The sequence below is a fragment of the Dreissena polymorpha genome, chromosome 8 (assembly GCF_020536995.1).
Source record: "Dreissena polymorpha isolate Duluth1 chromosome 8, UMN_Dpol_1.0, whole genome shotgun sequence".
Taxonomy (NCBI): Eukaryota; Metazoa; Mollusca; class Bivalvia; order Myida; family Dreissenidae; genus Dreissena; species Dreissena polymorpha.
In genome coordinates, this window is record NC_068362.1 from 54,715,441 (window position 1) to 54,859,619 (window position 144,179).

Sequence of the window (144,179 nt, forward strand, 5' to 3'; positions counted from 1 at the left end):
TATTTATTTCTATTTTACAGTTTTGCATAGGTGACCGCGGATTTATTTCGCATTAAAGATACTTTTGGTGAAAACACACGGGGGATGAAGATCACAGATCATAGAAATCTTCATAGGCTTTTAAATTTGACGTCAGATCTATTTGTTTTTTTTTTAAATGTACCCAGCCCGTTACCCACATATACCTGAAAAATGAAGTCAACGGACCATTGTTTTAACTTTTGTATAAAACGTTTTGATGAAAGCATCGCAATTTCAGTTTAAAGTGTAATTCTTCGATCTATTTTGCAGGTTGTATTTTCGTTTAAAGTACAAAGAAACATAATTGGTAACTAGAATTCACTATTGATCATGTTCGCACGGCCAAGTAATTTATTCATAGATGTAAATCTTTTTGTGCGCTGCAAACAAATAACAAAACAGCGGAATATTTCACCCGAAGTATATTATACGTCCCAATGATCGTAACCTTCATCTGTTTTATTTTGTTTGTCTAGATATTAGTTTGTACTTCCATAAATGATCTTAAAATAAGAATGACATGGTCGAAAATGTATCATTTTGCGAATGTTTATGCACCCACAGAACAACCAAAATTATTATAATAAGTATAATAACATTTATTATTAAAACCATAATTATCATTAATTGTTACCGCAATACTCAACGTCGTTAACGCAACAATAAACATTCTTTAAAAAAAACATTATCGAATAGAACAAACACATACGTACGTTAATTTACGGTTAATTCCGATCCCGTTAAGATCTGCGCTACACTAAATTCGCTATGTAACGAGATAACGTTCTGTCAGTCAGATAGCGTTGTTACCACACGTGCGCGGTAATTCGGTAATTATTAGATGTGAACCACGTTATTCAGTTCCGCAATGCCACATCAGAAAATTGGTAGCAGCAAAAAACCAGGGACTCCACTAAAAGCAACACCCTGACTACGAATGTTATCCGTTGGTTTGTTCGCACACCGCTGATAAATGTATTTTATGTTCGCACGTATTGTTTCATGTATTTTTAGCTGGTTTCTTGTAATGTTTCTTATTGTTTTGCTTAGCGTTGATAGTTAATTATTATTTGGCTAACGGAAAAACCCCAAGCAATAACGAGTTGTGATCATTTCGGTGTTTAAGTGCGTAAAATATTCATAGTTCGTTATTGGAATTATGCATAATATTGTTGTTTTCCGTGATTATACCCGCTATTTGGCGCGTTTATTATCGGAAATTAGTTACGTCGTGCGAAAGACGAGCGTAAGATATGGTAACGACCCTAAACGACAAGTTGACTATGAAATAAGGATAGAAGCATTGCCATCGTGTATGCATTGTCATTTTGCAGTATTAACCCATTTATGCCTAGTGGACTCTCCCATCCTTCTAAATTGGATCAATTTATTTCCAAAATTAGGAATGTCTAGGATTATTATTTCTATATTTAGAATATTTATTACAGAAATTCCTGTAAGCAAACAGCATCATGCGGCGTCTCATCTGGGTCTACGCTGTTTTCCAAGTTTTTTTTCTAGACGTTAGGCATAAATGGGTTAAATTACTTTTGATTTTACTTCGAGACAGTGGAGATAAATACAAGAAAAATCAAAATTTGTCTTCGTTATTTATTAATTTAGATATTTATGCAAATATACATGCATACAAAGTATGTTTTCAAATCGTATCAAGTATTGTTGGGCTCTTGAGACACGCCTGAGCTTTAACTCAACAGCTCTTATGATCTTCTATTCGAGCCTCGCTCGGAGAAAACTAGACTGAATGTATGTGCTTAATTTAACCCGTTCATGCCTAGCGTCCTGAAAAAAGGACATTGCATGATGCGGCGTCTCATCTGGGTCTACGCTGTTTGCTTAAATGAATTTCTGTAAGAATTGTTCTAAATATAGAAATAAATATACTAGACATCCCTAATTTTGGAAATAAATTGATCCAACTTAGAAGGATGGGAGAGTCCACTAGGCTTAAATGGGTTAAAATGTCGTCCCAGACGCGCATTGCACAGGCTAATAAAGGACGACACTTTCTGCTTATATGAAATTTTTATTTAAAGGAAGTATTTTCTTTGCGAAAAGCCAGTTTCCCGGAAAGTGTCGTTCATAATTAGCCTGTGCGGGTTGCGCATGCTAATGTGGGGCAACACTTTACGCACACGTTTTATACTCATTCTCCACAGCTAGGTTTCACTTCGATATCTTAAGTAGTTACATAAGGTACTGTGTTTTAACTTTACGAGTACATGTCTTCGAATTAGCCTTCCATTTTCTTGCGGAGCATTTTCTAATAGAATCATAGGTCGATTTATCAATGGTATGAGACGGCACATCAAGACGGTGTCTGGCACATAAAGATTAGAAATCCTGATCGATTGGTGAATGATGTCTGCGGACAGAAATGACAGTATATGTACTAATTCTGTGAGGATTGCCAGAATCAATGAGCGAGAGATATGAAATGTTCAACAGATACATGTTGTGGTATACACCGACAAAATATTGAATGTAAGAGACATTTCTGCGATGTTATGAAAGCAAACATCATTCTTAACCTTGTTAAAACAATCACCACTGTAATCAAAATGGTCATCATAATCGTCATCATCACCGCTTCATCATTATCGTCGAGAACGTCATTGTCAAATTTGTCCACATTATATTAATAATAATAATAATAATAATAATAATAATAATAATAATAATAATATTAATAATAATAATAAAAAATGATAATAATAATAATAATAATAATAATAATAATAATAATAATAATAATAATAATAATAATAATCATAATAATAATAATAATAATAACAATACTAATAATACTACTACTACTAATAATAATAATAATAAAAAATAAAAAAATAATAATAAATAAAAATAATTAATAATAATAACAATAATAACCGTCAACTCCGACGTCTTCCTCGTAGTATCTATATTTATTTGCGTCACATCACAAAATGAAATAAGCCATTGCTTCTACATTGACAATTACTATTAATTTTGTTAATTAATTAAATTGAATTTTGTAAACAACTATTGACAGTAAACAGCAATACATGTGCTGCTGCAGTCTATAGTGAGCTGGGCAGATATCCACTTTATATCCACATATACATTAGACTAATTTAACCCATTTATGCCTAGTGGACTCTCCCAATGCTTCTAAATTGGATCAATTTATTTCCAAAATTAGGGAAGTCTACCATATTTATTTATATATTTAGAATATTTCTTACAGAAATTCCTTTAAGCAAACAGCGTAGACCCAGATGAGACGCCGCATCATGCGAAGTTTCAAATGGGTCTACGCTGTTGGCCAATGCCTTTTTTTCTAGACGCTAGGCATAAATGGGTTAATATTGGTTAAAAATCAAAGACAGTGATATTATATAAACTGTTGTTTATAACGAGGCTTTCAAATATTGTATTAACGGGAAGAGAAATTGGGTAACAAATGTAAAAAAATCTCAATGATCATGGGTTCGCGAACGTGTTTGAAAATTGTCAATATGTTAACAAAAACGCATTCTTGGCTGAATTTAAATGCAGAGTCAAAGATTGTTTTAAACAAGATTGGTTACACTCGTTCGAAAGTCCTGTTTTAATGTTGTACACAGAATTCAAAGAAACGTTTGAATATGAAAAATATCTAGATGTCTTACCTTAAAGTCTCAGGTTTTACTTCTGTAGATTAAGAATGTCTTGTCATCCATTAAGAATCCACACGAGTAGGTCCAGTACTAATCGCACCGCTAGGGAAGCAAAATATTGTATTAGTTGTAGCTCACTTGATAATTATAGAGGACGGATATCATTTTATGTACAAATACGCTTGTTATAACCATATCAGGAAAAAATACACAGAAGCTTATTATTTCAAGCGACCATCAGTGTATAAATTCGTATGCCTAATGAGACGACGTGTATGTAAACAAGAAGAAGCTATTAAGTTATCTGTGTATGTTAAAGAAGCCCTGTTGGTCCGAAAGTTCACATTTAATGTTGTTCAAAACACAAATACGACCAACTAATTGCATTGTTCTGCGGGTTCTTTTGCATGTTTGTTTGTGCAAATGTTTATTAAATGGTACGTATACAATCTAACATATCATATGTGTGTAGTTAGTTTTATATATTTTCAAATATAATATGCATAACGATCCATATGTATGTACATCTTTATGTTCTTTGTTAAACACTTTATTGTTAACATTTATTTAACGGATCTTTATATCTGTTTAACAGACATGTTTGATTATGCAAATTGCTGCCTTATATAACCAACGCAATATATGTTGGCTATTTCCTTCTATTTAATAGCATAATAACCCAAATTATTTACTTAAAATGACCAATTTGTATTTAGCATATTTTCATTAATGTTAACAACATAAAAGCTGATTGCCACCCCGTCGCATAAATACTTTGTACAAATGCGATTATTTGTGTTTTCCCATTACGGTCATTTATTATTTATAATATGCACAACTGCTAAATTCAGTATAATCAGTTGTTTTTCACATGACCCTTTGATATGTCTATTATAGTATGGTTAAGACTGACGATGTTCTATGTACAAGTCGTAATAAATATCTGTTCTGTTCTTCTGTTCTGTTAATTATTTATTATTAAAACACAAACAAAGATGTGTTGAAGAAATATGGACAATCACCGCATCTTTTTCTATTTATTCAATTACATCATTAAACATTGAGTACCCTCATTAACAACTCTGACATAAGCGTTTAACCCCGAAGACTTGCGCTAAACATCCTTGCATATGAAGCGTAACGCCGTTACCACAAATACATAGTCATTAGAAATTCATTAACACTGAATAGCGGTGCTTTCTTTTGATTTGATGATCGGACGAAAAGATAAATAAAAGCTTCTCAGGCAAATCTTTGTAATTTTTCATTCTCTCCATAATTACTTCTCGGAATAAATGGAAACTGGATATTTTGAGAAAAATACCGAACAATATATCAGAAAAATTATCAAGTGGGGCTTTGGTTCTAAGAAGTCATTTGTTTCACATAAATAACAATTGCTCAATGAACGATAGATCTTAATGCTGGATATTCGTCTGGATTGACATCACAGCTTGTCTGCCAAATTACTTTTCCAGGCGCTTTAACCTTTGAAAACTTATTTACGCTGTAGCAGTGAAACAGAAACATTACACATACTATATCATTGTTATATATATATATATATATATATATATATATATATATATATATATATATATATATATAAGACTTTAAAGGGGCCTTTTCACATATTTTGGCATGTTTTGAAGTTTGTCATTGAAAAATTAAACAGTTCGTGGAAGCATTGCCACGAACCCGTTATGGGTTTAAACATAATAGTTGCAGCCTATTGATTTTAGCTCGATTGCATAGAAAGCCTTATGATTATTTGAAACGCTATTGAGTCCGTTTTCTGGGATTAGAACCAGTGCTTTTTGTCTATCGGGGGAGAGCGCTCCCACAGTGGGAATCGAACCCGTGACCTCCCGATCGATAGGCGGACATCATGTCCACTACGCGATGGCGACTTAATATAAGCTTCGCAAAGTATCTTTCTAAATAACCATGTGCAGTCTGTAAAACCTTATCAGGGACGATACGTTCAGCTTTTATAGAATGTTCGTTTAATTGATGCATCTTCTAAACAAACATTTAACACTATGCGTTTTCCAAATTAGACTTTGCGGACTGAATAGATTAAACTGAGACAATACTTTACACACGTGCCTTAGGCCTGATTGCGCACAATACCGGCGCAATTTTAACCCGTTTATGCCTAGTGGACTCTCCCATCCTTCAAAATCGGATCTATTTATTTCCAAAATTAGGGATGTCTAGAAATTCCTTTAAGCAAACAGCGCAGACCCTGATGAATGCGGCGTCTCATCTGAGTCTTTGCTGTTTGCCAAGTCCTTTTTTTCTAGACGCTAAGCATAAAAGGGTTAAAACAAGTAATTTGCTAGGACCTTTTTAAATTTATGTTTTCGTGATGTTCACAATTTGAATGTAAGCTATTTCTGTACAGCAATTTTTAATAACAGACGGGTTAACTTTCGGAATTATTATTGCCCCCCCCCCCCCCCAAAAAAAAAAAACAACAACACTTATTATTATTTTTGTGGTTTGTACCAACCCAGTTCGTCTGTGTCTTTAATGACATTGAATACATAATAATATATTGACATAAATGTTCTCGTTGTGCATACGATTTTGATACCGGCGATATAAGATTTTGCTTTTCACCTAAACAAAACTACGTTCATTTATTGCTCCGTATTCATAATGTTTAAAGTTTGCGATGACGGTAAACCTTACATATCGTCAAATTGTTTGAATAAAACCCTTTTTATGTAAAATTAGTTTAAGTTTCATTATAAGCATGAAAACGTACCTTTTGGGTACGAAAAAATACACATAAGTAAGATACGTCAATTAAAATGTGTTCTTGGTTATGTCAAAATGAAGTCGCAAAATCTATTCTACATAGTATATAACCCAGCATGTTTATGCATGCTTTGAGCTTACGATTGTATGACCATTAGCAATGTTTTTTCTCAATGATTTGATTGACAATATAACTTCAGACAGACCCGGAATTATAACCTTAGAAAATATTAGGCTATTTCTAATATTATACGCTGATGACATGATATTGTTTGCCAAATCACCAGAATGTCTACAACGTATGTTAAAAGAAGTCGAGAATTATTGTAACTTATGGGGCTTAAAAATAAATGTCTCCAAGACAAAAGCAATGGTATTCGAAAACGGAAGGTCACGTAGTATTGATCTATCTATTTACAACACAAAGATAGATTTCGTTGATTCCTTTAAACATCTCGGTGCAGTTCTATTTAAGAATGGGAATTTCTCCAGGACACAAAAAATAATTGCACAACACGCCTCGTTCTCGTTACATAAACTGTTCCAAATATTTGAACAATTTGAATTTTCAGTATCCCAAAAAGATAAACTTTTCGACATATTAGTTGGACCTATACTACATTACTGCGCTGAAATATGGGGCTCAAACCCGGGCACTGACGTTGAATTTATAAATACCAAATTTCTAAGATATATTTTAGGAGTAAAAAAATCGACTACTACAGCAGCGCTCTACGGAGAGTTGGGAAGAGTGCCATTATCAGTCCACCGTAAATATATTATGATAAAATATTGGAAAAAAATATAACTTTGCCAGAAAGCAGTCCTGTAAAAAGATATATTATCTACTTAAAACAGATGATTTGAATAACAAAACATACAAAATAAAAATTAGGCTACACAAATAAAATCAATATTAAATGAACATGGTTTGAGTTCAATATGGATTTCTGAGGAAATCGTTGACAATTTTTTATCTCTTGTAAGACAAAGGATATATGACCAATACTTTCAAAATTGGTACTTTGACATAAATAAGTCACCGAAACTAACGACTTATTCAAAATTTAAACATACATTTACCCGTGAAAAATACCTAGACGAAGACGTAGTCAAGGAAAATTACCTTAAACGAACACTTTCTCAATTGCGAACGTCATCACACCAGCTTGCTATAGAAACTGGGCGATATTCAAATACTCCGCAAAATGAACGGCTTTGCAATTATTGCAATATGAACGCGGTAGAATCGGAATATCACTTTTTGTTAGTTTGCCCAAAATACAAGAATCTCAGAACAAAATTCTTCAAACCTTATTTTGCCGATGACCTACTGTAAATAAATTTATCGCACTTATAAACTCAGAATCAAAAATTGTACTGAATAATTAAGCAAAATTCGTTTTCTTTGCAAATAAGACCAGAACACTGCAGAGTGATTAAAAAAATATTTATTACAATTGTTAGTATCATTCTAAACATCATTGTGTGTACATGTACTAATAGCTCGTGTTAACCATTGTTGTTAATTTTATGTCTTACCCTCTGAATATTTGTTCTATATATTGTTTGCTATACACATTGTGTATGTTTTATGCAATGAAGAATATGGTATGGTGTGGTATTATTCATCGATAACATAACGGTTGTAACAGTTTACAATTGTGCAACAAAACATAACTTCACAGCTACCCACACGGCATTTGACCATTGGCTCATTTACATAATTGTGGCCATTAACCCATTTATGCCCAGTGGACTCTCCCATCCTTCTAAGTTGGATCAATTTATTTCCACTATTAGGGGTGTCAAGTATATTTATTTCTATATTTAGAATATTTCATAAAGAAATTCATATAAGCAAACAGCGCAGACCCAGATGAGACGCCGCATTATGCGGCGTCTCATCTGGGTCTACGCTGTTTGCAATGTCCTTTTTTCAGGACGCTAAGCATGAATGGGTTAATGTTGTTGACCTTCAATTATCAACTTACATAGTCTCAGACAAGTAATGCGATTAAAACAAGTGTGCCACGTGCATTAATATTGCATAAACACACGGCGAGAACAATACAATCGAAGATGTTTAAAAAACAACACGTAATGCTATTAACAGTTTGTTTGCATTTTGCATAAAGTGTAAAATGTTGCATATTCCTGCTCTTTTCTTCAGATAATGAGTAAACTATGATAACGAAATTACCTTCCATAATAGATCCACACCAAAACAATGAAATAACATATTTATATTTTAAAAATGCATGTATGTAACATACTCATACAATTATCGTTTACATATGTACTATATATAAAAAGTAAGATATTACTGTTTGATAAAAAGTTAAAAACGTATTATCAGTGATACTTTGTGTATGGTTGAAACATTCATGATATGTAAATGCTGTTATTATACTTAAAAATAATAATTCAATAACGTCTTTTGATTAATCTCTTTATGTATACACCGACCTCATAACGCCAAATGCCATAACCATGTGGCATCATTCCGACATGAATTTAAATGGGTGTCTTTACAAAGCACAATATACAAAATATATATTTCCTTCGTGGTCTTACTTACCAATGCTTCAACATGTTGTATACACACCAGATTACTAAATGAAGACAGAACATCAACATCAAAGTAAGTCTGAGCATTTAATATTTTCCCTGTGAAACTGGTACACCGATTGATTTGCATTAACCCATTTATGCCTAGTGGACTCTCCCATCCTTCTAAATTGGATCAATTTATTTCCAAAATTAGGGATATCTAGTATATTTATTTTTATATTTAGAATATTTCTTACAGAAATTCCTTTAAGCAAACAACGCAGATCCTGATGAGACGCCGCATGATGCGGCGTCTCATCTGGGTCTACGCTGTTTGCCAAGGCCTTTTTTTCTAGACGCTAGGCATAAATGGGTTAATAATGATAATTGCATGATTTAAGTGCTGTTCTCTGGTACACTTCGGCTTTATAACGTCATACTATGCATGCTGCTATCATTTTGAAGATCACAGACACAATTTAAGCATACCTTTGCTAAAGCATATTGCCATTCAATGTTTAGACGAAGAGGGGATTCTTTCACATACACAATAGTTAAGCCGATTAAAGCTAATAATTTGGACTAAAAGCGTTTTTTATTCAACACGTGTATCTAACTGTTGCAATACTATTGAAATGCAATTACAATGAACAATGTTACTTTATTGATATCGTATTTTCAAAAAGATATATGTTCTATTAACTTCTTTATATTAAATATCGTATTCGTTAATTTTGATCTGACTGTTTCGTATTATTCCGGTCTTGAAATGTTTGAAATGTTGTTCTATTGACTCATTCAGAACATTTAAATGAAAACTAGTGTTCTTATATAAAACTGAATAATTGACCTTCGTTTCGGTCGAGAACCTTCCAATACCTCGATGCTATAATTAGCACCGAGTGTCTATTTTGATCAAGTGCACTCGGGATGAAAGGATTAAGGTATTTAATCAGTTGAGCGTTAAGTCTTTAAGTATTTGAAATCAAGCGATTGCGTCCAATTTCAATTTTCATATTATTAGACTTGAGATAAATTTTATTTAATCCAAATCCTGGCAAATATATACTATGGTAAGAAGTTCAACAAGAAAAAGCGACATGAAGTGTTAATTGCCCCCTGCACAAGATCGTGACATTCCTATTAAAATGATTAAACTTTATTCGTAAAGAAGAAGTAAGTTTGATATACTTTTTATGTATAGTAGACATATAAATACTAATTTAGAATGCGTTTTCATCAAAATATTTAATCTCTAATATGAATAAAGGGGAGTTGCGGCAGTTTTGATAAAAAAAAATCCGCACATAATATATATTTGGATACGTTAAAGTTGTCTATAGACAAATCCTACAAATACTACATGTATATGAAGAACAATATAAGAAAACATTGTCACAGGCCTTGTTTTTTATTTAAAATTATGAAACATGGAATTTTGCATTTAAATTGCTAAACTTAGGTCAAAACTAACTTTATTCACAGATACATGTTTTTAATAAATGGTAAAATTAAGTTGTTTAAGCTTCAGTTGTGCAATTAGCAATGAATGAAAACAAACGTCCCGCACAGCATTACTGCTCAGAAATCGATGTTATCTTGTTAATTTTATGAACCAATAAAACCGATAAAACGATACAATTTTAGCCGTATTTAACCTATTTATGTCTAGCGTCTAGAAGGCCTCGGCAAACAGCGTAGACCCACGATGCGGCGTCTCATCAGAGTCTGCGCTGTTTGCTTAAAGGAATTTCAGCAAGAAATATTCTAAATATAGAAAAATATATACTAGACATCCCTTATTTTGGAAAAACATTGATCCGATTTCGAAGGATGGTAGAGTCCACTATGCATAAATGGGTTCAAACGTCATGCGGGTCTCGGATGAACATTAGACGAATACTTAATAGCCCCGTCACACCGGACTGGCGTCCTTACGGCGACCTAAGACTGTGTTTCTGGAAATTTCTTATTGTCGTAGTAAGGACGCCAATGACTTTTTCGGTAAAAAATGCTGTTTTTCGCCTTCCCGTCACACCAGCGTCCTGGATTATGGCGTTCTGCGTGTACTCACGGCGTCTTTACCGCGTTCGCACTGCGTCCTTACGGCGACAAAAGCCGAACATACGGCGTCTGAGCGGCGTCCTTGGCGTTCTGGGGACGCAATAGACGTACAAAGGACGTACTAATGTTGCAATAAGGTCGCCGTACGGTCGCCTTGCAGTCAACGATCATTTTCTGTGGGTTTGAGCGGCGACCACACGACGTCCATGGCGACCTTACAGCGACCATACCACGTCCCTTCTACGACTACTGCGTCTCTACGGCGTCCCTACGAAGTCCTTAACAGAACGCCGTAAAACGTATACGTTGACGATATTAAAGGGCCTTTTCACAGATTTTGGCATTTAATGAAGTTTGTCATTAAATACTTTGTATTGATAAATGTAAACATTGGATCTAAAAAGTTCAAGAAAAAGTCATGATTAAAATTAAACAAGAGGGCCATGGTGGCTCTGGTCGCTCCCCTGAGAAGTATTAATGATAAGTAAGAGTTGTTAAACATCTTTTTGTCAAATTATTTTTTTTTATTACCATTTTTTATTGATTTGTAAACGGTGAATTTTGTTTTTTAACGGATTCAACCATTTTCGAACTCAGCCCAGATATCATTAGTACAAATATTCTGACCAAGTTTCATGAGCATTGGACCAAAAACGTGACTTCTAGAGTGTTAACAAGGTTTTACTATACTCATATAAGGAAAACTGCCCCGCCCCTGGCAGCCATGTTTTTCAACAGACCAGAACCATTTTCAAACTCATCCAAGATATCGTTAGAAAAAATGTTCTGACTAAGTTTCATGAAGATTGGACAATAAATGTGACTTCTAGAGTGTTAACAAGGTTTTACTATACACTACAGCCATATAAGGTAAACTGCCGCGCCCCCTGGCGGCAATGTTTTTCATTCAACTGGAACCATTTTCCAACGCTTCCAAGATATTATTGGGACACATGTTCTGACTAAGTTTCATGAAGATTAGACTAAACATGTGACTTCTAGAGTATTAACAAGGTTTTACTATAGCCATATTAGAAAACTGCCACGCCCCCTGGCAGCCATGTTTTTCAACCAACCAGAACCATTTTTTGAACTCGTTCAAGATATCATTATAACAAATGTTCTGACTAAGTTTCATAAAGATTGGAGAATAAATGTGACTTCTAGAGTGTTAACAAGGTTTTACTATAGTCATATTAAAAAACTGCCCCGCCCCCTTGTGGCCATGTTTTTCATCCAACCGGAACAATTTTTAAACTTGTCCAAGATTTTATTGGGGCACATGTTCCCACCAAGTTTCATGCAGATTGGACTAAAAATGTGACTTCTAGAGTGTTAACAAGGTTTTACTAAAGCCATATAAGAAAAACTGACACGCCCCCTGGCAGCCATTTTTTCAACCAACCGGAACCATTTTCGAACTCGTCAAAGATACTATTGAGATACATGTTCTAACCAAGTTTCATGAAGATTGGACAATAAATGTGACCTTTAGAGTGTTAACAAGGTAAATGTTGACGACGCACGACGCACAACGCACAACGCACGACGGACAAAAGGCGATCACAATAGCTCACTATGAGCACGTTGTGCTCAGGTGAGCTAAAAAAAGTAACCCTCTACAGGGCTCGAACCACTGACCTCTGGAGTCCTAGATTAAAAGTCAACCATTTAGACCACTCGGCAATCCGTGCTCATTCAACGAAAGATGTATTGTTTACTTTATGTAAGCAATCCTTCTAGTTTCCCAAAATATGACGACAACAACAGAACTCTCCAAATTATTCAATCGTTTCGCGTTGCAACGCTTGATCATTTTCAGGTTTTTAATTTGTCAAAAGATGCATATAATGGCTATTTGAGAGCATGGCAAATGTTCAGTATTACTGTTTTCTCACAAATATAATAATTTAAAAGAAAAGTTGTGAACATGAAACAACTTTTTTTTAATTTTGTAAATTAACTGAAACGTGAAAAGGCCCCTTTACATTACATAAGTTATTGCATACAGACAATAGACGACAGAATTATCAAACCCTTTCTTGTTCTCAATTATTTTTTGATCGATACAAGCATTCGTTTACAGTGATATGAAGACAGTGATGGCTAGTGCCATAATTAATGCAATAATAATAACCTTACTTGTACCAATTGCCAATACACTTTTCTCCATCTTAGTTCGTTTTGCGATGTGCCAAATAATGTAAGAACGTGCGAAAGCAAAACCAAAATCTTTTTTAAAATAATGGCATGCGAATGGCATCCTGTGTTGCATAGTATAAATAGACAAAATCGTTTACTGCAACAACACAACTATAACCACCCGATGCGACTCGGAGTTTACTGTTCAAGAGGCATTAGATTATCGGTAACGGAGTAACGCTCTATGGGCAGACAATGGTTTCACACTCATACATTTTAGTACTAGGTTAGCCTCTAGATAACCCGGCTCAAAGATCTATAACATAAAAACCTTTACAAATATAAGTGTATTTATATAAACTTGTTTACAACATTTGGTCCATGATACTAATTATTATATTGATTGTCTTCCAACATGACCTTTATTGAAGCAACAACAGATATAAACTGTTTCCAAAAAGATACTTTCGTTAGCAGGACTTCGATGTCCCACAATTTACATGTGCTGTCCGCACCGGCTAATCAGGGACGACACTTTCCTCTTTTATGGTATTTTTAGTTTCAAGGAAGTCCCTTCTTACCGAAAATCAAATTAACACGGAAAGTGTCGTTCCTGATTAGCTAATCAGGGACGACACTTTACGCACATGCATTAAACCCAGTTTTCTCAGGACAAGGCTCATATTATAAGACAAGTGCAATTCGTTCACAATCGTCGCTATCAAAGTAAAGAACAGATAAGAATATTTAAGGGTGATTGTATTTGTTTCTTACAACCCTCGACTTAATATAAGACGTAAATAAATTATACAACCAGATTATTACATGTTGTGAACTAATTTTTGCAAGACTACAAACAGTTGCAGTATTGCAATACACGAGGACTAAAACATGGTTTGAGTATTGGCAAGATGTCGAATTCAAATGATAAGATATATTAAAGGGGATTTTTCACGTTTTGGTAAATTGACAAAATTAAAAAAAGTTGTTTCAGATTCCCAAATTTTCGTTTTAGTTATGATATTTGTGAGAAAACTGTAATACTGATCATTTACCAAGCTCTAAAAAATCCATAATATGCATCTTTTGACGATTTAAAAACCTGAAAATTATAAAACGTTGCAACGCGAAACGATTGAATAATTTTGAGAGTTTTGGTGTTGTCATTATATTCTGCGAAACTACGAGGATTGCTTATATAAAGTATAAAATACATCGTTCATTGTATAAGCACGGATGGCCGAGTGGTCTAAATGGTAGACTTTTTCTTCAGGACTCCAGGGGTCAGTGGTTCGAGCGCTGCTAAGGGCTACTTTTTTTCTTTTTTTAATTTTATTTATTTTGTACCGGAGCTTTTTAGATCAAATGTTTACATTTATCAATATAACGCATTTAATGACAAACTTCAACACATGGCAAAATCTGTGAAAAGGCCCCTTTAATTATCTGAAATCAATCAAAATACAACGTACAAATAGGACATAAATCTGCATTAAATAGTTATTTGCTTACAAAAAATACAATATGTATCTACGTCAAGAGTAAATAAAGTATCATATACAAACATGATGGGGATATTGCGTTCCTAATACTGGCGACCCATGAATTCATCTAGTAAGAATCTTGAATATAAATTAAAGGAAATGTAGCAATCATATTGACGAGCGAAAGCCAAGTTGCCATACACATGCATATAAATCACATTCGTTTGGGCAACATGACTTATCGAGATAGATGTATGCATTGGCCCATTTGCATTCTATGATTGATGTAAAGTCTGGAATCAGACGTTCGTTTTATTTGTTTTAATTTGCATTTCATATTTCATGCTCACGAAAGAGACATGTCATCGTTTCACTAAAAAGAAATATTGATTTCTGTTTTCCGGAACGACGTTGAATAACCTCACGTGATCCATTCTGTGACGCGTATAGAAGTCATGTGTTTCATAAAATTGATCCATTTAAAATAAAGGTTAGATATACAAAATTCAAATTGATGAATTAAAAAAAACTAATCAAATTAAAACAAGTAAATAACATGGTAAATGTGAACTATAATTTGTTTGAACTTGAGCTTATATTTTGCATGTATTTCAACCCAATAACATTACCACATGACTGATTTATTTCATTAAAATATAAACGAATAAAGAAATTAAAGATTTAAGTTGTTTTTTAATAAACCATTTGTTTTAATCAGGGCCCGAGGTTGTTGTTGTGCACGCTTGCTTTGTTGGAAAGACTGAGGCTAAAGGGAAGTTATTCCAGTATAACTCGGGTAGATGGAACTTCATGCGACGTATTTGAGCCAGACGTTGTAAGGATTTAGTGATACATCATATATTAAATGTCAGACATCTTACTATGTATCAGGTGAAAAAAATAAATACGAGAAAAGAGTTAAATTACGAATAGGTTTTTTACGGAGCACTATTTAAAACTTTTTATACTTTAAATCATATTTTTATTTAGGAAAATATATATGTATCCTTCCTTTGGTCATACACGACGTTTTTATTGGATATTTTTTTAACATTTCTGCATTTTGTTAATTGTATTTGACATTTCTTTAACCCATTTATGCCTAGCGTCCTGAAAAAATGGCATTGCAAACAGCGTAGACCCAGATGAGACGCCGCATAATGCGGCGTCTCATCAGGATCTGCGCTGTTTGCTTAAAGAAATTTCTGTAAGAAATATTCTAAATATAGAAATAAATATACTAGACATCCTAATTTTGGAAATAAATTGATCCAATTTAGAAGGATGGGAGAGTCCACTTGGCATAAATGGGTTAAAGGTTTGAAAAATCGAGCTGAATGCATGTGCGGAAAGTATCGCCACAGATTAGCCCTTGTAGGGCACACGTAAAGTTTCGCCCCAGCTTAGCCCTTGTAGGGCACACGTAAAGTATCGCCCCAGCTTAGCCCTTGTAGGGCACACGTAAAGTATCGCCCCAGCTTAGCCCTTGTAGGGCACACGTAAAGTATCGCCCCAGCTTAGCCCTTGTAGGGCACACGTAAAGTATCGCCCCAGCTTAGCCCTTGTAGGGCACACGTAAAGTATCGCCCCAGCTTAGCCCTTGTAGGGCACACGTAAAGTATCGCCCCAGCTTAGCCCTTGTAGGGCACACGTAAAGTATCGCCCCAGCTTAGCCCTTGTAGGGCATACGTAAAGTATCGCCCCAGCTAAGCCCTTGTAGGGCACACTTCTTAATAAAAGTTGTACGCATTATTGACGACAGTCATATGTTTTTATGTTGTCATAAAGCAATATACGTAATAACCGGACGTTTTTATACGACGCATATCTAAATAATGCATGGGAAAAGTGCTCGCTATTATATCGAGTCTTTTTACGTTTTAAATTAATAGTCTTTTATGCGAAAAAAAAACAGCATTCTAGGCCGTCCGTTTCTTAAATGATAAACAATTGATAAAAAAGCCCATTGTGCTTAAGATGTATTTTCAAACTTTTATTTTACTCTTAAATTAAATCTCATTTTCGTTGATGATATCTTGTTCTGACTGCTTCATTTTAGGCTGGTCTTGAAAATGTTTGAAATTTTGTTTGATTGACTCATTCAGAACATTGCAATGTAAACCAGTGTCCCTTTATGAGACTGAAATAAATGATCTTAGTTTCGGTCCAAAATCTTCGAATAGCTTGATGCTTTAAGTTGCTCCGAGTATCTATTTTTGATCATTTAGTGCAATTGAGATGAAAGGATTATGGTCTTCAATAATCAGCCGAGCGTTATTTCTTTGAGTATTTCAAATCAAGCAATTGCGTCCAATTCCAAACTCCCAAGTAGAAAACGTAAGATCTTTTACTTTTCATACCGTGTGAATGCGAATTTCAGCAAATATAAATAGTAAAAAAATTCAACAAGAACTTAGAATGAGTTTAAATCCTCTCAGTAGAAGATCGTAACAGTCTAATTAAAATGTAAAAATTGTATTAGTAAAACAACAATGATATCGACAAAATGATCAGGTAAAAACCGACAGATTCACAAAAACTTTAGAATCAGAATGTTAAAGTTCAAAATAAAGTAAGGGATGGTGCATCAAGTTTGATTAATACACCCCCTCCACACACAATAACATACATGTTTGATAACAAACATGTGAGTTTGGTTAGTGCCCACCCCCCTCGCTCTTATAACTCAAAACCAAGGCCAACACCAAGTTTTAACACCTGTCAGTAACAACTAAATTGCTGGAATATGCAGATATATTCGAAATTCATCCAAACGTTCATTAGTCTAGTAAGTCAATAAGGTAGAAGTGCTAGAGCACGCCCACACACATAATGCATCTTTAGGCTCGGAAGGATCTCGTAAACGTATACAAAACACACTCATAGAATTGTTTTTCTGTCCCGATTAAATAGCTCGCTATTTTTCGCTCTAACATCCATTACAGTTCCCGTTCATAGTCACGAACATTTTGCGTCGAGGTTAGGATATACACAGCGTTGGTCCATTGATTCAACGACAGGTTGACGGGGACATGATCCTTCGCGTTTGACTGTACTAGATCTGTGGGACATAATTATTTCTAATTCGTTTAAGATAAAAAACGCATTTTCTTTCACGCATCCTCCCGTCGGTCACGGTGGACAGACACAAATATTTCATTTTAAAACTTTCCGCCGGTTTCGGAGGAATATGTGTCGAAAATTATGCACGTAATCATTAGTATAATTGCAGCCTTGACCATTATATAGAAAAATCGCCGTTTTAAAGGTTTTTGGTTGAATTATTAGTACATAAAATCATTAATTGACGGTAAATAAACACAGGCTGTAGTAAATGTTGATTGTAGAAAAATAAAAAAATACGCCGAAAACTTTACTATAAATAATTAAATAATATTTATATATTTGTAACATTAATATTTGTAGTTAGAATATTTGTAAACGTGTGCGATGTGTTTTTGCATAAACTGTTGTTTTGCTGGAGAAAAATCCAATTAAAATCACATCACTAATCAATCTTCAAACATAGATACACAATGGTTAGATATTTTTTAAAGGGTACGTACAAAGGTTTCATCGCATGAGTTGTTAGTGTAAAGACGATTCGCATGTTGATACTCTATTATAGACCTGATTTTAGTATCGGATAGAGAAAATTTTTCTGAAAGTGGAGTCATCCATTTTGGTCTCTGTGACCATTCTATTATATACTGTACAAGGAAAGTTTCTAAGGAGTGTATAAATAAACACAATTTTGTTAAAGTTTGATCCCTAAAAAACTATAACAAGGAAGATTTTCAGATGAATCTAATAAATACTGATTGGTCTCCTGTGCTTTTATCTGATAATGTGTCTGACGCATGGTGCAGTTTTAAATCCATATTTTTGTCAGTTATTGATAACCTTGCTCCTGTGAAAGTTGTTGGAATTAAGCAAAGAACTGAACCCTGGGTTACAAATGAAATTTTACAATGTATTAAGGATAGAGATAAATCTTTTTATACTTATAAAAAAGTAAAATCATCTGAAAATTATGATCATTTTAAATCTCTTAGAAATAAGGCTCAGCATCTTATTTATTGTGCAAAAAGGGGCTTTAAAAAAAATTCTATCATGGATAATAAAAATGATTCGAAATCCTTGTGGAATTCACTTAAAGAACAAGGTATGCCATCCAAAAAAGTTAAATGTACCTCTGGAACTATTGGTTTGAACATTAATGGTGACATTATTTTTGACAAGATAGAAGTGGCCAACCATTTTAATAGTTTTTTTACAACAGTAGCATCCAATCTTGTTAGTAAATTACTGACATCTTTAGGAACATTTGGCAAAGATTTCGTGTCTGCTTTTTATTTTGAAAAGGGTTTTTGTTCGAAACAGTTGCCCTTTATCTATTGTTACAGAAAACAATGCTCTTAAAGGGATCTTTTCACGCTTTGGTAAATTGACAAAATTGAAAAAAGTTGTTTCAGATTCGCAAATTTTCGTTTTAGTTATGATATTTGTGAGGAAACAGTAATACTGAACATTAACCATGTTCTAATATAGCCATTATATGCATCTTTTGACGATTATAAAACCTAAAAATTATAAAGTGTTGCAACGCGAAACGATTGAATAATTTGGAGAGTTCTGTTTTTGTCGTTAAATTGTGTGAAACTACGAAGATTGCTTATATAGGGTATAAAATACGTCAAGTATGTGTACTCGGCGGAATGGCTCAGTAGGCTAAAGCGTTTTTACTTCAGGACTCTGGCAGGCCTCCAGGGGTCACTGGTTCGAACCCTGCTCCGGGCAACGTTCTTTTCCTTTTTTAAATTTTATTCTTGATTTTTTACTGGAGCTTTTACGATCCAATGTTTACATTTATCAATATAATGCATTTAATGAATAAGTTAAAAAATGCCAAAATCTGTGAAAAGGCCCCTTTAAGTACCTGAATAAACTTAGTGCCAGTAAAGCAACAGGACTAGATGGTATTTCTTCACGTTTTGTAAGTGATGAAGCTTCTATTGTTTGTTGTCCACTTACACATGTCAGTAATTTATCTATAATACAAGATGTTGTACCTGATGATTTTAAAGCTGCACGAGTTGTTCCATTGTATAAAAAGGGTAATACAAATGAAGTCGGCAACTACAGACCTGTATCAATTTTGTGTATAGTGTCAAAAATACTTGAACGAATTGTATATGACCAAGTAGAAAACTCTCTGAATAAGCAGAAGTTATTGTATGAGTTTCAGTCAGGATTTAGGAAATCTTTCTCAACCGACACATGTCTGATACATCTATCTGACTATATTAGGTTTAACTTAGATAAAGGTAATTATGTTGGCATGGTTCTACTCGATTTGCAAAAAGCCTTCGATACTGTTGACCATTTTATACTTTTTGATAAACTGAATATGATAGGGTTTTCCCCTGATGTTATTAGATGGTTCGAATGTTACTTATCTAGTCGTAAACAATGTACTGATGTTTCTGGTATACAATCATCTTTGGAAAATGTCACATGTTGTGTGCCCCAAGGCTCAATACTGGGACCTCTGCTTTTTTTAACATATGTGAATGACATGGCATGCGTTGTAAACAATAAGCTTTTATTATATGCCGATGATTCTGCTATTCTGGTGTCTGGCAAGTCTAAACATGATATTGAGTGTTTATTAGCACAAGATTTGGAAAGAGTTGGTCACTGGTTAGTTGACAATAAATTGTCATTACACCTGGGTAAAACAGAATCAATTTTATTTGGCTCGAAACATAAGTTAAAGAAGGAGTCTTACCTTAATATTTCGTGCAATGGTACAGTTATACAGCACACTGACTCAGTCAAATATTTGGGTGCTACTTTAGATCAATGTTTAAGTTTTTAAAGTATGGTTACATCAGTCATTAAACATGCAAATGCAAGACTTAAGTTTCTATACAGAAAGCAAAGGTTTTTATCATTTGATACCAAAACAATTTTAATTATGTCCTTGATTCAATGTCACTTTGATTATACCTGTTCTATATGGTATTTTGGCATTTCTCAGAATCTGAAGAACAGACTCCAGGTTACACAGAACAAGATCATTAGGTTTATTTTTAGATTAGATCCAAGAAGTCACATCAATAAAGAATACTTTCTTCAGTTGGGTTGGTTACCTGTTGAAAAAAGAGTAGAACAAATAATTCTTAACCATATTTTTAAAATACACTCAGGTTCTGCCCCTTTTTACCTGAATGAGAATTTTATGCTAGCCAGTACTGTTCATAACCATAATACCAGATTTAGCAAAGGGTCATGTTTCAGTATCCCTAAAGTAAAAGGGTTTGGCCAAAAGACCTTCTCATATATGGGATGTTCATTATGGAACAGCTTACCAATTGTCATTAAAGATTCCCCCAGCTTACAGACATTTAAGGCTGCAGTATAAAAGCATATTTTAAATAGATTATAGTTTCTTGATAAAGCCTGTAATCTCTCTCTCTGTGATGACTATTATTATTCAAATGATGTGTATTGTTATTCAAATGACATGTTTTGTTATTCATATGTTAATTTGCTAATTTTACCACCCATAAGAACATAGTAAGTGTGCCTTGCTAGGACATGTCATCATTCTTCCAGGACCACAATGGAAATAAGGAAATTCACATTTCCTTTTTGTGCTATCCTGGGTATATAAGTACTTACCCTGGTACACTATGATAGTATTTAATATGTGTTGCAACAATTATTTTTTTCTAAATGATATAACAAGAAGCAATATTTATGTATTTTTTTACCAAATGATAGCTTTTTAATTGCTTTTAAGCTCCTGTCTTTTAGCTAATCTGTGATATTTGTATTTCATGTTATGCAGTAATTTTTAATTATGTTGCGTACCATGCCATATGTATTTTATATACTGAAATAAACCTATCTATACATTTAATGACAGCTTTACAAACCGACGAAAAATAAACAATACAAACACGGAGCCGTGCAATGTTCCAGAATTTTCGACATATAAAATCTAGGCTTTGCTCATATTCTATGATGAATGGATGCATACGATGTCAAAAGATCTTATGTGTGTGTTAGGGGATGCACATGTCGGTAAGCGGTAATAACTATCATATGAGAATTCAGCGACAACAAACGTGTTACTCGACTTTACCGGAAAGTATTAACCGGTTGTTGATTTATAGGTGTTAGTATATACATGTACAGAAAATATACTGCAAAATTACCGCTTCCTTTCTATTGCGTCTTTATTTCTCATCGGTAGATTCCATATTGCGAGTGTTATATTTATGACGACAGTGATGGCTGGTTTCATATGTTTAGTCTGACAACTAGGCAAGTTTAACTTACTAGTATGTCATATATAAAGAGAATGTTTTTTGTTTATGTATTATATAGTATTTTTGCAATATTATTGGAATATTTTCATATATTCTTAGATTTAGATGATTGTCATTCCAAGTATTGACAAACAGATCGAAGCAAAGGAAATAAATCGTTTAAATATAAACACCAGTAAAAATATATTAGTAAAAATATATTAGAAAACGCACAACACGGTAGTCACACTAGTGTCCTCTAAACATAAAGTTATCACCGTAACCATCGACAATTAATAAATGCAACAATAAAAGTGAAATGTTGAGGTGATGGAAGCAATTCACTTTACGGTTGTCAGCAATTACACACGCTATATATTGTTTCTCAATGTATATAATAATATTGCATTAACAAAACGGTTACCTATTTTGAATCGGCAAACCTTTGACACTAATTTGGAAAACTAGTGAGCCTCGATATGGGAAAATCGATCTAAATGCATGTGCGCACTGTGGCTTCCCAGATCGCCCTGAGTAGTTTATACATGCTAATCAGGGACGACACGAAAATCCAGTTTAGGTGGAAAGCTTTGTCGAAGATTCGCCTGTGCGGACTGCACTATGCGCATGCATTAAAATGCATGTTTCCACAGAGCGACACTAAACTTCGTTTATCAGTGAAAAAATATTCTTAAATCATGTACGCTTCCATCACTGTGCTATATTGCAATTGTTATGCCATTAATATTACAAATAATTATCAATTCACCTTTGTACATCGTTTTCGTTTCTTGCCTAATAATTAACGAACGTTCGAAAACATACCCGAATTCTTCTGAGAATAATGCCATGCGAATAGCATCAGATGTTGTTGAGTATACGCAAACAAAACCGTTAACCATAACAATATAAAACCCTAACAAATATTAATGTATTTATATGAACTTGTTTACAACAATTTCTCCAGCACAATAAACGTTTTTTCTAGATTGTCTGACAACACAAGTTGTAATAAAACACAAGGCCAAGTGCTTAAAGTATTGTCCCAGATTAGCATATGCCGTAATGTTTTGTAATCATAACGGTAAAAAACTACAAACAGTAGCAGCAATTTAATATTTTTTACATGGTTTCTTCATTGGCGAGATGTCCAATACAAATTGATATTAATTATATGCAATTAAACAATATACGACCTATATTTATCTGCATTTAAAAGCTTTTTGTTTATAAAACTACAACAAACATCAAAGTGGTATTTCATCGTGTGGAAATAGTCATAAACGGAAATAAACAATTCATTTTGACGAGCAAAAGGCCTAGTTGCCACACACATGCTAATAAATTAAATATGAATAAATAGCTCGCTATTTTTCGCTTTAAAATCCATTAAAGTTCTCGTTCATAGTCACGAAAATTTTGCGTCGAGGTTAGGATATACACAGGTCCATTGATTCAACATGACAGGTTGACGGGGACATGGTCCTGCGCGTTTGACTGTACTAGATCTGTGGGACATAATTATGTTTAATTCGTTCAAAATAAAAGACGCATTTTCCTTCACGCATCCCCCCGTCAGTCACGGGGGACAGACACAAATATTTCATTTTAAAACTTTCCGCCGGTTTCGGAGGAATATGCGTCGAAAAATTATGCACGTTATCATTACTATAATTGCAGCCTTGACAATAATATAGAAAAATCGCCGTTTTTAAGGTTTTTGGTTGAATTATTTGTACATTAAATCATTAATTGACGGTAAATAAACACAGGCTGTAGTAAATGTTGATTGTAGAAAAATAAAAAAACGCCGAAAACTATATTATAAATAATTAAATAATATTTATATATTTTTAACATTTATATTTGTAGTTAGAATATTTGTAAACGTGTGCGATGTGTTTTGCATAAACTGTTGTTTTGCAGGAGAAAAATCCAATTAAAATCACATCATTAATCAATCTGCAAACATAGATACACAATGGTTAGATATTTTTTAAAGGGTACGTACAAAGGTTTCATCGCACGAGTTGTTCGTGTAAAGACGATTCGCATATTGATACATTTAATGACAGCTATACAAACCGACGAAAATAAACAATAAAAACACGAAGCCGTGCAATGTTCCCGAATGTTCGACATATAAAATCTAGGCTGTGCTCATATTCTATGATGAATGGATGCATACGATGTCAAAAGATCTTATGTGTGTGTTAGGGGATGCACATGTCGGTAAGCGGTAATAACTATTATATGAGAATTCAGCGACTTCAAACGTGTTACTCGACTTTACCGGAAAGTATTAATCCGTTGTTGACTTATAGTTGTTAGTATATACATGTACAGAAAATATACTGCAAAATTACCGCTTCCTTTCTATTGCGTCTTTATTTCTCATCGGTAGATTCCATATTGCGAGTGTTATATTTATGACGACAGTGATGGCTGGTATCTTTGAAAGGACATATGTTTAGACTGACAACTAGGCAAGTTTAACTTACTAGTATGTCATATATAAAGAGAATGATTTTTGTTAATGTATTATATAGTATTTTTGCAATATTATTGGAATATTTTCATATATTCTTAGATTTAGATGATTGTCATTCCAATTATTGACAAACAGATCGAAGCAAAGGAAATAAATCGTTTAAATATAAACACCAGTAAAAATATATTAGAAAACGCACAACACGGTAGTCACACTAGTGTCCTCAAAACATAAAGTTATCACCGTAACCATCGACAATTAATAAATGCAACAATAAAAGTGAAATGTTGAGGCGATGGAAGCAATTCACTTTACGGTTGTCAGCAATTACACACGCTATATATTGTTTCTCAATGTATATAATAATTTTGCATTAACAAAACGGTTACCTATTTTGAATCGGCAAACCTTTGACACTAATTTGGAAAACTAGTGAGCCTCGATATGGGAAAATCGATCTAAATGCATGTGCGCACTGTGGCTTCCCAGATCGCCCTGAGTAGTTTATACATGCTAATCAGGGACGACACGAAAATCCAGTTTAGGTGGAAAGCTTTGTCGAAGATTCGCCTGTGCGGACTGCACTATGCGCATGCATTAAAATGCATGTTTCCACAGAGCGACACTAAACTTCGTTTACCAGTGAACAAATATTCTTAAATCATGTACGCTTCCATCACTGTGCTATATTGCAATTGTAATACCATTAATATTACACATAATTATCAATTCACTTTTGTACATCGTTTTCGTTTCTTGCCAAATAATGAACGAACGTTCGAAAACATACCCGAATTCTTCTGAGAATAATGTCATGCGAATAGCATCAGATGTTGTTGAGTATACGCAAACAAAACCGTTAACCATAACAATATAAAACCCTAACAAATATTAATGTATTTATATGAACTTGTTTACAACACTTTTTCCAGCAGAATAAACATTTTTCTAGATTGTCTGACAACACAAGTTGTAATAAAACACAAGGCCAAGTGCTTAAAGTATTGTCCCAGATTAGCATATGCAGTAATGTTTTTTAATCATAACGGTAAAAAACTACAAACAGTAGCAGCAATTTAATATTTTTACATGGTTTCTTTATTGGCGAGATGTCCAATACAAATTGATATTAATTATATGCAATTAAACAATATACGACCTATATTTATCTGCATTTAAAAGCTTTTTGTTTATAAAAACTACAACAAACATCCAAGTGGTATTTCATCGTGTGGAAATAGTCATAAACGGAAATATACAATTCATTTTGACGAGCAAAAGGCCTAGTTGCCACACACATGCATATAAATCACATTTGTATTTGCAATATGACTTATCGTTATTGATGTATGCATTGGTTGATTTGCATTTTATGATTGGTGCACGCTCTGGGATCAGACGGGCTTTTTATTTGTATTTATTTCCATTTCATATTATATGTTTATGCAAGAGACATGCTATTGTTTCACTAAGAAAAGACATATGAGCAGCGCTCTGTGTAAAGAGGGTTTAATGCATGTGCGTAAAGTGGCGTCCAAGATTAGCCTGTGCAGTCCGCATAGGCTAATCAGGGACAACAATTACCGCCTTAACTGAAGATACTTTCTGTAAACGAAAAATGCAATAAAAGCGGTACGTGTCGTAACTAATTAGCCTGTGCGGACTGCACAGGCTAATCATGGAAGACACTTTAAGCACATGCATTTAACCTCCTTTTCACAGAGAACGTATACTGTTGTTTGTTTTGAAGTGCACTTATAATTTTCACGTATGTTAATCCAATGAAATCGCTATATACTAAATTTATTACATGAAAATTTATTTTTAAATTGATAGTAGCTATACTATACATAGTTTTCTGTCGACCTATACGCCTGATAAAATTCGAAAGAATTGATGTGCTACGCATCTATGTGTTCCGGGGACCCATCGCCTGGATTTTTTTGGAAAACAAGGCTGAACGCATGTGCGTAAAATGTCTTCCCAGATGAGCTGTGCAGTCCGCACTGGCTAATGCGGGACGACATTTACCGTAAAAACTGGATTTTTAAAAACATAATTCCAAAATTATTCATAGCTTCACTCGAGGATCTGAATGATGACTTTATCTTGTTTCACATATTTAATTATTAACGTGCACACCGACATTTTCAAGAAAAAAATACTGAAGATACTCACGTCATTGCTAAGAACGCGCTATGGGCGTGAATTCGTATTCCCGAGAGGTCTTTATTCCGTGAGATAACATCTGAAACATAGATTATAACAGGATAAAACACTTCGTGGTTGACAGATCATGTCTGGTTACGAAACTGGATCCACGTGGGAGTCCAGAGCGAGATTTATCATCGCCTCCTTAAATAATGTACCGTATTGTTTATAAGAGGAACATAACCGCCTTTCATTTAACTTTTAGTAATATATATATATATATACATTCGGGGAATGTTGTAACACATATCATAGTATACTGTCCATCATTTAGCAAAGATGACGTTTGTCAGACATTGGAATTTTGATTAAACCATTTTCAATATGCATGCTGAACATGTTCACGTGCTCTACGAACGTGAGAGCGACGTATACGATGTACCTCATGAGTCTCGCCATGGGAAAACAGGGCTTAATGCATGTGCGTAACGTGTCCTCTGAGATTAGCATGAGCAGTCCGCACAGGCTTATCAGGGGCTACACTTTTCTTTAGACGGATATTTCATTTTCACAGAAGAGAATTCCTTTAAAAGAAAAATACCATAAAAGCGAAATGTCGACATAGATTTGCGGACTGTACTTGATAATCTGGGACGATACTTAAGGCATAATTATACATTAAGCCTTTTTGCACAGATCATGAATCAGTTTGTTCCTAGTTTTCAGTGACGGACTTTGTTACAATATTATTGGATGAAATGAATGGTGCCTTCCTTAAATTTATTAGTTTTAGTTGTTTACATAACATTGTCGGTGATGAAGTTAAATGGACGTCTTAATATAGGCACGGTAAATAAATACAAAGCTAAGAAATTATATATACTTAACGATATTGTTGTTATATAAAATGTGTTTTTTATATGACGACATATTTATACATGGACTACAAAACGTTTATAAATATGCTTACAATATAATGCCATCGCCAGGTTTACTTGCATAAACAATTACACACTTTTATATAACACACTAGTATATGTTGTTTGCTCTATTGCAAGAATTCCGTTACTTTCAATGTTATGATGTCATGAAATATGTATACGTCATTCAAACACGCTATACATTCTATGTTTTTACATTTGACATAGTTAAAAGACCTAGTTACATTACGGATTATAAGCCTATGGCGCTTGACTGTATCATTATGAAACGTACGTTTGCATGGATAGCATAATAACTATTTAACTTAAAATTGACTAATGCTTTTCGCAGATAAACACATACAACAACAGCGGCATAATATAGTACAAACAAACAGGACTTGTTTGCATTATGAAGAAATGGGCCGTGATCTTTGAAAAGGGGGTTTAATGCATGTGCGTAAACTGTCGTCCCAGATTAGCATGTGCAATTTGCACAGGCTAATCAGGAACGACACTTTCCGATTCAATGCTTTTTTTTCTTACAGAGAGTATCTTCTTAACAAAAATCCAATTTAGGCTGAAAGTGTCTTCCCTGATAAGCCTGTGCGGACTGCACAGGCTTATATTGGACGACACTCTTCGCACATGCATTAAACCCCCTTTTCACAGAGCACGTATTATATGTGAAGAACTTGACTATGGGCCATCCATTTTGTTAAAAAAACCCATTTCCCCCGAGAGGACTCTAATTTGATGGCCAAGAAAATGTCAGTATTTGGCAAGGAAGCCTCTTGGAGGCCTTCATTTCCGTCTGGACAGGGACATGAGCTGACTATAGCAAGTAACTGCCACAAACACGTGCTTCCGCCCAAAGATTTGATGGCAATTGCATGCTAATAAAAGACAATAGCGGATCACGCACACGACAATTTTTTGCATTCCACTTGCATGCATGAAGCCCAAATGTTTTGTTGATTGATCTTAAATGCCTCTGAGTTCAAGAACATGCGTTTTGATTTTATTATTATTTGCAGATGCTATGGATATTGTAGGTAAAACTCCGGAAGAAATACAAGCCCATCTAGATTGTGTGTACACATACTGTGATACATGGGGTCTACAAGTTAATACTTTTAAAACTAAGATTATTGTGTTTCGGAAACGTGGAGGACTGCTTACTTCGGAAACATAGACATGACTAATACCCAATAATAGACTAATAGACAATAGCCAACCCATCGAGGTGGTCAATGATGTTTACTATTTAGGATGTGTTTTTTACTATACTGGAAATTTTGGTATAAACATTGAACATCTCATTTGTAAATTCTTAAAAGCTTTAAACCTGTTATTGTTTAAATGTCAACAGTTTGATTTTAAGCCTAAAACTCAATTATTTGACGCATTTGTCTCCCCTATCATCAATTATTCTTGTGAAATATGGGGCTATACGAAGTCAAGAGAAATTGAGCGCATTCATCTTAAGTTTTGTAAACGGATATTGTAGGTTAGGAAAAATACTTGTACAGCAGGTGTTTAATGTGAACTTGGTAGATTTCCGCTGTATGTTCAAAGATATGTACGATTGTTGAAATATTGGTTAAAAGTGGTCAATAGTGACAACATTATTTTACGCACAGTGTATTATGATGCACTTAAATATTGTCAGAAAGGTTAAAAATTTGGGTAACAAATTTAAAGAAACTTTTGAATGACTATGGTTTTACTTTTGTTTTCGAAAACTGCGCTTGTATCAATGAAAAAAAAAGTTTTTATGTGAATTCAAAAATAGAGTTATTGATTGTTTTAAACAAGAGTGGTATAGGTCGCTACAAAGTCCAGTTTTGATGCTATATAAGGCATATAGACTAAATTTTGAATACGAAACATATTTAGATATTATACCTAGAAGCTTATGATTTTATTTTAGTCGACTCAGACTCTTAGTACATCCTTTAAGGTGTCAAAGCGGGAGGTTCTGTAGAAATCGAATCCCGCGAGAAGAAAGGTATTGCCTTTGCTGTAACGCAAGGGACATCGAAGACGAATACCATTTTGTACTTGTTTGTTCAAGTTTCACAACAGTTAGAAAAAAGTACATCAAAGCGAAATATCATAGAAATCCATCTGTATTTAACTTTTTAGAACTTATGAAATCGTGTAAAAGAGAAGATCTTATCTAACTTTCCTTATACATCAAAGAAGCTATGTTTCTCCGAAAAAACTATTTTTAATATTGTCGAAGGATAACAATAGTCTTTTTGTTCATCCTCATTGCTTATTTCTGCATAAATGTATACTGTTATAGAATTATATTTGTTCATCCTCTTTGCTTATTTCTTTATAAATGTATACTGTTATAGACAATTAAGTTATTGTAATATATTAGATTACATCCCCTTTGCTTACTACTTAATAAATGTATATTGTTACTGAGATTTATTTATTTGAATATATAAGATTAACCATGTATTGCTAACATTGTCATTACCATGTTGACATAAGACCTTTTGTATATTATGTACACATATTATGAAGACAATGCACTATGTGCAAGTCTTAATAAATTGTCTGTTCTGTTCATTAGGATTTTGCGAAATGAAAACATGTATAGGACATTTTCAAATGTTAAACCATATAGAGTGGCACGACATTGCTTTTTTTTCAAAATGTTAGCCTGCTTATTAAGATTTTCGTTGTGAGTTCATTGTTATGGGCCTTTGAAAAAATGGTTTTTATTTTGTGTGAATTTTAGCAATTTTTTACACCATGAAAAACTGCTTTATTAGCAGGAATAATTCACATATCTGAAGTTTCTTTACATATGACATTTATTTGTAATAACACGGAATGAAAGCCAATGAAACAAATATTCATTCAATCATAATCGTAATATAACTATACGCAGTTAAAAAAATATTTTAAATGCCGCAATTGAATTCAACTATAAAACATAAATGTTAGGTAATAATGCGGGTACACCATTTATGTTACGAAACGAGTTAAACTGGCGTCCCATATTGCCTAAGATGATATTTGTAACTGATTCGCTGTCACCTTACATAAGCAACACATTCATACGAATAAACCTTGCTCTGGGATTATTTTTTTGTAACCGTTTGCATGCTTGGAAATTTGTCGTCTGCTAAAATGTCGTCTGCTGAATTTCTAAAATTAGCATTTTCTTCAATTTTTTTCAAAGAATACTACCAGAATAGCAAACAGTTTGGATCCTGATGAGACGCCACGTTCTGTGGCGTCTCGTCTGGATCCAAACTGTTTGCAAAGGCCTTTAAAATTCGGTTCCAGCGCTGAAAGGGGTAATACGCATTTGGAATGACTGTAACAACCAGTTGCGTGGACTGTTCAAATGCCATTTCAGTAAAGCAATCGGGAACGTGCACACTGCGGCAATGATCAGTAATAGCATGCGGAATGAATGATTTAGCTTGAATTGAAGTCAATTATCCGGAAAAAATAATTCCACGGGCTTGAAGGGCCCTTATAACCAAGGAATACAAGTGTAGTTCAGGCCAGTAGAGGGAGGTTAACATGCTTGTTTTTACATTCCAGTATTACTGAAAGCGGATCGGCCTTTTGCTGTAACGAGTGTCATTAAGTGTTAAAACGCCGTTACAGGTGAAAAGGTCCGTGAGAAACACTGCTTTTGTACTTATGAAAGTTAATTCCGAACATGAGGTCAAATGCTGAATGGTATTTATTAGCGAAATCACAAGCGTAAATTCGATTAATGAACATTTGGCCAGTATCAAAACAACGATAACGTAATTATCGGTCTAGAAGCAAGTACATTAGTTACATTGGTACACCAATTACTGATCCACAAGCAGACTGAGTCCGGTACAGGGTGTAGTGTTCAGGACTACATTAAAGTATTTAAGTATTTGTTTTTAGGTTTTTTTGCACACTTTTTGTGGTTAAATAAGGCAATAGTTCCATTTGAGATATTTATTAGATATTTACGCAAACACAAAGTGATACAAACGCGCATTTCAATGGATATATTAAGTTATTGAAATGGTTAAAGTTAGCATAATATATATAGTGTGATTGTTCTTGAACGTGTTCTATTTCCAATCTATTTAAGGTATGTAAAACGTATAATAATAGTGTAAACAATTAATACAGCACACTATTACAAGATTCATCGGCCAGGGCCAGCAGTGTGCCGTCGTTGTTTATGTTATTTGGGTCAAGATTCATAAACCGACATCAAAATATTAACCCATTTATGCCTAGTGGGCTCTCCCATCCTTCCTAATTGGTTCAATTTATTTCCAAACTTAGGGATGTCTAGTATATTTATTTCTATATTTAGAATATTTCTTACACAAATTCCTTAAAGCAAACAGCGCAGACCCTGATGAGATGCCGCATCATGCGGCGTCTCATCTGGGTCTACGCTGTTTGCCAATCCTTTTTTTTCTTGACGCTCGGCATAAATTGGTTTAGTCTAGTGAGCTGGTTGAACTTAATAAATTAATAAACGCTTGTTACTTTGATGTTCGGTCCTGTTATCGTACACACAAGTATTGTAAGGTCAATGCAACGGAGGTAAATACAGGTTTAAGACTGGCAATGGCTAGCTTAGCAATTGACGTACTAATTATGTTCTTTAAGCATTACGTGGGTTCGACTTAGGTTCAAGAACATATCTGGACTGACATAAACAAAAGTGAGAAGATATAACTGAATGTCGTATTCTGCACTAAAATTGTCATATAAACCATGTGTCCTTGAACATTAATACCGATAAAACAGATTCGCCCATCACAAGTTAATTAATTTATTAATGTGTTTCCCAGTGCAAGACGAATAGTATCTTACATGTAAATATAATAAACCTCAGTTTGCCCGTTCTTGTTTTAATGATTATGTCTAATTTTGTTTTAATCAGTTTCTGAAAATTAATTTGTTAACAAATTAAAAAACTCATTTTTATACTTTCTGAATTACATATATTTGTACATAATTCGTATGCTTGTTTGCAAAATGTTATAAGCAAACGCAATATATGCACAACTGTAATGTTGCTTACATTGTTCAGCAAATGAAGCGTTCACATTTCCGTGATATTGTTTCGTAGCCTGTAAAGTAGTTTACCCGTTTACATTTTCAAAAGAACACTTCTAAAAACAGTTTGTTCCTAACGAAAGAATAGCTATAACAAACGCATAAGTGTTGAAATAAATGAGCTGCGCTCTGTGAAAACGGGGCTTAATGCGTGTGCGTAAAGTGTCGTCCCAGATTAAAATGTGCAATCCTCACTGGCTAATCAGGGACGCCACTTTCCGCTTTGGTTATATTTTTCGCTTCAAGAAAGTCTAGCAAAAGTGTAGACGGAAAGTGTCGTCCCTGGTTAGCCTGTGCGGACTGCATGGGCTAATCTAGGACGACACTTTACGCACATGCATTAAATCCCCTTTTCACAGAGCACGGCTGTGCGTAAAGTGTCGTCCCAGTCTTCACAGGCTAATATGGAACGACTTTTTCCGACTCAACGAGATTTCTGCTATGACGAGACTTTATTTAACTAAAAAACATCATACAACCGGAAGTTGTTGTCCATGATTAGACTTTGCGGATTTCAAAACTTAATCTTAGACAACAGTTAACGCACTTGCAGTGAGCCCCATTATCTAAGAGCATGGCTCACATGTAAATGTAATACCCATATTAATCCATTTATGCCTAGCATCTAGAAAAAAGGCATTAGCAAACAGCGTAGACCCAGATTAGATGCCGCATAATCCATAATTTTGAAAATAATTTGATCCAATTTAGAAGGATGGGAAAGTCCACTAGGCATAAATGGGTTAAATCATAATGTATTTCTTACAATACAACCTACTTCACGTCTTCATCGAGGCTAGTCCGACAGCTGGCCTGTGTCAGGAAAACGTTTTACAATTACTGACGATCAGATTTATTTTCCACACTTCGTGTAGACACAGAAAAACAACATAATTTATTATTGCACTTCAAATGGGTAAACGACATCAACAGTGTAATAATTCTTTAAAACTCAAATAAAGGGAGCGACCTTGGTAAAACATCATCACCTGTGAACATGTTATTTAGTATCTTTTGGATTGTATTCAACATAAAACTATCAGGGTAGTTTCTGCTCAGCCTGCGCATCCGCACAGTCTGATGACTAGCTACCTAATCAAATAATACGACCATGAAACCTTGCCCGGCTTGATAGCGGACAGAGTAGCTCCCGACTAGACCGCACAGAAGCGCAGACTATGCGTTTGTTACGCAAAACGCGTATGGCAACGGACCCATGTATGAATGACTCGGCTCAAATCATGTATCATAAATCCATTTATGCCTAGTGGACTCTCCCATCCTTATAAAATGGATCAATTTATTTCCAAAATTTAGGATTTCTAGTATATTTATTTCTATATTAAGAATATTTCTTTCGTTTAAGCAAACAGCGCAGACCCAGATGGGTCTACGCTGTTTGCCAATGCCTTTTTTTCAAGACACTAGGCGTAAATGGGTTAAAATCAAGACCGACATGCGTTGTCGGGATTTTGTTTTAACCACTGATTGCTTCTGCTTGTCCATTAATTCCTCACAGCCAATGACTTTCATTCTTAATTAGGAACTAATTTCTAGAATACGTTACGACTTAAAAACATCAAGAAAGCGATAATATAGTTGTCCTTAATGCTGGTTTCCGCTGAGTTTTCCGTATTAAAATGCGAAACCATCTACGTTAATCTCCCTAAATTTGGACGAAAAGAAGCCATGTCGAACACACGGAAATACATGGCAATGATATATACGAAGTACTTAATTCGGAACATTGTTTGAATGATCTTTAAGCCGCAACTGAAAGGTAATTTCCCTTTGTAATTGGAACGGTTATAAACTGCAAAGTGGATTTTTTACAGACGGACCTAAATGTCATGTCGTACAGTAAGAACAGCTTAAATGTAATCAAGAATGAGAACGTCATCCATTTCCAATGAAGTCACATCGCATTCAATCAATTCGAATAAGTGTCTTGTATCCCATTTAAATACCAGTATTTAGTTCACTGTTAACTCCAATACTCCTGATTTTTTGACAACAACAACGAAAATTACAAGACCTGTACAAGCAACAACAACAACAAGAAGACCTTAAAAATGAATAAGGCGACCTTAACCAAATGAGTTTCGTTATGCCATGTTTGAAGAAAAAGGAACTATTCGAAATAATTAATATAGTTACACAGTTCAAAGATATGTTATCGGTAATATTAGTATCTATTATTGTTTTCTTATGATTGTTATCTAGAATGTTCGATTCTAATATCGTCAAGGTTCAGTGACATATCACTTTAATCAGCAAAGGTAATAGCCTTTATTGTATATTGCGTCAATTATTTTTTTTTCCAAAAGCGAAAAACATGTATAATTATGTTAGCAGACGTTGACTACACATTATTGTAAGATTAAAAGGGTGAATTTGTCATCTCAAGATTAAATTTGCCAATGTAAAACAAGGCAGCGCAAGAGACAGTTATATCCCGCGTCCAAGATTCTTATATGTTTAACCCTTTCAGTGCGGGAACCGAATTTTAAAGGCCTTTGCAAACAGTTTGGATCCAGATGAGACGCCACAAAACGTGGCGTCTCATCTGGATCCAAACCGTTTGCTATTCTGATAGTATTCTTTGAAAAAAATCGAAGAAAATGCTTATTTTACAAATTCAGCAGACGACATTTTAGCAGACGACAAATTTCCCAGCATGCAAAGGGTAAAGTCACCTTATCATTGAGTCTGCGTGGTTGACTCATGGACAACTTTTAAAGTACATGAACGTTTCGTATTGTAGATAGGAAGCATAATGAATGCTAAACGTTTGAACTGCGTGTTGACCTTGACCTTAAGACGGCGTGACATTCTCATGCCTCTTGTTCATCGTCGTAATGACCGTTACATTGTAGCCGGCTTTTCGAAAACCATTTAAAAAGTCTAGGCGAGATTGAGCGAACAACACAAAATAGGTTTTAACTTTTGACCATGAACTTTTACCTTAACCCCGAGTTGCCGTAACTGACTCCTGTCGTTTGCACTTCGTCTAAAGACCTTAATATTTTGGACAAGTTTAATATAATTCTTCAAATGGCTGTACGAGATATGGTGGGGACTAAAACGCCTCAGTCTTTGACGTTTAAGTGTTACGTGTGGCCGCATGGCTGTCCCCCCTGCCTTCGGCACATCGGCTCAATGAACTTAACAGGCTGACAAGTTTCACGAAAATCTTTCAAAGATAATAGACCATATGTGACATACACGCTAATTGAGGCTTCAAACCTTTGACCTTGATATACGACATTTTAATTTGCGCTGCATAATTGACTCGTGCCTTCTTCACGCCGTCTTAATGCCCTTAACATAATAGGCAAGTTTCATTAAAATCCCCCAAAAGTATTACTGATATAGAGAACACACGACAATGTAACGGACAGATAATGAATGTGGGGGTATGAGGGGATACAGGAAAAACACATCAAATCTGTGTGAATAGGCATGTCAATAGTTCATGAGCACATTGAATTAATGAACAATATGAAGCGTACGATTATCTGCTAATGTGTTTTTAATTGATTTAAGCTAATCGACCTGTTTACATGTTATGGTGTAGATAAAACAAACATTGAACGTCCGCAAAAACATACGTGTCATAATTAATTCACACCTAGCGAAGTTGTATCGAGGTTTATCGCGAACATGTGGCTTAACGTTGTTTCAGAAAACACTTTAGCACAAACAAAATATAATAAGACATTATCTAATGTATTGAAACTTTGCGATAGCTAGTCACATATAGGATGAAATTATAAATGAATGAATTTAATTATATAATTATATATATTTATTTATTCATATATATACATATATACATGTATCATTGTGCTACACTATGCGATGAAATGCATTTTGAAGTGCAATAACTACGACGGAATTTCAAGGGCTAGGTGAAAAGTAATTCGGTCTTTTGAGTCAATAAATTCCATAACTCAGAGCATTATTTGGGACGAGGGACTGGGACTTCCGTCGGTGAACAATTCTCTCCTCCTGTCACGTAACCATCCTACGTCACGTGTCTCGCTCAACTGACCAGCACATCGCTGATGAAGACTATGTGATATAGTCGAAATATTCGAGTAAGCAAATATTGTTATGGAATTTATGACTCAGATGCTGAGTCCAGAGCAAGAGAACAACCTTCATAGTTTTTAGTTCGGTTTTCTTTCACAACGAAACAATGTCATCAAATCTGTCGTTTGTTACGAACAAAAGTCGCACAAAGTCCGTCCAGTAACATTGATTCTTGTAGTCCCTTTATTGGCACCAGGAACAACCACAGGCGACCCAAGGTTCGATCCCAAACCCCGGAGGCGTGTGAGTTTGGCTGATGGTCACAAAAGCGGATAGGCTAGGCTTCCACCGGTTACTTAGAGACCGCTAAATTTTTTTTTTCATTTGCTTCCTTTATACCACTGTATAAAGTCACATCAATGTTTTAATGAGTTAGTTGTTAGCCACTTTCTTCAAATAAAAACACAAAAAGCACTTAAAGAAAACGATAAGTATAAACAAACAAGACGAATGTGGAGGACTAATAAAAAAATCGGAAAGACATTGTATTAGATAAAGGTGTCGATTTCTTTTCTAAATCAATCATTTGGGTTGACTATTCTTAGAAAATTACAAGTTTGAAATAAAGCTACAGTAACCAATTAAATAATATAAATACAAACTCTGTTCTCGTGTGTTTAAACGAATAGACATAATATTTACCTACATAAAACAAATATGTACATATGTTCATATGCATATGCACACGTATTGAATTACAAGTGTTCCAAATTATAACTCTCAGGCATAACTTTATTGACGTTTTGGTTTGAACAATTGTAAAGTGTAATAAATGTTAACAATTAGACCTGCGCGTTCAGTATTTGAGTCGCGTTTTAAGAAGACTGGACATAATGCATGTGCGTAAAGTGTCGTCCCAGATTAGCCTGTGAAGTCCGCTTTCATGACATTTTTCGTTTAAATGAAGTCTCTTCTTAGCAAAAATCCAATTTAGGCGAAATGTTTCGTCCCTGACTAGCATGTGCGGACTGCACAGGCTAATCCGGGACGACACTTTACGCACATGCATTAAGCCCAGTTTTCTCAGAACGCGACTCATTTTATTGTCTAGTTCGAGCACAGAACAGCCTTGTGAGGTGACATTACACTGATAACTGTAATGTTACAATATAAATGTAAAGTATAATTAGTTGCGAACAGTACATAACAAGCAGGTTGTATAACGACATGTTGTGCCAAACGTCTGACATGTTTTATGGCAGCGTGAACCGAACTACTGGTTTATACATGGGTAATCATTTCTCAAATTAGGATGAGAAGCTATAAATAAACCGTTGATATTTTAAGTGCCAATGTACTTGTCTAAGACGTGATATACACGCTTAGGTAAATTACTGATTTGGCTCAGTTCTAAAATATGTAAGTGTTTCGTTATGCAACTATGTGGCATGTTTCTCTTCTACCATAACTCACAGATAATTAACACGAAGAACTCCAGCTTACAAGGATCGACAGGTCGTTGTGTAAGATGTTAGGATTTGATTTTAACCACTGATTGCTACTGTAGCTTCTCAACTATATACTATATCCATCTTTCGATATCAGCTCATTATCTTTAATTAAGAACTAATCTCCCAACTGCCTTTCAGCTACAGATACATCAAGCGAGCGATACAATATCTGATACAACTGCCTGCTGTTTCCTGATAGGTTTCTGTAGTGAATCGTGCGCAGCCAATGATTTTAACCCATCTATGCCTAGTGGACACTCCCATCTTTCTAAAGTGGATCAATTTGTTTCCACAATTAGGGATGTCTAGTATATTTATTTCTATATTTAGAATATTTCTTACACAAATTCCTTAAAGCTAGCAGCGCAGACCCTGATGAGATGCCGCATCATGCGGCGTCTCATCTGGGTCTACGCTGTTTGCCAATCCTTTTTTTTTCTTGACGCTCGGCATAAATGGGTTTAGTCTAGTGAGCTGGTTGAACTTAATAAATTAATAAACGCTTGTTACTTTGATGTACGGTCCTGTTATCGTACACACAAGTATTGTAAGGCCAATGCAACGGAGGTAAATACAGGTTTAAGACTGGCAATGGCTAGCTTAGCAATTGACGTACTAATTATGTGCTTTAAGCATTACGTGGGTTCGACTTAGGTTCAAGAACATATCTGGACTGACATAAACAAAAGTGAGAAGATATAACTGAATGTCGTATTCTGCACTAAAATTGTCATATAAACCATGTGTCCTTGAACATTAATACCGATAAAACAGATTCGCCCATAACAAGTCAATTAATTTATTAATGTGTTTCCCAGTGCAAGACGAATAGTATCTTACATGTAAATATAATAAACCTCTGTTTGCCCGTTCTTGTTTTAATGATTATGTCTAATTTTGTTTTAATCAGTTTCTGAAAATTAATTTGTTAACAAATTAAAAAACTCATTTTTATACTTTCTGAATTACATATATTTGTACATAATTCGTATGCTTGTTTGCAAAATGTTATAAGCAAACGCAATATATGCACAACTGTAATGTTGCTTACATTGTTCAGCAAATGAAGCGTTCACATTTCCGTGATATTGTTTCGTAGCCTGTAAAGTAGTTTACCCGCTTACATTTTCAAAAGAACACTTCTAAAAACAGTTTGTTCCTAACGAAAGAATAGCTATTACAAACGCATAAGTGTTGAAATAAATGAGCTGCGCTCTGTGAAAACGGGGCTAAATGCGTGTGCGTAAAGTGTCGTCCCAGATTAAAATGTGCAATCCTCACTGGCTAATCAGGGACGCCACTTTCCGCTTTGGTTATATTTTTCGCTTCAAGAAAGTCTAGCAAAAGTGTAGACGGAAAGTGTCGTCCCTGGTTAGCCTGTGCGGACTGCATGGGCTAATCTAGGACGACACTTTACGCACATGCATTAAATCCCCTTTTCACAGAGCACGGCTGTGCGTAAAGTGTCGTCCCAGTCTTCACAGGCTAATATGGAACGACTTTTTCCGACTCAACGAGATTTCTGCTATGACGAGACTTTATTTAACTAAAAAACATCATACAACCGGAAGTTGTTGTCCATGATTAGACTTTGCGGATTTCAAAACTTAATCTTAGACAACAGTTTACGCACTTGCAGTGAGCCCCATTATCTAAGAGCATGGCTCACATGTAAATGTAATACCCATATTAATCCATTTATGCCTAGCATCTAGAAAAAAGGCATTAGCAAACAGCGTAGACCCAGATTAGATGCCGCATAATCCATAATTTTGAAAATAATTTGATCCAATTTAGAAGGATGGGAGAGTCCACTAGGCATAAATAGGTTAAATCATAATGTATTTCTTACAACAACCTACTTCACGTCTTCATCGAGGCTAGTCCGACAGCTGGCCTGTGTCAGGAAAACGTTTTACAATTACTGACGATCAGATTTATTTTCCACACTTCGTGTAGACATAGAAAAACAACATAATTTATTATTGCACTTCAAAAGGGGTAAACGACATCAACAGTGTAATAATTCTTTAAAACTCAAATAAAGGGAGCGACCTTGGTAAAACATCATCACCTGTAAACATGTTATTTAGAATCTGTTGTATTGTATTCAACATAAAACTATCAGGGTAGTTCCTGCTCAGCCTGCGCATCCGCACAGTCTGATGACTAGCTACCTAATCAAATAATACGACCATGAAACCTTGCCCGGCTTGATAGCGGACAGAGTAGCTCCCGACTAGACCGCACAGAAGCGCAGACTATGCGTTTGTTACGCAAAACGCGTATGGCAACGGACCCATGTATGAATGACTCGGCTCAAATCATGTATCATAAATCCATTTATGCCTAGTGGACTCTCCCATCCTTATAAAATGGATCAATTTATTTCCAAAATTTAGGATTTCTAGTATATTTATTTCTATATTTATAATATTTTTTTTCCTTTAAGCAAACAGCGCAGACCCAGATTAGACGCCGCATGATGCGGCGTCTCATCTGGGTCTACGCTGTTTGCCAATGCATTTTTTCAAGACACTAGGCGTAAATGGGTTAAAATCAAGACCGACATGCGTTGTCGGGATTTTGTGTTAACCACTGATTGCTTCTGCTTGTCCATTAATTCCTCACAGCCAATGACTTTCATTCTTAAGTAGGAACTAATTTCTAGAATACGTTACGACTTAAAAACATCAAGAAAGCGATAATATAGTTGTCCTTAATGCTGGTTTCCGCTGAGTTTTCCGTATTTAAAATGCGACACCATCTACGTTAATCTCCCTAAATTAGGACGAAAAGAAGCCATGTCGAACACACGGAAATACACGGCAATGATATATACGAAGTACTTAATTCGGAACATTGTTTGAATGATCTTTAAGCCGCAACTGAACGGTAATTTCCCTTTGTAATTGGAACGGTTATAAACTGCAAAGTGGAATTTTTTACCGACGGACCTAAATGTCGTGTCGAACAGTAAGAACAGCTTGAATGTAATCAAGTATGAGAACGTCATCCATTTCCAATGAAGTCACATCGCATTCAATCAATTCGAATAAGTGTATTGTATCCCATTTAAATACCAATATTTAGTTCACTGTTAACTCCAATACTCCTGATTTTTTGACAACAACAACGAAAATAACAAGACCTTTACAAGCAACAATAACAACAAGAAGACCGTAAAAATGAATAAGGCGACCTTAACCAAATGAGTTTCGTTATGCCATGTTTGAAGAAAAAGGAACTATTCGAAATCATTAATATAGTTACACAGTTCAAAGATATGTTATCGGTAATATTAGTATCTATTATTGTTTTCTTATGATTGTTATCTAGAATGTTCGATTCATATATCGTCAAGATCCAGTGACATATCACTTTAATCAGCAAAGGTAATAGCCTTTAATGTATATTGCGTCAATTAATTTTTTTCCAAATGCGAAAAACATGTATAATTATGTTAGCAGACGTTAACTACACATTATTGTAAGATTAAAAGGGTGAATTTGTCATCTCAAGACTAAATTTGCCAATGTAAAACAAGGCAGCGCAAGAGACAGTTATATCCCCCGTCCAAGATTCTTATATGTTTAAGCCTTTCAGTGCGGGAACCGAATTTTAAAGGCCTTTGCAAACAGTTTGGATCCAGATGTGACGCCACAGAACGTGGCGTCTCATCTGGATCCAAACCGTTTGCTATTCTGATAGTATTCTTTGAAAAAAATCGAAGAAAATGCTTATTTTACAAATTCAGCAGACGACATTTTAGCAGACGACAAATTTCCCAGCATGCAAAGGGTTAAGTCACCTTATCATTGAGTCTGCGTGGTTGACTCATGGACAACTTTTAAAGTACATGAACGTTTCGTATTGTAGATAGGAAGCATAATGAATGCTTAACATTTGAACTGCGAGTTGACCTTGACCTTAAGACGGCGTGACATTCTCATGCCCCTTGTTCATCGTCTTAATGACCGTTACATTGTAACCGGCTTTTCGAAAACCATTTAAATAGTCTAGGCGAGATTGAGCGAACAACACAAAATAGGTTTTAACTTTTGACCATGAACTTTTACCTTGACCCTGAGTTGCCGTAACTGACTCCTGTCGTTTGCACTTCGTCTAAAGACCTTAACATTTTGGACAAGTTTAATACAATTCTTCAAATGGCTGTACGAGATATGGTGAGGACTAAAACGCTTCAGTCTTTGACGTTTAAGTGTTACGTGTGGCCGCATGGCTGTCCCACCTGCCTTCGGCACATCGGCTCAATGAACTTAACAGGCTGACAAGTTTCACGAAAATCGTTTAAAGAGAATAGATCATATGTGACATACACGATAATTCAGGCTTCAAACCTTTGACCTTGAAATACGACATTTTAATTTGCGCTGCATAATTGACTCGTGCCTTCTTCACGCCGTCTTAATGCCCTTAACATAATAGGCAAGTTTCATTAAAATCCCCCAAAAGTATTACTGATATAGAGAACACACGACAATGTAACGGACAGATAATGAATGTGGGGGTATGAGGGGATACAGGAAAAGCACATCAAATCTATGTGAATAGGCATGTCAATAGTTCATGAGCACATTGAATTAATGAACAATATGAAGCGTACGATTATCTGCAAATGTGTTTTTAATTGATTTAAGCTAATCGACCTGTTTACATGTTATGGTGTAGATAAAACAAACATTGAACGTCCGCAAAAGCATACGTGTCATAATTAATTCGCACCTAGCGAAGTTGTATCGAGGTTTATCGCGAACATGTGGCCTAACGTTGTTTCAAAAAACACTTTAGCACAAACAAAATATAATTTGACATTATCTAATGTATTGAAACTTTGCGATAGCTAGGCACATATAGGATGAAATTATAAATGAATAAATTTAATTATATATATTTATTTATTTATATATACATATATACATGTACATTGCGCTACACTATGCGATGAAATGCATTTTGAAGTGCAATAACTATGACGGAATTTCAAGGGCTAGGTAAAAAGTAATTCGGTCTTTTGAGTCAATAAATTCCATAACTCAGAGCATTATTTGGGACGAGGGACTGGGACTTCCGTCGGTGAACAATTCTCTCCTCCTGTCACGTAACCATCCTACGTCACGTGACTCGCTCAACTGACCAGCACATCGCTGATGAAGACTATGTGATATAGTCGAAATATTCGAGTGAGCAAATATTGTTCTGAGTTATGGAATTTATGACTCAGATGATGAGTCCAGAGCAAGAGAACAACCTTCATAGTTTTTAGTTCGGTTTTCTTTCACAACGAAACAATGTCATCAAATCTGTCGTTTGTTACGAACAAAAGTCGCACAAAGTCCTTCCAGTAACATTGATTCCTGTAGTCTCTTTATTGGCACCAGGAACAACCACAGGCGACCCAAGGTTCGATCCCAAACCCCGGAGGCGTGTAAGTTTGGCTGATGGTCACAAAAGCGGATAGGCTAGGTTTCCACCGGGTAGATAGAGACCGCTAAATAGTTTTTTTCATTTGCTTCCTTTATACCACGGTATAAAGTCACATCAACGTTTTAATGAGTTAGTTGTTAGCCACTTTCTTCAAATAAAAACACAAATAGCACTTAAAGAAAACGATAAGTATAAACAAACAAGACGAATGTGGCGGACTAATAAGAAAATCGGAAAGACATTGTATTAGATAAAGGTGTCGATTTCTTTTCTAAGTCAATCATTTGGGTTGACTATTCTTGGAAAATTACAAGTTTGAAATAAAGCTACAGTAACCAATTAAATAATATAAATACACACTCTGTTCTCGTGTGTTTAAACGAAAAGACATAATATTTACCTACATAAAACAAATATGTACATATGTTCATATGCATATGCACACGTATTGAATTACAAGTGTTCCAAATTATAACTCTCAGGCATAACTTTATTGAGGTTTTTGTTTGAACAATTGTAAAGTGTAATAAATGTTAATAATTAGAACTGCGCGTTCAGTATTTGAGTCGCGTTTTGAGAAGACTGGACATAATGCATGTGCGTAAAGTGTCGTCCCAGATTAGCCTGTGAAGTCCGCTTTTATGACATTTTTCGTTTAAATGAAGTCTCTTCTTAGCAAAAATCCAATTTAGGCGAAATGTTTCGTCCCTGATTAGCATGTGCGGACTGCACAGGCTAATCCGGGACGACACTTTACGCACATGCATTAAGCCCAGTTTTCTCAGAACGCGACTCATTTTATTGTCTAGTTCGAGCACAGAACAGCCTTGTGAGGTGACATTACACTGTAATGTTACAATATAAATGTAAAGTATAATTAGTTGCGAACAGTACATAACAAGCAGGTCGTATAACGACATGTTGTGCCAAACGTCTGACATTTTTAATGGCAGCGTGAACCGAACTACTGGTTATACATGGGTAATCATTTCTCAAATTAGGATGAGAAGCTATAAATAAACCGTTGATATTTTAAGTGCCAATGTACTTTTCTAAGACGTGATATACACGCTTAGGTAAATTACTGATTTGGCTCAGTTCTAAAATATGTAAGTGTTTCGTTATGCAACTATGTGGCATGTTTCTCTTCTACCATAAATCACAGATAATTAACACGAAGAACTCCAGCTTACAAGGATCGACAGGTCGTTGTGTAAGATGTTAGGATTTGATTTTAACCACCGATTGCTACTTTAGCTTCTCAACTATATGCTATATCCATCTTTCGATATCAGCTCATTATCTTTAATTAAGAACTCATCTCCCAACTGCCTTTCAGCTACAGATACATCAAGCGAGCGATACAATATCTGATACAACTGCCTGCTGTTTCCTGATAGGTTTATGTAGTGAAACGTGCGCAGCCAATTATTTTAACCCATCTATGCATAGTGGACACTCCCATCTTTCTTAAGAGGATCAATTTGTTTCCACAGTTAAGGATGTCTAGTATATTTATTTCTATATTTAGAATATTTCTTACAGAAATTCCTTTAAGCAAACAGCGCAGACCCTGACAATATTTTATTAATCTTCATACAACTACACAGAGGTAATTTATCCTTACAGGTAAAATTGCTATAAATTTGCTGCACGAAAATGGTTTATTTGGAAAAACTAAATGTCTGGATGGTTTGCGTAACAAATAAAAATATAAGGGAAAAATAGATAATTCCATGATAAAAATTCAATATTAACATGCACGGCATTAAACAATTCACTAATGACATTTTATGAGATTTGCAAATCAAGTAATGACATATTAAGTGTCTTTTTTAGTGTCAAATGCAACTGATACTATGAAAGAGACATGTATAAAAACAACCACGATTAGTTTCGTTTTGTATTTAATGAAAATCACAGCGATTCTTGCACGCGGTGCTAATAAAACATTCGATTAAAATATTGATATTTGCCCGCAACGTTCATGAATGAAATCCCTGAACATTTTCGAATCAAGAAATGAGTCTGGCACGATGCTTAGATCTCGTGCAATCATTTATTTTTTACAGCGCAACGATTATATTAATCAGACATTGATTGAAGATTAATGAGAGATGAAAAGGGCTATATTTAATCTCGAGATGGAAATGGCCTGAATAAAATGAATGTGTGAGGTATATGTTGAAAAAGGAAGGTATCATCACAGCCGCGTGAATTGGCATATTCTGGTGGAGACATTAGCATTTCTTTTCGTCAAATCTACATTTAATTTGCGAATCATTTTTTTGTTATGTAAGGTATCAGGAATATTTGGTTGGTGTTATACCATATTTAGTGAGTTTTTGTATTCGCACTATTTGACAGATTTGCGTTGCATACTATAAGAGAGCAATTATTCACCTATATCAGTACGGGTGAACACTATTCAAATCATGTTTTAGTATACCAATCAGGATGGAATATACATCAAACTAATTTGTGTAAGATAAAAGATCAAACTTTTTTGGCGGTATTGATGTTTGAAGTCAATTCAATTTTATCAAACCTTTTGCTTTTAAATCCTTTTTCCTACAAGAATCTAAGCTAAAGAAAGTCTCAATTTGAAGGAAGTTTATACCAAATATGTGACAACTTTAGCGATGCAGGTTGACAATCGGTTTATGTTAAAAACAACTGTATAGAATTCCATATAATCACATAGCACTTAGTGGTTTCAACTAAAAAAGATCTTTAAAGATATTTCGATATATACATGTAAGTCTATATAAGTCATGTGATCCACGAGGTCAGGGGTATTGGAATTATTTTAAACAAACTTAAAAGGACTGTGTTGCAATCCAAATATTAAACGTATGGAACTTGAAGTTTTCAGAAAAAGATTTTTAACCCTTTGCATGCTGGGTAATTTGTCTTCTGCTAAAATGTCGTCTGCTGAATTTCTAAAATAAGCATTTTCTTCATTTTTTTTCAAAGAATACTATCAGAATAGCAAACAGTTTGGATCCAGATGAGACGCCACGTTCTGTGGCGTCTCATCTGGATCCAAACTGTTTGCAAAGGCCTTTAAAATTCAGCTCCAGCGCTTTAAGGGTTAAATAGCAGTTACGCCTTCGAATTATTCATTGCCAATGCCACCACCAGATTGTTTGTACCCCCAGAAATATCATGTATACAAACTTTGTTTAGAATTCGTTTAAAATACATGTTTTGTATACTAAAATATACGTACCGATAACATATTTGGACCATTCGGTGTCAACAATAATCTGTGAAGTACATAATACATACTCATTACGATAGAAAGTCTTAGATGTTACTTTACATTTTACTTTCATAAGGATATGCTAAACGATAACAAAGCGCTCGCGTTTACTTAACGAGAAAAATAAAGTAAATTATTAAATTACAATGTAATAATGTTTCTAGGCTGATATAAAAACATCAATACACATTATTATCCGCCTAAAAGCTTATACATTAGTTGCAAGATAAACCAAATATTGATTCAGCAAATGACTATATGTGTCTTGTTCTGAGAAAACTGGGCATAATGCATGTGCGTAAAGTGTCGTCCCAGATTAGCCTGTGCAGTCCGCACAGGCTAATCGGGGACGACACTTTCAACTTAAACTAGATTTTCGGTAAAATGGGCTTTCTTTAAACGAAAAATACCATTAAAGCGGAAAGTTACGCATATGCATTTTGCCCAATTTTCACAGAACAAGACACATATAGTCTTGTAAAAAAGGGCCCCATACTCAGAAGTATTTTTAGCGTAATAACGCAATACATGCCATTCTGTATCTTTATTCCCGCCAGTTGTTGTCAGCGAATCTTTCTGTAACGGTGCAGATATACACAAGTGTGCGTAATGTTTAACGTTCAAAACTTCTAACAAGACATAACCAACGAAATATTGACATATTATAATACGTATGCACAATTCAATTCACAAATAAATATGGCGATATTTTATTTAAACATATTAAACATGTCAACAATACAATACAAAGTTTTTAAATGAAAACCGGCTTTATTGAGGATGATAACTTTGACATCCGCATCATTAAAGTTTATTAAGGTAAGTGCAATATATGTTACAACATGAAAATATACTTCACATTTAATGGTGGCTTAGCGTCCTTGTAGAGACGGGGATTTCGTTCCATGGTGAATGGTAAATTCATGTGTTTATAGACTGATTATGATACTAGAATCAATCTTCAATCCCCCACCCCCGATCACTGGGATATAAATCGTCCGTTTACATTCGCCACAGTTTGCTGCCACGGCACATTGGCTTTTTTTTCTCTCACAGGTAACCATTTATACTCCTGTGTGAAGAAGAGCAAGCGTGGGATTAATTTTTGCTCGTGAAAAATCCCGGTCTGAGCGGGATTTGAACCAGGACCTTCCGCTTCCTAGACCAGCATCCTACATGTACCACTAGACAAGGGCGCGAAGGTGTGTTTATATGTAACGCCAAAACCGCATCTTGGCATTATACTAGTATGTATGTTGGGTCAAGTTTGATTAAAACGTTGGGGCAAGTTTGATGAACACATTGGGTTAAGTTGACATTATGATATTGATAGTTTATTTCACATGTTCCAAAAGGTCAAAAGACCCATGAGGACAACATATTTACAAGCAATAAATGGCAAGACAGCGCTTACAAAGTGAGAGCAGGATGACAGAGGGTAGTTATAAACTTATAAGTAAAAGCTGGAGATCTTTTACAAAAAACCCATGAGGACAATATATGTTTCTTGTACAAGCAAAAAACAACAAAACTGCGCATACAAAGTATATGATAATACACATATACATGTAGTTGGAAATAGTGCAAAAACAAAAACAAAAACGTTTTAATACATTAGAGCAGGATTACAGAGGGTAGTTATAAACTTATAAGTAAAAGGTGGAGATCTTTTACAACAAAACCCACGAGGACAATATATGTTACTTGTACAATGAAAAAACAACAAAACAGCGCATACAAAGTATATGATGATAAACTTATAGGTTAAGATAGTGCAATAGACGTTTCATTATATGAAACAGGGTTACAAAAGTTAAAATAAAATTATAACAAGGTTAAGATATTCTTGGAATTTAAAAGATTTAATGTTATTATAAAATAGGGCCCTACTGAAGTCACTTAATCGACTTGACCATTTTTGCACAAACGTGTTTTTAAGACGCTGATTGACTGTCGACAAGAAAAGTTTCACATTTCCGACGCCCTGCATTATCCAGATATCCTGAAATCCCAGGGAACACAATAGAGCTTAAACTTGTGGTCTTGTTTGGGTTATTTTCAAAGTCGTTTTTCAGCAAATTGTAAACTTTTTTGGAAAATTTGTTTTCATTGCATTGCAATAGTTTTATCCAGTATTTGATCATGTTAAATTGCCTAATATTCTGCATGGACACCCTCCCCAGCTCACCATATACAAAATCATTCTGCGTACTTCTCTTAAAGCATAGAGTATTTTTGCAAAATTGTAAATGTAAACGTTCAATGGCTTGGCCTTTGTTAAATCCCCAGACTTCGCTACCATAATAAATAGGAACAATAAGTTTTTCAAATAAGTCTTACCTGTGTTTGACAGTCACATCTGTAAATTTGTGTAAGTATTTATTCATTTTAAATATAGCTTTAAGTGCTTGCCCTGATAGGGTGTTCTGTGCTTCATTAAATGTAAAAACTATGCCTAAATATGTAAATTTGTGAACAATTTCTATAGCGTTATGTTTATATGTAAATGCTAGGTTTTGATAGTTTCTTCCACCTTTACGGAAAATCATTACTTTCGTTTTTGACGTGTTAACAGTGAGTTTCCATTGGTTACAATATTGTTCAAGTAAATTAAGACTAGTTTGCAGTTCTTGACTGCTGTTTGCAAAAATTACAATATGATTAGCATACAAAATTAGAAACATTTTGAACGTGTTTACAGCAATACCCGGTAAGCCGCTGTGAAGGTAGATGTCTTCTATATCATTTAAAAACATGGCAAACAAAAACGGGCTTAAACATTCACCCTGACGTACCCCGAGCATGCATGGAAAACGTTCACTTAACATATTACAATATTTAACACGTGATGTAGTTGAGTCATACATGGCGCGTATAATATTTAAAACCCTACCTCTAATTCCTAATTGTATAAGTTTCAACCACAGGTTATCTCTTGTAACATAGTCAAATGCCTTCGAAACATCTATAAAGGCACAATATAATTGTTTTCCTGAATTTAATATATGAGATATGAGACCATGTAACACAAAAATATTGTCTACTGTGCTCATTGTCGGCCTAAATCCTGACTGTGCCTCAATGTAAACATGATATTTTTCGGCCCAATTTGACAAGCGTAAATTCAAAATTCGTGTAAATAATTTACCTAAAGTGCTCAGTAATGTTATGCCCCTATAATTGTTAACATCATTCACATTTCCCTTTTTATGTTGAGGCACTACAAATCCTTCTGACCATTCAGTTGGAAAATATTCAATTTCAAATTTTTTATTTAACAATGACTTTTACAAAGGAAGTAACACAGCTTTACCATAAATGAAACACTCATTAAGGTAATCATCTGGCCCGCCACATCTATTTGTTTTTAAATTATGAATGCCTTTTAAAATTTCATCGGTTGTAATACAAACATTTAAGTCATCAAACATACATGTCAGCTCATCGCGCTCGTATCTTTCAATAAAAAACAAAACATCATCAGGTGTGAAGAAATGTGTTTCTGGGTTATTAACCGCTTTAAAGTACATCTCAAAATCAGACAAAGGTATTGTCGATGGTTTAACATTGGCACAGCCCTTCAACATATTCCAATACACTTTCGCGTTTTTATAGCGAGCATTTGTTAATTCGGTTGTTTTATTTTTATCCTATTCATACGTACATTTATGTAAACATGTTTTATTTTGACTTCTTGCTGTAACCATATTTACTCTATTTGTATCCGATTTATTTGTACGGTAAATATTTAGCATAAGATAAAACATATCTCTTTTTATAAAACATTCTTCGTTAAACCATTTATTATTAAATGTATGATTTTTATCAGATGTTTTACTTGGTTCGGCAATTATGTCAAGTCCAGTATTCAGTCTGTTTATTCAAGTTTATTTTGGGTTTCGTCAAATTAACACAACACTATGTCAACTTAAGCCAACATAATGGTAACATAAATGAAAATAATGTTAACTTGACTGAACATTATGTCCACTTAACCAAATATAATGCCGATATTATGTTAACTTAACCTAACATACTAACCCCATCACAGTTTTAACTTAACTCAACACAATATTACGTTGACCTAATATAATGTCAACTGACAAAACAGATCAGTGTGTCTCAACAAAAAGTATATTTGGCGTTCCATATCTGTAAGTTGCCAGCTATAAGGTGTTCAATTATCGTCATTAATAATGTTTATTCGCTCACGAATAAACTGTCTTATTCAACGAAAACGCAATTTTCCTAAGGGATCGCCGAAACCCGAACCCCAATTTTACAACCGATCCTACCCAGTCTACTCGAACACATAGACTCGTCCACTAAGTATAAAACCACTGCCCGTGCAGATTGTCGTTCTTTTACTAGCTCCTCGCATCACAGGGTAGGTCGCGCTATGGTTTACAAGTTAACATTTACCACCCACCCTCCCACTTAATTTTTTATTGTAACACGATGCTTGCCAGATTTTTGTTACATTCCAGTGTTGTCGAGAATTACGAGCTCCATTAGAAAGCCACATCGTCATGGCTGGGACTTATAACAGCGTACAGCACACCGTCAGTCTGTCCAATGGTCTACTTAGTTTGGCCCCCGACGACAGGTTCCTGTGTAATTGACTGTACCAGTGTTAGCGAATTTGCTAGACTTTGATCAGTAAACTTTTGTTAATATTGGTTGTTTTCGGGTACAGTTTTCCAGAGTTATTTTACATTCAGTGAAGTTTTATCTCTGGTTTTTACTCTGGCCTTGAAAACACCATTTTAGGATAACGAATAGAGGTGATATATAGGCATAGTTTCCACGTTTCCCGCTTGTCACGGGGGATAGACATTATGTACTTAAATTTCCCGCCGTTCTCGGGGGAACCTGTATAATACAATTGATCCCAGCCTTGACATTATTATGCCAAACCTTTAAGATGATAAATTGCGTAGTTAAACTGTTTGGCGTTTGTCGTTGAATAAATGTAACTTGCGTTTAAAACATGTTTACTCGACACCCGATTAAACCAGAACCTGCTATATGATTGTTTCAATTTTTACTTCCTAGAAAACACGTTTACATTTTCTTAACCAAAGCGATGGTCGTGTAATTGAAAAACACTATTTTACCACTGAAGTATTCGGACATGATTAAAATGGGTAGATGTTGTGATATGTATTTTAATGAAATTACCTAGTTATTTTGTACCTCACTATTGGGAGATAAAACGAAAGTAAAATAGAAGAAAACATAAAAATGCTTCTTCCGCTCTCAAAACACCGCATTTATGCGGAATGTTTCTGTAATAAATCATGTTTAATCGTTTTGAAGAACACACTGGTGTTAATTGTGAATATGTCGTTGCAATAGGATACTTAAATGTAACAGCAGATTGGTGTGTTTGATGTAAGAGTCTCATCAATATGGTATCATTAATCTTAATCAAGAACTCATTTCCAGAATACATAACTCACCTTGATACACCCAGCCTGTGACAGTTTACAAGACCTTGATATTGCATTTAGATATATTTCTTAATTACCAATGACCAGCCAGTTCTTTCAAGCAAAGTTATTTTGTTATACAAACGGAAATATAATAAAAGTCAGACGATGATACCTTTCCGGTACAGAGTTAGCCTTATCTTCAAAAACAACCAATAAGCAATGATAATAGTCATAGCTACGGCTGTACAGTAGGACTTAAATTTCCACTCAGATAATTAACCCAATTAGTGTAGCCTCGTTCTGTGAAAACTGGGTTTAATGCGTATGCGTAAAGGGTCGTCCCATATTAGCCTGAGCAGCCCGCACAGGCTAAAAAGGGACGACGCTTTCCGTGTTTAAGGAAATGAATATTTTTAGGAAGTGTCTTGGAAATGAAAATCAAATTAATGTGAAAAGTGTCGTCCCTGATTAGCCTGACTGCACAGGCTAATCTGGGACGACACTTTACGCACATTCGTACAGTCCAGTTAAATTCGAGGCTTAGTGAATGGAAAGCGGTGATCAGTAGGATCCTCATTTTGAACTGACGACCAGGGATTTACAAACGAGACAGGGATACCATACAATCTGGTCACAGTCGTAGCTTTTGAAGATTTTAATGCATAGGAACAAATAAACTAACACAGAAACACCATACCATTATTAATCTATGCGTAATCTATATTTAAAAGTATAATTCTATATAATAAATACAGATTGAATATATAAAATGCAAGTACAATTTATGAAACTTTCCACACTTATATGTCCTCATATTAACGAGTATTGCTATTTTTATGAAAAATACACCTACATGGCGATGAATAAAGCCGATATAGAGGATTAAAGTCATTCATAGCTACATCCTGATGTTAAGATAACGTCAATCTTTAATTTTCTAAAGTACACCGGTTATATTGAATAGCTGATTAATGGGAATGTAAAAATGAAACAGATTCTACTTAATCGCCACTTAAACTTGAAAGGGGCAAAGAACCATGTAACGAGGCTTTTTCAATGACATAATGTGGACACTCTTTGGAAAAATAGGATGTACATATATAGGAAATTTTCGCCCCATTGGTGAAAAAGGTACCATGTGACATTGAAATTAGAAGGCAGATGGTACCTTTTTGCACCAAAAGGGCGATTTATTATGTTTTACATATATATAAGCACTCTGTGATAATCGGGCTTAATGAACGTGCGTAAAGAATTGTCCAACGCAAAACAATAACTTCAATATCAACAAAGAAGAACATAAACTATATAGAGAATACTAGGTTAGAAGGCGAGCGCTTTCGGTGTTCGAGCCGAGCAACATAAACTTCTCTGTATTCAACGCTTATCCTAGTATTCTATTTATCCCATTTGATTTTTTTTAACGTGACATTTAACTAACCTTAGCCTAACAATTAGTTTAATTTATTCTTAAAAATCGCTTAAAATCTAACGAATGTAACCATGCGTAGTGATATAAATGTATTTATTCTGGTACGCAAAATAGTCTTAAAAAAATCACACACAAACTGTAAAACTAGTAAAAATATCACCATATGCCTCGATTCAATTTTACGCAGCATGCAAATTGTAACACATTACGACCGCGGAAAGAAGATTTTACTTTACTATAATTAATTTTATTTTCGAAAGAAAATGATCAAAATCCAATAAAGCGGCGATTGCTCCTGACAAAATGATGTCGATGTCAACATAGATTCTACATGTACATTATCGACGAGTAAACAGACAATTGCAGCGACTGACACTTAATTTGACTTAATATGCAGGGCAATACGTTTTTCGACTTCGGGCGACAAAACGTGTTTTTTTTTATATAAAGTTATGGGTATGCCGTGTGTGATCCAATGCATCAATGGCCCCCATGTTTAAATCATTTCCCCGAGAACAGGGAACGATAAAATTACAAACAAAAACCAAAACACGTTCGAACTAGTATCTTACCTTTAATTATCCTTTAAAACCCATCTTATAATCCATTTAACTCAATAATTGGCGATTTTGCATCTAGAGTCTTTAATAATTATTTTAGCATAGTTAAATAAAGACCCCTTATGCCATCCTTTCACATCATTGATTATAAAAAACAATACTGAAATTAATACTGATATAATATTACAAAGAAACTGATTCTAAACAATATCTTAATTTTACCTCGTGTCATAATAAACACACAAAGATAAATATTCCTTTCACTTTAGCGAAACGGATCTGCACCATAGTTTCGAATGATAAACTTAAACTAAAACGTTTAAATGAACTTAAGCATTCCCTTATTCAAAGAAAATATCCACAATCTATTATAAATACAGGTATTAAAAAAGCACTTTCCATCCCTAAACATGAATTACTTTCAAAATCAACACAAAAAGACAAGAGTAATATAATTCCATTTATTTCAACACAAAATCCAAAAAATAAAGAACTGTTTGGCGTATTAAAAAACAACATTGACATTTTACAAACAGACCCGGTTATGAATAAAATAACTTCAAATCAGAAGATAATAAAATGTAAGCGACAGCCACCTAATTTAAAACGTCTGTTAACCAAATCTTACTTTTCATCTCAAGAACCAAGAGTATCCAAATGTAATGACCCTAGATGCGCCCTGTGTGGTTATATTATTGAAGGGAATTCTTTTGATTTTAATGGCAAAATGTTCAAAATAAAAACTAATATGTCATGTGATATACAAAATGTGATTTATGTATTAGTATGCAATGGATGCAAACAATATTATATAGGCCAAACTGGCGATAAACTTAGAAATAGGCGATCTGTCCATGAACAACAAATGCGAGACCCCTCAACAAGACAGATGCCTTTAAGTAAACATTTAGATGAATGTTCACATAATGAACCGAAATTTAAAATATTTCCATTTTATAAGCTATTTTCGAACAATATTTCAGCTAGGTTAGCAAAAGAACAACATTTTATACATGTATTTAAACCCAAATTAAATTTCATTTAATATTTATTGACGTTATGACGTCATAATTGATATGACGTTACATTTATATATATATATATATATATATATATATATATATCTACAATAGATAGATATAATATCTAATATAATTATGCTTAGATCTTAATGTTCAAAGTTTCGTATTCCTTTTGTTGGTACCAAAGCATTATATAAATCAAACACTGTTGATATTTAAACATTTAATGCTGTTGTTGTTTTGTAACAGCTCACAAAAATGGTATTTTTATTGATTTACATATACAATTATCTGTGTTTCGATGTGAAATATTTACTGCTAGTTTATGTATGGGACGGAACTCGTATAGTGAACATAAAGAGAGTACAGCTAATCGACGGAACAGATGATGATTATGGTTGGTGTTTCGGAAAAAAAATATATGAAATGTAAAATGCATATAATGACAATAAGTAAGTTTGAATTAGTAAGTTAGTATGTTAGAATCGTGGTATCGAATAATGCCTGCTTCGCACTTTCATTTTAGTCATATAAGGAAATCTGCCCCTCCAACTTGATGCCATGTTTTCAACAGACCGAAAACATTCCTCGAACTTGCCCGAGATATTATTAAGAAATTGTCCTTTACCAGTTCAGTCTTATGAAGATTGGAAAAAAAACGTGACGTCAAGAGAGTTCAGAAGTGTTCACGTTACCCATATCAGGAGGACTCTGGCGGCCTTGTTTTTTAAAAGACCAAAACCATTTTTTAACGCGACCGATACATCTTTAGAGGACATATTTTTTTTTATAAAGATTCATGAAGACTATACGAAAATGTGTGCTCTAGCGTTGCAATAAGCTCGTACTAAAGTACTACAAGACTAATTATCCAACTCCAAGCGGTGAGGAATATTAATGGATCAGAACCATTTCCGAACTCGACCGAGGAATCGTTAGAGCAAATGTTATTAGCAATTTTCATGATTATGAATTCTAAAGTTTTCACAAGCTTTTTCTTTAATTTGGGCTTCTGCTCTAGTTTGTCATCCTTCGTCATCTTGTTCTGAACTTTCCAACGTATCATTAAGACAAACGTACTGACCTAGTTTAATTAAATTTGGGCAAACAATATTACCTATGTTGTGTTCACAAGATAAATGTTAAAACGATACATTACGCACGAGGGACAATAAGTGATCAATAAAGCTCACCATGAGCATGATGTGCGAAGGTTAGCTTAACATATGATTGTTTTGCGTGTCCGATCTGTTACTTAATCATTAAACATGATTTGAATTCTTACTCACCAAGAGTTGTTGAAATAAAAAAATGTAGACACATCCAGGCTCAGAACACACATTAGTTAGCATACATGTATGTAGAGTCGCCTTAACACCTTACATACATGTGTAAACTCAGACAACTTGCTATACAGTAAACATAAATGTTCCCCCTGTAATACAATAGTCGCGCTGCACCCACTGGTATGACAGGTGTGCACCGCAGTTAAACAGTAACATCCGCAATGCGATCTTTCACCGATATGACATTATAACTCACTTGCAAGTGTTTTGCTAAATATAAACTGAATTCAATAGTTATTTGGCAACGGGTTGATTAAAGATAAATTGATACGCCTCTCCACTTTCGCGCAAAAATAACCATAAAAGTGCAACGGCTAGGCAATCCTTATGCAATATACCTTTCCTTATGTTCGGCATCATTAAATTGCCATAAAAATCATTCATATAATTTAGGTATCTACCGCAAAACTACATTAAAATATAATAAACGTGTTGTGTATGTTTATATTAAGCTGTTTATATTAAGTAAAGTCATCGACGAGACGTCGGTTGTGGTAAATGGGTTAAGGTTCTTACAACGGTTTGAAAAGGCCAATTTTCAACGTTTGTCTTAAGTATCGTCCTTCCACAGTTTTTTTCCAATACATTTTATTACAAAACTGTAAACAAATACATATAGGAATACATATGTACCACAGCTAAAGTCATACGCTATCTAAATAATTAAAGACAGTGGCATACAAAGAAATTAGCATATTAAAGTGGGAACAAATTAGACCTTTACCATACAAGAAAGAAAGAATGACTTTATAATATAATAATAGTTTAAACCTAACGCTTAATGTATTAGTAAATGTTTATAATATTATAAAAAACACATGCATTCCCTCTCTATATAATACTAATATGGGTGTAAATATTTCTTGTGTTGATAAACAAGATCACGGGAAGTATTATGTCTTTGTTGGAGATAACATTACAAAACATAACAACGAAAGAACAAAGCTTCCCGTCAATAGTTAAACGATCTTAAAAAGGTAGGAGCGAGTTCTTCGTTTTAAAGAGCTTGAACGTTTTATCTAATACGTATATTTTAGCATTTCAATTCGAGAATTACAATGAAATCAACAAAGAGCATTACAAAGACACAGAACACCGAAACATATTCCATGCATTGGTAAAGGTCAATCGTTCTTAAAGGGGCCTTTTCACAGATTTTGGCATTTTTTTAACTTATTCATTAAATGCTTTATATTGATAAATGTAAACATTGGATCGTAAAAGCTCCAGTAAAAAATCAAGAAAAAATTTAAAAAAAGGAAAAGAACATTGCCCGGAGCAGGTTTCGAACCAGTGACCCCTGGAGTCCTGCCAGAGTCCTGAAGTAAAAACGCTCTAGCCTACTGAGCTATTCCGCCGAGTATACTTTATTGACGTATTTTATACGTTATATAAGCAATCTTCGTAGTTTCACAAAATTTAACGACAAAAACAGAACTCTCCAAATTATTCAATCGTTTCGCGTTGCAACGCTTTATAATTTTTAGGTTTTAAAATCGTAAAAAGATGCATATAATGGCTATATTAGAGCATGGTTAATGCTCAGTATTACTGTTTCCTCACAAATATCAAAACTAAAACGAAAACTTACGAATCTGAAACAACTTTTTTCAATTTTGTCAATTTACCAAAGCGTGAAAAGATCCCTTTAAGAGACAGCGAAAAGTACACACCCATTTCACCAAAATCTTCCTCGTTTGTAAGTAATTCCGTTTATACGTTTCTATAATTTGAAATTAAATCGCTTGTCTCATCGAATTTAATACATGTACAAACTATCTGTACTTTGTACGATCTTTGTTTACTAATTAATAGGCCCCTAGAATCTGACAAGAGTTTACCGCATCGTTACGATAAGTAATACTAAACTGACATTTTTAACAATTTCAATTTAGTTTCATGTATGTTGTAATCAGTGTTTTGGTCGATATAGACACTGGATTGAAGTATTGAAAAATATTTCGAAACTGGATGTTTTAAGTTACATACGCAAATATTACACAGTGAAACATAATATGCGTAACAAGGTGATGTTTTACAAATATTTTCGTATGTACGGTTTGTAACGCATACAACATATTACAACGTAAAGCATATTTAAATAAACTGTAAGTTTGTATTCATTCAAATGATGTCCTGATCAGAAAACATGGGGTCTATATATGAATAAACTTTTAACATACTTATCAAAAGTACATGTACAAATCCATCTCAGAATGTTTTTGAACTATTTTTGGATTCGTGCGCTACCCTAATGTTTTTGTATCATTAACCTTAATACGTCTAAGAAGTTACACATTGCTTTTCACTGTGGTGTTTATATTGCTAATGCAGTTTCCACAAATATGATTAACCACGTGATGTAAAAGCAAGAGTTTAAAAGAACTTTCACTTGGCTCAGTTATGCAATATGTAATTCTTCCTCTGGCAAACCATCGCAATTATGTGCCATAATAAATAACAAGAGATACTTTTCTGTAATAAATCATGTGTCATTATTTGCAGAACACGCGTACCAAAAGTCTTTGCATCAGAATAAATAAATAATTTTAACCAATATTTGTTGTTGCTTGCTGTGAAATTTTGATGTATAAAAACTAAAAACGTCATAATAAAGAACTCATTTCCATAACACTTAACTTCTGGGTGGATGGAAACCAAACGGGGGATCATTATGATGTTTATCTATTGCTTTGCGATATGTTCCGGAAAACAGTTCGGAACTACTTGCGCATTATTTATTGTAAATTTACACAAAAGTAGCGATGTCTTGTACACAGAGATAAATGTAAGCACGAAAGTAGTAAATGGGGACATTGATTTTTTTAAAATACCGAAAAGTAATTTCAGATATTAACCGGAATCAGAAATTGCAACGTGAGACATTATGCAATGACTTTTGTGTCACAAATCTTCAGTGATGAACACGTTTGGAAGGCGTGCATTTACAGCCACGTGGAAATGTATACTTACAAAAAGTAAACGAAACGTGATGATAACTGCTGTGGGTCACGGTCCGCACATTTAAGATAAAAATAACATTTTTATAGCGTAACAAATAAATTATAGATATCATATGCATGGTTACATTGCATTCAAAAAGCAACTTTACTGGGTGGAGGTGGTGATTTTGCTGTTTTTTATCTGTTGCTAATTTGACTTTTTTTCAATAATTGTGAAAATAGTTTTTATAAAAGAGTCAAATAACAACATTTATAACACAGACAAGTTTTCAACCCACTTTCCAATTTAAAGTGTTTTTTTTTAATAACCGAATTACAGTAAAATGACAAATTAGCATTTTTAATAAAATCTTTTAATGTACTGTGTCTACTTAAATGTTCTTCAAATATGTCGATAGATGGCGCACGCCAACATTCATGTTCTAGGCATACAGATAACAAATTTTAATATGATTATAGGTTACAGTACACTAAATAATTGAGGTTTGCAATACTCAATAATTTAAAACGGCAATTTCATACTCTATAAAATCAAAGTACTGACAGTACTGGTGTAATGATGCTTTTGAAGAGGATGTATATAAAAGCATCAATTTAAGTTTATCTGCATCACCACAATTGTGTATGTGGGTACACAAATTTGGGTATGAAACAATTTGGGTACGAAAACAAATTTGGGTACGAAAAAAATTGGGCACGAACAAAAAAATGGGTACGAAAAGTGTGGGTACGACATTTTTTTCTGGTCACGGGGAAGCAGTTCCCCTGGGCAACTTGACCCATTAAGCGAAAATGGAAGACGGTTTTATACATTCTCGATCAAATTTAAAAATAAATACATTTGGGGTTTTCCCAGCGTCACAGCGTTTGAAGTGCCACCTGGCAGTTTCGTGGCTGGCTCCTGTGCCGAACCTCTCGATAAATTTAAAAGAGGACGGGTACCAAGCTGCCTTTACCTTTATCGATGATAACCAGCGAGGTATGCCGATTGAGAACATTTAGCTAACTCAATCGGACTGGCTCGGTCTTTTACATAGGTTGCCATTGTGTTTTTTTTTTCATGGTATGATAACTTAGACGAGCTGCTTCGCTGAAGCAGCATCGTCAAAAATCATATTGATTTACAAGAAGACATGCTTTGAATAAACAACAATCGTTATGTTGTTCTTTTTTCGACCTGTACGCAGGTCATGACGTTTATGAAAAAAACACCTTGCGCGAAGTAGGGTTAATATCGGTTAACTATCGATTGAAAAGTAGCCGGAAAAATGAAAAAGGATCTTTAATACGTTCATTTTTTTTCGTAATTCCACATGACTTACTAGATTTTTGTCTGTAATGCATTCATATTAAAACAAGTATGCATGATGTAATTCCATGTAAAAAATATATTGTACAACAAAATATTATTTTTCCGAATTCATGTTCTCTGTCTTTGTTTACGAGGATATTGTACTACGTCATCAATATATGCGTACTTTACGAAAGAAGCCGAGGAACATCGGATATAGCAAATATGTACGAAAATATATATAATAAAAAATAAATAAATAAATAAATATATATATATATATATATATATAATAAAAAATAAATAAATAAATATATATATATATATATATATATATATATATATATATATATATATATATATATATATATATATATATATATATATATATACGCGGTTGGTTTACATTCAGAAATCGATCGCGATTCTTTTTAATAACTATATAGATTTTCCGTAAGCAAAATGGATGAAAAAGATCCTTGTCTGAACATACAACGTCCATTAAAGCCGCGTAAAAGGTTTGTTAATCGTGCACATGCAATATACACAGCATAATACGAGCATGGTTTAGTCATTAAATGTTTATTGGTATTCAACTGCGTTAATTGTATAACATTTTAAGAGTGGAAGATACCCGCTTAATTTAACCGACGTTAAAACCACACTGAGAATGTGAAAAAGAGATCTATATCAAAGAATTTCTCTCAAGCATTTTGTGAGCTTGTATCAGGTCGATTGACAATCAAATACCCTTTTTAAGAACCACGGATCTGAGGTTATGTGGCGGGAAAAGATATAGATAAATCCATGTGCTCAACACTTCAACATGTCAACTTCTAGATAAAGCAAACAACCAGTTAACTTTTGAGATACATGCAATAAAAGCACCTCGATATTCAAATATATGACACGTCTTTCTGCAATGACTTACACATGGTTAAAATTAAAACAACACTTTATTTTACTTTTTTTGAAACATCTGTAATGATAAACTCACAATAAAACATTATGTCTTCGCTTTGTCAGGTTTCAAATGAATTGGAAAGTCGCAATAGTGAAGCAGCGAATTAATAATTCCATGTTTAAACTATTTTTCAAATTGAAATATGAATACGAATTACTTCCCCCAGAAACATCAGTTATGCGTAAGAATTCATAAAGATATTATAACTATATTTCATATTTAATATATAGGTTTGAAACCTTTTTCAACATGTTCGCTTATATCTATTTTATTTTTCAAACTTGAATCTAAGATTTCATTACGATGTGAGTGTTTCATTCTGTTAATCATTTTCAACAGCTGACTGCAATCTGTATTTTCCATTAGAAAATTTAAATTTAAACCCTTACCACGGTATATATCTGGACTAATCGTTTCAGTAAAATGTACCCGATAATCTATTTCTGAGAAAGACAAAACGATCAGTACAGAGAACAAGGATCGAGTAGGTATATCGTTTACGATAGGTGAGGCAATGAAATACGTCACCAAAATTATCACGCAAGTATTTAGGCTTTAAAAATACAATGGGTGGCCTCGTTTTTTGTATGCAGAAACCTATTGAACTATAGACGTAATATGTATTCTCTTACTAAAAATACAATACAATCAAAACTCATAATGGTATACGTGTATTCGTGATACAAATAAAGAAAGTAAAAGGCATTACGCCATTCAAATCGACTTTATTTATATATTGGACAGAACATAAATATTAAACAGACCAATACTTTGCAAAGCATTACGCTATTGCATTTGTTTTAATATACAGAGGGGGTAATCACGTGACAAACAAGATGGCGACGTCCTTGTCGAGGCAGGTATTTTCGTCGTTTTATACCCTGTATTACTTGTATTTTTTTTATTCCGCTCACTTTCCATCCATATAAAGAAGAAAGTTACAAGCTTTTATTTCATAGTAAAATTCGTTCTATATCGCAAAATTTCTTAGCGGAATAACTTAATAAGGGCTCCACTAAGAAAATTTGCGCGGAGTAGATATGTACAGCGAATTTAAATACGAAATAAACGCTAATCACCTTGTTACTGATTTGGCTGGAAAGTGAGCGTCATTTAAAAAATAAACAGAAGTAATAAATGGGTATAAAACGGCCAAAAATAACCGTCTCGGTATGGCCGTCGCCATCTTGACTATCACGTGATTACCCCCTCTGATATTGTATGTGATTTATTTATTGTCAGCTATATTATTTAAATTGTATTACGTAACTGTAATGGGTTTAACCGGTTTTACACTTTAAATTCTCAAGTATGTGATAATATTTTTATTTAAAATTAAATTACAATTATTGTGTTGCCTATATCCGATTGCACAAACATCGTTAAAGAATTCCGTAGTCACAGGTTTGACCCCAAGCTACTTCGTCTTTCGCGACTGACTTTATGGATGCATTGTACGATGTGCTTCACAATAACTTTCAAATACTCGTGTGCATTTTGCTATTTCTCACCTCCTACAAAATGACCTAATCCGATTGGCTTATAGCGGTCGAGTGCCCAAGGTGTATTTTCCATACACCCCGAGTAATTTCCATACACCCCGAGTAATTTCCATACTCCCCGAGTAATTTCCATACACCAGGAGTAATTTCCATACTCCCCGAGTAATTTCCATACGCCCCGAGTAATCGAGTCGTCGTTGAGATATACTCGTTGCACAGTAAGTATCTGATGGTGTATGCGATATACACCCAGTGTAACTAAATATATTGTCCGTACTCCAACTAACGTGTTTTCTGTGCTCGGTGGCGAAATGGGATTTATAGAATCCAAGAGTAATCGATGAAAATGTTGAATACAAGCACCAAATGGTGATCGAAATATATCCGGCTTTCAAGAACTCGAGAAATAACATCAAACGTACATTAGCTTACATACTGTTTGGCACTCGTGGTAATAAACGCCTATCGATATGCCATAGTGATTTGATTTCAAATGTAGCACATGTTACGTATCACTTTGTTAAATGGGATAGTTCAATTGATTCGAATAAATCGGAGAAATCGTCCTAAAAGACATATACAAGAATGATATTAGAAGATTTGCGTTTTATGAAGCAACGTACTACACAGCGTTTCAGCAATTTACATAGTATAAAACAATACCCCTGTTAATATTTAAGTAAACATCACGGCGTAATTACAACTGTATATGAAAAAAGTCACTGTCGGCTCTGAAATAACCCCGCATGTCACTTTCTGATAAGGCACTGTCAGTTCGGCATCTAGAACTGGTTTCCTATTAATTAAACAGTAAACGATGTAACCTTGATACCACGTGGTCCTTATGTGCTCTGGACCACATTTTAGAATTAATATCCAGTTGGGCAATAACTTAATAACAATGAAAGCACGAATTAAGGTTCGTATGCAATGGTCTATCACTCATTGACACATACCATCAAATACATTTTGAACTGTTTACATCTTATGCTCCGAACAAACGTTACCTTAAAAAATTAACGAAGAGCAATAATTTTTATAAATGAAATCAAGTGTTATTGCTTTTGTGAACTTCACATCACCTCAATAAGATATACATACTTTTAGTGTTCGAGATATATTCCGGGCATACTTTAATTAACAACAAGAAATAAAGAACATTAACTCTAAAATATTGGAGAAGCGGTGGTTCTTTTGCACTGCACGGCGGGTTTTGTGCACTGCATCCCATCTCAAAATTAAATCTACATTAGGTTTCATATTGATTCTTGTTTTAGTTGTAGAGTTGTTTGAATGCTGTTTACTGAAAATTAAAAGATAACGCCTCTGGAAAGTATTGGTGAGATGACAAAAGTACAGATATACGGGAAGAAACATGGAGAAACGTCCATGGAATTCAAGTATAAACCCCTTTACTGTATGTCTGTGGGGTGTTAAACAGTTAACGACATAAAAGGCATAATACATCGTAGTGTATAGTAGTCCTTATTTCGCACGCATATCCCGTGCATTTAATATATTGATGTTAAAAGCAGAACTTTAGGTTGAGATATTACAACACTGTGTAATTAAGTTTTTCTTTATTTACATTCCGTTGAAGCATTAAATCCTAGTGTAGCAACAACAACTTATATACGTCATAATATTCAAATAAAACGTACGTGTGCGACAAATAAAGTTACCTGTTTGTTATAAACTTCGAAGTCAATTATAATTCATGGTGATAAAACATTATTAACAATCCATTATAAAGGGCACGAATTACAACAAACCACTTACATCCATGGTGTGTAAATAATATATCGGATTAGTTCAGTGATATGTATAATGTGTATGCTGAAATAAATCAGCCTGAGAAAATTTACCCCTCCTTTGTGAGTATTTCGACGCGTGACTTTAATATATATATATATATATATATATATATATATATATATATATATATATATATATATATATATATATATATATATATATATATCTACAATAGATAGATATAATATCTAATATAATTATACTAAGATCTTAATGTTCAAAGTTTCGTATTCCTTTTGTTGGTACCAAAGCATTATATAAATCAAACACTGTTGATATTTAAACATTTAATGCTGTTGTTGTTTTGTAACAGCTCACAAAAATAGTATTTTCATTGATTTACATATACATTTATCTGTGTTTCGATGTGAAATATTTACTGCTAGTTTATGTATGGGACGGAACTCGTATAGTGAACATAAAGTGAGAACAGCTTATCGACGGAACAGATGATGATTATGGTTGGTGTTTCGGAAAAAAAATATATGAAATGTAAAATGCATATAATGACAATAAGTAAGTTTGAATTAGTAAGTTAGTATGTTAGAATCGTGGTATCGAATAATGCCTGCTTCGCACTTTCATTTTAGTCATATAAGGAAATCTGCCCCTCCAACTTGATGCCATGTTTTCAACAGACCGAAAACATTCCTCGAATTTGCCCGAGATATTATTGAGAAATTGTCCTTTACCAGTTCAGTCTCATGAAGATTGGAAAAAAACGTGACGTCAAGAGAGTTCAGAAGTGTTCACGTTACCCATATCAGGAGGACTCTGGCGGCCTTGTTTTTTAAAAGACCAAAACCATTTTTTAACGCGACCGATACATCTTTAGAGGACATATTTTTTTATAAAGATTCATGAAGACTATACGAAAATGTGTGCTCTAGCGTTGCAATAAGCTCGTACTAAAGTACTACAAGACTAATTATCCAACTCCAAGCGGTGAGGAATATTAATGGATCAGAACCATTTCCGAACTCGACCGAGGAATCGTTAGAGCAAATGTTATTAGCAATTTTCATGATTATGAATTCTAAAGTTTTCACAAGCTTTTTCTTTAATTTGGGCTTCTAGTCTAGTTTGTCATCCTTCGTCATCTTGTTCTGAACTTTCCAACGTATCATTAAGACAAACGTACTGACCTAGTTTAATTAAATTTGGGCAAAAAATATTACCTATGTTGTGTTCACAAGATAAATGTTAAAACGATACATTACGCACGAGGGACAATAAGTGATCAATAAAGCTCACCATGAGCATGATGTGCGAAGGTTAGCTTAACATATGATTGTTTTGCGTGTCCGATCTGTTACTTAATCATTAAAAATGATTTGAATTCTTACTCACCAAGAGTTGTTGAAATAAAAAAATGTAGACACATCCAGGCTCAGAACACACATTAGTTAGCATACATGTATGTAGAGTCGCCTTAACACCTTACATACATGTGTAAACTCAGACAACTTGCTATACAGTAAACATAAATGTTCCCCCTGTAATACAATAGTCGCGCTGCACCCACTGGTATGACAGGTGTGCACCGCAGTTAAACAGTAACATCCGCAATGCGATCTTTCACCGATATGACATTATAACTCACTTGCAAGTGTTTTGCTAAATATAAACTGAATTCAATAGTTATTTGGCAACGGGTTGATTAAAGATAAATTGATACGCCTCTCCACTTTCGCGCAAAAATAACCATAAAAGTGCAACGGCTAGGCAATCCTTATGCAATATACCTTTCCTTATGTTCGGCATCATTAAATTGCCATAAAAATCATTCATATACTTTAGGTATCTACCGCAAAACTACATTAAAATATAATAAACGTGTTGTGTATGTTTATATTAAGCTGTTTATATTAAGTAAAGTCATCGACGAGACGTCGGTTGTGGTAAATGGGGTAAGGTTCTTGCAACGGTTTGAAAAGGCCAATTTTCAACGTTTGTCTTAAGTATCGTCCTTCCACAGTTTTTTTCCAATACATTTTATTACAAAACTGGAAACAAATACATATAGGAATACATATGTACCACAGCTAAAGTCATACGCTATCTAAATAATTAAAGACAGTGGCATACAAAGAAATTAGCATATTAAAGTGGGAACAAATTAGACCTTTACCATACAAGAAAGAAAGAATGACTTAATAATATAATAATAGTTTAAACCTAACGCTTAATGTATTAGTAAATGTTTATAATATTATAAAAAACACATGCATTCCCTCTCTATATAATACTAATATGGGTGTAAATATTTCTTGTGTTGATAAACAAGATCACGGTAAGTATTATGTCTTTGTTGGAGATAACATTACAAAACATAACAACGAAAGAACAAAGCTTCCCGTCAATAGTTAAACGATCTTAAAAAGGTAGGAGCGAGTTCTTCGTTTTAAAGAGCTTGAACGTTTTATCTAATACGTATATTTTAGCATTTCAATTCGAGAATTACAATGAAATCAACAAAGAGCATTACAAAGACACAGAACACCGAAACATATTCCATGCATTGGTAAAGGTCAATCGTTCTTAAGAGACAGCGAAAAGTACACACCCATTTCACCAAAATCTTCCTCGTTTGTAAGTAATTCCGTTTATACGTTTCTATAATTTGAAATTAAATCGCTTGTCTCATCGAATTTAATACATGTACAAACTATCTGTACTTTGTACGATCTTTGTTTACTAATTAATAGGCCCCTAGAATCTGACAAGAGTTTACCGCATCGTTACGATAAGTAATACTAAACTGACATTTTTAACAATTTCAATTTAGTTTCATGTATGTTGTAATCAGTGTTTTGGTCGATATAGACACTGGATTGAAGTATTGAAAAATATTTCGAAACTGGATGTTTTAAGTTACATACGCAAATATTACACAGTGAAACATAATATGCGTAACAAGGTGATGTTTTACAAATATTTTCGTATGTACGGTTTGTAACGCATACAACATATTACAACGTAAAACATATTTAAATAAACTGTAAGTTTGTATTCATTCAAATGATGTCCTGATCAGAAAACATGGGGTCTATATATGAATAAACTTTTAACATACTTATCAAAAGTACATGTACAAATCCATCTCAGAATGTTTTTAAACTATTTTTGGATTCGTGCGCTACCCTAATGTTTTTGTATCATTAACCTTAATACGTCTAAGAAGTTACACATTGCTTTTCACTGTGGTGTTTATATTGCTAATGCAGTTTCCACAAATATGATTAACCACGTGATGTAAAAGCAAGAGTTTAAAAGAACTTTTACTTGGCTCAGTTATGCAATATGTAATTCTTCCTCTGGCAAACCATCGCAATTATGTGCCATAATAAATAACAAGAGATACTTTTCTGTAATAAATCATGTGTCATTATTTGCAGAACACGCGTACCAAAAGTCTTTGCATCAGAATAAATAAATAATTTTAACCAATATTTGTTGTTGCTTGCTGTGAAATTGTGATGTATAAAAACTAAAAACGTCATAATAAAGAACTCATTTCCATAACACTTAACTTCTGGGTGGATGGAAACCAAACGGGGGATCATTATGATGTTTATCTATTGCTTTGCGATATGTTCCGGAAAACAGTTCGGAACTACTTGCGCATTATTTATTGTAAATTTACACAAAAGTAGCGATGTCTTGTACACAGAGATTAATGTAAGCACGAAAGTAGTAAATGGGGACATTGATTTTTTTTAAATATCGAAAAGTAATTTCAGATATTAACCGGAATCAGAAATTGCAACGTGAGACATTATGCAATGACTTTTGTGTCACAAATCTTCAGTGATGAACAGATAACAAATTTTAATATGATTATAGGTTACAGTACACTAAATAATTGAGGTTTGCAATACTCAATAATTTAAAACGGCAATTTCATTCTCTATAAAATCAAAGTACTGACAGTACTGGTGTAATGATGCTTTTGAAGAGGATGTATATAAAAGCATCAATTTAAGTTTATCTGCATCACCACAATTGTGTATGTGGGTACACAAATTTGGGTATGAAACAATTTGGGTACGAAAACAAATTTGGGTACGAAAAAAATTGGGCACGAACAAAAAAATGGGTACGAAAAGTGTGGGTACGACATTTTTTTCTGGTCACGGGGAAGCAGTTCCCCTGGGCAACTTGACCCATTAAGCGAAAATGGAAGACGGTTTTATACATTCTCGATCAAATTTAAAAATAAATACATTTGGGGTTTTCCCAGCGTCACAGCGTTTAAAGTGCCACCTGGCAGTTTCGTGGCTGGCTCCTGTGCCGAACCTCTCGATAAATTTAAAAGAGGACGGGTACCAAGCTGCCTTTACCTTTATCGATGATAACCAGCGAGGTATGCCGATTGAGAACATTTAGCTAACTCAATCGGACTGGCTCGGTCTTTTACATAGGTTGCCATTGTGTTTTTTTTTTTCATAGTATGATAACTTAGACGAGCTGCTTCGCTGAAGCAGCATCGTCAAAAATCATATTGATTTACAAGAAGACATGCTTTGAATAAACAACAATCGTTATGTTGTTCTTTTTTCGACCTGTACGCAGGTCATGACGTTTATGAAAAAAACACCTTGCGCGAAGTAGGGTTAATATCGGTTAACTATCGATTGAAAAGTAGCCGGAAAAATGAAAAAGGATCTTTAATACGTTCATTTTTTTTCGTAATTCCACATGACTTACTAGATTTTTGTCTGTAATGCATTCATATTAAAACAAGTATGCATGATGTAATTCCATGTAAAAAATATATTGTACAACACAATATTATTTTTCCGAATTCATGTTCTCTGTCTTTGTTTACGAGGATATTGTACTACGTCATCAATATATGCGTACTTTACGAAAGAAGCCGAGGAACATCGGATATGGCAAAAATGTACGAAAATTGCAAAGTTGTAAACCTTTCTGCAAATTATGAAATAACATATATATATATATATATATATATATATATATATATATATATATACGCGGTTGGTTTACATTCAGAAATCGATCGCGATTCTTTTTAATAACTATATAGATTTTCCGTAAGCAAAATGGATGAAAAAGATCCTTGTCTGAACATACAACGTCCATTAAAGCCGCGTAAAAGCTTTGTTAATCGTGCACATGCAATATACACAGCATAATACGAGCATGGTTTAGTCATTAAATGTTTATTGGTATTCAACTGCGTTAATTGTATAACATTTTAAGAGTGGAAGATACCCGCTTAATTTAACCGACGTTAAAACCACACTGAGAATGTGAAAAAGAGATCTATATCAAAGAAGTTCTCTCAAGCATTTTGTGAGCTTGTATCAGGTCGATTGACAATCAAATACCCTTTTTAAGAACCACGGATCTGAGGTTATGTGGCGGGAAAAGATATAGATAAATCCATGTGCTCAACACTTCAACATGTCAACTTCTAGATAAAGCAAACAACCAGTTAACTTTTGAGATACATGCAATAAAAGCACCTCGATATTCAAATATATGACACGTCTTTCTGCAATGACTTACACATGGTTAAAATTTAAACAACACTTTATTTTACTTTTTTTGAAACATCTGTAATGATAAACTCACAATAAAACATTATGTCTTCGCTTTGTCAGGTTTCAAATGAATTGGAAAGTCGCAATAGTGAAGCAGCGAATTAATGATTCCATGTTTAAACTATTTTTCAAATTGAAATATGAATACGAATTACTTCCCCCAGAAACATCAGTTATGCGTAAGAATTCATAAAGATATTATAACTATATGTTCATATTTAATATATAGGTTTGAAACCTTTTTCAACATTTTCGCTTATATCTATTTTATTTTTCAAACTTGAATCTAAGATTTCATTACGATGTGAGTGTTTCATTCTGTTAATCATTTTCAACAGCTGACTGCAATCTGTATTTTCCATTAGAAAATTTAAATTTAAACCCTTACCACGGTATATATCTGGACTAATCGTTTCAGTAAAATGTACCCGATAATCTATTTCTGAGAAAGACAAAACGATCAGTACAGAGAACAAGGATCGAGTAGGTATATCGTTTACGATAGGTGAGGCAATGAAATACGTCACCAAAATTATCACGCAAGTATTTAGGCTTTAAAAATACAATTGGTGGCCTCGTTTTTTGTATGCAGAAACCTATTGAACTATAGACGTAATATGTATTCTCTTACTAAAAATACAATACAATCAAAACTCATAATGGTATACGTGTATTCGTGATACAAATAAAGAAAGTAAAAGGCATTACGCCATTCAAATCGACTTAGTTTATATATTGGACAGAACATAAATATTAAACAGACCAATACTTTGCAAAGCATTACGCTATTGCATTTGTTTTAATATACAGAGGGGGTAATCACGTGACAAACAAGATGGCGACGTCCTTGTCGAGGCAGGTATTTTCGTCGTTTTATACCCTGTATTACTTGTATTTTTTTTATTCCGCTCACTTTCCATCCATATAAAGAAGAAAGTTACAAGCTTTTATTTCATAGTAAAATTCGTTCTATATCGCGACTTTACTCGGTGCGAAATTTCTTAGCGGAATAACTTAATAAGGGCTCCACTAAGAAAATTTGCGCGGAGTAGATATGTACAGCGAATTTAAATACGAAATAAACGCTAATCACCTTGTTACTGATTTGGCTGGAAAGTGAGCGTCATTTAAAAAATAAACAGAAGTAATAAATGGGTATAAAACGGCCAAAAATAACCGTCTCGGTATGGCCGTCGCCATCTTGACTATCACGTGATTACCCCCTCTGATATTGTATGTGATTTATTTATTGTCAGCTATATTATTTAAATTGTATTACGTAACTGTAATGGGTTTAACCGGTTTTACACTTTAAATTCTCAAGTATGTGATAATATTTTTATTTAAAATTAAATTACAATTATTGTGTTGCCTATATCCGATTGCACAAACATCGTTAAAGAATTCCGTAGTCACAGGTTTGACCACAAGCTACTTCGTCTTTCGCGACTGACTTTATGGATGCATTGTACGATGTGCTTCACAATAACTTTCAAATACTCGTGTGCATTTTGCTATTTCTCACCTCCTACAAAATGACCTAATCCGATTGGCTTATAGCGGTCGAGTGCCCAAGGTGTATTTTCCATACACCCCGAGTAATTTCCATACACCCCGAGTAATTTCCATACTCCCCGAGTAATTTCCATACACCCCGAGTAATTTCCATACTCCCCGAGTAATTTCCATACGCCCCGAGTAATCGAGTCGTCGTTGAGATATACTCGTTGCACAGAAAGTACCTGATGGTGTATGCGATATACACCCAGTGTAACTAAATATATTGTCCGTACTCCAACTAACGTGTTTTCTGTGATCGGTGGCGAAATGGGATTTATAGAATCCAAGAGTAATCAATGAAAATGTTGAATACAAGCACCAAATGGTGATCGAAATATATCCGGCTTTCAAGAACTCGAGAAATAACATCAAACGTACATTAGCTTACATACTGTTTGGCTCTCGTGGTAATAAACGCCTATCGATATGCCATAGTGATTTGATTTCAAATGTAGCACATGTTACGTATCACTTTGTTAAATGGGATAGTTCAATTGATTCGAATAAATCGGAGAAATCGTCCTAAAAGACATATACAAGAATGATATTAGAAGATTTGCGTTTTATGAAGCAACGTACTACACAGCGTTTCAGCAATTTACATAGTATAAAACAATACCCCTGTTAATATTTAAGTAAACATCACGGCGTAATTACAACTGTATATGAAAAAAGTCACTGTCGGCTCTGAAATAACCCCGCATGTCACTTTCTAATAAGGCACTGTCAGTTCGGCATCTAGAACTGGTTTCCTATTAATTAAACAGTCCAACGATGTAACCTTGATACCACGTGGTCCTAATGTGCTCTGGACCACATTTTAGCATTAATATCCAGTTGGGCAATAACTTAATAACAATGAAAGCACGAATTAAGGTTCGTATGCAATGGTCTATCACTCATTGACACATACCATCAAATACATTTTGAACTGTTTACATCTTATGCTCCGAACAAACGTTACCTTAAAAAATTAACGAAGAGCAATAATTTTTATAAATGAAATCAAGTGTTATTGCTTTTGTGAACTTCACATCACCTCAATAAGATATACATACTTTTAGTGTTCGAGATATATTCCGGGCATACTTTAATTAACAACAAGAAATAAAGAACATTAACTCTAAAATATTGGAGAAGCGGTGGTTCTTTTGCACTGCACGGCGGGTTTTGTGCACTGCATCCCATCTCAAAATTAAATCTACATTAGGTTTCATATTGATTCTTGTTTTAGTTGTCGAGTTGTTTGAATGCTGTTTACTGAAAATTAAAAGATAACGCCTCTGGAAAGTATTGGTGAGATGACAAAAGTACAGATATACGGGAAGAAACATGGAGAAACGTCCATGGAATTTAAGTATAAACCCCTTTACTGTATGTCTGTGGGGTGTTAAACAGTTAACGACATAAAAGACATAATACATCGTAGTGTATAGTAGTCCTTATTTCGCACGCATATCCCGTGCATTTAATATATTGATGTTAAAAGCAGAACTTTAGGTTGAGATATTACAACACTGTGTAATTAAGTTTTTCTTTATTTACATTCCGTTGAAGCATTAAATCCTAGTGTAGCAACAACAACTTATATACGTCATAATATTCAAATAAAACGTACGTGTGCGACAAATAAAGTTACCTGTTTGTTATAAACTTCGAAGTCAATTATAATTCATGGTGATAAAACATTATTAACAATCCATTATAAACACGGTATACCTGAACATTTCAAAAGATGCATAAATTCAGTGATAAATGACCCATCCTTTAATTATACCTAGTTTATAAGGCTAAAAAACAAATTATTGGCTATTGATATAACATCTTCTTATGACATTTATTTACAACATTATTAACAACATGCCGTTTTAGAAAGACTGTTCACAGCCCGCATACGTTTAGAATGTAACATGTTAGGAGTTAAACAGTATCAAATTACAAATTACTCTTTGCACGCATTATTTGTATGAAAAATTAAACTTTAATCGTTTTAAGTTTTTTTTTGTTTGGCGATCGAATAAGCGAGACCCGTTTAACGTTAACTTATTGACCTTCAATCAAAGCTTTTGCCATACGAATCTACGTTTAATGTTATAGTTTATTAAAGTTTAAACTTTTTGACTTTCAATAAATGATTTTTGCAGTAAGTATCAGCGTGCTCTTTATTGTTCATACACGTGTTTACTGTTTGACCTTCAAGGAATGATTTTTTTGCAGTAAAATTCCCCGTTAAATTTTATTGTTCATACACGTGTATACTAAACTGTTTTCACCAGCAAAATTTCAGCTATGCGTTTTTTAGCATAATAAAATTATAATTAAAGGGGCCTTTTCACAGATTTTGGCATTTTTTTAACTTATTCATTAAATGCTTTATATTGATAAATGTAAACATTGGATCATAAAAGCTCTAGTAAGAATTCAAGAACAAAAATAAAAAAAGGAAAAGAACATTGCCCGGAGCAGGTATCGAACCAGTGACCCCTAGAGTCCTGCCAGAGTCCTGAAGTAAAAACGCTTTAGCCTACTGAGCTATTCCGCCGAGTACACGTTCTAGATGTATTTTATACCTTATATAAGCAATCTTCGTAGTTTCACAAAATTTAACGACAAAAACAGAACTCTCAAAATTATTCAATCGTTTCGCGTTGCAACGCTTTATAATTTTTAGGTTTTAAAATCGTCAAAAGATGCATATAATGGCTATATTAGAGCATGGTTAATGTTCAGTATTACTGTTTCCTCACAAATATCATAACTAAAACGAAAACTTACGAATCTGAAACAACTTTTTTCAATTTTGTCAATTTACCAAAGCGTGAAAAGATCCCTTTAAGTGAACAGATTTCTAATGAAAATCGACTGGCGGTTCATATCAATTCAATATTAGTAAATAGAGAGAAGTTATAGGAAGAGAAACATAACACAACTAAACAAGAGCTGAATATTATAACATGACATAACAAATCACGATTTTGTATAACATGGAAATACTTCAAAGACGATGGTAATTTAGATTTCAATGGATGTAATATTCCGCTACTACTACGTCTACTTCTGCAATTACTACTACTACTACTTCTACTACTACCACAACTACAACAACTACAACTACTCCTACTACTACTACCACTACCTCTACTACTACTACTTCTACTTCTACTACTACAACTTCTACTACTACTACTACTACTACTACTATTACTACTACTACTACTACTACTACTACTACTACTACTACTACTACTACTACTACTACTACTACTACTACAACTACTACTACTACTACTACTACTACTACTACTACTCCTACTTCTACTACTACTACTACTACTACTACTACTACTACTACTACTACTACTACTACTTCTACTACTACTACTACTACTACTACTACTACTACTACTACTACTACTACCACTACTTCTACTTCTACTACTACTACTATTATTACTACTACTACTACTACTACTACTACTACTACTACTACTACTACTATTACTACTACTACTACTACTACTACTACTACTACTACTACTACTACTACTACTACTACTACATCTACTACTACTACTACTACTACTACTACTACTACTACTACTACGACTACGTTAACGACGACGACGACGACGAATAATAATAATCTTACTACTTTTACTCTATATGTGCAACTATAATTTGATATCACCGATATAAATGAAAGCTATATATCTCAACTGTGCTGTTAAGGTTAAACCTAAATCAAAGTTTAGGCGGCTCCGGAGAACAACCCCAGATGCTGAACGATATTATGGCGCCTGCTCCTAGAAATCAACAATCGGATACATGCAATAAATCTTTGCAACGTTTCATCTCTTTCTTCGCAGATATGAAATAAAACTTATACACATGATGCGAATTAACTCCCACTAGCACTTTTAGTCGGTGATAAATTATCAAAGAGCTGATAAGATCAACGCAACATACTTCTTTACTTATCATCCTTAGGTTTCGTTAGGACTGGAATACTAATCTTTTTCATACAAGAGTGATTCATGACATTTTAGGAAATGTCTCAACATATTTCATATGGCATTAATCTAAACGCGCTGTTGATTCAAAGAACATAAATATAAAGAATATATATATTTATACAGTTTAGCAAGTATAAAGGTCAAATAAAGGTCTCTTTATTAAAAAATAAAGCTTTCCTTTTTAACAGTCAATCATTTCCTCCCCTAGAAGTTAATAAAAGTGAATATCGCATTTCATCTCAAAATTACAAATGACGAGGAAAAATCGTGACAAAAGAAGTTCAATAAGGCATTTGTATCCGAAGGCCATCTTTTATGAACAGTCGACAAAACAACAGCGACGCCATATGTTAACAAAGAAGAGAAAACGAACAAAATGTAACTTAATGTTATATAAGTATATTGATAACATACACTGAGGCTAAGCATTGTGTTACATAGGATGGGAACAATTTGTACATGTTTGGAAGTCAGCATATTCATTAAGATCTGATCTGTGACTGTGTGTTAACCTTGGAATTTGGTCAAAAATGTGTGTTTTGTTTATGTTTTCATATTTATCTGCAGTACATTCACCGAGATTGATTAATTTATAATTTGAATTTAACTAAAGTGATGTAGAGATTTAAAACTTGTGGACTGTCAGGTCTGTTTAAAGTCGTATACTTTATCGAAGTGTGCTTAATAAATTACCGGCGTATATAGTTTTTGTTAAGGTTAGATATGACTATAATACCCACTACTGCAACATATGAACGTTGATGAAGTCGTTGTTTAAAGTCGTATACTTTATCGAAGTATGCTTAATAATTTAACGGTTTATATAGTTTTTGTTAAGGTTAGATATGACTGTAATTCATATGACTGCAACACATGAACATTGATGACAATTTGTATTTTATGTGTGGATGTGTTGTTCCTTGTTTGTTTAGCACATGTATGTTGTAATGAGCTTGATTGTAGGTTTTAGCTTTTAGAAAAAAAAATATTTTGATAAATTTGACAATTTGTATTTAATATATAGATATGTTGTTCCTTGTTAGATATGACTATAATGCATACTACTGCAACACATGAACGTTGATGAAGTCGTTGTTTAAGGTCGTATACCTTATCGAAATATATGCTTAATAATTTACCGGTTTATATAGTTTTTGTAAAAGTTAGATATAACGGTAATTCGCATGACTGAAACACATGAACATTGATGACAATTTGTTTTTTATATGTGGAGGTGTTGATCCTTGTTTTTTTAGCGCATGTGTGTTGTAATAAGCATGAGTGTGGGTTTTAGTTTTTTAGAAGAAAAACATGTTTTGATAAATCAAAACTCTCCTATTGCTTATAAGCAATTTATATGTAAAAATTAAATGACTCTTCAATTTTATGAACACTTTCGGATTTCAATAATTGATACATTCCAAATATTATCAAATGTAAAATATATGTTGTTAAATCATGTATTTAGATGTAAATTAGCCTATATGTTTTGATTTACAATCAATTCTCATATGTTGAAACTCCTTTTGTACATTTTGTTTCTGTTTCGTTGTATTTCGCTTGTTTTTTATTGTTGTTTTTTTCAAATGTGGTATTTTATATTTCCTCTGATTTTATGTTTTTCTGTTGGTTTGTAAGAAGATAGAATGAATTTTGTACATCTTTTGTGTAAATGTATATATATTAACAGAAGAGAAACCAACTGGACATGTTTTCAAATAGAAACTAACTGGACAAGCACACACAAATTAGCATTTACATCACCCTTCACCTCTTTAAATGATTAAATTATGCACTTTGAATGTCAAAGGGCTAAGCAATAAAGACAAACGCATAAAAATCTTCAAATGGTTAGACGAAAAAAAAAATAGTATATGCCTATTACAAGAAAGTCACTTGACACCTACTTTAGCACAAACCATAAAAGATGAATGGGACGGAGACATCTATCTCAGTGGACAACATACTAATAAACAAGGCATTGCCTTTTTGATAAAAAATAATATAGGGATCACAGTCGAAAACTTTAACGAAATAATAATTGGCAGACAAGCAAGTATAGATATCAAAATACACGAAACACAATTAACATTAATCAACGTTTACGGCCCTAACATAGATGACTCCACATTTTACGAAACATTACAATCCTTTATAATTAACAACCAAGATAAAAACATTATAGTCGGTGGTGATTTTAATACTGTCCTTAACCCATTACTAGATAAAAAGAAGGGAAACCTTTATACGCATCCTAAAAATAGAAACATTTTAAATAACATAATTGAAAACTACAATATGATAGACATCTGGCGAACTGTAAATCCAAACGAAAGCAAATTCACCTGGCACTCAAACACAAAACCAACAATATTCTGCAGATTAGACTTTTTTTAATATCTGAATCTCTTTGCAATATTATTGACACATGTAGCATAAAACCAGGATTCATGACTGACCACTCTCTAGTTGAACTTATAATACACAAAATACAACCTGAAAGAGGCCCAGGATACTTTAAAATCAATAACAGCATATTATTAGATACACAATACCAAACGCAAATAAAACAAGAAATACTCAATACAGTTCAAAATAATAAAGATGCAAACCCAAACACCTTATGGGAAGTAATTAAAGGAAATATACGTAACACAACGATTAGATACACATCATTTAAACAAAAAGAAACACGCAAACTTGAAACTGAAACCATCAAAATCATTGAAACACTTGAAAAACAATTACATGAAACAAACACAAACGATACAAAAGACATTGAGAATGAAATAACATTAAACAAACAAGTATTAGAAGGAATTTATCATACTAAACTCAATGGAATAATATTACGAGCACGTGCACAACATGTTGAACACAATGAAAAAAATACTAAATACTTCGCAAACATCGAAAAACGTAGAAGTGAACAAAAAACTGTACACAAATTAGTAGTTAATGGCGAAGATATAACACACAGAACTCAAATACTAGAAGAACAACGTTTGTTTTTCGAAACCCTCTATAAACGAAAACATGTTGAAAATAACGCCCTCTTTAAAAATACACACCATGCTTTAAATCAAGAAGAAAAACAACTGTGCGACGGATTACTTAATGAATATGAATGTGGAATAGCACTGAAAGAAATGCAAAATAACAAAAGTCCAGGATCTGATGGCATCACAGTCGAATTTTATAAAATATTCTGGAACGATATTAAAACACATTTAATTAATTCACTCAACTATTCATTTAACAACAAAAACCTAACTACGCTACAAAAGCAAGGTATAATATCACTCATTCCAAAACCTGGAAAAACCCTAGAATCCTTATCAAACTGGCGTCCGATTAGTCTACTTAACAATGATTATAAAATTGCAACTAAAAGTATTTCAAACAGAATCAAAAAAATATTACCATCTGTCATTTCAAGATCACAATCTGGTTTTATTAAAGGACGATACATTGATGAAAATGTACGTCTGATACAAGAATGCATAAACAATTTCAACCAACCAAACAATTCTGGCCTCATCTTCTTTGCAGACTTTGAAAAGGCTTTCGATTCACTAGACCATTCGTTTATGTTCTCTTGCTTAGAAAATATGAATTTCGGTGAAAGTCTAATTAAATGGGTAAAACTATTTTATACCGATATTAACAGTATAATAATTAACACTGGCTTCTTCTCAAACAGTTTTAACATCGAACGAGGGGTACGACAAGGATGTCCACTCTCATCCTCACTATTTATTATATGCATCGAGTATCTATCACACTATATTCAATCAAATAAACATATAAATGGAATATCGCTAGAACCTGACGAAGAAATTAAACAGTCGCTATTTGCTGACGACGCAACTTATTTTTTAAATGACAGTATTGACTCATTCAATAATCTTATAGAATCGCTTACCCTTTTTGGAATGGCATCGGGTCTTAAACTTAACAAAAGTAAATGCACTGTGCTACGAGTAGGTAAATTTAAACAAAGTAATATTCAACTTAAAAAAGAAATGAAATTCCACTGGACATCAGATGAAGCAACAACGTTAGGAATAACATTCACAAACAATGAAAATGAAACAGTTCTAAAAAACATACTGCCTAAACTACAAAAATTTAAAAACTGTCTAAAATCATGGCAGCATCGTAAACTAACACTAATCGGAAAAAACACGGTGTTGAAAACGTTTGCACTACCTAAATTAATTTATACACTAACAGTTCTCCCAAACCCACCAAAAGATATTATTAAAGATATACAATCAGAAATATTTAATTTCATATGGGACGGTAAACCTGATAAAATTAAGCGAACTCAGTTAATTCAATCTGTAGAAAATGGAGGTATCCAATTAACGGACATCTACTCATTCTTGAATGCAATCAAATGCAGCTGGGTTAAAAGATATCTAGATAATACCAATACAAGTAAATGGAAATTATTCTACCAGAAAATCCTAAAAAAATATGGTGACTCCTTACTTTTTGAATGTAACATCAGCAATACCATATTGCATGAAATTGCAAACGAAAACATATTTCTATCAAATGTTTTATCAGCATGGACTAATGTTACTCATAATCTAGAAACCCAAATCACCAGTAAAACTATTCTATGGAACAATAAAGACATAACTTCAAACAATAAGACTTTTTTCTATAAACATTGGTTTGAAAAAAACATTAAATATGTCGACCAATTGTACGATTACAGAATAAAAGACTTCTATTCTTTTGAGAATATATGTTATATATACGGAATACCTTCAGGCAATTTCCTAATGTATTACACATTAATTAAAAGCATACCCTTACATATTAAATCTACAATTAATACAAATAACACACCATGTACTCGAACATCATTCACGGAAAACATACTTGCAAAACAAAACAAAACAAACAAAATATTCTACAAACTACAAATTAAACACCCTGCAGAAAACTCCAAGATTCAAAATAAATGGCAAAGCATTCTTCGAGAACAAGAATTAAATTGGAAAAAAATATTTATCATGCCATATAAAACAACTATAGATAGCACAATGAGAAACTTTCAATATAAATATGTCCACAGAATCATAGCTACAAATAAATACCTTTTTAAGTGCAACCTATCCAACACAAATTTATGTGATATATGCAGCGAACACATTGAAACAATAGAACACCTTTTCTGGGAGTGCAAACATATTCAAACTCTATGGAACCAGTTAACAACTTTTCTAGAGAAACAACAATTAAAATTAAAACTGTCTCTCTTAAATATCAGTTTCGGTGTGAATACTTTTAAAATACCAGAAATTAATAACACTGTGAATCACATTATCATATTAATGAAATTTTTTATAATTAGCTTCAAATACAAAAAACAAATACCTACTTTCAACTGTTTTATAAACTATTTAAAACTAAAGATCCAAATTGAAAAAGAAATAGCCATCAACAACGATAAACTTCATATTTTTGAACAAAAATGGAAACGCATAAACTTTCATAACCCAGTCCAGTTGTCATCCACCTAACTCTACGCAACTCATCTATAGGATTGATTATTACATTTAAAAATAACAGCATACACCACATGCAACCAAAGCAAAAAAAACAACATTATATCCTAGCATATCATGTATAATATGTGTTTGATATTATTACTGTTGTATTATACCACCTTTGTTTTTGCTTATGCACATATTTACATTGTATGTTTTATATTGAATAAAAAAAAAAATATTTATTAAGATTATTTAATTAAACGTAAATGTCAAGTTAGATATTTGAATAGGAAATAGTTATTTAGACATTTTCAAGTATGTTCATGTAAAAACATCCAAAGAAGTAAACACATACTCGTGCGTTTGTCAATATTGTCTTATTTTTTATTCTTTAAGACAATCACAGCCAACAAAAATATGTTAGTCTAAGATTTGTTTAAATAGTTATCTTTATATTAAACTAAGAATATTTAATTATACAAGGAACGATTCCTAAATCGAAAGTCGCCGGATCAATGTATCAGCCGCGTTTAGAAAAATCGTGTGCAAGTGTTGTTCAAAATTAGCCTGTGCAATACGCTTGCATTGTGTGTTAGCGAATATCTTGTTAATGCGGAACGTGTCGTCCCGACAGAGCCTGTGAAGACTGCACAGGCTAATCTGGCACGACATTATACTCTAATGCATTAAGTACCTTTTTGTCAGTCTGATCTGATTCTGAAGGTATTTAGATTCACTCCGCTTTTATAGAAATAGAGTGCAAACGGCTTATTTTCTCTTAATTGCGATTTAAAAAGCTCCTTAATCTGCAATTGATCATTTAACGTGTTTGATGTGAAATTTTGAAGAAGAAGTGATGTTGTAATGTTACAATACGGAGAATGAGCACGATGAAGAGAACGGAAGACGAAAAAGAAGAAGATTATTATGGTGTTCGTAATGATGTGATGATGAAGATGATGAAGATGAAGATGATGATGATGATGATGATGATGATGATGATGATGATGATGATGATGATGATGATGATGATGGTGATGATGATGATGATGAAGATGATGATGTTGTTGATGATGATGATGATGATGATGATGATGATGATGATGATGATGATGATGATGATGATGATGATGATGATGGAGATGATGCTGATGAAGATGATGATGATGATGATGATGATGATGATGAAGATGATGATGATGATGATGATGATGATGATGATGATGATGATGATGATGATGATGATGATGATGATGATGATGATGATGATGATGATGATGATGATGATGATGATGGTATGGTAGATCAAGATGGAACTGCGAGTGATACCGCGAAAAATCACAAGCAATATTACTGATATAATCCGTGTCTAGCTGCAATGAGAATAATAATAAGAAAACAATAATGGTTATAATGATGGTGGTGATGATGGTGGCGGTGGGTGTGATGATGACGATGGTGATGCTCATGCTGCTGCTGATGATAATGATTTGAAGATACCCTGTAAAAAGACATACCACTTAAAGTATTTCACATTATTTCCGGCCATTTAACATTCAGCCAGCAAAAAAACATCTTTCCGGACATTAAACCCGGGCAGCATAAGCGGATTTACAACAGATTTATGTCTTTCATTTGAAATTAAATCGAACACGTTCCCCACCGAGGCTTTGTCTGAAGGGCAATTCAAAACGTAAAGAAACGGTCTTCATAGATGTGCAAACGTGAGCCTATATGCATCAATACGTCGTTAATATTGCTGAACGCATGCAGGTATTGAATCTGGACGAAAGCAGAATTTGGTAATCGTAATGAACACATTCACATGCACGTGTGTCGCAGTGATTGCCTTTTCCTGACGAAGGTGTCTGTAGCAAATGCAAATATTAAAACATCTAACATTGTGATCTCTATAAAGTTAATTTGCATGAAAATTATGTCGACATTTTTAGAACGCATCAAGTTTCCACTTGTTCGCTTAACGCATTGTAGAATCAAACATCTGAGATTGTGTTGTATAAACACCTTATTCGTTCTCAAAATAAGAAATTGATTCATACATCAAAACGGTTTGTCCCTAAATTGCAAGGAGCAATTCTATTGGAAGAAACCATTTAAATTTAAAGTAGTGTTAAGTTCACGGGATGCCCGAGTAAATTAACTCTTTGAAAAATTAGAACTCTTAAATGCATACTAGGCTTTTAATTACAGACTGTACTGTAAATCCTAAAATGAAAACTAGCAGCAAAGACGACTGTTCAATTCTTCTACGCAGCGACTGACGATAGACGGAATCTTCATTTGAACCCGTCTTAAGGTGGATGATCTGGCTTGAATTCTACAGTCGGTTCCAAACTAGCAATTACCAAAGCATACTGAAATTGGGCAGGAGGCCGATGGCTTTCTGCCCGACTTTTTCTACGTTGAATGGTTCCCTTAGCTTAGACATGCGGAAAATGTTGTGCTGAATGCAAACGTATTCCCCGTCTTGTCGACGTTAAGATTTGTCCTTGATGAGTTAAAATACTGTGAAAGTTTGATAACTGTCGACATTAAAAACACTTCATGCCCTTGACCGAATGCGGAGGCAGAAATCATATGAAAGGTTCCGTGAAATTAAATCCCTTCCCTAACCATCTATTGAGTTGAAAGTTAGCAGAATTAATGTAACTTGTGCGCATAATTAGCTCATATAAGGACCGGGTTGATGGTTCTCGAGGCATTGTTTCATTAATCTGTAATTTGTCCTTGCTGAGTGTTGCTATCAATTATTAATATAAAATTTTTCCAAACGCTGTCATGTTTTTTTAAAGGGATCTTTACACGTTTTGTTTAATTGACAAAATAAAAAAAAAGTGTTTCAGATTCGCAAATGTTCGTTGTAGTTATGATATTTGGGAAGAAACAGTAATACTGAACATTAACCATGCTCTAAAATATCTGTTAAATGCATCTGTTGACGATTTAAAAGCATGAAAATTATAAAGCGTTGCAACGCAATACGATTGAATAATTTGGAGAGTTCCGTTGTAGTCGTTATACATATCCATTTGTCTGTGTGTGACGTGAAATATGTACTGCTAGTTTATGTATGGGACGGAACTCGTATAATGAAAATAAACGGAGTGCAGCTCATCGACGGAACAGGTGATGATTATGGTTGGTGTTTCGGAAAAAAATTTCATGAAATGTAACATGCATATTATGACAAATAGTAAGTTGAAACCATGTTAGAATCTTGGTATCGAATAATGCCTGCTTCGCACTTTCATTTTAGATGCCATGTTTTCAACAGATCGAAAACATTCCTCAAACTTGCCCGAGATATTATATAAAAAAAATGTCCTTTACCAGTTCAGTTTCATGAACATTTGGCAAATGTGACGTCAGGGAGAGAGAGAAAGAGTACAGAAGTGAGGACTATACTCATATAAGGAAGACAGCCCCATCCTCTGGCGGCCTTGTTTTTTAAAAGACCAAAACCTATTTTTAACGCGACCGATACTTCCCTCGTTATAAGCACATATTATTATAAAGATTCATGAAGAGTATACGAAAATGTGTGTTCTAGCGTTTCAATAAGTTTGTACTTAAGTAATGTAAGAATAATTATCCACTTTCAAGCGGCGATCTATACATGGGAACCATTTTCGAACTCGACCGAGGAATCACTAGAGCAAATGCTATAAGAAATTGTCATGATTAGGCAAAATATCTTCTCAAGTTTAGTTTTCACAAGCTTTTTTAAATTTGGCCTTCTGTTCTACATTGTCATCCCTCGTCATCCTGTTTGAACTTTCCATCATATCATTCAGATAAACGTACTGACCAAGTTTCATAAAATTAGGGCAATAAATATGAAATCTAGTGTGTTCACAAGATAAATGTTTAAACGATACATGACTCACGAGGGACAATAAGTGATCAATAAAGCTCACCATGAGCATGATGTGCGAAGGTTAGCTTAACATGTGATTGTTTTGCGTGTCCGATCTGTTACTTAATCATTAAAAATAATTTAAATTCTTACTCACCAAGAGTTGTTGAAATAAAAAAATGTAGACACATCCAGGTGAAGAACACACATCAGTTAGCATACATGTATGTAGAGTCGACACCTTACATACATGTGTGTACTCAGACAACTTGCTATACAGTAAACATGAATGTTTCCACTGTAATACCATAGTCGCGCTGCACCCAATGGTATGACAAAGTGTACAACGCAGTTTAACAGTAACATCCGCAATGTGATCTTCCAACCATATGACATTATAACTACATTGCAAGTGTTTTTCTAAATATAAACTAGATTCAATACTTACGTGTCGACGGGTTTTTAATAAAGATGACTTGATACGCCTATCCACTTTCGCGCAACAATAACAATAAAAATGCAACGGCCACACAATCCTTATGCAATATACCTTCCATAATGTTCTGCATTATTAAATTGCCAAAAAAAGCATTGATATAATTTAGGTAGCTACCGCAAAACTACATTAAATTTTAATATACGTGTTGTTTATTCATATATTAAGCTGTTTATTGTAAGAAAAGTCATCGACGAGACGTCGATTGTGGTAAATGGGGTAAGGTTATTATTTGACTTTTAACGTATATACGCAAATATTATACATTGAAACACAATATGCGTTAACAGGAGAAAAAACATGTTTGTATGCAATGTTTGCAACGCATACACCATATTACAAAGTAAAACATATCTAAATAAACTGTAAAGTTTGTATTCATTAAAATGATGTCCTTATCAGAAAACCTGGGTTTATATGAATAAACTTGTAGCATACTAATCAAGAGAACATGTCAGAATGTTAACTATTTTTGCCTAACGTCTTGAAAAAAGGCATTGGCAAACAGCGTAGACCCAGATGAGACGCCGCATGATGCGGCCTCTCATCAGGGTCTGCGCTGTTTGCTTAAAGGAATTTCTGTAAGAAATATTCTAAATATACCAGACATCCCTAATTTTGGAAATAAACTAATCAAATTAAGAAGGATGGGAGAGTCCACTAAGCATAAATAGGTTAACTATTTTTGGATGCATGCGCTACCCTTATGTTTTTGTATCGTTAACCTTAATACGTCTAAGAAGTTACACATTGCTATTCACCGTGGCGTTTATATTGCTTATGCAGTTTCCCAAAATATGATTAACAACATGATGTAATAGCAAGAGTTTAAAAGAGTTTACACTTGGCTCAGTTATACAATATGTAATTTTTACTCTGGTAAACCATCGCAATTATGTACCATAATAAATAAAAAGAGATAATTTTCTGTAATATATTATGTTTCATTATTCGCAGAACACACGTTCCAAAGGTCGTTGCGTAAGAATAAATAAATAATTTTGACCATTTCTTGTTGTTGTTTGCTGTGAAATTTTGATGCATAAAAACTAAAAACCTCTTATTTAAGAACTCATTTCCATAAAACTTTACTTCTGGGTGGATGGAAACCAAATTATAATGTTTATCTATTGCTTTGCGATATGTTCCGGAAAACAGTTCGGAACTACTTGCGCATTATTCCTTGTAAATTTACGCAAAGGTGGTACTGCCTTGTACACAGAAATAAATGTAAGCACGAAAGTGGTAAATGGGGACATTAATTTCTTTAAAATAAGGAAAAGTAATTTCCCATTTTTATCGGAATCAGAAATTGCAACGTGAGACATTATGCATAAACTTTTTGTGTCACAAATCTTCAGTGATGAACGCGTTTGGAAGTCGTGTATTTATAGCCACTTGGAAACCTATTATTACAAAAAGTAAATTAAACGTGATGATGACTGCTGTGGGTCACGGTCCGCACATTTAAGATAAAAATAACATTTTTATATCTTAACAAATGAATGCATGGTTACATAACATTCAAAATGCCACTTTACTGGGTGGAGGTGGTGATTTTGCTGTTTTTTATCTGCTACTATTTTTACTTTTTTAAAAATAATTTTGAAAAACTTATTTATAAAAGAGTCAAATAACAACATTTTGAACACAGAAAAGTTTTCACCACATCTTCCAATGTAAGTTTTTTTTTAATAACCAAATACATGTAACAGTAAAATAACAAATAGGACGAAATAGCATTTTTAATAAAATCTGTTAATGAACTCTGTCTACTTAAACGTTCTACAAATATGTCGATAGATGGCACACGCCAACATCCATTTTATAGGCATACTGATAATAAAGTTTTAATATAATTATAGGCTACAGTACAATAAATAATTGACGTGTGCAATACTCCATAATTTAAAAGTGCAATTCCATACTCTCTTAAAAATCATCTTTTTTTACCAAAAGATATGCTTTGAGTAAATAAAACTCGTTAAGTCATACCCGAAGCCAGGGGGGGGGGGGGCAAGTTTTATATTTATATTTATATTTATATTTTTTGACAAGTAAAAAAATGTGTACTTTAAGTTGCACCCAACTTCATGAACTTTATTCGACGCAAAAACGGTTATTTATCTTTTCCCTGAATCCAGTGAGTCTTCGTATTTAAGCGATACAATAATGTTGAATTCAATAGGCTACCGACAGGTCACTATATAATAAGATAGACCGTGTTTTTTATTTACAACTTTTAACCGCAGAATTGCTAAAATCAATAGAATTTTTAACAGCAACATGTGGGAAGATCAATGCTGTTATAATGACTTTAAACCGTTATAACATTTTATCAGGTGGATGTAAATGTTTAATGATCATTAATTGTGACGGATCTTGAGCATTATGGGCAAATACGTCCTTTTTTCAATGTCCTGGTATACACTGTTAAGGACTTTGAGACCAAAGGGCCAGTAGTTTGTGGTTATAGGGTCTTTATGAAGCCTTAAGTTTCATATGTTTCTGAAATTCGTTTAAAAAACAGATAACTTATTTGTTTAAAATAATTGACGAAAGTAAAAGTAACCAGTTTTGTTTCTGTTTAGTATTCAGGGTGCAGAATAAGCCTGGTTTTCAGGTATATACACACGGGCTGGACAGAATGTAAACACACCGTTCAGAACTTAATTTTTACAAATATGTCGAGTTATTTAAATACATTTGCAAACATCTTTAGAGCATAAAAGACAGTTTTTTTTTGCAGTGTGTGCCGATCCTTGAGAAAACGTCTGAAATCGGTGACAAAAATACAATTTGCGTAAAGGATATTTGTGCGGTATAAATGAATTTTTTGAAAAAAGAACACATGCTTATTATATAAAGTAATTCTGATGTATTTCACATTGACATACGCAGCTTAAAAATCTATCTTTTATGCACTAGTTGAAATTCATAAGAAAAATTGTTTTACAAAGTTATTTGGAAAAAGCAGCACTTACCGGTGTGTTGACTTCCATTAACAAAGTCACGTGATCCTGCACCCTGGTATTGATGCAAATTAGGGATGAACCAGTTTTGTTAAACGTTGTGTGTTGAACAATACACTTTTAGCACGTTTAGAGCAATGCTAGGCCTCTGGTACTATCCATAGTAGCAGACAAACAATTGTTTTGAAAAAAGTCAAATATTTCCTTTTAAATGCTTGACTTATGAATGGTAAAATTTTGGAATTGTAAAATACACTAATTTTATCAAGATTCCAATAAATAATGATATTTTATATCGTTCTTATTGTTGATTTTACTTTCTATAAATGTGTTGCTGCATATGTAAACAAAGTATGTGCGCGCATAATAGTGTCAGGTTAAACGCCGTATAATATAATGTATTTCCGTGACTGGTCGATAAAGGTGTTAAATGAAAAACGGTTATGGGAAAAACATGTATGTTATATCATATACATGTCGATCAGTCACTGAGTATGGTCAATGAAAGGGAAATTTCATATAAAAATGCGCTTTAACTTCAGTCTCTATATACAGATGAAAAGTCACCAGAATGCAGTGTTTGACGTTTCATTTTCAAAATGTTTCTAGGGGGAGGACCTTCAAACCCCCGATTGCAGGAGGGGAACACCCCCTCCCGCACCTACCCCTTTCGCACCCCCCTTTTCAAAACCCTGGCTACGGGCCTGTAAGTTGTTCTTTTCTCGACCTGTACTCAGGGCCAGCAATGTCGTTTATGAAAAAAACACACATTGTTAAGTGTTTATAATAACGATAGCGTGACACTTGCGCTAAGACGGTTGAAATAGGGTTACTATGAATTGAAAAGTAGCCGGGGAAAAGGAAAACATGTTTATTTGATACGTGCCACTTTGTTATTTCATTCAACATGACATAGATTTTTTTCTGTAATGCATTCGTCCTAGAATGCTCTTAAATAAAATGTACGGACATTTATGTCTCAAATATATTATTTATATATATATATATATATATACAATTGTATATGACTAAACCATGTTTAAAGTTCGACTCTTTGATGAGGTACGTATATATTCAGAAATCGACCGTGATTCTTTTTATTAAATTATAAAGAATGTACGTAAGCAAAATGGATGAAGAAGATCCTTGTCTGAACATAAAACGTCCATTAAAACCGCGTGAATAGGTTTGTTAATCGTGCACATGCAAAATACACAGCATAATACGAGCAGGATTTAGTCATTAAATATTTATTGGTTTTCAACCGCGTTAATTTTATAACATTTTAAGAGTGGAAGATACCCGCTTAATAAAACCTACGTTAAAACCACACTAAGAATGTGAAAAAGAGATCCATATCAAAGAATTTTTCTCAAGCATTTTGTGAGCTTGTATCAGGTTGATTGACAATCAAATACCTATTTTAAGAACACGGATCTGAGATAATGTGGCGGGAAAATATATAGGATAATCCACGTGCTCAACACTTCAACACGTCAACTTCTAGATAAAGCAAACAACCAGTTAACTTTTGAGATACATGCAATAAAAGCACCTCGATATTCAAATATATGAAACGTCTTTCTGCAATGACTAACACATAGTTAAAGTTAAAACAATACTATATTTTACTTTTATTTGAAACATCTGTAATGATAAACTAACAATAAAACATTATTTCTTCGCTTTATCAGGTTTTACATGAACTGGAAAGTCGCAGTAGTGAAGCAGCGAATGAATGATTCCATGTTTAAACTGTGTTTTTAATTGAAATATGAACACGACTTACTTCCCTAAAATGTCAGTTATGCGTAAGCATTCTTAAAGGGATCTTTTCACGCTTTGGTAAATTGACAAAATTGAAAAAAGTTGTTTCAGATTCGCAAATTTTCGTTTTAGTTATGATATTTGTGAGGAAACAGTAATACTGAACATTTACCATGGTCTAATATAGCCATTATATGCATCTTTTGACGATTTTAAAACCTAAAAATTATAAAGCGTTGCAACGCGAAACGATTGAATAATTTGGAGAGTTCTGTTTTTGTCGTTAAATTTTGTGAAACTACGAAGATTGCTTATATAAGGTATAAAATACGTCACGTATGTGTACTCGGCGGAATAGCTCAGTAGGCTAAAGCGTTTTTACTTCAGGACGCTGGCAGGACTCCAGGGGTCACTGGTTCGAAACCTGCTCCGGGCAATGTTCTTTTCCTTTTTTAAATTTTATTCTTGATTTTTTACTGGAGCTTTTACGATCCAATGTTTACATTTATCAATATAAAGCATTTAATGAATAAGTTAAAAAATGCCAAAATCTGTGAAAAGGCCCCTTTAAATATCTTATACATGTAACTACTTAATATATAGGTTTGAAACCTTTTTGAACAGTTTCGCTTATATCTATGTAATTTTTTAAACTTAAATCTTAGATTTCACTACGATTTGCGTGTTTCATTCTGTTAATCATTTTCAACAGCTGACTGCAATCTGTATTTACCATTAGAAAATTTAAATTTAAACCCTTACCACGGTATATATCTGGATTAATCGTTTCAGTAAAATGTACCCGATAATCTATTTCTGAGAAAGACAAAACGATCAGTACAGAGAACAAGGATCGAGTATGTACATCATATGCAATAGGTGAGGCAATGACATACATAACTTAAATTATTACGCAAATATTTAGACTTTTGAACTGCTAGAGGTGGCCTCGTTTTTAGCTGCTCAAGTAGTAACCCATCGAACTTTAGAAGTCATTTTTATTATCTTACTAAAATACAATACACTCAAAACTCATAACGGTATACGTGTAATCGTTATAAAAATAATTAATGTAAAAGAGGATGACGTCATTCAATCGACATAATTTATATATAAGACAGAACAAACATGTTAAAACAGAACAGTAATTTGCAAAGAATCACACTATTGCTTTTGTTTTAATATAGTATGTGGCGTATTATTTTTTATCAGCTATAGTATTTAAATTGGATTACTGTAGCTAAAACGGTTTTACACTTGAAATTTTCAAGCATGTGATAATATTTTTAATTTAAATCAAATGACAATTATTGTGTTGCATATATACGATTGCACTAACATCGTTTCAGAATTCTGTAGTCACAGGTTTTATCCCTCGCTACTTTGCTTCTGAACCGTCTTCTGCAACTGACTGTATCGATGCACTGTACGATTTGCTTTAAATTTACTTTCAATTACTGGGGTGCATTTTGTTATATCTCACCTCCTACAAAAATGACCTAATCCGATTGGCTTAGAGCGGTCACTTAATCGAGTAGTCGGTTGAGATATAATCGTTACACAGTTAGTAACTGATGGTGTATGCAGAGCTCCAGATAAGGTTTTGTGAAATTCTTAAATTACTACCAGATTTTCAAAAAGAATTCTTAACTCCGAAATTTTATTCTTAACGTTACTACTAAGTTTTGGAAAATAATTCTTATTTTTTCTAAAAGACCTAAAAATAAATAATAATGGTTATTTTCTTGGAAAAAAAATCAAAATAAACATACTAGCAACTTTATTTATGCGAGTTCAACAGTGTCTTTTCAGTATTATACAATGTTATTTTTCAAATACCTTCATATGCCCAAACTGTGCTTAGATTGTATGCCTTAGATGAATTTTTACATATTTCACAATTAAAAAGGATCTCCCCTTCAATCTTTTCAAGGATTAGCCACGGGACTTGTCCCTTCCACTCGTTCAATGTTTTTTTTGTGTTTAAGTTTGGACCCGGCGTGTCGCGTTTTTGCTTAGCTTTTCCGACTGTGTCGGCAACTGAACAAACAACATCGTATAAGATCTTTTCTTTAATGTCTTTCTTAACATTTAACTTCGGCTTACTTTGCGTACAATATGTTAAAAGCGTGTTTTTGGACGCTTTGCAGTTTTTTAGGACGTTCTCTGGGCGCCGCCATTTATTTTGCCAGATAGACTGTATACGCCGCTTTTATTGGAAAAAATGCGCTTTGTTATACAAACCCGATAACCATTCTATATAAGCACCGCAAAGATTTTTAATACGCAAAAAGAACTCAATAAAAATCGATACGATCCGATGTAAAAATAATATTCGTAACTTGATTTTGAAATTCTTAATGGTACGACAAGATTTTAAAATAAATACGTAACGGACTTGAAAATATTTCGTAATTACGAAAATACGACCCTTATCTGGAGCTCTGGTGTATGTGATATTAGTTACTAGCAGTGTAACTAATAAGATTGCCCGTACCTCAACTTACGTGTTTTCTGTTATCGGTGGCGAAATGGGATTGATAGAATTCAAGAGTAATCGATAAAAATGTTGAACACACGCACCATTCAGTCAAAATGGTGACCGAAACTTATCGGGTTTTCAAGAAATGGAGAAATAACATTAAACGTGCATTAGCTTACTGTTTTGCACTCGTGGTAACTAAAGCTTATCGATCTACCATACTGATTTGATCTTAAATGTAACACAGTAGACGTGTCATTTTGCTTAGTTGGATCGTTAAGTTGATTCAGTTTAATCCGAGCTATTGGCCTTACGTTCTAAACATACATAAACAATACTAATATTTGAAGATATGCGTTTTATAAATCGTAATACCAAGCGTTTTAGCTATGAACATGCTTGTATACAACAATACCCCTGTTAATATTTATTTTAATTTCATGGCGTGATAACAATTGTTTACGAAAAATAAAATAGTTGTCACTGTCGGCTCTGAAATAATCTCGCATGCCACTTTCTGATAGGGCAATGGCATTTCAGCATCTAGAACTGATTGTCTATCTATTTTACCAACTATGTAACCTTCAATCCTATGACGGTTCTCCTTGATGCCACGTGGTCACTATGTGCTACGAATCAAATTTCAGCTTTAACATTCAGTTGGGCAATAACTGTACAACAATGAAAACATGAGTTAAGGTTCCTAAGCAATGGTCTATCTCTCATTGACACAGACCTTCAAATTAATGTTGAACGTGTTACATCGTATGCTCCGAAAAAAAGTTAACTAAAAGAAATAATGAAGAGCGATTACTCTTTCTTTATGAAATCAAGTGTTATTGCTCGTGTGAACTTCAAATCGCCTCAATAAGATATACATACGTTTAGCGTTCGAGATATGTTGCGGACATACTTTAAATACAACAATTAATAAAGAACAATAACTCATAAGTGTGAGAAAGTGGTTTAGGTTTCTTGCACTGCACAGCAGTTTTTGTGCACTGCATCCAACCTTCTAATTAGATCTTCATACATGTATTAGTTTTCATTTTGATTCTTTTTTCAGTTGTCCAGTTGTTTTAATATTGTATATTTAAAATTAAAGAAGAACGCCCCATAAATGTTTGGTCAACAGACAAAAGAACAGATATACGGGAAGAAACACGGAGAAATGGAATTCGAGTATAAACCACTTGTATGTCTGTGCTGTGTTAAATAGTAAACGACATAAAAGGCATAATAAATCGTATTGTATAGTAATCGTAATTTCTCACGCATACCGTGCATTTAATATATTGATGTTGAAAGTAGAGCTTTTGATTGAGAGATAGCAACACTGTATAATTACGTTTTTTTCTTTATTTACATTCCGTTGATGCATTATATCCTATTGTAGCAACACAAACTTGTATCATCATAATATTCAATTAAACGTACGTGTGCGACAAATAAAGTTACCTGTTTGTAATAAACTTCGAAATACATTATAATTCATGGTGATAAAACATTATTAAAAATCCATTATAAACACGGTATACTTGAACATTTCAAAAGATGCATTAATTCATTGATAAATGACTTTTCCTTTTATTATAGTTTAATAATAAGACTTAAACAAATTATTGGCTATTGATATAACATCTTTGTATGATATTTATTTATTACATTATTTACAACATGCCGTTTTAGAAAGACTATTTACAGCCCGTATACGTTTAGAATGTACCATGTTATGAAATAAACAGCATCAACTTACAGAAATGAACACTTTGCACGCATCATTCGTATAAAAAAATAAACTTAAATCGTTTAAAGTTTTTTTTGTTTGGAGATCGAAGAAGCGAGACCCGTATAACGTTAACTAATTGACCTACAATCAAAACTTTTACAGTACGAATCTACATTTAATGTAATTGTTAATACAAGTGTTAACTTTCTGACCTTCAATAAATGATTTTTGCAGTAAGAATCAACGTGCTATTAATTGTTCATACACGTGTTAACTGTTTAACCTTCAAGCAATGATTTATGCAGTAAAAATCCCCGTTAAATTTTATTGTTCATACACGTGTTTACGAAACTGTTTTCACCAGCTAAATTTCCGCTATGCGGTTATTTATAACATAATACAATTATGATAAAGTAAAAAGATTTCAAATGAGAAATTGACTGGCAGTTTATTTCTATTCAATATCAGTTAAATAGAGAGAATTCATAGGAAGAGAAACATAACACAAATAAACAAGAGCTGAATATAGTTCCATAAAATAACAAATCACGATTTTGTATTTAATGGAAATACTTCAAAGTCGATGGTAATTTAGATTTCAATGGATGTAATTTTCCGCTACTACTACTACTACTACTACTACTACTACTACTACTACTACTACTACTACTACTACTACGACTACTACTACGACTACTACTACTACGACGACGACTACGACTACTACTACTACTACGACTACGACGACGACGACTACTACTACTACTACTACTACTACTACTACTACTACTACGACTACTACTACTACTACTACTACGACTACTACTACTACTACGACTACGACTACTACTACTACTACTACTACTACTACTACTACGACTACGACTACGACTACTACGACTACGACTACTACTACTACGACTACGACTACGACTACTACTACTACTACTACTACTACTACTACTACTACTACTACTACTACTACTACTACGACTACTACTACTACTACTACTACTACTACGACTACTACTACTACTACTACTACTACTACTACTACTACTACTACTACTACTACTACTACTACTACTACTACTACTACTACTACTACTACTACTTCTACTACTTCTACTACTACTTCTACTACTACTATTACTACTACTACTACTACTGCTACTACTACTACTACTACTACTATTATTATTATTACTACTACTACTACTACTACTACTACTACTACTACTACTACTACTACTACTACTACTACTACTACTACTACTACTACTACTACTACTACTACTACTACTACTTCTACTACTACTACTTCTTCTTTTAATCGTATCACATCACAGCATATTACAGTATTGCATCATAGAAAAGTATTGTATACATAGTTTAAGTGCGGTTATTTGCAATAATTTGTTTCTGTCATAACCGATTCTATAGCAATAGTAAACGACCATCGCTCACGTTATGTCGCACACAAATATACGTGTGTGATTTAATAAAAACGAAACAACGTGCATCACTCGCGTTAATGTCGCACACAAATATACGTGTGTGATTTAATAAAAACGTACCAACGTGCGAATATTGATGGCTGCGTAAAGCATCAGCAAATTGACGAGAAAGAATAAATCTGTCGGAACTGATCGGCTTGATTGCAGATTTACAACTTCATAAGATTGAGTAAAGTGCGGAATGTGGTAATGAAATTAAAATTAAGTTGCTTGAAAACAATTCGCCTTCAATTCTTGAGAGGCCCTTCAAATTACTCGAGCGTCTAGATCGTTTTGCGCAAAATTATCGAATTATTTAGCAGAGCGGTAACGCAACCAAGACGAGAATGGCGGCAAAATTACTCTACAAACATTTCTACTACTTCTACTAACTACTTTTTCTTCTACTACTGATACTACTACTTCTACTTCTATTACTACTACAACTACTACGATGACGACGACGATGACTACGGCGACGACGAAAAATATTACTATTACTACTTTTACTCTATATGTGCAACTATAATTTGATATCACCGATATAAATGAAAACTATATATCTCAACTGTGCTGTTAAGGTTAAACCTAAATCAAAGTTTAGACGGCTCCGGAGAACAACCCAGATGCGGAATGATATTATGGCGCCTGTTCCTTAAGAACAACAGTCGGATACATGTAATAAATCTTTACCACGTTTCATCTCATTCTTCGCATATATGAAATACAACTTAAGCAGCACATGATGCGAATTAACTCCCACTAGCACTTTATGTCGGTGATAAATTATTAAAGAGATGATTAGATCAACGCAGCATACTTCTTTACTTATCATCTTTAGGTTTGGTTAGATCTTCAATACGCATCTTCTTCATATAATAGTGATCTATGCAATTTTAGGAAATGTCTCAACATATTTCATATGGCATTAATCGAAACACGCAGCTGATTTATAGCCCATATATTGAAAGAATATATATTTATATATACTGTTGAGCAAGTATAAAGGTCAAATAAAGGTCTCTTTATAAAAAATATAGCTATCATTTCAACAGTCAATCAGTTCCTCCCCTAGAAGTTAATTAAGATTAATATCGCACTTCATCTCAAAATTACAAATGGCGAGGAAAAATCGTGACAAACGTAGTTTAAAAAGTCAATAATATAAATAGGCAAACTTTGATGATCAGTCAACATAACGAGCTTATCTGGTACGACTATGTACTCTTATGAATTAAGTCCCTTTTTATCAGAGCGAGGCTCATTTGATTCGTGTTCTGAGAAAACTGGGTGTTATGCATGTGCGTAAAGCGTCGTCCCGGATTAGCCTGTGCAATCCGCACAGGCTAATCAGGGACGACACTTTTCGCTTTGATGACATTTTTCGTTTAAATGAAGTCTCTTCTTAGCAAAATCCAATTTAGACGGAGAGTGTTGTCCCTGATTAGCCTGTGTGGACTGCACAGGCTAATCTGGGACGACACTTTACGCACATGCATTATGCCCAGTTTTCTCAGAACGCAGAGCTCATATGATTCTGAAGGTATTAAGATTCACTGCGCCTTTATTAAAGGAGAATGCAAACGAATTATATTCTCTTAATTTTGTTCCATATCTGTCATTCGCAACGGCAATTCAGCTATTTTTGTTCAAGATAGCGAAATGAACGGATTGAGCTTAAGTGCGATTTTAACAGCTCATGAAACTGCAATTGATTATTAAACGTGATTGATCATTAAACATGATTGATGTGAAATTTTGTAGAAATGAAATTGTCAAGACCAATAAAATTGATGCTTATGGTAGTGTTGTAATGTAACAATACGGAAAATGAGCACGATGAAGAGAACGGAAGACGAAAAAGAAGATTATTATGGTGTTCGTGATGATGATGATGATGATGATGATGATGATGATGATGATGATGATGATGATGGAATTGATGATGATGATGATGATGATGATGATGATGATGATGATGATGATGATGATGATGATGATGATGATGATGATGATGATGATGATGATGATGATGATAATGGTGATGTTGACGGTGGTGGTGATGATGGCGGTGTTGGTTATGATGGCGGTGGTTGTGATGATGTTGGTGGTGGTGATGATGACGATGGTCGGGATGATGACGGTGGCGATGCTGTTGCTGATAAGGATGATGTTTTTAATAGTCTCTGTAAAAAGACATACCACTTAGAGTATTTCTCATTATTTCAGGCCATTTCACATTGAGCTAGAAAAACATACATTTTTACGGACATTAAAACTGAGCACCTTAAGCGGATTTACAACAGATTTATGTCTTTCATTTGAAATTAAATCATGTTTTCCAACGAGGCTATGTCTGAAGAGCAATTCAACTCGTAAAGAATCGGTCTTCATACATGTGCAGACGTGAGCCCATATTCATCAAAACATCGTTAAAATTGCTGAACGCATGACCGTATTGAATCTGGAGGTAAGCAGAATTTGGTAATCGTAATGAACACATTCACACGCACGTGTGTCGCAGTTAATGCCTTTCTTCCTGACGAAGGTGTCTGTAGCAAATGCAAATATTAAAACATCTAACATTATGGTCTCTATAAAGTTAATTTGCATGAAGATTATGACGACATTTTAAGAACGAAGCAAGTTACAACTTGTTCGCTTAACGCAATGTAGAATCAAACAACTGAGATTGCGTTGTATAAACACCATATTCGTTCTCGAAATAAGAAATTGATTCACACATCAAAACGGTTTGCCCCTTAATTGCAAGGAGTAATTACATTGGAAGCAACCATTTAAATTTATAGTAGTGTTAAGTTCACGAGATGTTCGAGTAAATTAAATCTTTAACAAATAAGAACTCTTAAATGCATATCATGTTTTTAATTATTGTAAATCCTTAAATGCAAACTAGCAGAAACAAGATTGTTCAATTCTTCTACGCATCGACTGAGGTTAACCGGAATTTCCATTTGAACATTCGTAAGGTGGGTAATATGGCTTGAATTCTACAGTCGGTTCCAAACAAACAATTATCAAATCATACTGAAGTTGGGCATGAGGCAGATGTCTTCCTGCCCGACTTTTTCGACGTTGAATGGCTCTCTTAGCTTAGACATGTAGCAGATGTTGTGTTGTATGCAAACGAATTCCCAGTCTTTTCGACCGTAAGATTTGTCCTTGATGAGTTAAAATAATTTGACATTTTGATAACAATCGACACCAAAAACACACTAAATGTCTTTGATGGAATGCGGAGGCAGAAATCATATGAAAGGTTCCGTGAAATTAATTCACTCCTCTAACCATCTATTGAGTTGAAAGTTAACACAAGTAATGCAAATTGTGCGCATGCTTAGCTCAAATAAGGACCGGTTTGATGTTTCTCGAGGCATTGTTTCATTAATCCTTTATTTGTCCTTGCTGAGTGTTGCTATCAATTATTGACATAAGTATTTGCCATATGCTGTCATGTTTTTAAAGGGACCTTTTCACGTTTTGATAAATTGATAAAATTATAAAAAAGATTCGCAAATTACCGTTGTGGTTATAATATTTGTGAAGAAACAGTAATACTGAACATTGAACATGCTCTAAAATATCCATTATATGCAACTTTTCACGATGTAAAAAACCTGAAAATTATAAAGAGTTGCAACGCGAAACGATTGAATAATTTGCAGAGTTCCGTTGTTGTCGATATATTTTTGACACTACGAGGATTAATTAAATAAAGTAAATAAAGTATAAATTACATCACTCATTGTATGAGCACAGATGGACGAGTGGTCTCCATGGGTCAGTGGTTCGAGCACAGTTACTTTTTGTCTTTCTTCAATTTTATTCTTGTTTTTTTTTACTGCAGCTTTTTAGATCCAATGTATACACAAATCAATATAAGGCATTTAGTGGTAAACTTCAATACATGCCCAAATCTGTGAAAATATCCCTTTAACTAATCATGGTAAGTGTTATTTTTTGTTTCTTTTCATGCGATATTTGTAGCCGATGACCATTTATTTAATAGTACTGCTCACACACCAATACGTGTCCCATGTTCCAGGAGCTTGGGAAGTAGCAATGCGCTTTCTTTGCTTTATTCAACTGTCGTATTACTACCAACATCGTCAGAACACCGTGCAATCGACTTACGCATCGTCTGTGGTTCATCCATCAGCTGCGGAAGTGTATAAATGTCGGGTAAAAGCGGTGTGTAAGTATTTCCATATTCTTTATATTTTACGTATTAAATTGAGCAGATGTGCGTGTGTTCTTTCAGAGCCTAAGTAAGAATGACTTTTTGAACGTAATCCTTACCTTCCTAGCTGCTTTCTTTTAAAGAAATCCGTTAGAATGTGGTCAAACATCAAATAAAATTCACCACTCTTTCTGTCAAACTCTAATTACACAGGATTTAGACCAAAGATAAATATGAACAACATTTTTGTTGAAATATTTAATCATTTCTCTTCGGTTATTCCTTTTTTATACAGCATTCAACATGAACACACAACATTTTTATCAACGTTTAAATTCGAGTGGGGTTTGAAAAACGGCCCAAGACAACAGCCGTGGTTACTTATTAGATGGTCATGACATCGGCTGCGAAAATAAAATTATGCTCAAGCCATCGGCTGCGGCAATGAAAATTGGCATGATGAGATGTGGACGTTACTCATTGACCATATTCTATAGAACTATCAGATATTTTGATCACAAAAACAGTTTTAAGATTTTCATTCGTATTTTGAAATAAAATGGGATGGGTGAGTGGATTTCGTTTTAAATAATTCATACTTTGACATTTTTGAAACAAGTCATTTACACGCAATATGTATCCACATCATGTAGAATACACTTAACTCTCGCTATGCCGAAGACGGATATATCGAAGTAATGGAAACTTCGAACATAAATGTTCATTCCCTTCTCAAATTTGAGATACAAGGTTTTCCTTAATTGAAACGCATGAATGAATTTACAAACTAAAAGACAGCTACATGAAGGTTGACAGTAATGTTGGAATTTCCTACTGGAGAGCTTTCAGAATCGTTTGTCACCTGTATCTAGTTATAACAAGTCAGAAGTGTACGTGTTATAAATCGGGTTACTCGAATATCTTTTATCTCGAAATAATTTGTATGGTTGTATAAACGAAATCCATTCACACATCCTATTTTATTTCAAAATACGAATGAAAATCTTAAAACTGTTTTTGTGATCAAAATATCTGATAGTTCTATCGAATATGGTCAATGAGTAACGTCCACATCTCATCATGCCATTTTTAATTGCCATAGCCGATGGCTTGAGCATAATTTTATTTTCGCAGCCGATGTCATGACCATCTAATAAGTAGCCGCGGCCGTTGTCTTGAGCCGTTTCTCCAACCCCACTCGAATTTAAACGTTGATAAAAATGTTGTGTATTCATGTTGGATGCTGTTATTTGGAATAACCGAAGAGAAATGATTAAATATTTCAATAAAATGTTGTTCATATTAATCTTTGGTCTAAATCCTGTGTAATTAGAGTTTGACAGAAAGAGTGGTGAATTTTGTTTGATTTTTTTACCACATTCTAACGGATTTCTTTAAAAGAAAGCAGCTAGGTAGGAAGGTAAGGATTACGTTCACAAAGTCATTCCTATTTAGGCTCTGAAAAAACACACGCACATCTGCTCAATTCAATACGTAAAATATAAAGAATAGGGAAATACTTACACTTTACCGCTTTAACCCGACATGTATACACTTCCGCAGCCGATGGATGAATTGTAGTCGATTGCACGGTGTGGTCAGTACAACAGTAGAAACCCTCTTGCAAGACTCGAGCGTTGGGATTTCTGATCAGAAAGCGAACGCCCTCAATGCAAAGCAAGTGCGATTAGCGTGCAGATCTGATCAACTTGTTTCCCAAATATACTTAACTAATAAGTGTTCAGTCACTAAAACGCTATGTCGTAAGAAATTCACATCGGAATAGTGTTATTATTATTATTTATTTCGGATGCTAAATCTATTTATAACGCAATATTTGTGAATTTACAACTGGGCCGAAAACACAAACATCACTCACTATTTCCAATAAATGTTAACTCGCGAAATGTCGGTATCAATATTGCAATAGAAATAAGCCAAGTAATGAATGGAAACTGTCTTTGTGACGTATTCGATACGATCATTAGAACAAGCAATATGGGAAGGGCGCCTTGTATCTCTGAAAACAAGAAATACATTTACATAGTTTACTGTATTTACGGGCCATAGTTCACCAAGCATTTCTGACGTCATTGATGTTGACAAATTACAAGTCAACGCCGTCGCATACATGAAGCTTTGACGCTCTCTTCCATGCGAGAATGAATAATACTATTTTCCGCTGAGAGAATATCTTACCGCTGCCTTTCAGGCTAATCTGGGACAACACTTAAAGTGATATGATGGACAACACTTAAAGTGATATGATGGACAACACTTAAAGTGATATGATGGACAACACTTAAAGTGAAATGATCGGCATGTAACAGTATATAGGTGTCTATCGCAACCGTTGTTTATTTTTGGTGTTTTTACATAATATACACTAATACTTGTTAATGCAGCATTAATATACTAAAACAATATCCCGGAAAGAGAAAAATAATGCATTTGAATATCAACCGTACTTTCGTTTGACAATTGACGACAGACATGATTTGTTTTGCTGCAACGATATCTATTCATACGACACACAGTACTAACTCCGATTCTAATAAGAAGATAGTTCCGCTCGGCTGGAACCACTAAGAGGACTGGGACAGTCATGTAAAATATCGAATATAATATATAATTTTATATTCAACTGGTAGCAAGATGAGTTGCAGATAATTGGTCAGTTACCACATTTTAACTTACTCTTTTGACCTGTGAATTCTTTTCAGCTCAATTCAATAGTGAAAAATGCCCATAATTTCACTTTAAAGCACAAGCATTTAGCCGTGTTGTCAAAGCGGGCGACGAATATAAATAACATAACAAACCAGAATCACCAAGGTCAGTCGAAGGGTAGCATTAATTTCGTGAGTCGAGACTTAAAGGGATAAACTTTTAGACTACACAAATTACAATGAGAACAACATACGCATTTATCGCAAACATAACGGTCAACACAAATTAAAACAAAACATTGTACCGACGATCTATCACTTATAGTACTTTGACAATATAAGATAATATATCAGTTTACCTCTAACCATTTATAATTTTTCAAGTCTGTAGAGAGCACAATACTGGGCATTTTCTTGTGGTCTTTAAATATTCTTTGGGATAGTTTTGACGGTTGTTGTTGTAGAATGTTCATCAGCATATCAAATACGTTTTCGTTCCTTTCAAGTCAAATAATGTGTAAAACAAGTTAACGATTATCTGAAATGATCGTGTGAACGTAAATACAAGTCACCAAAAAACAACATTTTTGTTTTATATTGCAAGGAGAAACACTTGTTAAAATTCACGTACCGCATTACAACAGTGGATAGTTCGTTATTAAATTTTTCTCAAGATTTTGAAGAGGCCTTTTTACGTTTTGGTAAATTGAAAAAATGAAAAAAACAAAATGTTTCAGATTAGATAATTTTCGTTGTAGTTATGGTATTTGTGAGGAAAACAGTTATACTGAACATGGGCCATGCTCTAAAATATCCATTATGTGCATCTTTTGACGAATTAAAAACCTGAAAATTATAAAGCGTTGCAACGCGAAACGATTGAATAATTTGGAGAGTTCAGTTTGTCGTTATATTTTGTGATACAATAAGAATTTCTAATATAAATTATGAAATTCTTCACTTATTGTATGAGCAGGGATGACCGAGTGGTCTAAGTGATAGACTTTTACTCCAGGGGTCAGTGGTTCGAGCCCAGTTGAGGGTTTCTTTCTTTAATTTTAGTCTTGTTTTTTACTAGAGCATTTAAGAATCAATGTTTACCTTTATCAATATAAAGCATTTAACGTCAAACATCCAATACATGCCAAAATCTATGAAAAGGCCCCTTTTAAAGAAAAACCTTGTTTACCAAAAACTGCTGTGAAATCATGGGTAGATATATACTTTTAAGAAATAGAAGTTTTTGATCGGTAGTGTTAAAATGATTACGAAGTTAATTTACTTCGATCTGGCACTGTTATATAACTTTTCAACGCAATACAACGAACATATTATACATATCTGATATAAATAACATACATTATACAAAAGTAAATGACAGTGAATCTTGTGTATTCATACTATTTTGTACAAACTGGCGATAACTATTACTACAGAATATTGTGCTTTAATTGAAATGTTAATTCAAACACTTAATTAGTGACACAACTATAATTATTCACGCCAATAAGGAGAAGAGAATTGTATAACATTTTTTCATTACAACATTACCAGAAAACGTCTAAGATTGTGAATTATTGTGTATCTATATCACCGGAGCATCTGTTTCGATCAATGATCATTATTGTTAAACACAATAATCAACTCGAGTTAACAAAAGGGTAAATCAAGAGAACAAATAAAAGATTTTTTAACAAATTTTTGCAACGGATATGTCGAGCAATACATATAGAAGATAAGGATCCATACTTAGAGTTTCACTTTTAAGACTTCCATTTGCAATATATTAAAGCCTACTATCGCATGCATTTATTTTTCTAATTACAACAACCCCCCTTAGTTGTGCCATGCTTGTCAAGACAATACGTGGATATTACGTATGGGTCGTGCTCTGTGAAAAGGGTGTTCCAGATACGCCTGTGCGGACTAATCAGGGTCCACACTTTCCGCCTACACTGGAGTTTTGCTAAGAATAGATTTTCTTTCAACGAAAAATACCATAAAAGTGGACTGCACAGGCTCGTCTGTGACGTCACTTTACGCACATGCATTAAACCACCTTTTCACAGAGCACGGTCCCTATATTTTACACAGTCTTTCACGGTGTGTCACTTGCTAATGTGTGCATGCGTGTTGTAGGTCAGTTATAAACTCAATCCAACCTAATCAAGAACGATGAACACATCCATCTGTCGCATTCCCATCGCCTAAAGGATCTAGTTTGTTTGAATGGGAATTAAGATTAAGACTTCACGCGTTATTACCCCACCTTTGAATGGCGCTGCACAAGGGGCTTTATTTCAAGGTCGGACGACAAGTAAATGAAAAGCTTCATTAGTTGTTATTATTTATCCCAGATTTATATTAATTATCATTTTATTGCAGATGATATTCACGTTTCTGTGAAAGAATATGCTTACGTTTGATTGAACTGTTGTAAAGAATTATATATGATTACATGTTTCTCATATAGACGATGTGAACTCTTTGATGTCTAAAACATAGACAGTAAAGGCGTCCATGTTAATTTTATTGCGACAAATATATTTGTTTTATTAATTATAGGAATTCAAATACACAATTGACTACAGTTAAGTGTAGCCATATTTGACAATCTTAGTGTTCAAATCGATTTTACCGCTAATTAAGTACTGCGTAACTGCATGAGTTCATGACTTGTACTTTGTCGTAAACAAGTGTGCAATAAAACTTATAGAATCTTAATTACTATATGCTAAATGTAGACAAAAATCACAGAAATAATTACTTGTTTACTTGATAACTTGTTTGATATCAAAATAGGCCATGCGTCGATGTGATAATCCCATGGTGGCACAATGTCAAAAAGGCGATATAAAACGGTAGTAAAAATGATGCGATTGCATCAACGAGCCTTTGTGCTAGGTACATTTCATACGTCATAAATGTATGGAAAAAACAGAGTATTCTGAAACCTCCCATTTGTGAGCGTAGACGTTTAACGTATTTTCAGTATACTTCAGTGTTACTGAATGTTAGCAATATTGGACAAATACTATTAAAAACAACAACAAAACGACATAAATAACATATAACACTTGAAATGCGAGCCGCTATTCGTGAACATGGCTCGTATGCTATATGCTATATGTTGCCATCATTGCTCAAGGCCAACCCGCGCATGCGCACTGATTTGTCAGGAGCTACGCTGTCCGCTAATGAGACATTGAAAGCTTGCGTGACTTTAAAGCGGACAGGTCAGCTCTTGGCCAGACTGCGTGACTCATTTTAGCTTGTCACGGTCAGAGCTCCTTTAAAAGGCCATACGTCTAGTTCTACAAATAAAAACATTAATTAAACAAAGCAAGATTTTTTTTTGCAGCGGACTGCCCTCTTAGAAATTTTTTTAACTTTTGTAATTTGCAAAAACAAGTCCCCGCAAATGTTATTCAATCAACTTTCTGATTCCCCATTAAAATCTTGGGATATATTGAGTGACCTTGTGACTGGCCGGATACCTTTTTATATCGATATTGAGAAAGTTAACACACACACAATGGCAATTTAAATAAAAAATATGTTTATTTTTTATCAGAGTACAATGGATACCAAATTTTTAACGACATGCAGTCTCACACTGTCAGAGAACATTCATCTACGACACTAATGTTACCACTCACTATTACTGAAAAACAACAACATGTGAACGGTTCAGCCCTGTGTTTCATATGTACTAGTTAGACACAATGTCCTTGTCTCTTCGATGAGCAAACATTTGATGAATGCTAACACATAGGTGTGATTGAGCGTAGCTTACTTCGTTATATATATGAGCCGTGCTCTGTGAAAAAGGGGTTTAGCGCTTTAGCGTAATGTGTCGTCTCAGATTAGCCTGTGCAGTCCAAACAGTCTAATTAGGGACGACACTTTCGCCTTAACTGGATTTTTGTAAGAAGAGCCTTTCTTGAAACGAAAAATATCATTAAAGCGGAAAGGTTCGTCCCTGATTAGCCTGTGCGGACTGCACAGGCTAATCTGGGACGACTCTTTACGCACATGCATTAAAACCCCCTATGCACATAGCACTGTGCATATAAACTTTTGTATTGAGGCTTAAGCAATTATTTTTATGTTTTATGTCTGATTGTGTTAAAATGCGTTTATAACGCAGTGAACAAGTTTGCTGAATGTCTTAAAATATAAGTCGCTATCTATGCAAATCGGGCTTAATGCATTTTCGTAAAGTTTCGTCCCTGATTAGCATGTTCAGTCCGCAACTACACAAATCTGGGCTGACAAATTCAGCTTTTATGGAATTTTTTGCTTTATGAAAGACTGTTATAAATGAAAATCAAGTCTAATAATGGCATTACAATCGAGTTTTATAAAATATTCTGGAATGATATCAAAATATATTTAATTAATTCACTTAACTATTCATTTAACAACGAAAACTTAACAATTCTTCAAAAACAAGGTATAATATCACTCATTCCAAAACCTGGAAAAAACCTAGAATCCTTATCAAACTGGCGCCCGATTAGTTTACTAAACAATGATTATAAAATTGCAACTAAAAGTATATCAAACAGAATTAAAAAAGTATTACCATCAGTCATTTCAAGATCTCAATCTGGTTTTATTAAAGGACGATACATTGGTGAAAATGTACGTCTGATACAAGAATGCATAAATTACTTCAACCAACCAAACAATGCTGGCCTCATCTTCTTTGCAGACTTTGAAAAGGCTTTCGATTCACTAGACCATTCGTTCATGTTCTCTTGCTTAGAAAATATGAATTTCGGTGAAAGTCTAATTAAATGGGTAAAACTATTTTATACCGATATTAACAGTATAATAATTAACAATGGCTTCTTCTCAAACAGTTTTAACATCGAACGAGGGGTACGACAAGGATGTCCCCTCTCATCCTCACTATTTATTATATGCATCGAGTATCTATCACACTATATCCAATCAAATGAACATATAAATGGAATATCGCTAGAACCTGACGAAGAAATTAAACAATCCCTATTTGCTGACGACGCAACTTATTTTTTAAATGACAGTATTGACTCATTCAATAATCTTATAGAATCACTTACCCTTTTTGGAATGGCATCGGGTCTTAAACTTAACAAAAGTAAATGCACTGTGCTACGAGTAGGTAAATTTAAACAAAGTAATATTCAACTCAAAAAAGAAATGAAATTCCACTGGACATCAGATGAAGCAACAACGTTAGGAATAACCTTTACAAACAATGAAAATGAAACCATTCTAAAAAACATACTGCCTAAATTACAAAAATTTAAAAATTGTTTAAAATCATGGCAGCATCGTAAACTTACGCTAATCGGAAAAAACACAGTGTTGAAAACGTTTGCACTCCCTAAATTAATTTATACACTAACAGTTCTCCCAAACCCACCAAATGATATTATTAAAGATATACAATCAGAAATATTTAATTTCATATGGGACGGTAAACCTGATAAAATTAAGCGAACTCAGTTAATTCAATCAGTAGAAAATGGAGGTATCCAATTAACGGACATCGACTCATTCTTGAATGCAATCAAATGCAGCTGGGTTAAAAGATATCTAGATAATACCAATACAAGTAAATGGAAATTATTCTACCAGGAAATTCTAAAAAAATATGGTGACTCCTTACTTTTTGAATGTAACATCAGCAATACCATTTTGCATGAAATTGCAAACGAAAACATATTTCTGTCTCATGTTTTATCGGCATGGACTAATGTTACTCATAATCTAGAAACCCAAATCACCAGTAAAACTATTTTATGGAACAATAAGGACATAACTTCAAACAATAAGACCTTTTTCTATAAACATTGGTTTGAAAAAAACATTAAATATGTCGACCAATTGTACGATTACAGAATAAAAGACTTCTACTCTTTTGAGAATATATGTTATATATACGGAATACCTTCGGGCAATTTCCTTATGTATTACACATTAATTAAAAGCATACCCATACATATTAAATCTACAATTAATACAAAAAACACACCATGTACTCAAACATCATTCACGGAAAACATACTTGCAAAACAAAACAAAACAAACAAAATATTTTACAAACTACAAATTAAACACCCTGCAGAAAACTCCAAGATTCAAAATAAATGGCAAAGACTTCTTCGAGAACAAGAATTTAATTGGAAACAAATATTTATCATGCCATATAAAACAACTATTGATAGCACACTGAGAAATTTTCAATATAAATATGTCCATAGAATCATAGCTACAAATAAATACCTTTTTAAATGCAACCTATCCAACACAAATTTATGTGATATATGCAGCGAACACATTGAAACAATAGAACACCTTTTCTGGGAGTGCAAACATATTCAAATTCTATGGAACCAGTTAACAACATTTCTAGAGAACCAACAATTAAAATTAAAACTGTCTCTCTTAAATATCAGTTTCGGTGTGAATAATTTTAAAATACCAGAAATTAATAACACTGTGAACCACATTATCATATTAATGAAATATTTTATATTTAGCTTCAAATACAAAAAACAAATACCTACTTTCAACTGTTTTATAAACTATTTAAAACTAAAGGTCCAAATTGAAAAAGAAATAGCCCTCAACAACGATAAACTTCATATTTTTGAACAAAAATGGAAACGCATAAACTTTCATAACCCAGTCCAGTTGTCTTCTACCTAACTATAGTAATAACAGCATACACCACATGCAACCAAAGCAAAACAAAACAGTATATCCTAGCATATCATGTATAATATGTGTTTGACATTATTACTGTTGTATTATACCACTTTTGTTCTTGCTTATGCACATATTTACATTGTATGTTTTATATTGAATAAAAAAAAAAAAAAAGTCTAATAGAGTGTCGTCCCTGATAAGCCTTTGTGGACTAAACAGGCTAATATGGTACTGTGCTTTTCTCACATGCATTAAGTCCGGTTTTCCCAGAGGGCGGAACTATAGCAATTCATTTATTAGTTGTTTTAATGTACGATGATACAGAAGCGTCGGTCAGCTAAGGTCAGCACTGCTGTCTGATTTGAAGTTTGTTAACTATTGTTCGAAATCACATACCGCAAAAGTTATTTGTGATGATTGACAAACCTGATATCTTTGCATGAAACATTTGGACTGAATTGACTACGCATTTTTCAATTAGCGTGTCGATTGCTAATGACAGAAAATTCCAACGTGCTAAAATGCTATGAACATTATTTTTTAACCCACGATCGTGCATTTTCTGTCTTTTTCGCCTAAAAAAAATATCAAGTACACAACTTTGCTTGTTATGATATGAGCCTTGTTCTGAGAAAACTGGGCTCAATGCATGTGCGTTAAGTGTCGTCCCAGATTAGCCTGTGCAGTCCGCACAGACTAATCAGGGACGACACTTGCCACTTTTATGGTATTTTTAGTTTCAAGGAAGTCGCTCCTTACCGAAAATCAAGTTTAGGCGGAAAATGTCGTCCCTGATTAGCCTGTGCGGACTGCACAGGCTCATCTGGGTTGACACTTTCCGCACATGCATTAAGCCCAGTTTCCACAGAACAAGGCTCATATAAAACTAAGCAACAAAGCGTTTACCGTATATAGTAATTAGATAAACGACTTAGCACTAATAATGGAAAGGTGCAAACGTATGTTTGTGTCCGATTATTCAAATTCAAACTTAAAAACTATTGAATAAACTTACCATTTCAAAAGCCGTAATCCACTTTTAAGCACATACATGTAATCCCTAAAGAAAACAATTTCCAACGCACTAGTTCGCCTCGGCAAGATTTAGAATTAAACTTGGTAGGTCCCTAAAAGCTCAGAAATAAGCGTTTCTGTCTTCGGTAAGTTTAAATCTTTAACAACCCTCCGACAGGGCTTTTAGCCAGTAATTAACTTCCGGATATATCAGACGACGATTTTATTCACGTAATAAATTACACTGAGTACGCGGAAAGTGATTCACCAATACAGCGAACTTCTGTAATCCAAAAAATTTCGTATAAAAATCCAGTAACAATTTTGTACGTCTCGTGTATCACCCACAATTCAACATCTTCAATTTCACTCGTGAAATAACCTTTTTCTTGATGTATCATCGGTTTCGAATGCACAGCGTTTAACATTTAATCCTTCGATATCACTGAGCATAACGTCAGGGTGCGCTTTAGCTGTACGCGAACCATATTATATCGGAAATACAGACACTGTTTAACCGCACTCAAAGCTGCTATTTTTGTTTATATACCTTACAGCTTAATGACTCTGACCATTTATTTAAGTCAGCGACGGTCATCCAGTTTCAATCGGCCACTGTATGGAAAATATAACACAAGCTTTCATTCAATCGTCGCTGGCTACTGTTGATACCAATTCACACATCAATGTTGATTAATCACAATTCTACTTCGTTCTGAGGTATTATAAAATAAATATGTTAACTTCTATTTTTTTAGTTATTCGTTTGTGAGTGATTATGAACTATTGCAGTCATCCGTAAAGGATAAAGGTGAAATTCAAGGATGACTGGCGAATAGTAAAGTGGTTGTTCAAACTTCTTTATGCCCTTTCCTCGTATTTGTGAAATACGTTAATATCAGTGTTGAACATGATGAAATCGCCACTTGATTGTTTATTATTCTTTTCCGGATATGAACCCACGTGTACCTGAAACAATAAAGACAAGCATAACAGCACATCTTTGTAATTGCAAATATCAAACCTCCGTTTACATATTAATTACAATTGCACATATTTAGTCGCGTAAGTACATTACAGTTTTCATTTTAACACAAACATACACTTCATTTTGAATGACTCAACAACACTATAACACGTTTACCAAATTTAACGCCTGTTTCATTAAATCCTTCAAATAACAAAAATACACGAAGCGTGGCAGTTATCGAACTTTATATATCCGGTTATTTATCTCAATTCAAATCATGCGAAAAGTATGCAAGTGGTCGCATTATTCAAACCCTCATCAACAACTGACTACATTGCGCCCATTCAATACATTATTCACGTAGCCATCACAATGATTTACAAACTCACAAACAGTCCGTGTACGGAATCTATTAAAGGCGCCACCGAGCTTTATTGACCATCGCTTTGATTGAACGTGACGATGGTAAAAATAACTATTAATAATTGTTTCTTTATTTGAGAAAAAGTTCATATGAGATGTAAGAAATAAAAAATGCACAAATTTGTTTTATTTTTAACAAAACAAACGTTCTTTTAACAAAGTATTAACGCTATACTTAACCTCACACATTTGAGGTGATAAAATACCCATTCGTGCAAAAAGGTACCATCTGCTATGTAATTACAATGTAACATGGTACCTTTTTGCATCAAGGTGGTGAATATGGTGTATTACTACCAACGAATACCGGCCTTACAAACGCGAGGAAGATTAATGACATATGAACAAGTTGTTGACCCCCGAAACCCAAACATCATTATGACATTGGCGGTGGCTTTGAAGCTAGACACCTTTAAACATTTATAACGGGATATGAATACACCGCCATAGTTTCAGTATGGTATCGACACGACATGACAATTTTGTCCATCTTCTGTTGGCAATCACAATACCAAAATCCGCTAAACGACATATTTTATTGCGCACAAACACTTGAAGCTTAAATGTGCGCTCGATGTTGCATACGATACCACGCTGAGGGGTTTGGGTGTTAAAGAATGTATGCGGGCGTTACATCGTTCACAATCTTAATTGACAAATCTCCGTACCATCGCGTGGGAATCAAAAACCCGACGGGAATCTGCAACAACATACAATATAAAGCTACACAAATTATTGAAAGCCTGACACCCGATATGGATCAGTTTGTTATAGGGGCGATGAGTTATTTAATAACGTGGATGCTTTTAAAACCGCGAGTGTTCTTCGTCGAAGAGGATTTTGACATTATGGGCCGCGTTCTAAAAAAACTGGTCTAAATGCATGGGCGTTCATTGTATTCCCATATTCGCATGTGCAGTCCACACAGGCTTATCAGGTACAGCACTTTCCGCCAACAGTGTAGAAGATACCGCCTTTAACGAAAAATTGCATCGACATTGTATTGACACCACTCGGTTGCTTAGATTTAGAACCTTTGCTTAAAACGATGTAACATCGAATCCCGCGACTGATAAACATTAGTGTTCAAAGTTTTCATTTTACAATTATTTAGGACTTTTTCATTAATTATAGCGTTGTGCACAGATTCTTTTCATTGCATTTAAACATGATAAAAAAATTGTGTCCCCAAGTTTGTATGCGATAAGTGTGAATTGTTCGTTTTTATTTTCACATTTTAGCCGCATGTGTTTAGTTTTCCATTGACTCACTTTGACGTCGCATTATAATCTCTCATACAAATTACTACGCTCCGATGTCACACACATATGTCATATGTTTCTTTACATCTTATTTTCACATTGATATTTTACACCATTACCAAACGTTTGCATTTGCATACCGAATACAAGAAAGTAAATTAAGTTAACAAACTTTATAGGCTGGTATAAAAGCATCTATAATTTTATCATCGTCTAAAAGCTTTTACATTAGTTGCAAGATGAACTAATTATTGATCGTGCAGTGGACTATATAGTCTTAGTAAAAAGGGCTCGATACTCAAAAGTCTTCCTTAGCGCAGTATTGAAATACATGACATTCTTTTTTTCTATTTCGGCCAGTATTTTTCAACGATTTTTTCTCTTACGGTTCAGATATACTAACGTGTGTATACTTGCGCCCATTGTTTCACATTACACAACATCTTAGCATTCAGAGTCAACGAAAGATTGATATATATTATAATAATTATGCAAATTTCAATTCACTTAAAAATATGGCGATATTTCGTTAAAACATATGCACCATGTTTACAATAAATACTGCTGCGTGCAATATTTCTTCGTGTTAAAACATACTTCTAAATAAGACTGATATTTCTAGTTGTATTACCGTGAACTATATATCGTCAATTGTATAAGCTAAATGCCAATTCGTATCTTTATTGTTAAAGGGACATTTTCCCGTTTTAGTAAATTGACAAAATAAAAAAAAAGTTTCAGATGCGCAAATTTCCGTTGCAGTACTAATATCTTACCAGGCTCTAAAATATCCAATATAATATTATGCATCTTTTGACGATTTAAAAACCTGAAAATTGCAAAGCGTTGAAATGCGAAAAGAATGAGAATTTTGGAGAGTTCTGTTGTTGTCGTTATATTATGCTAACATCTGTGAAAAGGCCCCTTTAATTTGAAACGCCATAAGGCAAATGGAAATCGCTAACGAAGCTATCGTTGAAATATGAGATCTGTTGGGAACTGGGTCAGTGATAAGCAGGCTGTTGTTTTTTGTTCAATTTATCTATGGTTAATGTTGAAAGAAATCAGCACGTGCTTTTATTTGTATGTTTTCAATTTGTGAGTTGTGAATCTGTGAGTTAGTATTTGGTTTACATCGTGAATTCGAGTACTGACGGTTCGTCCATAGCCGATGTAGTTATCATGACCATAGGTAAGAGTTCTATGGAAATAGTTGGCTATACACCACTTACAGTGTATGATAAAAGACCCGCAATGATAGCAACAATAATTATTTATTAACTTATACAAATGCATTGATATACAAACAATTATTTACTCATTTACACGATAACTTTCATGCTATAAAATTAGCTTTAGAAAATTTGGTGACCTCGATACAATTCTTCTATACAAACGTCTGTTTGGTGGCATATTTGACTTAATAATGTTTCTATTTATTTCGTTCTCATGACTTTGACTTAATTTGTATTGGGCGCGATATTACTTGATTATTACTTTGAACACTACACTAATGCCTTACATTATTTTTTTTTATTAAATTAAGTGATAAGATTTTAGGCACTCTAAGTTCCCACGTGGCAAAACTAATCGGAGCTAGGGACGTCGTGAACATGTGCATATAAATGAGTCACAGGCTTACAGGACAGACACTGAAGTCAATGACCTTTGTATCAAAAAATATTTCCTAAAAAACCTAATGCATTTAATATGTATAACATTTACCAACATATCTTTGCTTGATCAATACTTATGTTCAGAGTGATAAGTGTAAATGTATGGTTCAGAAAAATGGAATCGCATATTATGGGTCTGCTACAATGAATTTCTGTGAATTCCAAATTGTAAGGTAATTTTTCTTTAAAACATTAATTTTGGTTGTGGAAATACCAAAAAAAAAAGAAGAAAATATGTGCAGACCCTCCACTCCAAAATTCAAACATGTCGTAATTAAAGTTCTAAAACCTGAACGTGCTTTATATAAACATACGTGAAACTTTAAATGCGAGATTATTAGTTTTTTTATATCATAAATATTTAACTATTTCATACGCATCACTGTTATCGATACCCCCACTAGCGGGAACCCCCTACGGAACAAAAGATTAGAATTGCAATAAATTTAACATCATTAAAATCCACACATTAACGAGTATCAGTTACGCCCATGTAGATGTTTTATTTTCATTCAAACAACTGCGTTTAAGAAACAACCATCAAAATGAATATTAAACTCTTGAAATCATCAATGTAGGTAAAGCGAATAAATCCAGTTGAGTGAAGCGTTATTGATAATAGCTTTCCCCACGTAAACTAAAAAGTCAATTTATAAATCTTTATTTTGTTTTTGAAAGGAAATTTCACTTATATACGGCAATAATGCTATCTATATTACATACAAAAAAGTTCTAAATGTAATTATATAAACATTTAAAGTAACATTAGTACTCAAAATCAACGAAAATTTCGTACAATTTTTCGTAAAATAAACTTAACCAATTAAAAATCAGTGTTCCTTATGGTAATTGCCGCAATTTCAACGCCATATGTGGTCTGGTAGAAAAGATGTTTGTAGATACAAAATGCTCGTTTTTATTATTGTTTTGCATATCTATTCATACCACACATGAACACTAACATGGTGTTCGTCTGTCGTATGAAAAGATATATTCGCGGGAATTAATTGTGGCCACAAATAAATAAAATCGAACATTTTGTATCTACAAAAATCTATGTAATCATACCACATCTAGCGTTGAAGGTTTGGCTATTGCTATAAGGAACACTGATTGTTAAGGTGTTAACTTTATTTTACGAAAAACTTAACGAACTTTTCGTTTATTTGGAGCGTTATAGAGACTTTAAACGCATGGTCGAATTTCGAAGTAATAAAATAGTTAATCAGTGTAGTTTATGTTATTTTTTTAGAGCAATCATATTCACCGATGCCTTTTACTAACACGTGATTCGACGTTTAAGTAGTCTGGGTGACGTACATACATGCAGAAACAAAACAAAAACAAATAATGTATTATAAACCAAATATACATGCGATTAAGGGACTTTGAAACAACACAAGAACATAATATACATACCTTCATAATATGAGCCTTGTTCTGAGAAAACTGGGCTTAATGCATGTGCGTAAAGTTTCGTCCCAGATTAGCATGTGCAGTCCGCACAGGCTAATCAGGGATGACACTTTACGCCTAAACTTGATTTTCAGTAAGGAGGGACTTCATTGAAACAAAAATTCCATAAAAGCGGAAAGTGTCGTCCCTAATTAGCCTGTGCGGACTGCACAGGCGTATCTGGGACGACACTTTTCGCACATGCATTAAGCCCAGTTTTCTCAGAACAAGGCTCATATCATAACAAGAAAAGTTGTGTACTTGATATTTTTTTTAGGCGAAAAAGACAGAAAATGCTCGATCGTGGGTTAAAAAATAATGTTCATAGCATTTTAGCACGTTTTTCTCAGAACGCGACTCATATAGTCAAACGTAAATGAAAAAATCGAAATCCGTTGATAATACAGAAGCAACGGAGGACATGGAAAAGGCAATGCATAGTTTATGAAGTAGGTCATAAACATGCTATGATCATACACGCATGGTAATTTGCATAGCAACACTGTGAATTTTACATTCCAAACAAACGATTACCGATAGATTAGTCTGCACGGTTACACATTATTACACCCGCCTCCGTGAACTAGCTAGAGTTAAGTAAATTCTTAAAGGGACATAACAACCAATGTACGTATATTTGAAAAATAAGAGAATGGCCATGACAAAATATCTTCATATTTTGAAAATAACTATGATATAAGAAAAGGCTTATTAAAAGGTTTGCCTTAAATGAGATTCAAACCAGGGAACTTGGGGAAAGTAACAGGTTACCCGCTACAACTTAACCCCTCGGGATTTCGTTAGTCGCATGCTTATTGATAACCATAAGTTGTTGATACACGTTATTTAAAAAAATATTCATGAACATATCTACAATAGCTTTATAATTAAATAGATTCCGTTGGATGATTAAAAACACACTCATGTGTTTTAACTCAGAAGCTATTTTGAATATAATAATTCATCCTTTGTTTTCAGTCTGTTAAACTTCTTTATATTTCTCATTTAGCCAAACTGTGGAAATGTCAATTTGATACACAGACCAGGTGGTTTATTAACCATTTCAGCGTATAGAACTGATCGTGAAAAAAACGAAATGCAAAATTGCTAATATGAAAACCAATGCGCCAAGAAGAAGAGAGAAAGAAAAAAATAAATGCAAAAGCATACACTTCAATTATTATTATTAATTTTGTTTACAAATACGGATTTTCGTGAGAACATTTTGTGTAAGAGAAGGCTCTTTATTTTAAATAAAGGAACATGGCTGTTGAAATCCGTTTTTCATTGTAAACAAATAAGTGGTTAGATATTACATGTATATGAAAAAACATAAACCCAATGTGGCATTTGAGAAATTTATTTCGATTTCATGGTTCCTACATGGTTTATATTAAACGCTTGCACGTAAGTCTTTTATTATCGATGTAACCTTATTTCGTGTCACGTACCCACAAAGCTGAAGGTATGGTGATTTGATTTATGCAAATGGGTATTTTTCCTTTTTGATATGGTCAAAGCTTCCCTGTCCGCTTACGATATTGTGCGTGACTTTATAGCGGACAATGTACTTCCTGACTAGACGGAGTGTTATGCTACGTGTTATCAGTAATCTTCTTAGAACCTGACCTGCCAATGTACCTATAAGTAATACTTTCACGAGCTTACGTGAAATTATTAAGAGAACTATCACTGATACCAATGCATTTCACAACGTTCCTGGTCTAAATATATGGCATGAATATACTGATTGGTTTCAATTCGTTTAGGTATAGAGTATACAACTCAGTAAATTATACTTCGGATACAATTTTATTCAATGCATGTACATGAACTCATTTTATTTATAGAATTGTGTTAGTTCGATTGAAAAATTAATATGATATCAACTGGACTTATAGTCTTCATATTTATGTAGAAAACAACAAACTTGATTATGGTATTCAATAACTGCATGAAACCCTATACATATGTGATTGGTGTCCTGAAATGCGAGTACATTTTCCAAAGCGAATGTATATAATTGGTTTTAAAACGTCAAATTGGTTCTATGAATTATTTTTTCCCCATCGTTGAATGCCTTTAATAGCTAGGCTCTCTTCAAATTGAAATATCGATAGAAAGGGAAGTGCTTAAAAACCACCGAATTCACAATACCATTTCAACAGAAGTTCGACCAGCAATAAAAAAGAATAAAATTAAAAAAAATTCACCATTTTATTACGGTTATACTGTGAATATTAAAAATAATCCGTGCTCTGAGAAAAGGAAGTTTCATGCATGTGTGCAAAGTGTTGTCTCAGATGCGGACTGCACAGGCTAATCTGGAACGATACTTTACGCACATGCATTAAACCCCTTTATCAGAGAGCACGGCACAAATAGATACACATGTACATAACTAGATCAATGTTGTACACAACCAATTCAGTGAGAAAAATAAGTATAGAGTCCCAACTATCATTCCCAACAAACTAAAAGCGTTGCTACAAATGCCATTCTCGAGTGCATACATATCAAAATATTATTTTCTTTTCGGCGCGGCTACAATAAAGACCAAATAATAATATTAGCATTATTTGTGTAGAAATCAAACGTTTTTTTGGCATGATATTGTTTCGCGAACGCGCGGACCTTAAAGAAAGCACAGGCAAGTGCGCGCTCAAAACTAAAGAAAAAGATGAAAGATCAATAACCACAGTCACGTGTTACCCACATACACTTTCTTGTGTACGCTCGCTTTTCTTTTCTTTTCTTGCAGTTCGTCCTAGCTTAAGCTACGCTCATTGATAACATGATTATTCATGAAAACTACGTCGTGCTTCCGACGCTGCCCGAAGCCAATCTGGCGTTCAATCGTAAATGTTTGAGTATCGTCACGGGATATTCACATGGAATATATTGTCACACAAGAAATAAAATAGAGCATTTTGTATCTCGCGAAATCTGTGTTGCCCAACCACATCTAGCGTTGAAATGTTGGCTATTGCTAATTGAAATTGAACGTGTTAACTTTTTTACGATATATTGTACGAAATGTTTGTTATTGGGCTTTAAAAATGATACATTGAAATACGCATTTATCGTTTGTATACCATAAAAAAGTAAAATACTCACAGCAGTTTTAACTATACTTCTTTATCCTGATTTTAAACTATTTACCTCAGTATGTACATGTATATACAATAGTTTATGCTACTAAGTAAACTGATACATAAAGTATGATCGGAACTTGAACGATAAGCACAGAAGAACTTACACAAACCAGTTAACCCATTTATGCCTATCGTCTAGAAAAAAGGCCTTGGCAAACAGCGTAGACCCTGATGAGACGCCGCATGATGCGGCGTTTCATCAAGGTCTGCGCTGTTTGCTTAAAGGAATTTCTGTAAGAAATATTCTAGATATAGAAATAAATATACTAGACATCCCTAATTATGGAAATCAATTGATCCACTTTAGCAGGATGGGAGAGTCTACTAGGTATAAATGGGTTAATGCTACATGTTTACACGTCGTTTATCTCACATCTTACGATATAGCGTCAACACTTCTGACATTCAGCACGCGTCGATTGTAGGGCATATTTGTAAATATTATTAAAGAGGTGCGATCACTGCAGTGAGACATTTTACCTGTTTTTAAAGACAGCGTTACATTTTGATTTACATTTAATGTAATAGAGACGGTTACACGTCGCTTTAAAATACATACACATATCCGCTATTTTTGCGCGATCAGATAACTAAATCAAATCTCTAAATTAATATACAATAAACTTTTAAGTTTTTAAAATTTGAATGAATATTTTGACTTGAGCGGAAGAATTTCATAAGGGAAAATGACAATAATTCAATAGTTAATGAAACGACACATGAAACATGTGCCAATTATGCACCTATTTTGTAAATCAATAGAAAATGACATGGGTTTAATTATATCGTTAGTTCTTCATAAATGCATAGAGTTGAAGACTATAACATTTTAAATTTTATTTAATAATTCAACCGGATTCTGTTTTACTACGTGTAATAACAATGAGCGTATATTATTTCTTAGCTTGACATTTTTTACCTGCTTGCAATGATTATAAAACATCCATTATTTTATCAATTCATCCACCGTCTGTTCCTGCACAAAAGATGCTAACCAGTCTAACAAAATTTCATACAAATAACTAGACACTTAAATGCATTAGGTATTTCGTATAGCTTCGATTCATACATGTATCCATTGATCAACAAATCGATCCATTTATCAAGTCATCGATAATGTCCAAGGTACACCAAGCAAGCAACATGATTTGATATTATTTGTAACAGTTGTGATTTACGACTCAACATTTGACTCACTATCTAGGTAGCCAGGCATTTTGCAACCAAACGTAAAAAGTAGTTTCAACAAAATATGCAATAAGAAAAACAAACTTAGCATTGTTGTAATGCATTTCAAATATACATCATTCTCGCAAGTGATACGCTGAGCTTCATTCTTTTACATCGTCGGAAACTGGGGATCACAAAACAGTTTTGTACGGAGCAATCTGGCACTTATGTATAAATCTAGATTGGGACAATTTTTCTTAGTGTCATTTCTAATGAATTTATATCACGGCCGTATTTAACGCCTGTCTTCATTTAATTTCAGGGGGTCACACAAATAAGATGTAATTTGTGAAGGGAACGAGAAGTCGATAAGAGTTTCATTTCCGCAATTTTATGGATACAGTCAAATTAGCAGGAATGTTTTCTTGGAAAATTGTAGTGATTTTTCTATTAAGTAAAGAAAAGCGTCCGAGAGATAACAAACCAATGTGATGTCAACGTTTTTAAAAAAAAACAGAAAAAGGATCCGTACTTGTTTCATTGAAATGGGTTTCTTTTGTTGGTAACTACATTATTCACTATTCAGAGAACATTAACGTTTAAAATAGAAACTGTTGGAAAAATCAACTGCTACTGTCACTTTGATTGATAGCTTACGCAACAAAACGAATCAATAATTTGTTACTATGTTTACTGGACACATTACTTTTTCTCTTCCTATCGAGTATCAATAAATCTGTTTACTTTGAAAACATTACGAAATTAAATTTTACCACACTGACGTTAAATCAGTAAACTGTATGGCATTAATACAACATGCATGTACAACAGATTCCGGTGATCTCAATTTTGATGAGTTCAGCACTTTATTGTATTGACATCGATAGTATGAATAAAATTGCATAACATTGATAGGTTTGATATATTATTTTCATGAAAAATCTGCGTTGTGTACGTGAAACAATCAACTGCATTCTTAGTGAAACGCTGACACAAGGAAACAGATAAGGCAATCACGTGAGGTAATTTTGAACAGTTAAAAGGAACAGAAACACATAAACTTCACATTTTGATCTTGGAATTGTGATGTGGAACTGTCACTCATAAGCAATGTATATGGACATGAATAATTAATGATTCCATAGAGAATATTAATTTGAAATAATATAACAATCATTTAACCTGAAGTTATTATATGAAAATGGATACAACTATTAAACTATTGACTTTAACCCATGAAAATTACATTGGATCAACCAACAGGTGTCACATTCGTAAAACATTGGCTTGACGTTCATTTGGTTTATGCACTGTAGGAACTATAGTTGGGATGATGTCCAAAGCAAAAGCAGCAGTGCATTAAGTATGCTTACAAACTATTAATTCAGTTTACATTTTACAAAAATTGTTTACATAAAATATATTTTATCTTGATTGATGACTCACATTGGGACCATTCAAGCTGGTCATTCATTTATTACAATTCGTGTTATGCCGTACCCGACAAGCGTGACCCCAGACCAGCCTGCGCTGCATGGCATATTGCATACAATCCATTTTAGCATGACGAGAGTCGTATCGGTAATATTTAAGACGAAACAAGAAATTGTGTGTGATTAACCGTTGTGTTGTGGTTATATTGCAATGTATTGAAACAATAACAGTGGAATGATGAGATGGTTATACTATCTTTGATAGATTTAAAATTTGTCTTAATGATAATAGTTTATAAGAGATATACATATTGTACAGAAAAACAACTATTGCCTATAAGTTTAAGAAACCATAATTCATATAACATTTTTCGATTGCGTTTGTTTCCTGGTATGAATAATCATTGTAAAATGTTAGACGCAACAATATTAAATACTTGTTTCCCTTTTAACCAAATTGCATACATTTGCGATAATCACATCACCGCTTATGCTAGTAATTAAAACCCATGACGTTTGATTTATTTAACAATTAAGATTTTCTCCGAACATTGGTCCGATACCTGAGAAACACGTTTTTGTTCTGCAACATATCAATTAGTCTATCATACTGGTCGGAAACTAATGGATATGTTGCAGAGCAATATTGCATGTTCTCATTGTATTTTAATGTGGAAGATTTACGAGACCGTTGTCAGTACCCTTTATTCTGTTGAAGAAGCGACACCGATACAAACGCGTTAAGATAAACATTAATTAGCTGTACACAATGTTGGAATTCTTTGTTTCAAGTAACTTGTTCACCTGTTAATCAATAAATCGCCATATTACGTGAAACTATGTTTTTGATATGATTTAAATCGTGTTTATTTCGATAATCTAATCGAGACAGTAACACGTAGCCTTATACTACATCACGCTATCTTTGCGCGATCAGATAATTAACCACTTCTCTAAACCAGAGGGGGTAATCACGTGATAGTCAAGATGGCGACGTCCATATCGAGACGGTTATTTTTTTTCCGTTTTATACCCTTTATTTCTTCTGTTTATTTTTTAAATGACACTCACTTTCCATCTTTATCAGTAAAAAGGTGATTAGTGTATATTTCATATTTAAATTCACTTTATATCTCGACTTTAGTCCCCGCAAATTTTCTTAGTGGAGCCCTATTTAGGTCATCCTGCTAAGAAATTTCGCACCGAGTAAAGTCGAGATATAGAGCGAACATTACTATGAAATAAAATCCAGTAACTTTCTTCATTATATGGCTGGAAAGTGAGCGGAATAAAAAATAATAATACAAGTAATACATGGTATTTAACGACGTGAAATACATGCCTCGGCATGGACGTCGCCATCTTGTTTGTCACGTGATTACCCCCTTTGTAAATTAATAGGCAATAAAGATTCAAGTTTTAAAAATATGAATGAACGTTTTGACATGAGCCGAATAATGTAATTAGGGAACAAGCCAATAGTTCAATCGTTTATGAAATGATACATGTTCCAATTATGCACCTATTGTGCAAATTAAAGCAAATGAACTGGGTTTAATTACATCGTTAGTACTGAGTTAATGCAAAGAGTTGAAGAACAACACATTTTAAATTTATTTATAAATTCAAGCTAATTCTGTTTAACTGCGTGTAATAACACTCCGTATATTAATTCTTATCATGACATTTAATGTCTGCTTGCGATGATTTATGTAAAATTTGATAAATTCATCCACCGTCTGTTCTAACATAATAGATGCAAACCATGTTTTAACATTTGGTACAAATCACTCGGCACTTAAATGCATTAGGTCTTTCGAGAAGCGTTAGATCCATCCACCCATATATCAAGAAATTGATCAATTTATCAAGTCATTGATCAGGTACAAGGTAAAGAAAGCCGGCAAAACGATTGGATGTTCTTTGGTTACATTTGTGATTTAAAACTCATCATTTTACGCTTTATCTTGGTAGCCAGGTATTTTGTTACCAACCGCCAATATCAGTTTCATCAAAATACGCAATAAGAAAAACAAACTTAGTATTATTGTAATGAATTTCAAACATACATCCTCCTTGCAAGTGATACGTTGAGCTTCGTCCTACATCTGTGGACATCGGGCGACACAACAGTGTCATGCGGACAGGATTACAATAACCCGGGGTGAACAACATCACTATAACATTTTTGTAGAAATCCAGATTGGGATAATTTTGCTTAGTGTCATTTTTAATGGATTTATATCACGGCCGTATTTAGCGCCTGTCTTCATTTGATTTTAGTGGGACAAACGAATAAGATGCAATTTGTGAAGGGAACGAGAAGTCGATAAGAGTTTTATTTCCGCATTTTTATGGATACAGTCCATATAGCAAGGATGTTTTCTAGGCAAATTGTAGTGATTTTACTATTAAGTAAAGGAAAGCTTCCGAGAGATAACAAACCAATGTGATGCCAACGTCGTTTTCAAAGAAACAGAAAAAGGATCCGTACTTGTTTCAATTGAAATGGGTTTCTTTTGTTGGTAGCTACGTTATTCAGAGAACATTGACGTCTAAAATCGAAACTGTTGGAAAAATCAACTGTTACTTTCACTTTGATTGATAGCTTACCCAACAAACGAGTAATAAATAACGTTTGCCACTTTGTTTACTAAACACATTACTATTTCGCTTCGTATAAAACTGTTTACTTTGAAAACATTACGAAATTGAATTTTACCACACTTACGTTAAATCAGTAAACTATATGTTATTAATACAACATGCGTGTACAACATATTCCGGTAATCTTTATGGTGATGTCTTCAGCTTTTTATTTTATTGGCATCGATATAATGAACACAATCGCAGGACTTTGATAGTTTTGACTTATTATTGTAATGGACAACCTGCGATGTGTACGTGGAATACAAAAACTGCATATTTATTGAAACGTTAACACAAAGAAACGAATAGGTCAAACTCGTAACTGAAAGGTAATTTTGAACAGATAAAAGGTGCAAACACATCACAAATTCACATCTATGATCTTGGAATTGTGACCTTGAACTTTATATTTATGGGCTACACTTACTAGGGATTCAATACAGAATATTATTTTGAAAAAATATAACAATCATTCCACACTAAGTTATTAAATGAAAATGAATGCACATTAAACCTATGACTTGAAAACGTAAACTTATATTGGATCAACAAACATGTGTCCTTATCGTATTACATCATCGGCTGTACGTTCATTTGGTTTATACATCGTGGGAACTATAGTTGCGATTATTTCCAAAGCAAACGCACAGTGCACTGACAATGCTTACAAACTATTTATTTAGTATGCATATTTAAACAATCGTTAGATTCATTTTATCTTGATTCATGACTCACGTTGGGATCAATCAAGCAATATATGCATTAATTACAAATAGTCATTTGCCATATGCGTCCAGCGTAACTCCAGACCAGTTTGCGCTGTCGGAGCATATTTAATAAAACCCATTTTAGAAAGACGTTGTATCGGTTTATATTTAAGACGATACAAACAAATGTGTGTAATTCACTGTTTTGTTGCGGTGATATTGCAATTTATTTATACAATAGCAGTGGATCGAGATGTTTATACTACCATTGATATACTATAAATGTATAAATGATAAATTTAAATAATTTACACATATTGTAAATAAAAAGCAACGATTTCCTATAAATTTACGAAACCATTATACATATAACGCCATTATACATATAACGCCATTATACATATAACGCCATTATACATATAACGCCATTATACATATAACGCCATTCGAATGCATTGTTTCCCTGATCAGAATAAGCATTGCAAATATTCTCTTTAAACGAAACTAGACTTCAATGGCTGCTTTTCCTTTCAACCTGAATGAATACATTTGCGATAAAAGATAGTAAGCCCTTATACTAGTAATTAAAACACATGACTTTTGATCTATTTAGCAATTAAAATTTTTCTCCGAAAATGTTTCCGATACCTAAGAAACACGTTAACTTTTTGTTCTGCAACATATCCATTAGTCTATCATACAACTCGGAAACTAATGGATATATTGCAGAGCAATGATGCTTTTTTCAATGTATTTTAATGTGGAAGATTTATGAGATCATTTTCTGTGCCCGTAATTCTATTGAAGAAGCGAAAGTAATACACATGTACTAAGATAAACATGGATAAGCTTTAAAGAATACTGGCAATGTTTGTTTTATGTAACTTGTTCGCCTATTAATCATAAATTCCCGATAAAACGTGAATCTATTTTTTGTTTATAAAATTTAAATCGTGTTTATTTCGATAATCTAATCTAATGAAGAATTTCACATTTTAAATTTTATTTAACATTTCAAGCTGATTCTGTTTTACTGCGTGTAAAAACACTCATCAGATATTACTTCTCATCATGACATTTGTATACCGGCTTGCAATGATTTTTTAACATCCATTATTTTATCGATTCATACACCGTCTGTTCGTGCACAATAGATGCAAACCAATCCAAACTCATTTCATACAAATAACTTGATACTTAAATGCATTAGGTTATTTGTATAGCCTTCGAATTATACATGTATCCATCCATCCATCAATCAAGAAATCGATTCATTTATCAAGCTATCGATCAGGTCCAAATTATGCCAGGCAAAATGATTGTTATTTTTTAACATGTGTGATTTGCGACTTAACATTGTACCCTCCATCTAAGCAGCCAGGCATTTTGCTACCAACCGCCCAAATCAGTTTCAACAAAATATGCAATTAGAAAAACAAACTTAGTATTTTTATTATGCATTTCAAACAGACATTATCCTCGCAAGTGATACGTTAAGCTTCGTCCTTTAACATCTGTGGACATCGGGCGACACAACAGTGTTGGGTGGGAAGCCGTGGACATCGGGCGACACAAGAGTGTTGTGCGGAGAGGATTACAATAACCCAGGGTGAATGACAACAATATGGCACTTAAGTAGAAATTCAGATTGGGATAATTTCGCAGTGTAATTTCTAATGGATTTACATCATGGCCGTATTTAGCGCCTGTCTTCATTTGATTTCAGTGGGACACACAATTAACATTTAATTTGTGAAGGGAACGAGAAGTCGATAAAAGTTTCATTTCCGCAATTTTATGGATTCAGTCAAATAAGCAGGAATGTTTTTTTGGCAAATTGTAGTGATTTTACTATTAAGTAAAGAAAAGCGTCCGAGAGATAACAAACCAATGTGATATCAATCTTTTTTTTTTCGAAGAAACAGAAAAAGGATCCGTACTTGTTTCATTGAAATGGGTTTCTTTTGTTGGAAACTACATTATTCAGAGAACATTAACGTTTAAAATAGAAACTGTTGGAAAAATCAGCTATTACTGTCACTTTGATTGATAGCTTACGCAATAAAACGAATCAATAATTTGTTACTTTGTTTTCTGAACACATAACTTGTTCTCTTCATATCGTTAAAACTGTTAACTTTCAAAACATTACGAAATTTATTTTTTCCACCCTTACGTAAAATCAGTAAACTATTTGTTAGGAATACAATATGCGTGTACAACAGATGCCGGTGATTGTAATGTTGATGCCTTCAGCTTTTAATTTATTGGCATCGCTATTATGAATAAAATTTCACAAGTTTAATAGCTTTGACATATTATTTTCATGGAAAACCTGCGTTGTGTACGTGAAACAATCAACTGCATTAGTAGTGAAACGCTGACACAAAGAAACAGATAAGGCAATCACGTGAGGTAATTATGAACAGTTAAAAGGTATAGAAACGCGGATACTTCACATTTTGATCTTGGAATTGTAATGGGGAACTTTGACGCATAAGCAATGTATATGGACATGAATTATTGATGATTCCTTATAGGATGTTAATTTGAAATTATATAACAATAATTCCACCAGAAGTTATTATATGAAAATGGATACAACTATTAAACCATCTTCTTTAAAACGTGAAATTTACATAAGATCAACAAACAGGTGTCAAATTCGTAACACATCGGCTGTACGTTCATTTGGTTTTATGAACTGTCGACTTATAGCTAGGATGATGTCAAAGCAAAGGCAGCAGTGCATTTAGAATGCTTACAAAATATTAATTCAGTATTTTATCTTGATTGATGACTCACGTTGGGACCATTCAAGCTGGTCATTCATTTATTACAATTGGTGTTATGCCTTACCCGACAAGCGTGATCCCAGACCAGCCTGCGCTGTCATGGCATATTGAATACAATCCATTTTAGCATGACGAGAGTCGTATCGGTAATATTTAAGACGATACAAGAAATTGTGTGTGATTAACCGTTGTGTTGTGGTTATATTGCAATGTATTGAATGAATGATGAGATGGTTATACTATCATTGATAGATTAAAATTTGTCTTAATGATAGTTGTTTATTACATATAAATATTGTATAGAAAAGCAACTATTTCCTATAAGATTAAGAAACCATAATTCATTTAGCATTTTTTCGAATGCGTTAGTTTGAATATATATGAATAATCATTGTAAAATGTTAGACGCAACAATATTACAATAATTGTTTTTCCTTTCAACCAAATTGCATACATTTGCGATAATGTAACATCACCGCTTATGGTATAAAGTAAAACCCATGACGTTGGATTTATTAAACAATTTACATTTTGTCCGAACATTGGTCCTATACCTGAGAAACACGTTTTTGTTCTGCAACATATCCATTAGTCTCCTATAATAGTCGAAAACAAATGGATATGTTGCAGAGCAATATTGCATGTTCTCATTGTATTTTAATGTGGAAGATTTATGAGACCGTTGTCAGTGCCCTAAATTCTGTTGAAGAAGCGACACCGATACAAACGCGTTAAGATAAACATTTATTAGCTGTACACAATGTTGGCATTCGTTGTTTCAAGTAAGTTGTTCACCTGTTAATCAATAAATCGCGATAGTACGTGAAACTATCTTTGGATATGATTTAAATCGTGTTTATTTCGATAATCTAATCGAGACAGTAACACGTAGCCTTATACTACACCACGCTATTCGTAATACATTATTGGCTGTACGTTCATTTGGTTTATGCAATGTAGACCATGGAGTTGGGATGATGTCCAAAGCAAAAGCAGTGCATATATAATGCTTACGAACCAATAATGTATTTGCTTGTTTGAACAATCGTTTACATTTTTATATTGATTTATGACTCACGTTGGGACCAATCAAGTAATTTATATATAAAATAGCAGTGGACTGATGAGATGTTTATACTCCCATTGATAATAATACATGTCTTAATGATTTATGTTCATTACATACACATATTGTAAATAAAAAGCAACTATTTCCTATACGTTTAAAAAAAACATTCTACATATAACATAATTCGAATTCATATGTTCCCTGATCAGAATTAGAAGTTGTAAAATGTTATCTTAAAACGAAACTATATTTCAATTATCGCATCGCCTTTCAACCTAATTGCATACATTTGCAATAATAGAACTTCACCACTTATGCTAGTAATTAAAACCCATGACGTTTGATTTATTTAACAATTATCATTTTCTCCGAACATTGGTCCGCTACCTGAGAAACACGTTTTTGTTCTGCAACATATTAGTCTCCCATAATAGAAACTTTTCGCGTATAATATATTTGTTTTTAAAGAAAGTCGCTTCGGTAGCAAAAATCCAGTTACAGCGGTAGCAAAAATCCAGTTACGGCGGAAAGTGCAGTCGCTGATTAGCCTGTCTGGAACGACAATTTTCGCACATGTTTTAAACCCCCAGTTCACAGCGCGTGGCTCAAACACAAAAATATCACCTAAATCCATTCTTTTACAAGATTGTGATTATGTATTCATGGAATGTATTTAACAAGTGCTTATAAAAGGACTTTGTTATGATCGTGTCATGGTACACACACGATTGTATTGCTACATCTGATGTTGTAAATAAAAAGACGTAAAATGATAGCACAAGACAATCATTATGTGCGCATTTAACAATGTCCAAATTTCCAAACACTTGAACATATAATAAAACTAATTGCCATGGTCATTTCAAGTTAATTGAACTGTAAAACATTTCAATTATTTGCGTACGTAAACATTTGTATGGGATTAAATAGATTTCAGATGTTTTATTCACATGATTTGCCTATTTACAATAATAAAAGCAAGCGAATTCCGTCGCATCTTGTGCGTCTGTTATTTTGTAAAATGTTTTGAATTGACTTATTGCAACCGCATTAGGTGCATGTTATTAGTTTTACATTTGTATTTAAAAACCGAGTTTGATTGACCAGTATCCAATGATGAATAGAACACAATGCTCTCAAACGATAGAACGTGTAATTTGAAAGAGTAATAATTTTATCAAGCGATACAAATGAAGCTTCATTATTAACAGTAGGAATACAATCAAGGATATGGTACGTTTCAACAATGAAGTAAAGTGTTTAAAAGTATCACAAGCCACTTGGTAATCTGAAGGTTATACATGTATATCAAGTATGAAGAGGTCTTGCACGACATGTCTTCAATTTCCAAAAGGTCGTAAAAAAGTAAATGTACAAGGGCTTCACTTGATTTATCTTTATGACATTATCTTAAACAAGTTTAACTATTGTAAAGGTAGTTTAGCTCTTTTGAAAATTCATATGCCAGAAGTTGATTGTTATCAAATATCTGAGAATAAATGAATACTACAAAAGAAATATATATCTTTAAAATATGGTATTCATACATGCTATCATATAAGTTGCACAAAACAACCATCTACTTTTGCTTTACAACTGATAGTATGAATCTGCCTTCACATGCCGCTTTTAAAAAATGAGAACGCATGATCAGTGTTGCATATTTTACTTTATGGTCGTTTTTGCAAAATAATACGTTGCATGTTAAATATGCACACTAAATACTGCGACCGAATATTGAACACATTTATAACTCGCAAAGTATGGTATAGTATACACGTTTGTACCAAAAGCACAGCAAAACATATACCTACTCGATTACATGAATATAAATCCATTTGCTACTTAAGTGATTTCATCTTGAAGTTTAACTTGTTTTGGAATGATAAGGTTTAACAATAAGTAAACATTGATCTTTTCGACGGAACGTTGTTAAAAGTACACGCGTACCAGTTATTTTACGTGCGTTAGTATTGATTGTCCAAAATATAAACATTCATCAATCCACAATAACAAAAAGCCATCTGAAAAACGTTAAAGGGATACGAAAGTTAGATACTAACAATCTTACTGAATGAATTAAGTTTCTATTAAGGTATAACAGTTGTACTAAATATCAGATAGATCTATATAATACGGCATGAGATAAATATAGATTACGAGAATTTATCTGAGCAGGTGGAACACAACTCATAGAAACTTACAAAGACGAGATACTTCGCCAAGCCATAACGTTACGTGTCACTGATAAACGTTAAAATAAATATTTCTCGTCGAATGTTAAGTCCTTTTTAATATCACTCAGACCTTGCTGTAAACTGTTTGAGATCACTAGAACTAAAATGAATGTTTAGTCAGCAAATCAATATTTCTTACATAATAACACACTCGTAACATTTTCGGCTGATCAGTCTGAAAAAGATACTTTTTACAATAAGTAAGTCCAACATCTAGCGAGAGCTCATAGTTTACCTATGCATTGAAACATGAGAAGACTTTATGAATATGACAATAATGCACACTGCATACTGAAGCGCTTCAATTGTTAAATAGTTTATAAAAAAGTAGCCAAGTATTAATATTGCCTGCCAATGAAGTGTATTAATATTATACCGAATTTGATAAATAATATATAGAATAATATATGCACGGACCTGAGTAAGATAAAATTTCAAATTTTATAAACAAATAGGTCCTTTGTTGTGCTATTATATGCGTTCATAAGTTGCGGATGTAACTATGGGCCAAAAAATAGATTCAGTCTGTTTGATTGCTCATGCTATTTTTCTGACTGCGTGTTCGTCAAAAACGTTTGAATCAGCCGACTTTATTTCATTAAAACAAATGAACACGTCAGTGCATTCGGCCTTCTCAAGAAATAAATACAAACGAAACCTTTACCATATCAACCAACCAACTTTAAGTCTAATATAAATTAAAACTTCTAACATCAAATTTCTTGGACACCACCACATTCAAGTTAAACTTATGCAACGTGTAACGCAAGAAATAGTAATAAATATTATTGCTATGAATTCTAAAATCAATTTTTCCATGCGATAAATGAAGGCTCGATCTTAAACATCGAAGAATACCGTAATATTTAGATTGACAAATTTTACCAAGTACCGTGGCTAATTGTTGTTAATAATAGCTGTTTTTAGAATATGTGTTACCGAGAGTTGAGTGGACCACAACGATAATATGTATTTTGCGCGGTGAAACAAATACCAATAAGAGATTTTATTTTTACAATTGTATGGATAATGGAAAATTAGCAAAACGTTTTTCCAGCAAATAAAAATTCAAATATTATTTAATTGGAACTGTATTTTTGTTGAAATGAACACTAGAATAGAAATGTCAAAATTAAAAATAGCGACACATGTCCAAAACGTTTGGCATGCATGGACTTACGATGTGAATATTTAGAGCAATTGTTTTGTTTTATATTGACTGATGACTTAAGTTGGGACACGAAAACCAAGAAATGTGCGCCTTTCCATTTTGAATATTAAACATTCATCTTATTCATAGTTTTAATCATTACAATAACAATCTTAACGCTTGTGAACGCAAATTTAATTATCAGTTTGTTTCTTCTAATAAACGAAACTCATTTTACCTACTGTGTATACTATCGAAGACTCAAGATTACATCGGGCCTCACCACAAGCATTTGTATAGAATCTTGGTCAGAAAAATCAGGTCAATCTAAATATCAACTCTGTTCTAAACCAGTCAATTAAAACTGGCTCAACCTTTTAAAATGGAAACAAAAACATCTTAAACACCATTGGAGGCCGCTTTTGATCCGATGTTAATTATTTTCACGATAATTCTTTCCTTTTTAGTCATGGTAAAAAACTGAACCAGTGGTTACATTTAATATACTGTGGTAAAAAACTGAGCACGTGTCTAAACTATGTCAACATGTGTCCATTTGATCCAATCGTGATAAAACGTGGTCAGAATATTCGCCATATCCCATCACGTTTAGTTTGTTAAACAAGATCAATCACGATAAAAAGCAGGTCGAATAATTAAATAACCATGTTCGCCATATTGAGGAAACGATTTTTATCAGATCTCAATTTATCTTGGAATTTTTCTTTAATATAAAATATGTGAGTAGTGAGACTTTCCACATTTGTTAAGACAAAAGGATGACGTTTTTGTTTAGATTTTGACGAAACTAAGGCATACTGTTTAATGTTTAAATGCATGCAAAGTCATGTGACACTAGTTTAAGAATAAAAACAATGTTTTCTTTGAAATGAAAGTGTCAAAGTTGTTTATCTAAAACTAAGTGGCAGAGTTAGGAGGAGAGAGGTAATAATATGTATAGGTAAACGTGTGTTAATTATCATTGCGATTGTTTGAAAACAGATATATTAATATAGGATTTGCTTTACTGAGAAACAATGTATATGCCAACGATGAAATAAATGCCGTTCATTTTGTTTATAAACAAACTAGTGGGGCAATTATTTCCAACATCGAGCGAGATATTTTTTAAAGTTTTGGAATGACTTGCAGATAGAGGCTTTGTTGCGCTGCATAGTCACCGCATACAACCTAAACGGTCTTTGAGCGACAAGGCTATGATGTGCTACAATGCATAATTAAAAAAACTACATTAATTTGGATTTTGTTTTAAAATACAAACAGTATTGTCAACATTGCAATAAAATATTGAGTATATTATTATTCTAGCCAAAATATCATTATCAATATAATTATAACTATAGAGTTAGAGATGTAAATTCAAACTATAAAGAACCACGCAGGCCGCATGTCAAACATTACTCTTTCTACAATATTTTGAAACGTGTCTTTGCGTGTTTTGCTAGTTTAATATGCAACGAATATGCCAATATTATGCTATATATTGTGTGAACGACCTTTTGCTGTTTTTATCTTTAGCAGTTCGCAATCAAAGGAAAAAAAAACACACAATTTTTGAAGCACCTTAGAGAGTTCACAACTGGTGTAAGAATATATTCACATTTGAAACACCCAGCGATAAACATTTCAAATGTGTTTAAGTAACCAAATCAATAAACCGCTAATGTTATAATGTTATGTTGCACTTAGAAAGCAAATGATCCATTTCAAACCAAACTGATTCTCTTTTAAATAAGTTAAAACTATTACATGCAAATCACGTTTTGAACCCCACAAACTGGTCACCATCTTCGGTATAAAGGTGAACTTGCCAATAAACTTTAGCTATTGTAAATAGTGATTACCTATAATATGTTCTGTGCAGTTAAAAGGTTTTTCATTTTCATTTGTAAATCATCTGTATCTTCTAAATTACCTCCTACATAAATGCTCGATGAATCTTCCATGCAGGTGAAGTGGATCTACCTAATGAATACAGGTTCTCCTACTGAAATAATTAGTCCATCTATCATTGTTCATTTCCGTTTTGAAAAGCCACTGAACATCAAAGTGATGTATAGTCTATTTAAAGAATGTACACTGTTGTCAATTTGCAAGGTTGACTTTAAGGTGATTAATTTAATGTTCGCGTGAGTGCGAATGACTTGCATTTTTGCATAAAGAAGAAACAATTTGATTGGCAAATATAATACATTTCCGACAAATGTATATGAACAGATGCAACATAATCAAACTTCAGAATAAACGAATATGATATGGTCAAACATTTGAAACTATGTTGGTTATTTAAAAAACAATATTTACAAAAACCTTCGGCTAAATGTATGGATCACTTGACAATTATTTATTAACATTAAACATTTTATGGTGTCTATACGCGGTAGGTTATAAAGACAAACAATTGCAAGAATACATGTCTTATAATTTAAAAAACAGCGGACCCTAATGAAGTTAATATTCCGTGGCTATATATTTTCTTCTTACTATATTTGAAACATTTTTACTATTTTGCATCTTAGTGTGTGTATTTTGAAGTTTATTAGGTCCTTTCCAAGCCAGAGGCTACACTATGTATGGACCAGGAGTGTGCAACAACACTCATACTTAATTAGCTTTCTAGATCGCACATTTTAAAGGTTGGACGATTTGATAAATTATAGCTGCAATTTTCCAGGTATTTCGTTGCAACTGAAAGATTCTTTTAAATTTCGGCATGGTCTGGAGTTATGGGGGCTAACCGGAGTACCAAAAGGAACCCGACCTTTACGGTATGGTGACCACCAACCAAACTCCTATGCTTCCGGGATCGGGAATTGCACCCGGGCCGCCTAGGTGAGAGTATACCAACCACTGGGCTAGCCATTGGGTATTTTGCTCAAGTGAAAATAATGTGAATAGATTAAAAGAAACGGTTTAACCCATAATGCCGTCCTACCTACCATTTTCGGATATGCTAGCGCAAATAAATCCATCGTTTTGGCTGAAATACGAAATGTTGACAATATGCTTGCCATTTTAATAATAGTTTAGTCTTAATACTTATTCACCATTAAGATATCATGTCTGATGAAGAATGAATGTTGTTTCTTGTACATCACTATATCTCTGTGAAATAGATGCAGCTCAATTGTACATAAATACGCTTGTTGAACTCGTTTAACATAACCACAAGTACTTAAAATGCCAATCCCAATGAGGAGTTCTAGCCGTCACTTGACACCTGATCATTTATTGCATTGGTGTCAATGTCAAATCAAGCGCAGTTGCCAGATGTCAAATAAGTTTATTTCATTTACTAGTGTGAGTGTCAGCTAAACCCCCTTTTAAGTTTAATATATAAGATACTTTTTTACATTGAGGGTTCACAATGGGTTCCGCATACGAATTCATAAAAAAGTTATCTACTCTTAAACAAATGGAATTTTATTTCTACTATAATACGATTGCCCCATCAGTTGTCGGTAAGTAGAACAAGGTAATGCCAATATGATTATTGAGAAAGTAATCTCACAATGGAATGCATATTTGTGCATTTTGCATGTACGTTCGTCTGTTAACATCGATGTGACCCTAATAAAGGACAAATGTTACATGCAATACAGCTGATGGTATGATGTAATTATATATGGTTCATGTAAGAAGTCATAAAACACACTAAACATTTCAACTAATTTAATTTATTTATAAATCAGATATCTTAATATTATTGTTCATATGTGATTGTCTAATATCTCGGTTTTTGTTGTAGTTTGAGGACAATATGATACACGTTTTTAAATTCTGTATAAACGATATGCATTTGTATAACATAGAATGCCTCTGTATATTTGGTTAATGCGAAAAAAACCATAATACAGTACGCATATGTTGTGTGAATGTGTAAATAACCATATATTAAAAAGATATATCATATAATGGCATATATTATGGCATTATGAACATTTTCAATACTTACGACTGTGACCGAATATGAAAAATATCGATACATTGCAATTATAAGGTTTACACTATATGTATGCATATACCATTATAATACTAAACTTACGATAGTGTCCAGAACAAAATACAAGAGTTGTATGAATGTAAACAGAGGTCTAAAGTGTAACGTTGTTTCATAAATATTTAAGTCAAACATTGTGCTGGTACATTTTAAATAAAGATATAAGTAACTGACGGAAGTGCGTTAACAGTGTACAGCGCTCCCGCATTTTTATGAGCATCAGTTATTAATATAAGAAAATTAACAGTCATCAACGAAATCTTATAAACTAAGAATTGTTTTTAACGGAACTTTTAAGTCATAAGACAGTTGAATACTAACAATAGTTTCCATAAATATTTCATAATCCAATTAATGTTAGCATCAATGTTAATAAACAAGATCTTTTATAATCCGACTAATATACACGCATATAAAAAGATGGGAATGTATCAGTGCACGGTAAGAACGCTCGCAACTTCTTTGCGCGTGCTCTGCTGAGTACTTCAAATAGCTAACCTTACGATATTAATTAACCTTGAAACAAATAATCAGCTCTACGAATGATAGACGTTATCTGTGCATATCACTCAGGTCTTTATGCTGAAGACTTGAGATCACTTTAAACAATATTATGGTTCAGTCAGCGCTAACACAATTACTTAAAAATAACACCGTAATTTAAACACTACGTCTGCTTCGATTTCTTAATAAGTAACTTATGCATTTTTAACAATTAATAAGTCTGCTTTTTAGACTGTACCTCAAGACAAAGATGATTGATGATTAAAATTGTGAAAAAATATTACGATGCTCAACGTAACGCATTACTACGAGACCTAAGTATATAAATTTAAGTAATCGTAAACAATAAAGGTGTTGACGTTTGAAGATTTTAATATGTTATAATCTTTAACATCTACAATTCTTTTTTTTTCGTATTTGATATTGTTTTGGTATTCCGAATCCTAAATGAAAGTTTGAGAAAAATATACCTATCAAATAAGGATTCTCAGAAATTCTAAGTTGCTTACACTAAATATTTCATTTAAAAATGTCAATGTAATGAACATTGCTAAAGCATGTCAGATTTTGGTACTTTTAAGACACACCAAATGAATCAATATTTATGTATATACTGCTTACAAGTACCAGGAGCATGTAGCACATCCTATGTAATAACGTTGAAATATTTTACTATGATTGCTGGTTTATAATCAACTCAAAGAGAAATAAAGAATATATTTACACAGATCAGGAAGGAGTTACTTAAAAAACCTAGGAATTAAAAATGATGGTTTAAACTGTTAAACACTACATAAAGTTTTACAGCGATAATAAAGAGACTTGTTCAGACTTTTGTGTGTTTATTTGGAATAGTGTTTACTACTTTAAATAAACGTTGAATAAAACAAGTTTTCGTTGCATCTATGTCCTCGTGATAAAAGTTCAAGTTCTGCAACTACACCACAAATGTTTTCAACCCTTTTATGCCTAGTGTACTCTCCCATTCTTCTAAATTGGATCAATTTATTCCCAAAAGTAGGGTTGTCTAGTATATTTTTTTCTATATTAAAGATATTTTTTACAGAAATTCCTTTAAGCAAACCTTGAAACATGAGACAAGATCGCACCTTGCATGCCAATTGATAACAATTAATGATCTGGGCTGATTAACCCTTTCAGTGCGGGAACCGAATTTTATAGGCCTTTGCAAACAGTTTGGATCCAGATGAGACGCCACAGAACGTGGCGTCTCACCAGGATCCAAACTGTTTGCTATTCTGTTAGTATTCTTTGAAAAAAATCGAAGAAAATGCTAATTTTAGAAATTCAGCAGACGACATTTTAGCAGACGACAAATTTCCCAGCATGCAATAGGTTAAAGCGATTGCACTAAGCTGAATACTATGACATTTCTTAATATTTTGTAAACACTCAATTAACAGTTATTTGCACAGACGAACTTTGTTGCTGACAGTTCGTTTGGATTGTTTGATTGAAGATGACCTTGATGATCTCATTATTTATCGCATCTTCTGCCTTCCGTTCGTCTTAAACGTTTTGCAATCACCTATCTCAATTGCCTAAACATGATACCACACTTCAATGCATTCCGTTTCCGTCTAGAACTGAATCCACACGACTCTCCAACAATCCAACCAGCTATCCTCCTACCATCGATCTAGTTATCGATTGACATATCAAGCATCGATCCATAGACACTACAGCCATCACAGCCGTTCGTATTGAGATTTAAATGTGTGTAAATAACCATCTTCGAATATCGTCAAAGATTTAAAAAATAGTTTGGAACGATATGCAACGTGTAACACAACAAGTTATCATCTCATCCTCATCCTCTTCCTTCTCCTCCTTCTCATCATCATCATCATTATTATTATTATTATTATTATTATTATTATTATTATTATTATTATTATTATTATTATTATCATTTGTATTTTTATTATTTGTATTATTATTATTATTATTATTACTATTCTTTTATAATGTAAACATACATTGTTATTTTAAGCGATACACCTAGATATGTTCTTTGACATCGGTGGACAGAATCGGTTCATGAAACGGGGAATACAATAACCCGGGGGTTGAACGAACTTTAAGTGGCTCTTCTATGGAAATCATTGGACACTTTTGCTTATTGTCAATTCTAATGGTTTTATATCACTGTCGTATTGAGCGCGTGTGTTAATGAGATTTAAGTGGTGCACAACAATTAGATGTATTCTGTGGCGGAACAATGGACACCGATAAGTGATTTCATGTCCACAATTTGATGGATAAAAGTCAATTTGCAGGATTGCATTCTCAGAAAATTACAGTGTTAGCTATAATTAGTAAAAGCGTTCTTGCTAAACATTAGGGTAGTGAACTCCATATGAAAGAAGCGATACATGAACAAGGCTTAGAGCATATATATATTTATGTTGTGTTCGTTGAGCTCAACGGACATTGTCGCAGCAGATTTGTTTAATATATATACCAAGAAAACATGAAATGTGATCACATGAATCTGACCATAAATTGTATTGCTATAATTAATAAAAAAAAACTCACTTTTAATTATACTAAAATAGGAAAAGTATGTATTTCGATTCGATCTGAAACTCTCTCTCTCGATTTTTATGAATTGACATGTATTCGTGTAAAGATACTTCGATACAAATAAAAAACAACACGTTGGCTACATCTATATGCGAACATTGGAAAATTCGATCATCAATATAAGAAGCCAAATCTGATAATATTTGATATAATAATTTAATTCGATATATGCAATAGGCGTAATATTGTTTTACAATAAATATAATATAACTACAACCAAAGCTTAAGTAGAATTCTAATTGGTGTTTCTGTTCACCGAAAATGCATCACATTAGCGAATTTTAGAACAGCTTAACATATCGTGGCAATAAAAACACATAACCTAATAATTAATACATTAATAAAAATATATTCAGATTTTCCTGATTGATACTCCAGAAACGCAATAAGTATAATGTGAAACTAATGGGACATATTAAATAAAAGCATAGCATTTTGTTCTCTGGTCTGCTATATTCTGTGAATCTGTTTAAAAATGTACTTGGCAGACCTTTTCATAAATTATTCGCGGTAAATCCATGCGTTAATTATTTTTTTGTCTTCGTTATAAAATTTGATTTTAACACATTTTCGCCTATGGAACCTCAAATAACCAACATAAATTTATAACTGTCTTTGCATTTGTAAAAAAAACTTAAATATTTGTGTCAAAATAAACATACTTTCGTGACATGTTTTAAACGGAATATATGTACTTTTTAACTATGACTGAGCAACACAATCAACAGGCGACTGATAACCATAACGATATTAACCTCATATACGCTGCATTACAATCTCTCCATCCATTAGTTTTATAATACAGGGGTAGAGGTATGATACATTGTTTCCACTCGGAACCAGAAAATTGGTGGTAGTTTTACAAGATTTTCGACTATTTTATGTGTTGTTCTACAACAAATTTTGAACTAATATGCTGTCAGGAATTGATCTATGGAGATTAAGACAAATAGACAGTCAATTACTTGCGAATCATATGGCAGAAAAAGAAAGGATTCACATTTTGTATTTGCCTGCACCATGATTACCTTCTCACAAAACCTGCAGTGTATTGAAATATAAGTAACACTTCGTTTCACTTACTATTCTGGCTCAGCCAGTTTTAATGTATTAAACCATGTTAAAACTATACGGGGTCAGTAAGAAGTCATGTAAAGAATTTAACAGAGTAATAGTTTTTCAACAATGTATTCGTAATAATTATGCAGCAACTTGAGTCGCCAGATTTCGATGAACATCGTGCGCAACATGAAAGCAGAATTCATGTTTGCGACAATATTTTATATTTTAACTGACAATTATTTAACATGGCATTTGATACAAGAACGAGATATCAGCTCTTGACCCGGTACAACCTCTGAAGAAATTATATCACAAAATAAGAAGAATCGATAACACGAACGAAATTAGACGATACATTGTCGTGGTGCAAAAGTACACAAGTAAAATACAGAAAGTGGGACACATTTTATCTTTTTCTAAGAGTATTTTATCAATCATTTACCATTCTTTTACTAAGATTGATGATACCTCTAAGGCTTCAATTAAGGTTTTAATTGGATTTTAGCGATCTGCTATTTTTAGCAACTGGTAAATGCTAATGTGTTGCATAATCTAGGAGGCACATATTTCTTTCTTATGGTGGAAGTATTTGTATGCTTAAGCAATGTGCAATTAAAAATGTATTTGTTCACACGTCCGATCTGATTTAATATGTCTGTTATTAAATAAAAATAAGTACGAATGAGATTTGAATTTGATCATTATCCATTCGAGCGTATATAAATTGACCTGATAGAGTATTATTTTTGATAATTTTAAATGTTTCCGTATTGGTAATATTGCTATTTAAATCCACTGTCAAAAATTATGTATACCTTCTAAGAAATGAATTAAAAGACGAAACACGCATAATAAATGATGGATAATAATAATAAATAATAATACTAGATTCATTTGCTTCGACTCTATTTGCTTTGTCCAAACGTACACAAAAATCACAGTTTCATCACTTGTTTATGAAAAGTTAGTATTAGAAAAACATAATGGATGGATGCTTGTAAGGTATATACACAGGTATGTTAAGTAGGGAATGGAGCGTGTATGAAAGCACAGATGTTCTGAAATTTCAAGGATACAGTTAATAAATGGCACAACTGTTCAGTGATAATTTGAAATAATTGTTGAGGGATTTTCGCACTCCATCATTATATTAATGTTCAAAATATTTATCTAACATGGTTGAACATACGTTTCAACTTCACACTGGTATCAGATAATTTTAAAATTACGGTATGAACTATTTGCATATAACTAATAGCACCGCGCATATCAGTTTGTTTTATTTAAAAATTGTTTCCAGAAGTTTATTGAAAATTGTCCTACCCTATTCATTAAGTTTAAATTTACTTCATGTAATAGCTAGGGCCGAAGTTGTAGTATGTGTGTTGAGAACAAGCATTTTTGTCATTGCATTTTTTCCAACAGATACAATACGCAACTTCGAACGAAATAATTGATGGTAAAAATGATGATTGAAACGACTTTGTAACACTCGAGATTGATAATAAATATGATTCATTCCTAATCATTTAAGTTTATTGCAATATATATCAGAAGTAAGCGCCGTATCAATATAACACATACATAACACTAACACGATTAAATTGTACCATTACATGTGTGCTTACGTAAATTAAATGTGTGTGAAATGTGATTGATATGGCTATCTATATATATTATTCCCAAATACGTATTTGTATGGAAGCTCCACATCGTAATAATATTTTAATGATCTAAGGGGCAGAACGAAAATTACGACGGAACGGATTTATTTTTTAAACAAAATAAAGACAATATCCCTTTTTTCTGTCCTAAGGTGAGATACGATATTTGAGATGCATAGATGATTGTATAAAAAAAACCTCAAACTTCTTACAGATTGATGAAGTTTTTACACCTTTAAAATGAATTCTATTTAATGAAATTTCCAAAATTGAAACGAATATGTTTAACATCAAAAGTTTGGTGTCCAGATAAAACCGTTGAAAATTCAATTTATGTTTACCCATGAAATTTGATGAAGTTTTAAACAGTTAAGTAAATATTAATATGCAAAACTTTATATAAGAAGTTGTTAATACTGAAAGATGAAAATACACATAGGGCGTATATGTGAACCTTACTAAATAATAATTGCATATGGTTTATTATCCCCCGCCAAAGGCGGAGGGATAACAAATCGGCGTTTACCGTCCGCCGGTCTGTCCGTCCGCCGTCGGTCACATACCTTTTATGGCTTTATCTCATATACGATGCAAGTTTTTAATGTGAAACTTCATGTATGTATAAAAATATTATAATATTATTCAAGATGAGAAGTACCATGCTCAAGAACCGCAACCTTACAATTTCTTAAAACAGATATATTTTCTGTTGTCGATTTGTATTATGTAACTTTGTAAGGACTTTATCTGAGATACGATACAAGAATTAAACATGATACTTAACATATGCATACATATCGATGCGGAGAGTTGCCGAAACAATATTCTTTCTTATCAAGAGTTATTTCCA

At 33.6% G+C, this 144,179-nt stretch overlaps 1 long non-coding RNA gene across 1 annotated transcript; it reads right to left on the reverse strand.

Annotated features, from left to right (window-relative positions):
- Window positions 1-3,692: 3,692 nt before the first annotated feature.
- Window positions 3,693-120,356, reverse strand: LOC127842441 (uncharacterized). The gene is made up of 4 exons (XR_008031646.1): window positions 120,224-120,356; window positions 111,322-112,289; window positions 26,678-26,747; window positions 3,693-3,782 (listed from the first exon to the last, which is right to left on the reverse strand). It is a non-coding gene; the product is annotated as an uncharacterized LOC127842441 (long non-coding RNA).
- Window positions 120,357-144,179: the final 23,823 nt, after the last annotated feature.